Source organism: Mustela nigripes, chromosome 14, assembly GCF_022355385.1.
Source record: "Mustela nigripes isolate SB6536 chromosome 14, MUSNIG.SB6536, whole genome shotgun sequence".
Taxonomy (NCBI): domain Eukaryota; kingdom Metazoa; phylum Chordata; class Mammalia; order Carnivora; family Mustelidae; genus Mustela; species Mustela nigripes.
The window spans coordinates 97766035-97909303 of NC_081570.1; the positions used below are offsets into that span (position 1 = coordinate 97766035).

The 143269-nt window shown below is 49.7% G+C and overlaps 1 protein-coding gene across 1 annotated transcript; it reads right to left on the bottom strand.

Annotated features, from left to right (window-relative positions):
• Positions 1-10409: 10409 nt before the first annotated feature.
• SYT6 (synaptotagmin 6) lies at positions 10410-67586 on the bottom strand. Its single transcript, XM_059374331.1, has 7 exons — positions 67173-67586; positions 56117-56465; positions 54092-54650; positions 24371-24491; positions 19960-20131; positions 18619-18769; positions 10410-13154 (listed from the first exon to the last, which is right to left on the bottom strand). Exons 1-7 carry the CDS (start codon positions 67333-67335, stop codon positions 13083-13085), a joined length of 1587 nt encoding a protein of 528 aa, XP_059230314.1. The 5' UTR covers positions 67336-67586; the 3' UTR covers positions 10410-13082.
• Between the last annotated feature and the right edge of the window lie 75683 nt (positions 67587-143269).

Genomic DNA, 143269 nt, shown 5'->3' on the forward strand with positions numbered 1-143269 from the left:
CACTCCTGTTCACACTGACGGCATGCTGCCCATGGTGCTGGGGCGGCCAGAAGGATGCCCAGGTTGGTAGTCATCCCACCCCAAGACTGTCCAGGAAGAGCCCTCTGTGACTACCTTTGGTGTGGAATTCAGAACACAATTGCCTGTGAGCTGGGTCTGGATCAAGGTCTTCACGATTAAGAACAACTGTCCCACTTCAGGTAGAGCCAAACCTCTAATTCTGGAAACAGCTGTTCCTCAGAGCCTGGGCCAGGGTTCCTGGCACCAGAATCACCTGCCTGCTTGTTGATACATGCATTCCTAGGCCCCAACCCAGGTCTAGGGCCACAGGATGTCTGTGGTAGCTATTTACACTTTTAACAAGCTTTCCAGGTGGTTCAAAGGCACAGTGAGGGCTGAGAGCCACTGCTGGAAACCATTATCATAACCATTACCCTTGGGCTTCTTGAAACTATTTTCTCAACCACACACTTGCTATTCTGAGTCTGGGTACTTCACTCTGGTTTTGGCCGGTGCGTCCTCCCTGGCGGGAGATGCTTCCCCTCTGACAGGCTCTCGTGATGGGGCACCTGGGTGTGTAGGGCGGTGGGAAGGAGCCAAATAAGAGGAAATCCTTGATCCTTGCCACAGGTGGAGGACTAGAACACATGCATGCGCGGAAAAAAAAAAAAAAAAACGAGAAAAGGCAATGCACACCCGCACACGTGGTAAGGGAGTCAGTGCCAGGAACTGCTTGGGAACGTGGTGGGGGACACTCCCCCATGTGCCAAGCTGGGGAGGCTTTTCCAAGAGGAGGGGCTGGAATTAGGTCTTGAAGAGTAAATATTATGTTTATATTTTCCAGCGGAGGGGAGGGCATCCTGATGGCAGAGTCTGCATAAGGACAGCATGAGGAGAGGTGGGGTTGCCTATGGAAATGGTGGCAGGGACCTGTGAGGGGCCCTGAAGGCCAGATGAAGTCATTACCATTTCATATAAGGCAAAGCCCTTGATAATACTTAAAATTTTATGCAAACTATCATCATTCCTTTCCCCTCACCGTGGGCAAAAGGGGAGTACATTTTGGAGTAAGGGTGGAATATGTACTAAAGGTGTCGGAATTGGGGTACCTGGGTGGCTCAGTCGCTGAAGTGTCCGACTCTCTATCTGGACTCAGGTCATGATCTCAGGGTCTTGGGATCGAGCCCCACGTCGGGCTCTGGGCTCAGTGGGCAGTCTGCTTGTCTCTTTCTCTTCCTCTCTCTCTTCCTCTCTCTCTCTCCCTCTGTCCCTCTGTCCCTCTGTCCCTCTCCTTGCTCTCTCTCTCTCTCAAATCAGAAAATCTTGGGAAAAAAAAAAAAAAAAAAAAGAAGAGGAGCACCTGGGTGGCTCAGTTGGGTTAAAGCCTTTGCCTTCAGATCAGGTCATGATCCCAGGGTCCTGGGATCGAGCCCCACATTGGGGCTTCCTCCTCTCTCTAACTGCCTCTCTGCCTACTTGTGATCTCTGTCAAATAAATAAATAAAATTAAAAAAAGAGAGAGAGAAAGAAAGAAAGGAAGAAGAAAGAAACATGTGTCAGGGTAATGAAATTACCAGGAAAGTGGAGACTGGCTTTTTAGGGGCTGAGAAGTAGTTGTCCAGGGGCTGAATCTGATTAATATGCTAGTGTATTTTTTAAAAATTTCAACTTAAATGTCTTTAGATAGAGCTTGCCCCCTCCAGTGCCACAACCTTGACTTACAGCTTCACATATTTACGCTATCTGCTCAGCCGCTGCTGTTTCCGAGTTTCCAACCCCCAGATCGTCATAGAGGAGGGTGAGAAGTGGACATCCCAAGCAGCAGAGGTCACAGGGGTAACCCAGGAGGACAGTGATGAGGGTATGGGGAAGGGGGCAGCGAGCCAACACAGAGAAAGAAAGAAATGTGGTGTCGTGGCTCAGGCAGGGAGAGAAGAGAGTTCCAGGATTAAACCCATGGGGGAGGGCTATTGAAGTTCACAGACAGCAAGGGGGCCCGCTGGGCTGCCACGGGACGTCCAAGGGCCTTGCTTAGGGCAGGTGGCCCCTGGGAGAGTCATGGCACCTGGGGATGGACCAGCAGCAGCACCGAGGTTGGAAGTGATTTGGAAGCAGGGGCAGAAATGGTGTAGAAAGTTGGCGGGGAGGCCGAGGACTGGGCCTGGGGGCCTTCTCACTTCTAAGGGTATATGCCTAAAAGTTGGGGGGGCAGCAAAACTGGCTCCATGGTGGAGGCCAGAGTCAGGAGAGAAGCTCCGGGAGGGAGGGCAAGTACCCAGGAGGCACTCTGCAAGATGGACCGGGACGCTTGCCGCATGGAGCCGGGCTTTGTGAACTGGTGCGAAGGCAGCGGGGGAGGGTGTCCCTGTGGTCTGGCTCTGCTCTAAGTGAGAGCACACATAGGTGGTGGGACTCCTGTGTGTTTGGCTTCGCCTGGGGGACTGGCATGGACTGCCTGCACAACATGGCTTTGAACCAGACAGTGGAAGGATGGCTTCCTCTGACATATCACCGTGTGCTCTGTGTGCTCCCTGGACAACCCAGCTTGGCCAAGACTGAGCTGTTGTCTTTTATCCTGAGCGGGCTTGCCCGGCCCTGCTCCCCCACAGCCTAGAACACCATGGCCCTTCTCTGCTCCTCAGGCCGGAAGCTGAACTCCGCTAGATGAGCAGGGCTTGCAGAACTCTGAAGTCTGCCTAGCTCACTTAAACCACCACCAGCTCATTTTCCATTTGGCTTTTAATGGCTCCTTCACCTTGCTTCTCGGCACCCATAAAGTAGGCGAGATTGGCCGCTCAGCTGTGGATGAAAGCGGGGAAGCTCACGTTGGGGGTTCGGGACAGAGTTTGGGATGAAAACTGCTCAATGCCGCTTGGCTTCGTGTTTTTCCCCAAAGTGAAAATCCAGCTGGTTTGTTCCCCAGTTTGTCTCTGAAGCAGGATCTGGTATTTATAGAGGACTGCACCAAGGGCCAATCAGCTCAGAATGGAAATTCCTGAGCCTGGAGTTCTCTGGAGCCACTGGCTCTTGGCTTTCTCTCTCCCTGGAGTTCAGCTAAGGTTTTCTCCTGAAAACTTATAAGCTCTGAGAAGTTTGACGAGGCATAAATGCAGGATCTCCGTGAAAACATGGATGTCTTTCTCTTAGCATGGATGCGTTGTGTGTTTTTTATGGTTAGTGGCAACAAGATGGGCAAAAGGCAAGGAGACAGGACCATGGGGGCCTCAAGGAGCAGCTGCAGGCTCGGGCTCTCCGCGGGTGACAGGCATTGTCCCCCGTTCCTTCCGCCGCCAGGACCTCCTGCTTCTGAAATTCTACACCCGTGCTAACCCACTGGGCAGAAACCAGAATTGGTTGTTAGCACAAACCTTCCAGCTGCAAGGCAAAAGGATGGTGAGATAGCTGACATTTCTAAAGACAGCTGGAATGAGTGAGATATCAACGGACACATTCGTTAAATGTCACTACTTTTGTTTTCTCTGCAGCGTTCAGGGCTTAAGTTATTCCAAATTAATTACCCAACCCCTTGATTTATTCTGTACATTCCCCCTCCCTGCTCCCTCGCACCCTCCCTAGATTTCAAAGCAGTGCAGTCTTATTCCCTGTTTTCTCCTGCTATTCGCTGCCAAAGGTGAACATGGTTTCTTTCTATGGAGGGAGGCCGTGGTCCACACAGCACTGGCTTCTGAGCTGTGCTCTTGGGCTGCAGACCAGAGCTGAGCTCACCCACTCCGCCTCTGTCTTATAGACAGTGGGGGGCGGGGGGGATGCTGCGGGGCAGGAAGAGGCTCAGAGAGTTTACATGACTTGCCCAGGGTAGACTGAGGAAGTTGAAGAGCCAGGGCCAAACCCAGATCTTCTGGCTATTGAGTTTACCAAACGTGATGGTGTTGAAGAGTTGAATCCGTCTCACGTGGCAAATGTGGCAAGATATAGATTTACAGGTCAGGTAGCCACGATGGAACAGAATGGAAAATACCATTCTGCCCCAGCTTCCTGGCTGGGGAGAGAGCAAGCCAGGAGCATTAGGGCTGTCTGACGGTTCAAGATCAGGAGGCACAGGGAGAGCCTCTCTGCGTAAGAAGTCAGGCATATTTGGACCATCTGGAAAAGAAAGCCAGTAGTCATTGACGGAGGACAGTGTGTGGCGCTTGTCTGGATCTTCAATTTCACCATCTGCTTTCACCGTAGTGTGTCTTTGTCAATAATTCATCTGGGGAGATGAAGGACCACAGCCCTTTCAACTGTGATTAGCAAGTCCTCTGTCATCTCCAGGCCTCGTGTTTCCAAAAACATTTGAGAATGCCTAGCCACGGGTTTTCATTCCTCAGCTCCGACACAGACCGAAGCCGCACAAAGTGAAGCCAGAGAGAAAAGAAGCAATGCTACATATTTTGGGATGCCCGAGGCACCTGCCCACATGGGCACTCTGTGTCTCTGTGGATAATCCCTGATGTGTCACCAAACTTACCCAGTCTGTACCGAAAAAGAGAGTCACCTCAGGGGAAAGAGTCACACATCTCCTCACTCTGTCCCCAGGACCAATTTACTGTCAGGGAGCTATCCTCCGCTGAGGCTCCTGCAGGAGGAGACTCAACCCTCCGGCACTGAATGTAAAGAGATTCAAGAAGGCAGGATAGCTGAGTTAGCCCGTGGGCATTCCTGAGTTTGCAGAGCTCCTCCAAACCCTCTGAGTTCTTCTGTCTGCCCCCTCCCATGGCAGCTTATTTCCCATTATATCGAGTCTGATGGCATAGGCTTTGTTCGGAGCTGTGTATTGTAGAGTGATGAGCCTTCCTGCCATTTCTGAGCTTTCTGGTAGAGCTACTAAGTTACAGTAAGACTTTGCTCTTCCTGGCATTGGCCAACACAGGACACGTTTATGGGGTGACTGACTCGGGTTGGGGGTGATGAGTGGACTCCATGATTCTTTTTTTTTTTTTAAAGATTTTATTTATTTATTTGACAGAAAGAGATCACAAGTAGGCAGAGAGGCAGGCAGAGAGAGAGGAGGAAGCAGGCTCCCTGCTGAGCAGAGAGCCGGATGTGGGGCTTGATCCCAGGACCCCGGGATCACGACCCGAGCTGAAGACAGAGGCCTCAACCCATCGAGCCACCCAGGCGCCCCAGACTCCACAATTCTTTAGCTATTCCTGAAGGAGTAACTGATGGCCGGGGGACGGCAAATGAATGTGCGTAAGTCCTGGTTCACAAACAGGCCATTGCAGGGCTGTCTCCTGGAAGGAATGAGGCTGGGATCTCGGAGGGTACACTTAGGGTTGCACTAGGAAGGGTATACACATAGGTGGGTGGCTTAGGCAATCCTTCTCCAGGCTTACCACATTGTAGTAATTGCCTCTTTGTGTGTCTGTCTCCTCCTCTGAATCATGAGCTCCTCGAAAGATGTGTTTTCTTAGAAGGCAGCTCAGCATTGTGTTGATCAATGATTAAGCATCATGCTTAAGCAGGTGGACAATGGGATTTAGGTATCTGGATTTAGTTGTATGACCGTGGGCAGGTTTCTTGACCTCTTAGAGTTAAAGAGAAAATTAAGTGAGGGAATGGATATAAAGCACTTAAAACAGTGCCCAGCATAGAAGTGTGTAGTGTTGGCTAGTTATTATTAATTGCTGTGCCCTCAGCCTAGCGCCTTATCTGATATATACTAGGTGCTCAACAGGTTTGTTGAGTGAATCCCTCTGCTCATTCAGAAAAAGAGATGAACCTGCATTCATGGGAGTTAGTCCCCTGAAGTTTCTTGAGTGTTCTGGGGCCAAGTAGGGCAGGAGAGAGACTGGGAAGTAGGGTTGTGTTTGGTTGGCACGTTGGGAGTTGGTCCAAGACATTTGCAGTTGTGGGAGATGAACTCCATAGGATATTGGCAAGAATTGGGTAAAAAGTCTAGTTAGCTGGTTAAACCTCCATCACTGTGCTCGGTCCCACAGAATGAGGGATGTGTTTGCAGACAGAATGTCAGCAAATGGCACCGTATAGGTGATTCCTATAGGATATTTTATAGTGTCCTCAAAAATTGAAACCCTATGAATATATCTGAAGCTATCAATGGATTCAATACAATCCCTCTCAAAGTCCCCCCCCCCTTTTTTTTTTTGTCGAAATAGCATCCTAAAATTCATAGGGAATCTAAGGGACCCTGAGAGGCCAAAACAAATCTGAAAAAGAACAAAGTTGGAGGATTCATACTTCCTGATTTCAAAATTACTACAAAGCTACAAGTAATCAAATTAATGTGATACTAGTATAAAGGCACACATATAAACCGATGAAACAGAATAGAAAGGCCAGAAATAAACTCTCACATATAGGTATGGTCAAATGATTCTCAACAAGGGTGCCAAGATCATTCAGTGGGGATAAAGACAGTCTTTGCAACAAATGATGTAGATAAAACTGGATATCCATGCGCAAAAGAATGAAGTTGGACCCTTACCTCACAACCTATACAAAAAATGGAGTGGATCAAAGACCCAAGTGTAAGAGCTAAACCTATAAAACTCCTAGAAGCAAACATAGGGGCAAAGCATCATGGCACTGGATTTGGCAATGATTTTTTTTTTTTGGATACGACCCCAAAGGCATAAGTAATAACAAACAAAAAAAAAGTAGGTAGATCAAACTACCTCAAACTTTAAAATTTTTGTTCATCAGAGGACATGATCAACAGCAACCCACAGAATGGGAGGCAATACTGTATTTGTAAATCCTAAATCCGATATGGGATTTATATATCAAATATATAGAGAAATCCAAAAACTCAACAACAACAAAACAAACTAAAAAATGAGCTTTAGTGTAAAAATCACTATCTTGTACTCCTGAAACTAATATAATACTGTATGTTCACTACATTGGAAGTAAAATTTAAAACTTAATAAAGTTTTTTAAAAAATGAACAAAGGACTCGAATAGACATTTTTCCAAAAGAGATATACAGATGGCCAGTAAAGATACTTGACATCAAAACTTTCAGTTGTATAACAAGTAAGTCATGGGGATGTATAGTTAATAAACCTGTATTGCATACTGAAAAAAAAAAAGATACTTGACATCACTGATCATTAGGAGAATGCAAATCAAATCACAGTTAGATACCATTTCACACCCTTTCTGATGCCTGCCATCAAAAATATATAAAATAACAAGTGTTGGTGAGGGTGGAGAGAAATTGGAACTTTTGGGCACTGCCTGAGGGAATGTAACATGGCGCCACCGTTATGAAAAACAGTATGGCAGTTCCCCCAAATATTAAAAATAGAATGACCATCCACTTCTGGGTGTACACCCCAGAGAAGCAGAGACAAGCAGAGATCTTTGTATACCCACATTCACAGAGGAATTATTCACGATAGCCAAAAGGTGGAAGCGACCCAAAGGTCCACCAACAGATCAATGGAAAACAAAATGTAGTATATTCATACAATGGAATATTATTTGGCCTTAAAAAGGAAGGAAATTATGACACATATACAACATGGGTCTACCTTGAGGATATTCTGCTAAGTGAAATAATCCTGACACGAAAGGACAGATACGATATGATTCCACTTACATGAGGTATCTGGACTAGTGAAATTCATGAACACAGAAAATAGAATGGGGTTGCCAGGGGCTAGGGATCTGCTGTTCAATGGGTGCAGAGATGCGAAAAGTTCTGTGGAGGGCCAGTGGTGACGGTTCCCCAACAATGTGAATATATTGAAAGCCGCTGCATTATACTGTTAAAAATGGTTAAAATGGTAAAGTGAAGACAAGTATATTCTACCCCCCCACGCCAAAGGCAAGAGCAGAGGCAAGGGGAAGGAAGACGAGGGTCCCTGCCAACGAGGGGGGAGCAGACTTGCGACTCAAGCGATGTCCAAGCACTTTGGATGAACTTGTGAAGAATCATTTTATGAGGCCCTTGACTGATCTGTTTTATTCATCCCCATCCTCATTGATCAACTTTGCTTGGGCACACCTCCATGATCATTCACATCACTTTCTTTTTCCTTGACCTCTAAATCTTGATGGTTCCCCAAGAAGCCCTCTTTGAGACTCTCCTTGTCTGCTTGTACCCATGTGGCTGTGTCAGACTCTTGGCTTCACATCTCGTTCTGGTGCATAAGCTTTCTAGAAATTAACATCTCACGCCCGACCTCTCTGCCAAACTGCTTCTCAAACTACGGCCGTCTGCTGCTTATCCCTTCTGCATCTCAAATTCAGTTGACCCAAACCCGACTCATTGCTGAGCCCAGAGCTGATCTGTCGAGTCTCCAGGTTCTATGGAAGGCTCCATCATTTTTCTGGTGCCTCAAGTGTGAGAACATTCGACTCCCTTCCTTATCCCTGCCTTCCAGATCTGCTAAGCCGTCAGCCCTGCTGCGTGGTCCACCTGTGTCCACTGTGTCCTGTACAGGTGCCCTCGTTTCCCTGTGTGGGACCTCTGTCTAGCTCACCCCTCCGCCCCTCCTGGGTGAACGGCTCTAACTGCCTGCCAGCCTCTTGGCCTCCAATCTTGCTGGTGGGCTTGCCGTGGCCATGCTGGGAGTGCCGCTGTGAGCCAGCCAGAGGAAAGCCATGGGGGGTTTGAGGGGAGGCCAGTCCTGTTCCCCTTCCTAGGCCATCAGACATCTAGATGGGGCTCACTGCAAAGAGGAGCGGGCCAAGGGACAAATCACGAAGTCCTGAGTGGGCTGTGGCTGCAAAACTTCCCGGGGAGGGGAGGCTGGGTGAGTGGATGACGTGTGACAGCTAGACAGAGTCTCAAAGTCAGGCAAAGCTTGCAGTTCCGGGGGGATTAGCCCACCCAGGAGCAGAAGCCAAGCCAGCAGTGGAGGGAGGAGGGGCAGCGGGCCCATTTCGTGGAGGCACCTAGCAGGAACGAGGCAGGGGCCAGGTCTGCAGCCTAGTGGCATGGTGTATAGGCCCCTCAGCCCGGGATGTGTCCCCTCCTCACACCCTCCTGTATTCCAAATCTGAAGCGGGTCATTCTGCCCTGCTGTGATCTGCTCTCTCAGAATTCTGGAGCCTTCTATTTCATCTCCCATCCTGTGCTCACCACTTTCTATCTCGGACTATAATCACTTACGCTGCCAGTTCACTAGCCAAAAGCTTTTTGCCGGCAGCATGCGAGTCTGAGGCTGGCCCAGTCCTGGGGGCTCCATCTAGTCCTTGAGTTCACTCAACAACTAATGGACTGTAACTTCTCTTTGTTTCTCTGACTCAGCCAGGGGCAGCTGTCACCCTCCATGGGGCTGCTAACTTCACTGTGGTCATCCCAAGCACTGGACAGTGATTTCCAGTTCTTCTTCCCCTTGGGCGCTTGAACCCCTGTGTTCTGGGAGGCCCCGTGGGTCATGGACGGGGAGGGAAAGGGACATGTGTCTCCTCTGGGCCACAGTGTTGAGGCCAACAGAGAAGCTTCGGAGTGCTCATTTCCCTCGGGTGTGGCAACTAGCCATGTTGGAGATGTCGGCTCCTTTGTCATTCTGAGTTCCCCTGAAAACATCAGATGAGCAGGGATCCCTTTGCCGACCTGCGACGGGCATGAGCACGAATGAGAAGCCATTGTTGTTCCCAGCCACGGAAGTCTGAAGGTTGTTCTGGCTGCCTGACCCAGCCCAGCCAGCCAGACCCATCTGCCCCTTTCCGGGATCCGCTCCAAATAGGAGCGGCCCCGCCTGCTGATGGGCGACCCCTCGGCCTGCGGAAGCCCTGGGAGGCTGTGGGTTTGGGAAGCAGAGTGCTTCCCTCACCACCTGGGCTCTCTCCACGGCAGCTCACTGCCGAGTGCCAGTAATTTAGATGCAGATGTGCAAGAGCGGACGGTACCTTCCACGTTCCTCCCTATGGGCTGCTTCCTAAATTAATTAAAAGCTGGGGGTGAGCACAGAGGATATTCTATTAAGTCAGAATGTTCTTTTTAAATGTTCAAGTCTGCAGCAGGATTTTTCTCCTCATTCGGCCAAGTGGTGTTTTATGAGAGTTAGCGGGATTCCTCCCCCGGTGGGCGGAAGTGTTGCACTTTCTGGCGATGAGCGTGCAACCCGCTTCCCTAGAGAAGCCTGGGCATCTGGAGGGGCTGCTTGCTGAGCTGAACAGCTAGGAAACAGCACAGCCCCGCGCTCCAAATGCTCTGCGAGCCATAAGCCTGGCAGAACACAGGTGGATTTTAGCTTCGTGGGGTATGCGGGTATTTTCTGGGCAGCACAAAAAACAAACAAGCCTTCCACGGTAGCTCCGATGGAAGGGAACTGGTTATCTACGGGAAACAACACTTAAAGACAAAAGCTGTGCAGTGTCCTGTGTGTATGCGGACGGCTGAGCCTCAGGAACATACGATGACAAGAGAAACGGGCAAGACACAGATTTAATTGAAGAAAAACTTCAGGCTGTGACGGGGCGGGAGACATGAAGCGGTAATTAACAACATAATTATTTAAATGATGTTGCAATTAATTAATATCCTGAGTATGCAAAGGAAGGGAGGGCATCTTTCAGCCCAGAAAAACTGCTGAATAAAGAAGAGAACTTGGCATTTTTTTAAAAACATCAATATGCAAAAGGCCTTGGTTATCATGACTTCAGCAAAGCTCAAAACACCAACCCAAGAAAAAGGCTTCTTGTGGCAGAGAAGCTAACAAATGAATCGACTTTGTATTCCATTTTATTCTGAAACTTGTAATTCATTTTACTCTCATCCGCGAGGAAGAAGTATTGGGCTCGATAATGACGTTGACAGACATTCAGATTCATTCATGCTTTGGGTTGAGGACTAGTCCCCCCAGAAGACACTGGGGGTGGGGCTCCTGGAGCCAAGAGCCTCCCTGGGGTGGGCTTCCCAGCCTGTAGAAATTTACCAAGACCGCTGCAGTGTGAGCAGCAGCAGCTGGGTAGGTAGTGTGGGGCTGACTATCATCTGTTCAGGAAATGATTTCCCAAAACCACTGGGAGGTTCACTTATGTGAGTTAGCTGCTTGGACATAGAAGGGATGTCTGAGAGCAGTAACTATTCCACGGATCACCCTTCCTCCTCCAAGAGTTAAGTGGTCATCCTCGTGTGTCCAGGGCTATGAAGAAGGCAGCTGGACATGCGTTTTGAGATCACTTCCGGAAAGACCCTCTCACCCTCATTTCTGGGCTGCTCATGGCCCAGGAAACTCAACTGTCCCCTTCCTAGTTGCAGGGACCCCACAGCCTCTGCTCAGTGATCGAGACGGCCATCTTGATGAAGTCAGTCTCGAGTCAAGAGACAGAATGAAGATTACGGCCTGCTCTGAGTCTTGTCGTGATTTTGGGTTTTTGTCTCACTCTCAAAAGATCACCCAGCTCAGTACAGCCTGACAAGGATGGCCTCTCGATCACAAGATATTTGGGGAGAAAACTATCTCTATACCAATGACACATGAACTCCTAGCCCAAGGCTTAGTACAGAGTGGGATTTGGTGTATCTGCCTTTGCTTCTCTAAGCTGAAAACTTCTCTGGCCACAATATCTTGGTCATCCTCTCGCCCAGTCTGAACTTTGGGTAGAAGATACTGCCCACAGTTCTATCAGCAGAGAAACCTGATAACTTGGCTTAAGGGGAGGCTTACTTTATTGAGTTTCTGCTCCTAAAGCACGTGACATAAAGACTAAGACACAAGGTGCGTGAATAGCTTTTCCCTTCTTGACCTTCCCCTGGTGGAAGAAGGGGTTCTTCAGCAGACTTGCCTCTTGCCAAGTCACACACACAACTCTGGAAGCTGGCATTGTGTAGTCACAGATAAAGTAGAAACTCACCTCCACAAATTTACCAGGGCTCTACAGACTGTGAGGAAATCAAGCAAGTTATATGTGGTTGGTGGGGAGACCACTACAAACTCAACAGAAACGTACCATTACAATACAGAATAGTTGAAACTTTTTGTTTTTTTTTTCCTAAACTGAATTTGGCCTAAGATAGAGATCTAAAGGGCATGGGGGGAAAGCGTTCACTACCACTAAAACAAACACTGAAATACTTAGTAATCTATAGAACTAAAGTTTAAGATGAATACTGTCCCAGAGTCAAGGGGGCTGAAATAGGCTTAAGCTGGCTTTGTTTCAATCGAGAAGATTCTCTTCACAGAAAGATGGATTCCAGCTGTGACTTGGATTAAAACACCCATTCCCCAAAGAACATTTTATGCAGGTGTTTCTTTGATCTGTGTAGGCATTTTTACACAGTTGCTCGATACTTCATGGAATTCATAAAGCTACGCACGACACAGAAGTCATTCTGAAACACGTGTGCCTTCTCTTCTTTACAACGGAGGTTACTTTTGAGAACAAAGACCCTGCGTTCAAACAAATATGGTCATTAACTGTGGTGTGCCAGAAAACATTCGGCATGTTTAGATTCAGCAGAATCTCATTCCTAAAGAGAGGGGCTGAGTTCTCAGGAGAAGTCAAGACACTTTCAAATGATGAGGAAAGTCAACAAGGAAGTGGAGGCAGATGGGGACACAAGGAGCCCTGCACGACCAGCGGAGCTGCGTGGACACCTCGGAGCGCTCGTGATTTCACCGTAGGACCAGGAGTCTGCATCGCGGTCTGTGTCACAGGAACAGAGAGCTTCCAAGGGTCACAACTAGAGCTTTGTCAAGGCTCTTGGCCCGATTTGCTCCTTCCTGCAGGCTACTGCAGACACAGCCATGGCTCCATCCCACGTCCTTCTCCTCCATGGTTGTGGCACTTGGTGGAGACACAACACTGAAGGAAATCACACCACCTCCCCAGAAGAGAAGACTATTTTACATGGTATTTTATATGAACCAGCTTCTGGACTCTACTCTTCTTTTTCTCCTACTCTTTCCCCCTTCTCTTCTTGGCAGCAGATCCATAAAAAGTGAAAAACCACAGAAAACATCACCTTGAGAGACAAGAAAGACTAAGTAAGACAGGTCTGGCCACACGACAAGGGTCGTGGCCTTGACCCACGCAGGAGCAGTTAAGACTCGTGCTACGGCTGCTGCTGCCCCTGCGCGACACTGTGTTTGGACAGTTGAACGAGTGCAAAAAGAGCGTCGCTGAGTCCCGTTGGTGTCGCCCGGTCGCACAGCTCATGGTGTGGGAGGTGGTTTCGGAGACGGGCACGAGCTCTCGCTGTCAAAGCTGGCAGCCCGGCCCTGCCACTGTGGAGAGGGGAGAAGGCTGGTTACTGATGGCCAAGGGGACTGGCATTTCAACTTTTGAAACTTCTGTGGCCCATGCACTGAATTCACCCTTCCCAGCTTTTCATAAGCTCACTTGAATTTTGCTGTCAGCCATGCGAACACAGAAGGAAAAGAGCTGTAGAGCTTCCAGTTTGGAATACCTGATTTTTTTTTTTTTTTAAAGACCTACTGCAGAGGTAATGAACACTTTCTCCACTGTGTGTGTGTGTGTGTGTTAATGAGATGCTATGACTGGGCCGTTTCTGAGTGCTTCAGCCATTTTTCACAGTGAAAATCGGATTATGTTAGCAGCAAAAGAGGCCGTCTACAGAATGTGCCCTTACTGCCAAGAACCCACGTCCATGAATTATTAGCAATTTGTCTGGGAGCTGTTAGTGCAGCTACAAACCTGATATCACTCTAGCATCCAGCTCTTTTTCTCAGGCTTAATGCTTCCTGTGGGCATTCACACCCACCTTGTGAGGAGCTGGGGGTAGGAGGTGGGCAGCCCCTCGCCCCCTCAGGACCATCCCCTGCCTTCTCCTGACTCACAGGTTGCCCTGTCAGCTCCACCTTGATCCTCCTGTCAAGGTGGGTGATGGAAGGAGGAGTAAGAGAGTGAAGAGGGCTGAGAGTGGATGGACCCGCACCTGAGCCCTTCGACCCATCCTTAACTGAAAAGCCAGTTGTGCTGGGGCACTGTTTTCTGGGCAAAGATCTGACCCCAGGAATATTCTTGACCCATCTTGGGGCCGTGTAACTTCAAAGTGAGGCAGTGTCCACTGTTCACTCCATCCTTCCTGGGAGCTGAGGAGACCCAAACCTCTCCCAGCTGCCCGTGGGTCAAGGCTCCAGAGGGAGTCAGAAAGGTGATCAAGGTGGTTTTTCTGAAACAAAGTACGGCCTCCTCTGCTGCCCCTGAGCTCTGGTGGTCTCCACGATGGAATGAGGGGCTGAGTAGAAGCTTCTCTCTGCACGAACGGGGGCGGGAGGGGGAAGGATGCCGTGCTCCCCACAGCACAGCCGTCTCTAGACAGAGCTGAGCCACCTAAGGAATAGAATGTTTGCCAGCCAGTGTTTCCTACTGGAAATCCACGGCGCTGAGGAGAGACCCCAACCTGCGGGACATCTCCACGCTCCCACTTCTACAGAAAGCCTCTGTCACCTTCCCCAGGCTCGGTCCCTTCATGTCCCTGTACAGGCCATCTGGCAGATCTTCACAACTAACCCCACGCTGGGCCATCGGGTACGGAGGAGGACCACCACTATGTGCCCTAGACCTGAGCAATCTTAGCATGTCCAACCTGGGGGGGGGGGCAGGCCCAGGGCGCCATCCACTCAACTGTCCAGTTCTCATGTATAACAAAACCAAGACACAGAGAAGTCAAGACACCGCTAGTTAGGGGCGGAGCCAGCAGGTGAAACCAGGTCTCCTAACTCCCAGCTCGATGCTCCCTCCACTCCCTCCTGCTGCCAGCTTCGATCCGGCCACAGCCGGAGGAGAAGGAGATGCACGGGGCAAGAGGAAACCTAACATCTTAGGGGCCACACCGGGTACTTACTCCTAACTCCAGGTGACAGTCTCTCTGCTTGCAGCGTCCACGTGAATGAAATCACAACCGAGGGTTTCCCTGGTGAAATATTTTAAATAAATAAGTGCCTGGTTGTTGAGCCCATGGTGACTTCTGACTCAAGTGCCTCTTAACCAGAGGCGACACAAGATGGTCACCAATCCTCTCATCTAGCACACCTCTGTCTTAGGGGATCTACTTTCTCTGTGCCAGCCTTTAGGGCCACTGAAAGTTACACAGTGATTCCTGGCTTCTCCCCTGGTCAAGCATGCCACTTAAACAATCTTAAACAATCTGACTGATAGGCCAATGCGGAGGAGAAAAAGCAAAATGGCCACACAGGGTACCTTTTTTTTTTTTCTTATAATAGCCCAAGTCACGCGGAGCGTAACTGTCCATCCAGGACACATGCAGAAGGCAGGCTGGCTTCCCTGCCAGCCTCTGATTGTTTCTGTGAAGACAGAGGAAGGAGATGGGGTTCGTGGACAACGGGAAGGTGAATGACTCCAGCAGGCTTAGCACGGTGGCTCTGAAGTCAAAAAGACTGGCCTCCCTTCCCTGGTGCCTGGGAAGGTGATTGTGCCAGGACGCCTGTGTTCCTTAAGACCTTTTATTGTTCTGCAATGGGATCACGCTCAGACAGATCTGAAATCTCTGGAAGCTGATCTCCACTTGGCCCTTCATGATAGAACACCTTGGAGAAGGCTGCTGGTCAGCCTTGGCTCTGTGTGCGGTGATAGCAGTGACACGCAGCACCAGGCAGCAGTGCCTGGAGGGAAGGGGACCCCTGCCACCGCTGCCACCAGGGAAGGACGCTTGCTGGGGCTTAATCCATTTCTACTCACTGAAAACATCCCAGCAGGGGAAAATGCCTTTTCAGTTCGTTTGTTCCACTCAACCTTATTTTAAAACCCCAAACAAGTGGGCAAGTAGGGTGCCCTCTGTTCTCATTAATAAAAAAGAAATGATCACGGCACTCGAAACTTCTCAAAGGAAGGTACAATCTAAATAGAGAGTACTTTATAGATGTGAGTACTTTATAGATCTTCCTGGGAGCGGGAGAGTGAGATTTCTGTATATAGGATATGAATGGGAGAAGCAAGTCTCTTGTTCAATGTCCAGAACTTAACCAAGGAGGCAAGATGAGAGCTTTAAGGGGGATTGAGGGGGGAGGTGTTCGAGTGCAAAGCATCACTTGAGCCCAAAGAGGGTTTACTTCCTATCTGCCTGGTAGGGTTTTAAATGCAGTTTTATAAAGATACTCAAACTGTGGGTGCTAAAAGTGTAGGTGAAATCCTAGGTTGCCAAGATGAATGTCATTTTCAGTTTCTTCATACGGAGAAATGATCCGCTGAGCACAAAATGGTAGGGTAATGAGAGGGGGAGGGGCGGGCTCGGGAGCTTGGTGTGCGAGGTCAAGAAAAAAGTAAACCCAAAGGATATAAATCAATTTATTCTCTTTCCGTTTTCCATATACTGTTACTTTCCCTTTACTGTCTCATCAAATATTCATTTTCAAGGGCTTGATTCTACTTTATCTCTCTTTCTTTTGTAGTCTGGACTGGTGAGTCAGAGTTTTCAAAGGAATGGGACTCAGAATCAATTATTTGGCTTAATTAGGTTGTATTCACCGTAGAGTGATTCTGGAACCGAGGGCTGGCACCTTCTGGCCTCTCTGCCCACACCCCCAACTCCAGCCGCCACGGGGCCGGTAGCTTCAGTTTGTGTGGACAGGGCGGCCCAGTCACGTGGGGATGATTATCTTTCTGAGCTGGTGCCATGGGAGTACTCACTGGTTCTATCCGCCATCACTTAGGGTCAGAGTTTCCTAGAAAAGCAGAGATGACAGGAGCCGACCCCCTCATTCACCAACCAAGAAACTGGAGAGGGGGAACAATGAGTTGCCTAAGGCCCTACAGCCCATCAGCTTACATGTCCCTGCCCCTAAACCACTCTGAACATTTTAGTATGCTTATTCTACTCGTAAATATCTCCAAAAGATTTAAGAGGGGGGAGGTGCACGGCACCCTTCACTGGTTGAATCAGGCCTGGGTTCAGTGAGGCACAGGGTGTGGACCCCAGGTCATCTTCGGTTCCTTCCAGGAGCTGCCTCCTGTGGAGTCGGAGGGTGGTAGTGGGTGCCTCACCCACACCCTGTAGGGAGCCTTCTGCCTAAGAGGGGGCAGAGGCTCCCTTGGGGGAAGAGAGCTGAGGGACAGGTCTCTGTCATCCAAGCTTCACGACTGTGAATGAAGGCAACCACAAGACAGAACCAGGAGCCCTCTGGTGAACAGGAGCTTTGTGTGGATGCCTTACTTCTCCATGCTCACCCCAAAGACATGCCTACCGCAGTGGGTAAATCAGTTAGCCTGGCTCCCAGAGCCCTCTCTCCCTCAGAGCCCTCAGTCTCTCCTAAGACCACCCACACCGCTGCAAGCAGGGAGAGACAGGCCTGATCACACCGAGAAGAGAAGGCAGAGCCGCCAGGTCCTCTGGCTTTGCTGCTCGTGCCTTTCCCGTGTCCCAGAGCCAGAAGAAGGGATTACAATTACAGTTAACCCTTGAACAACACTGGGATTAGGGGCACTGACCCTCCACAGAGTCAAAGATCTGCTATGACTTTGACTCCTCCAAAACTTAACTACTCATCACCTACTGTTGGCCAGAAGCCTTACTGATAACATCAGCAGTCCATGAACACATACTTTCGATGTTATAGGAAGTCTATACTGTATTCTTACAATAAAGTGAGAGAAAAGAAAATGTCATTAAGAAAGTTGTAAGGGAGAGAAAACACATTTACAGTGTTGTTCTGTATTTATTTAAAAAAAAAAAATCCACACACACGTGGACCTGCACCATTTGAACTGTGCTGTTCAAAGGTCCACAGTCCTCTGTGTTTAAGGTGACTGCTTTGAAGCTGAGGGGCCATGTGGTGTAAGAGTTAAAGCTTTATTTATTTTGTTTATTAGTCGATTTTCCCCATTTTAACCTCTGGACTTCCTAGGCTTGAAGCCTGGGATGAACAAACAACCACCTATCTTTTTAGGGTATGGATTGGGGTATGAGATCCTCAAAATGAGGTTTCAGGCTCGCCTGGCTACCCCCACATCCCAACCCTTTGGGAAAAAGCAGGCCTGGGAGCCACCAGGATGATAATTCGCAGGATCTCACACTGGTGCAGTTTGGTGAAGGGGGAGCCGGCTGTAAAGATCATGGGAAGGGACATTTTCTTTTGCCACTGAGAGAAATGACCGGCTGGAGATTATACAGCAAGTCTGAAGGGGCCGAGTTTGGAGCCCAAGGCACAGGACTCCTGGGTAGTGCTCCACATGTTCCATCCCTGTTAGGATCCCGTCAGATAGCGTGACGCCTTGAAGCCATGCTCTCTCCAGCCGTGGGAGAACCAGCTTTCACGGCAGCAGGATCTCGTCTCTGGCCATCCCCAATGGAGGCCATGAAGACTGCCTGAGGACAGCCTGGCTAGAGCCTCAGGGAGCATAGTGATTCAACAAGGGTCGAATTTCTTGCCAAGTTCTGAGCTCACCCTCGTGGGGCTTTCTCCCAGAGGACCGAGTTGGCCCAGGGGCTCTGTGAAAGCATTCCGGGCCTGGCACTGGGGAGCCGCTGGGAGGGCTTCCTCCCGGTTTTAATTTTCCATTTAGGACTCAGTGTCACTTTCAATATACTCAGCATCAGAGGCTTTCTGTCAGGCAGCCCCCCACCCCCATCCTTCTCCACCTCCTTCCTGCTGCTTCCGTGCACCCCGGGAAGGAGCAACGCAGGCGAGGTCACACAGCCGCCGACTGCCATTCTCCAGCCCGCGTGGCCATGCAGCAAACATGCCAAGGGCCGAGCACGACCTCACCCACCTCTTTGAAGGATTTCTTTACCTCCACCAAGGAGTGCCAGTGTGCGATGGGCTTCCGCGGGTATGCCAGCATCTCGTTCCAGTGGTCCCGGCCCAGGCCCTCAGCATTGATCCCCACACGGCAGACTCCTATGATCTCATTGTGGCCCACTCTGGGGGAGAAACAAAGGGCCTGGAGCTGGTGTCTGGACATGCTACCAGAAAGGGAGGTCCAGGGGTCTGGGATTCTGCCTGGCAGGGCTAACTCAGAGTGCTGAGCTCTGAAAATAGATGCTTGGCAAGGTCTCTCTCGGACGACCAGTGGCAGTGAAGCTTCAGCCTCCTTGGGTGGACATTGACTCAGACAGATGAGAAAAAGGTTATAAACGCCTTTGGGATCTCAGGAAATGGTGGGCAGATGGCCTGACTTTAGGGAACAGGAGAATTTCAGTCTTTTCTCTTCTTTGACTCAGCTAGCACATCACACCCTCGCTCGAGACATCGGCTTTTGGAAATAAATCACCCTGCTCTAAGCACCACTTCTCCATACCGCCAGTGGTTAGAATGTGATTTACTCACTCAGCAAGAATATCAGTCTTCACGCAAATATGTTCAGCGAGTACCTAGTATGCCCGAGAACTTGTGCTAAAAATCCTAGATGAAGGCTTTACTGCATGTTTGTTTTGTGGTTTTTTTTTTTAATTTTTTTTTTTTTTATTTCCCCTCCTTCAGCTGGAGTGAAATGGAGAGGAGTCATGGTGGCTCGGGGCGGAGGTTGGGGGGGAGGGGTTGTTGGGAAACATTTTTGAGCCAGCCTTGATGGAAGGTAGGATTTGGGTAAGTGGAAGAGAAGAAATCCATGCAAGGAAGGGGAAATGAAGTTGGATGATGATGCTGGGTCCAGATTCTGGAAGGTCTTGAGAAACCAGGGGAAGGGCCCGGATTAACAGGAACCACAGAGGGTTCTGAAGAAAGTGGTTTTTAAGGAAGGCGAGCCTCCCACGCATTGGCTGACTTGAGTCAGGGAGTGGTGGAGGCCGTCTGCTGGGAGGCTGCACAGCTGTCTGTCAGTGGGAACGGTAGGTAGTAGCATAAGAAATGGAGAGGAGAGGTGCTCGGACTTGGTGCCAGATGGAGGAAAAGGAATCCGCAGGAGCGCATTCAGGGAAACTGATGGGTGGAAATGGGCCTGCTGGGAATCAAAGCATGAGCTTCTGCTCAGGGGAATCCAGGCTCTTCCTCAAACTTCTGCACCTTTCTTGAGTAGAGCCAGACTTGAGGCCAATGGGCTCCTGAAACCCTGCACTGCCCTGGCGTGGGGGTGAGAGGCAGGAAACCTTGGCCCTCCGGGACCCTCACCTACCGATCATAATCCATAACCGAGATGAGCAGACTGACTTGATCCATGTTCTCTGGGGGGATGTCAAAGATGATGGCTTCATTGTAGACAGGATTTAGAGTGTTTTTCTTTATGGTCGTTTTCTTCTTCTTCAGTCTCCGCCCGTCACAAAGCAGGGACACTTTGACATATGGATCTGCACCAGTGGGAGTGATGGGAAGGGAAGGGAGCATGTTAACCAGATGTCCTGGAACATCATTTGCAGCAGAGGGATGGAAGCCATGGACCTACTGTTGCTCATCGGATGGTACCAGTGGGTTGTTAGGATAATTAAGCCACCTTGTATTTATGCAGCGCACCTGTCTCTGAGGACACTTCGTGCTTCATAAAACACAGAGTCTTTAGCGACCTCAGGATTATTGGGAGAACGCCTAATGGACTTTCACCAATGGTGAAGTTGGCCTCAAATCAGACAGGACACCTGCCTGTGGGGATGCGGTTCACGGCCCCACCTCCCAGCTCCATGATGGCCAGCTGGCTCCGAAGGGTGGTGAAGCTGAGCAAAGGCACCCTTCCTTTCACCTGCTTGGAGTCCTTTCCTCTGGGGGTTCATCAGCATTATTAACCAAAGGATAAGGGGAGGGGGTAAAAACAGAAGCCGATGACACCCAAGGAGTCGCAGCTGTCAGAGTAAAGGCATGGTGACAGTCGCAATGCTGTTGTGTCCTCCCACCTGACAAGAGGATTATGGGTCTCATTGTCCCAGCAAGCTCATTTCCAGCTGGCATCAAGAAGGACCCTGCTCTCTGCTTCCCCGGAAGCCGTTTCCTGCCCACTTTGGGGCAGAGGAGGAGGACGGAGCTGTGCTGGGGCCCAGAGTAAGGCGGGTTCCTGAGATTCAGGGCAGCCCGGTGACATTTCACTGCCCAGTGGGACCTTGGATCCTCTCCATCGCCAGAGGAGATAGCTTTTTACTGAGCCTCCACACGCCCCCCTCCCTGTCCCTTCTTTAGCTTTCTGAATACATGTTTCATGGTCACCCTTCTACCCTGAAATTTCCCACTCATCTGAGTGAAGGGACACCTATTGTAGCTCATAGCACAGGTGTCTCAGGCACCATCATAATGGTTATTTATGCGTCACAGCTCAAGAAATGGGAGAGCGACTCACAGGTAATAACAGCTTCTGAGATGCTGATATACTGAGACACCTTCTTGCCTAGGAGCCAGGTTTCCTGGGACGCCATGGGGGCGGTGGGGTGGGGAGGTTGTGGGCCGAGCGGCCGCTGCCTGGAACCTTGAGGCCCAGGCACGTGGTTCTATCTCCTGGCCACTGAGCACCTGCCAGGCCCTCACGCTCCCTGGACATCGATCACAGGGCAGCTGAGGCACCCAGCGCTGGGGAAGCTAGAGAGAACTACAACATGTGAGTGGAGACACCAAGCCTTGAAGGCATTGCCGCAGACACCCAGAGGAGCTGCGGACTAACTAACTCGACAGGGCAGCTATGCCTTAACCATGGGGGCACTCAGGTTTACGAGGGAGCTGGCAAGACTGTGATTAAACAGTGGTGTTTAATCGACCTGCTGTTTCCAATGACCCATTTGGAAGGCCCTGCTCTCGGAGGTGTTGTCAGTAAAAAGGAAGGTGGGGTTCCTAGAACCTCTGTGAGACAGCTTTCTGATGTTGGAGGGCTCTATTCTCTATGGATATGCCCAGGGCAGGGTAGAGGTCCGAGCAGTCAGGTGGAGAAAGCTTGTTATAAGACCCATCACTAACACGGCAACGTCTACACTCCGTAATGTGGACAGTGCCTTGGAAAGCGTTTTCAGGCTTGAGGCTGCCCAAGTGCTTTCCTAGCCCTTACCATGCCCATTCCCATGCATTCCCACAGCCCAGCGGTGTCCCATGCCACCTAGCTTGGAAAAAATGTGACAAAGCCAACTGTCCCAGAGGCCACTAGGCAGATAGCTGGCTTATCACTAACTGGGAGAGACTCAGCTTCCTTCCCCCCCCTCTGTTCACTCCTACGAGGCATATCCATTTATAAAACTCAGTGGGTGTAGCTCCCTTGGAGAGACCATCAATCTCGTGATTGTCCAAGAGGCTAAGCAGAGGGATGACTGTTCCTTAGCATTCTCTGGGGCCAAAAAGTGTGTGGCTTCCAGCGGAATGCTGGCTTTGTAAGACCTTGGAGGTTGTTTGCTCTCTAAGAGCCTATGATGTTCCATGCAGCTGAGGGAGGGGGCACAAAGCCTGGCCGTACCTTTTATCCCATTGTCGTGGGAACCATCACAGTCTAGCATTCAGTATGTGCCAGGCACTGTGCTGAGATTTATGTACCTTGTGTCTTTTAAGTTTCCCACCAATGCTATAGAATATCTATCATCATCATCCCCTTTTAGAGATAGGGAGATGGAGGCTGGAGAGATTCAGGAACTTGCCTCGGATTTGAACCTAGATCTGTCTGACTCCAAAGTTTACATTTTAAGCCACTAGACTCAAATCAGTAAAGACCAGATGTGGGAAAGATGAGTGCTGTTGCTCATCACTCTTTTGCGGTGTCCTGATCCTTATTATTATTTTGTCATCATTCCAGTGGATGGGCTTAGGGAATTGACTCAGGACTAGTAAAATCAAGGAGACTAGGTAGACCCTCAGGTTTGGTGGTCAATGTCATAGAAATCAAGAACAGACAGTGAGCTCCACTCACTCCCTGCTTTAGCCCAAGATCCAAGCAAGTCTGGACCGACGGCAACCTCAAACTCATCCTCAAAAACAAGAGATCTTGTTTGAGAGGCCCCCCCGCACACATGCCCCATTGTTTCACCCTCTGACAAGGCTCCTTGCACTATTCATTCATTCATTCATTCAAAATATATTTATCCAAAGCCTAGTGTGTTGCATGCTCTGTTCCAGACACTTGCTTACATCTGTGAACCAAACAGGCAGAAATTCCTGACAAAAAGAGGACCCCTGAATTTTCAGAATCAAACTGAGATTTAACAGCAGATTCCAAACCCAGGTAGAAAAGAGGGTCAATTGCAAGAGGAAGATTAGAATTTAGCGTGAGAAAAATCTCTCCCCCCAACCCTCTGATGTGGAACGGCCGTTACGATTACCTCAGTGGCTTTGCCGTAAGCTCTCTCTCTAGCACATCAATTTAATTACACCAGAGAAGATAGTGTGGGGACTTAGGCAGCAAAATCCTATTTCCCTCAGCAGACTTGACAGTCCTCAGCGAATTTCTGTCCCCAGCATGCACTTATTTTGATATTGAAATGAAATCTACATTGGCTGTATTTTTGGAGGACGCCGACTTGGAGGGGCCTGAGAGCTTTGCACACGTCGGGAGAGGCTCTTTAAGCCCTTCCCGGCGTCCTCCCCGAAGTGCAGTGGGAGCTCCAGCGGAAGGAGCATTAGGGTGGATGCTACCTTGGGGAGCTTTTGGCCTGGAAGACTCAAGCGCTGCTCAGAGATGGGGGGCTGGGAGCAAAAGCTCTGAGGGAGTCAAAGCGGTAGCAGACACACATTACCTCAGCGTTTTCCAACTACCTTTCCCCAAAACCCAATTTTTCAAGGTCTAATACCTCATCTTCCAGCTACACCAGGTCATACCTGGGCCCGGAGGTTTGCAGCTGGACCATCCCCTCTTTATAGTCACTGTGCTAATACTAAGGGGTTTTCGAGGAAAATAAATAATGAATGAATAAAAGGAAACATCGGCACCTCTGGAGTGGTTTGACACTGGAAATCTGTTTCATCAGAAGAGCCACTTGGGTGATGGGTCTAGAGAAACAAGCTTTTCCCTACATTTGCAACTCTGAGCACAGCCCAGGCTGTTCTGCACATTTGCTCTTTGGGATACTTCTCGGGCTAATGTGAGCCGACAGGGGGAAGGAGGCTCCTGGGACTCAAACAATGCCTCTGTTGTATCAAAACTCCGATACCTCCTCTGACAACGACTTCTAGAATCATGGGAAGAATCACGACTTACAGAATCACAGAAAGGATCAGTCTCTGCTTGGCCCCCAATCAAGCATGTCCTCAGTTGCTAGAACAGGACTTATTCTGTACCTAAGAGCAATCCTGGTGCAGGGGCTGGGGCCACGAGCCCTGCAGAAAAAACTCATATATAAATACACTTGGCTTTGCAGGGGCTTTGTCCCCTTGACTAGATAGATCTGTGGGGCTGCCCCAGGGCCATGCGAACCTACAAACATTTGCACGCTCAAACTTGACAAAACCCTTGAAAGTCCTGGGGCCTCATGTAACTAGAAAGAATTCCCTTGTTTTGTTTTGTTTTTTAATTTGTTTTTGTTTTTGGTTTGCTTTTTGTTTGTTTTCCCCTGTTTATTTCTTATTCTCTTTCCTTTGCAGGAAAATGACAGGAGGAGCTAATGCCAATGGGCAGGCCACTTGGGGAGAAGAGATACCTGAGTAGCCTGTGATGTCCATCGCCTTGAGGTTCCGACATTTGATCACTGTGAGGGTGAGCCGGCCTGCTGTTGGCAGGTAGCACAGGGAGAACATGATCTCTCCCAGATCCACGCTTTCCTGCAAAAAAGCAGACAAGAGGGCACATGAAGGGAACACGGCTCCCAGGGCCACTGCCGAGGGCCACTCTGGGACCTAGGAGAAGGCTCTTTGAGGCTGAGTGCCTTGTCTTTTGGACCTGAGGGTCTGGCCTCCCTGCTGGGAGTAACTGGGACTAAAAGACTATGAGAATGATGTTCCTCTTCAGTAGAATCTGCCCTGTGCATTGTTCCTTCTCAACTCTGCTCAGATGCTGGTCCCAGTCCTCGCCATCCTGCTGGGGCCTACCCTGCCCTCCATTGGCCCTTGGCTGCAGCCTCCAGACCAGCAGCCCCGGAGTGGCCCCGTCCTGTTCCCCTCCAGTTTGCCCTTCTCAGCCACTGGTCCCCTTTGACTCCACACCCCAGGCCCTGCCCGGCTGTGGGCATGACAGTGTCCCACACAAGACACGCTCCGGCCAGCCGGGGCTCTCTCCTTGCAGGTCTGCCACCAGCCCCCAGGCTCAGTTGTCCCTCACCAGTCCCTCTGCCCAGCAGCTTCCCCACCTCTCCGGAGAACCACCCAGCACTCTAACCTCCAGGCCTCATCACGAAAGCACAAAGGATCATGACCTTGCTCAGGCCATGCTGCCTAGCAGAGGTACACTCCCCATCCTGGGTCTGTGCCAGGCCTTGGATCCACCTTGTCCTTTTCTCTCAAATGTGATCATCCCTCGAATATGACCCGGCAGAGAATATAGCACCTCCTGCCCCCGGGGGCGCCCAATCCTAGGAAGTTTCTCAGTAAACTTCAAAGAGGGTAAGAATGTCTGTCTGTCCAGTGAAACCGCACTTGGCTGGACTGTTTCTTCTCCCTGCTCCCCACTTGATGGAGGAGGATGCTGTTGTTGCCAAAACTACCCCCAGGCTCTGAGGCAGGTCTGGTGCGCCCCTCCCTGGCCCCTAACCCTGGGTGAAGGAGGAGGGCAGGGTTTGGAGGGGCTCTGATTTCGGATGGGCCATCCGCTTGCTAATTCATTCATTCAGTCAATCGACAAATGTTCACTGAGCGCCTGCTCTGTGCAAGTGGTGTTCTGTGTGCTAGAGATAAGGGAAAAAAACAAAATACACAACCCTCCCCCCTACCCCTGCCCCAACGGCCCCACGGAGCTTACATTTTATTCAGGCAAAGGACAAGAAAAAAGTTAAAAAGTTAGACGGTGAAAAGTATCGAGGAGAAAAATGTAAGGCAGGGAAGGGGGATGTGTCATGCTCATAGGAGAGGCCACAGTTGTTTGAATTTTAGACAGGTTGGCCGGGGCAGGCCTCCCTGAGGAGCCAACGTGTGAGAAAGAGAGCAGTCAAGGGTGACACCAAGGTTTCTGTCCCTTCTTCTCATAAAGAACCCCCCTTGTTCAGGACTCCTAGAAACACCTGACACCTGGCCCCAGCTAGAGATGAATCCAAGCCTCTCACCGCCTTCCAGAGCATGGGGTCCCAGGGTTCTCCTCTAGGCGGGATGGGTGCCCACCCTCGCTCTAGCGCAAGACTCAGCCTTGGTCTTTTTATTTGCCTCCACCGTTGAATCCCAGAGCAGCAGAAAGGGAACCCCCCAGCTCCCCAGGAGGGGGGCTGGGGGCACAGAGGTGTACACTCCTTAGAGGTGGGAACCCCTCCAGCACACAGAAGCCCACAGCAGTGCAGAGCCAGCAAGCTGACACCCACAGCCACGAACTCTCTTGTGCACAGCAACTCTGTGAGGCAGGAAGTGTCCTTATTCCTTCCACTTCACAGGCTGAAGACCTCAGTGTTCAAACACAGGTCTCAAAGCTCTGCCCAGGCTTACACCGCTGGTGGGAGACGCAGCTGGACTCCTGACTCTTAGGAGAGCGCTCCTCCCACTCACTTTATCTTGAAGCACCGTCAGGCTCACCCAGGGAGCACCTCAAGAGGACTCTGGCTCCTCTAGAACTTGGCTCCATGCTCTGTGGAGATAGAGTCCCCCCTCAGCACACACATGGTCTTGGGGGGTGTATAGTTTGAAAAAGGTGCCAGGGTCCCCATCTCCCTCGGGTATGTCTCCTGTCCCCCTAGTCCCCTAGTCCAAGGAGGGAGACAAAGGAAATGGCCCTGTGGCATGGTGCTGAGGAAGTGCAACCTTCCCCTCATGTAGCAGGTCCCTGGTGCACCTGGCTGGAAGTTCTACCTCTGACCAAGGCACTGAGGCATGAGGGGGCCCCCAGCTCCCTTTATTTCCCTCATAAGCCTCGTAGGTTCATTCCTACTCGAAGCTAGAGAAACCTTTCAGACTCAGTCATGTGTCTGCCATATGCCAAGTCTTTTGCCAAATCATCTCAGTGAGTCTTACTACAGCCCCCCAAGGTGCGTGCTCTTATCCCCACTGCAGACAGGAGAAAAGGACTGTTTGGTGAAGTTACGTAGCTTGCCCAAGTTAAGCCACTTGCGTGACTAGTGAGTGCTCTGGTGCCAGTTTTTACAGATCCAGGCTGCTGCTCAAATACTACACCGAGGCTCCCCCTGTTCGGCTTCTGGAATCAAGAAGCTTGCGTCTTAGCTTGCATTGAGGGTCCCATCTTACTTCCTCACCTCACTTCCTCTCTACTCCTCTACGCCAACCCTCCGTTCCACAAGACTGGTGGAGCTTCGGTCCCTTTTGCCAAAATGTTTCTCCTCTTGTCCTGGCACAGGCAATGCTATGCATCTTGCAGGGGTCCTCACCCAGGGTCCAGCCCACGGAGAGCACCTCTCCCCCCTACCCTGGCCGCACCTTCTGCCCCTGAGTCACGGTGTTACCAAGTCCCCCCCTCTGCTGCCCCCGTGCCCTCCTACTAACCTCTGGTGAGTGGAGACCCCTTTGGGTTTAGCTTTGCTTTACACCTACCCCTGCTTCAGAAGCGGCCACGTGTGAGAGGAGCTCCATGAACGCAAACTGAAACACAAGGCCCTATCTTAGCCAGGAGAGCCCTGGAAGGAGTGCTTCTCAATGTCAGTGGCCCCCTCTGAAGGGGCTGATTTCCCTGCCACTGTCCCCCTACAATGCAGAGTGGCCCTTTCAAGGGCTGTCTTATCTGGGGGAGTCCGAGCTGATTTGTTTTGGACTCGGGAGACTGGCTTGGGGTGTGGGGGAATCATGTGTAGCTCTCTGCACTGCTCTCAAGGATGGCTCCCTCCAGGGGGGCACCAGCCCAGCAGGGCCCCCTCTTTCCTTGACAGGACTGTGGCAGCTGGGCAGCACAGGGGTGCTGAGTCTACGGCGTGGTATGGGGCTCCCTACCCCCATTGTGGTCCCTGCTTCTGACCGTGAACTCCTTTCTTCATGCACAGTAAAGAAAACAAGCCAAAATCTGCCCCCATGACTTGCAGGCAGAGAGATAACAGGAGCGAAGGGGCATGCAGCTGGACCCAGGACCTCACTGGGCCTCACGGGGCCCGACCGCAAGTTGGATGCCCTTGGCTCAATGGACGGAGGGGGTGTTGTTCCCCTGCCCATACAGGCAGCAGAGGACTGGCCTGTTTGATAAAGGAAAATAAAGAGGTTACTTTTGAGTAAGGAGAGGGAAGGGGGAGCTAAGCAAACACAGAGTCAGCATCTCCTGGCAGTCACCTCCCTCTCTGGGAAGCTGGGCCCCAGCTCGGCCCCTTGGGTGGCCTCGCCAGATCCTTGCTCTGCCCCACCCCCTCTCTTAGGAGCTCCTATACTCCTTGCCAGTCCTTTATGCTCATTAATGATGCCTGAGACTTTGGCTTTAATAAAACCAGGGTGACCAGGGGCTGCAGAATAGCCCGCACATTATTGCTTTCATCTTCACTGGCTGTCAGGGGAGGCCGCCTTAGGGCCCCTGATTGGTAATGAGCTCCCCAGTGATGGAGAGGTCACTGCTGTCCAGAACTTGGCAGAAACCAACGTGGCCCTCTCAGCTGCTAACCTGCAGGCGGATGGGGGCGGATGGGGGTCCAGGAGCTCTGGCTCTCAGTCCTGGCTAGAGTTTGGAGAGGGCAGAGAGCCTCAAGATTCTGAAGGGCCCCTCTGTGGCACACCGCTGCTCTTGTGGGTTGCCCGGTAGGCTGTCTGCAACAGAGTCCCCTCCTCTTACAGAGCCCCAAGCACAGAAGAGAATTCCTGTCTGGGGGCTGCCCAGGAAAAAACAGTGAACCACAAGTCAAGAGCCACCAATCCGCCACGAATCCTTCAGCCACGAGAACTTGGGCTCGTCCTTTCACATCTCTGTAACATGGGAGGATCGTCCTGAACATTCTAGTCCCTCCCTGCCAGCCATAAAAACCAAGGGTACACCCTGGAAATCCTACCATCAACATCACCAGAGGAGACCACCCAAGGATGCCCGACTGCTGTCTAGAACCCGCCTCAAGGAATCTAGCAACTTCGCCTTGAAATCCAAACGCTCTCATTCCTTCGGTCCCCACTACCCCCAAGTGTTTTAGTCTTCTCCGGCGCTAGCCACCTTCTCTTCCTTCCAAATAGGCAATGAGTGGCATCCATGCTCCGGGTCTGTCTTGGGAATCCAGGCTAAGCGAAGTAAGAACCATGCTTCCCCATCTCTTAGAGAACGCTTGTCTCTTAATCATTAAGTGGCCTGTCGGAATCTCTCGTCAGCAGCAGAGAAGTATCTGCTACACTTTGAGGAAGGCCACAGGAGACCGAAAAGGATCTCTGAAGCACAGGGTAGGAAGTGCGGCTAAGCTACCCCAGGGCAGGGCGGCCTGGAAGAGAGACGGGGTGGAAGCCACTTGCCTCCAATGGGTAGAAAAACATCCAGGGAGCAATCCCTCTGTGAAGGCCTGTGGCTTGGGATCGGGGTAGAGCTGAGTCGGAGGTGGAGGCTGGCTAGCTCTTGGGGCTGGGCCCTTTCCTCTGCCCCCAAAGTACCCCAGACCTCCTCCATAGCCCAGGCCACTGCCCTAACTTTCCTATCGCTCACGCAGATTCTGTGACAAATGCTCAGTTTGTCTTAGATCGTGGGCTCTTTGAGGGCAGAGATGGGGTCTCTGTCGCACCCAGTCCAGGGCCTGGTCCACAGTAAATGCTCAGTAAGTACTGGCTGATGAGAGAAAGGCTGAGAGTATGGAATGGGGCTCAGTCAGCTCAGGGCAGGAGGTGGGGGACGGGGGTGGGGGGCGATCCAAGCTCCAGCTGTGATGTTAATGAGCAGTGCGACTGACTTTCACAGTGTTGGTTTCTTTTTTTTTTTTTTTGACAGAGAGACATCACAAGTAGGCAGAGAGGCAGGCAGAGAGAGAGAGAGGAGGAAGCAGGCTCCCTGCTGAGCAGAGAGCCCGATGCGGGACTCGATCTCAGGACCCTGAGATCATGACCTGAGCTGAAGGCAGCGGCTTAACCCACTGAGCCACCCAGGCGCCCAACAGTGTTGGTTTCTTAATCTGTAAAATGGGGCTAATAACACAGCAGCCACCTCTTAAGGTTGCTGTTAGGATTCAATGATGTCATCTGTGTAGAGTGCTTGGTGTAGTGCTGGGCTCAGAGCAGGCTCTCAGTGACTGTTCACTGCTATTATAATTATTACTTCCATCTTTGCAAATATTATAAGATCTCACAGTCCTCGGGCAGGGACAGGGAAGAGAAAGCATAGAAGAAATCTGTTGGGGTGATCCATGCTTTAAGACAGGCTTGGGCGAGATGTAGGGGGAAGGGGCGAAAGAGGGAGTAATAAGGTGCCCTGGAGTTACAGGGTAGGCTTCCAACAGGGTCTTTGGCAAGATGAGCCAAAGGAAAACGAGCAGAGGAAACGAGTGAGGCCATTCTAGGCTGAGGCGGGGACGTGAGAGATTCTGGATCAGAAGGTGAGATGCAGGGTGGGGACTTCTGCACATCCATGCTTCTGCCTTGCTCTTGCCACTGCCTGAAATCATCTGTCCCTACCTCTGATGTCCCTGCACGACACTCGTCTTTCCAGGCCAGCTGCTCTGTTCCCTCCTCTGGGGTTGCCTACTCTCACCCCCCTGGTCTGACTTGGGGTTCCCAATGCCTCTGAGTTGAAAGATCAAGTGTTACAAATGCCCTGAAGCAAAGGCAGCACGTTTCTGAAACAACGATCAGCAGGTTCTAGTGACCCGCTGGATGATGGGGCTGCAGGGGCGGAGAGCAGAGAGTGACACCCCGCCCGCCCAGCGCCCCTGGATCCCAGGGGGTGGGCGTGCTCCTCCTCAGCAGCTTCCAGGACTCCTGCTGTGAGCTGGGGGTGGGGGTGCTCGGGGAGGGACTGAGGCTGGGTTGGCTCCCTCCCTGCCCTTCCTCAGGCTCAAGCTTCTAGGGCTTTGGGGAGAAAGCTGGGGGTGGCCAAGATGGAACGCGAACAAGGCTGCTATGATGCTCGGGTTCCCTCCGGGGGGCTAAGGCAGGTTCCATTTGTTCTGCGTTCCATCTCTGCCTGCTTGTTCTCTCAAGTGCTTTCTGCCCCAAGGGCTTTGCTGCAATGTGAATAAATGATCTGGCAGGAGAGAGATGCCTTATATGAACTCAGTGGACTCCAGCTGCAGCCTGTGGCGTGGACTCTGAAAGTCCTGGATGGCCCCCGGCAAAGAGAGAGACCCTCCAGCTTTTGGGGGACAGGGCGTGCAGGAGGAAGTCGGTGAGATGCTCAGGCTGAGCTGGGTCCCTGGGACCTGAGAGATTAAAGCACATGGCGGGGGGAGGGGGAGGCAAATGCCGTAACTGAGCATCTTCAGGGAAACAGATGGTTTTATTTAGGAAAGTTTCTCAGCCTCTCTTCCATGAACCTGCCCTCAAAAAGAGGTTTAGTGTTTCACATGCGCCATTACTTTTGGGCAAATATCCGTGAGTCAGAATCACACTGGGAGGTACAGATCTCTTCCTAATGACTTTTTAAAAGGTGGGCGGAAAGGGAGAGGGGCTGTGAGGGGGTGGAAGGAACTTGAGGAGAGTAGAGTTTGGGAAAGTTCTAGAAGAGATGGAGGCAATGTCTGGTCAAGCTGGAAAGTCTGCCGCATGGGGGCTTGTCCATGGGAGGCCAGGGACTCTGCTCTGGTCTTCCACTGGCATCACATTCATGACAGGAATAAATGGCACAATAATGAAGTTAACAATGAGAATGGGTTCTTCCTTTCTAGCCTCCAGTTGTCCTGCTGTGTGGTTATCAAACCGCCTTCAGTCCTCCCCCCTTCCCTAGAGGGTGGGCATCTTGGCTGTGAGTGATCTAATCTCTGCCCCAAGCAGGGTGGTGGGGGCAGGGGCTCTCAGCAGGAGGGAAGATGCCCTGGTCCCAGGGCCATTGTCTCCTGGGGTAGCTGAGGGGCATTTCTGCAGACAGGTGCCCCGAGGATGCCTGTGGGCAGGGCTTTGGTCTCGGTCACAGCCACAAGCTCGCATGGCCGGGGACAGAGACTTTAGCTTCCTCGTTTCTTTGCTGACCTGAGGGTTCAGGTCTTTACCCCCTCCTGCTCCGACACACGAGAATCTCTCGGTCTCACTGTGGTGTGGCTGCTGGGTGAAGAGGCTCTCGCAGCAGCTGACTCTCCCGCCCTGGGGTCTCCTCCCGCCTCTCTGGCTTCTCCGTCCCAGCTCCTGCTCCATTCTCCTCCCATCCATGCCTCTACACAGTGGAATTCTAAACTCCCATTCTCTCTCTCTGCTCATCCATAATGTCAATGCCCATTTGCATTCTCAGGACTCCCAAATTTATGGCCCTTTTCGGACCTCTCCTCTAGACTCCAGACTCATACATCCAACCCAACGTCTCAATGTGGACGTCTCACAGCAATCTCAGATCTCTCTGATGTTCAAAGGTGAACTTCGATCTGCCGTGTACATCCTCCCCTTGTTTTGCCCAACGGGGGAAAAACCCCTGCATCCTCCCAGGTGCTCGGGCCAGAAATGCGACAGTCTCGTCGATGCCTGCCTTCTTCTCACCTTGGCATGGAGTCCATCACCAAGCCCTGTCAGTTCCACCTCCAAAGTCCGTCTCAAGCCTGCTCACTTCTCTCCATCTCCAGTACCACACAGAGGGCAAACCCATCTCTCACCTGCCCACTTACAGCCGCCTCCTAATGGACCTCTCTGCTTCCCAAGTTCGCGCGTCCCACTTTCCATACAGCAGCCTGAGTGTTCTTGCAAAATTGTAAGATGGGACACGTCACTCCTCTGTTTAAAACCCTCCAGTGTCTTCCCCTTGCACTTGGAATAGAATCTAAAACACTTATCAAGACCCACAGGGAGGGCCCTACCTGATTAGTGTCCAAGTCCCCGCCCTCGCCCTCCCGCAGCAACTGAAGCGTTCCGGGGTCTCCCCATTCCTGGGACTCCTCACATTCTGCTCTGTCCGTCTGAACATTCTTTCCCCGGCTCTGCACACGGCAGGTGTCCACTCACCCTTCAGGCCCCTTCCTCCCAAGCCGCACCCCTGCTCTGGACGGTGTGTTCCCGAAGGACAGGGACTGGGTTTTGCTTCATCAGGAGCAGGACTAGGGTGAAGCAAAAAGGGAAGGAGGCCTTCCCTCTCAGGTTCATGCATGCCTCCAAGAGTGAGGGCCTCTTTCAGTCTTGTCCCTCCTAGGCACCTTGTTTCCCTGACCCTAGTCTTGGCTCCATATTTCTCTCCCCACTGTATTCCCAGGACTTAGCACAGTGCCTGCTACATAACACATGCTCAGCAAATAACCACTGAATGAATGAACATCTTAGCTTTGTGGGATGTACCCGGTTAAGAAGGTGGTGAGGGGGGGTGGGGGACAGGAGTGGACCTTGGTTAATCTCAGTCTCTGGTCTGTCCAGGGGGGATGCCCCCTGGGTAACTAGATGGCTTCAGGGTTGAGCCTCATAAGGTACACCAGACTTCCCTCCAGGGAAGAGGAGGCTTGATTCTTGAGCTGTGCCCAAGACAGACTGAGTCAGAACCTGTGAAAGTGGGCTGTGAATGACTGAGAGACCCCCCAGGTCATTCTTGGACATCCTCGGTTTGCAGCACAAGGGCAATGAGGGGATTCTGAAGCCACCGTAGATCAGACCCTAGCAGAATCCCTGTGAGATGGAACATGACCAAGTCATTTGGTATTAATGGCACCAAGCAAAAGTTAGGAGGATGGAGGGGCCCCTTCCCTTCTGTTGGGTGCAGACAAGGGTTCTGATGGATCAAAGCCATGCAAGATCTTCCTGGAGCAGCGTGTTCACTCCTGCTCTTCACCTTTCCTCAATGCGCCATGCATCCCCTGGAGAGCTAAGTTTTAGCAAGAAGGCGCCTGCCCCAAATTTCGAGTTTAAGAAACCTGGGTAGGGCTTTAAAGATGTCTGACACTAGTCTGTGAATAGTCCTATTGCAATAGTTTTCCAAGGGTGTTTCCCTGACCAGCAGCATTGGCAGCACTTGGAACTTGCCAGAAAAGCAAAGTATCGCCCCTCCCGGCCCCCCTCATGAGACCCACTGCCTTTTCCAGTTAGCAGAACCAATCGAGCATGCACGCTCTGGCCAGGATTTTGAACTTTCTTTTACTTCTTTTAACCTACTTATCTTGGTGACCAAAGCCAAAGTCAAGAGAGAAGGAGACTAACATATATGGAGCGTTTGGATACTTGACAGATATGTTCTTCATCACATTCATATCACATTCCTTGGAAGAGCCCATGACCATTGCCATCGTGAGGTTTAGAGAGGTTAAGTAGCTTGCTAAGCTCTCGGAGTAATTGGCCAAGCCTGGGTTTGGACTCCTGTCTGCTGACACTGAAGACTTGGCTCTTATTCACCCCGTCACTCAGAATCCTCTGGAACTGTGCACGCACCACTCACTCCCCTCCACCCTGCCTGCAGAAAGCTGGACTGGCGGTAGGCAGAAGTTCTTGTCTCCAAGCAAGGACCCGAGGCTTTCTCTACACGTCTCTATCCCCTGAGCTAGGGTGCAGACACCGGGACTGGGAGGGGGAAACCCTCAGGTGGAGAAGTTTGTCTCCTGCAGAACGGGACCTATTTTCCCTCACTTTCACCTTCTTGCTCCCCTAGGTTTTGGGTAAGGGGCTGGTTTGTGGTCCCTGTGGGTTTCCCAAGAGGAGTGCAGGTGCCATATCTGGAGATTCATGCCCTTGATGTGGGATCTTTTCCGATCCGAGCAAGGCCACTCCAATCACATTCTAGACAGCGAGAGATCACAAGTGATCGGTCAACTCATCCAGTCCCAGCTTCTAAGCAGGACTTCTAAACTCAACAACGAAGCCCCCATTTAAAAACATCTCACACTTTTCTCAGCCATTCCACTATCTTTGAACTCGGGAAATTCTCCTTGATGTCCAGGTCTTTCCTTCCCTCGCTGAGAGGGACTTCTGGAAGAGCACAGCCCGGCACCCCCTGGCATCCCAAGGCAGGTACACCCTTCCCTCCCAGTTTCCGCCTACGATTCCATTATGATGCAGACATTATGCCCTCAGGGTCTGGAAGACTGTGTCAGTTTTCACTGTCTTCTCTTCTCCAAAGCCCAGAAACTCAGTGTCTTTGGCCTTCTACAGTTTCCAGGCATTTTAGTGGCCCTCGTGTAGACCCAGAATATTCAACGAAGAAATCTTGACTGGAGGTCTGGTGGGAAACTAGGGTCTTGGTTTGTCATCTAACCAGAGGGGGAGGAAATCACTAGTCTGCTTCAAGGGAATTAGTATAAACAACCCAAGTGGGGAATGCGCAGGGTTTGGGGCACAGCCTGGGGTTCAAGTCCTGGCTCTTCTGTTTCCCGACTGCACGACTGTGAAAGTCATTGAACTTCTTTGACTTTGTCTGATCCTGAGTATCAGCCATTCTCAGGGGTCTCCCCCCGGGAAGCTGCTGTAAACCCTGATCTGGAGACAGAAGAGGAGACCACAAGGTAAACTTTGCCAGTGGCCAGGAGACCTACTGAGGTGCATACGCAGCAAGCAGGCAGGGTATAAACCTCTTACTCTCCAGCCCCACTGGGGCAGGTGGTGGCCCTGCAGCCTAGGGACAGGCTAACCAAAGCCCCCCTGGGAGGCTGAAGGGCCATGTGTGCTCCCCTGGACATCTGGGTCAGCAAGAGAAGAAGGCGGGGAAGCCACCGTGGGCATGTCCCTGGTTGGAGGGCGGCCATGAGGACACCTTCTAGCCTGGCTCTCAGAAGCCAGCTTCTGGCTTTGGGGCCCGCGTGAAGCCATGCCAGGTTGTAGGAGGCCTCGTCCCTCTCTCCCAGCCTGGGCTTCCCCACCCATCATCACCTTCAACAAGCAGGGTGAGGGAAGACCTCTTGTGTGTCCTCTCAGCCTCCAGGTTCTTCCGCACTAGGATAAACTTAGAGCCAGGGGGCTTGGGTTCTAATCGCAACCCCGCCACTAACCCGCAGAATGATCTCGGGCAAGTCACTGTGCCTCCCAGAGCTGCGGTGTCCTTGGCTGTGAAATGAAAGCATTGTAGAGGCGGCCTCACCTTCTCGTCATAAAAGGGGGTTAACGGCTGAATGATGTGTGCACTTTCCCCTGCAGGGCAGACTCTTGGAGCATTTCTGCAAACTTCCAACCCCCCTCCTGCTTTGTCCTGCCGCAGAGCTGCTTCTGGCAGCTGACTTCTACCCTCTTTGAGCAGCATTCTGACAACACATCACAGGAGGGAGAAGCCAGTAGTGGGGGAGGCGGCCAAGGGAAGTGGAGGCCCGGCTCCCCGGCCCCAGAAGATGCCCGCAGCGCTCTTCACTGGCTGCTTGTTTGAAACCAGACCCCAGGCCTCTCTCTCTTCCCCCTCTGCTCACCCAAGAGTGCAATGATGAAACACCAAATTAGCTCCATTATTGTAACTCCTCCAAAAATTATAGGTCGTGTGTTCTGCCGGAGCCAGCTAATGTCTCCCACTGGTGAGCGGGTGACACTAATGGTTCTCCCCTCCCTTCCAGGCACCAAGTGGAGAGGGGCAAAAGCAACACGAGGGTCAGACGAGGAGGCAGCTTGGAGGGTGTGGGAATCCAGGGAGCCCGGGCTCCTGCCTGCCCCCAGCCCAGAGCCACCGCTGGTGGGTCCCTGAGCCCCCCAGCAGAAGCTCTTCCAGGTCTTTCCTTCCCTCACTGAGAGGGACTTCCTCTTGGCACTGAATGAGCCTGGAAGAGCACAGCCTGGCACGGAGGCAAGGCCGTACCCCCTGGCAGGGCTGGCCTCAGCCTCTGGGCTGGGCATCCTCGGGTTCCTATGGCTGCTGAGGCTGCCGCTAAGGAGGCAGCTGCCCCATGGATGACCCCATGTCTTGGGCTCCTTCCCCAGGCCCTAGGCCCTTGCTGCCCAGAGCTTCCTGCCCTCCCAAACGGCAGCCAGTGCTTCCTTCTTACCCTTGCCTCCCTTCCCGCCTCCACCTGCCTCTCCTACACCAGAAAGAGCATCTCCTGTCCTGTCAGCTGAGGCCACTCTTCCTCAGGTGGGGAGGACCCACATGGGAGTGGAAACACCGGGTTCACAGGCAGACCCAGGCCCCATCCCGCCAGGCCAGTCCAGGCAGTGAGAAATGACAGAGCTTGTGTTCACTGCCATCCACATGGCTCACGGCCCTGCAGAGCGCCCGACGACCCTTTTCTAGCCCAGTGCCTTCCTAAAGACGAGGGTGGGATCTGGGTCTCTAAAGGATTCCTGAACCTTCTGCAGTTTCTGAGTAAACCCCTCTCTGTGATAATCAGGGTAAGAGCTCAAGTGGCCTCAGATAATAGAGATCCTTTCTCATTTTACAGACCAGGGAAACAAGGCTTTGAAGGGCCGTGTGGCCCAGGTGACGCTAGATGGGGTTTCCTGATATTAGACCACTTTGGAACCCCTTCCTCTCACTTTCCAATTTCACCGCACATGTATAAATTGAGCACCTACTAGATTAAGGTCAAGGGTTAAGGGTTAAGGGTTGCAGGGGACATACAAACAAATGAGATCGAAGGGTGGCAGGGGGCGAGAACCCCCCAGATTCCAGAGACTGCCCACCTCTACCACAGTTAAGGAGGATTACAGGGAAAAACGTTCAAGAAACTACTCACAGCTGACACTCACTGGGCACCTGCGTGAGAACGCTGCGTGTTTATGAGTAGGAGATATTCTTACCCACATTGTACAGATAGGGAAGCAAGCGCAGAGATAGCAACCAGAGATTTTAACTGAAAAGGAGGGTCATGTGGCTCGAACCCACACACCCCCTGTTAATGACCAGGCCAAGCCAGCTTGATTTTGTACAAGGCTGTCACAGGGATCAAATTCATTACACTCATTACCCAGTGTTTGGGTTTCCCCTAATACTTCTGGAGTCCTGATTGAGGAAGGTATGACAGTGCTTTCGTACACTACCCCAGCTCCTCATTTTCATAAACCTTTTCAAGAGATTCTCATTTGTCACAACAAATTTAGGAACTAGATCTTACGATTACCGCCACATTGCAGATGAAGAAACTGAGGCCTCGGTGGGGGGCGGGGGGGGATGCTAACAAGGTTTTGGAATTCAATGGCCATGCCCTAGACAGACCCCGTGATGTTCATTATTCTCTCCCGTGCTAAGACCAGGACTAGCTTTGTTTTCCCCAAGCACCCGGTCTGTATTTACTTCATGGACACAGAATTCCGGGACTAGGTTTCCCTCTTTGCGTTCGCTGCCAGAGTGCTTAAAGGGAGCTGTGTGCATGACGGCAGGGCACGCGTATGGTGGCCTCTATGAACTTCAGGGGACTGTCTTGCGTGGATCCTTTCCCTAACATTTGCATGCCATTTTAAACTTAGCTTTAATCGCATTATAGGTCTCGTGGGCTAGCTAAATCCTTTTTGGAGCAGCACAAAGTCACAGACAAACATAAATGACAGTTTCTAGTACTTGCTGTGCAAGACTTCAGACGGTTCTCTTTGTCTCTCTTAGCTTATTTTCTCTATCTACAGAATTAAAGACTTGTTGAGGATTAAATGAGACAATGTGTGAAAAGCCTGGTCAATTCCATAGTGCCATATAAAGGTAATAAAATAGACCTGTCAGTAACATTGTTATTAATAACGTGATGGGTCCCTGCCCCTGGGCACCTGCACCATTTACGGTCTGGACCCTGGTGAAGAGGGGCTTGCTGGCTGGGACCCACTCCCACGTAGTGGGAAGGCTCCCACAGCTGTGATGGGTGTCGCCGAGGGGCCTGATGCTGCTCTGATGGGGGAACAGAGCTATACCAGACGTCGCACCTCCCGTACCTGGAGGCAGGCCTCGGTTAGAGCTGTCCCTGCTGCTCTGCCCACTGAGGAGCTGACTGGGGTCCCCCAGGGCAAGGCCAGCAGTTCACCATGACATTGTAAGGCTCCCCAGAATCCTCCAGGCTTGTGTCAGCCTCGTCAACAGGGAAGAGGAGACTAGCACAGTCACTCCTACTGCTCATACCTCAGGAAATGAAGGGGTTCATTCATAATAGATAAGGCGGGGCCACAGTCTATGGTGAGAGCCCGTCATGACTACCCTGAGCCTCAGACCTGCAGGCCTAACCATCTCTTTCCTTCTGTTCCCCACACACATCCTGCCCTTTTCCCCAGCATTCTTCCAGAATCACTTAATCCCAGAAACTTCTAGAAATCCCTCACTGAGCCAATGCAGCCGCACTTTCTGAGTCTCCAGCACATCTCTGCCTCTCCCTGCATCCACATGATCTTTTTAAGAAAGAAGACTCTGCAGTCCGTGAAAACAGTAATGGTGGTTACCTTGGGACAATGGGCTTATGGTGAGGAGCGTTTCTTTTTTGTGTGGCTTTCCGTATTTTCCAAAATATCTGAAACATTGTAATAATTTGCCTTGAGGCAAGGAAGGAGGAAATATCTTATAGCCATCCAGCCTTTAAAGACAATGATCTGTTTGGGTTCTCTGTTTTAGCATCTCAAAGCCACATGACTCCAAAAATTTCCTCAGTTTGCCTCATCCATAAAATCAAAATAGGGATTTCTTACTGTTTCAGGAGGTTAAATGAGGTAATAAACTCAGACGATGCTTTGGAAACCTGTTAGGTATTCCTGCTGTTAGCATCAGGGGCTATAATCTACGGTAAGAACCCAGGAAGGCCCTTTCTCATTGATATTTAATACCTCCTCATCACAACCGTGTGAAATACAGGTAATTTCTCAGTTTTACCAGTGAGGAAACAGAGCGGTAATGTGATCCACCTGAGGCCACTCAGCAGAGGCAGGATTCATGCCCCGGTCTCTGGCCTCCAAGTCCGGTTGATCTGCGAGTCCCTCAGGGCTGGCTCCATGTCTGCCCAGTGGGCCCATCTATGAGTCCTGACCGACGGGCCTTCACAGACTGCTTGGCCTTGAACAGATGCCCTCCCTGATCCTAGGCTTCCTCACCAGTGAAACCAAGAGATAATCTTTATCCTCTTTTATCAACCCCTGGGAGACACAACCTAGAGCAGAAGCCGCCATGGGCTTTGATAACCACCTGTCCGGGTATATAATAAGCCACATAATCTTTAGGACACAAGGTGTCCCCCAGATTATCCTTTTCCAAATGTGATTTCTTAGGGCCACCAAGAGTGTCCCACCTGGGACAGTCAGAGCCCTGGGAGCAGGGAAGGGATGCAAAGCTAATCAAGCAAGCTTGCTTCAGGGACCCAGAGTGTGTGTGTGTGTGTGTGTGTGTGTGTGTGTGTGTGTGTGTGTGTCTGTGTGCGCGCGCACGCATGTAGGACGGGCTGCTGGGGTCTGGGGTCTGGCCCAGGGAGGCCCAGGCTGACTCCAGCTGGCCACATGGGAGGTGGCAGGACTCCGCTGCACATCACCCTTCTTATCTCCTGCAAGAAGGGACAACTGCTCAGCCAGAGTTCCTCTGTAAACAGTGCCCAAATAGGGTTGGGGGATTATTTTCTCTTAGGGAACACTCACTCCCTAAAGAGAGCTGGGTGGCTGCCCAGTCTTGGATAGGATTTACTAATATATTTAAAAAAAAAAAGCTCTGTCAGCAGGAATTGGAATTATAAAGGCACTTGCTGCCTGCCTTCCCCCCTGGCCTCTTTTTTACCCTAGAACTACCAGAAAGGCCCAGAAGCAAGAAGAAAGTTCAGTCTCCTGGTTTCTCCGCTGAAAATGCACCTCGGAGCCCTAACCGCCACCTTCAAAATGCCTGGGGAGGGCAGCCGGCGGGCTCCCGGATTCTCCCCGTCCAGCCCTCTTCCTTGCTGTCCTGAGGCTCTCAAACTTAGCTGTTCTAGGCCCTTCCCTCCTGCGCGCCTACCTTCGGCTACTCGCAGCTGAAGTGGTGGGGAGGGTTCCTCAGAGTGTCACTCCAGCAGGGGCCTTGGGGGATTGACTTGGATGGAGACGGTTTCTGGGATGTGGCGAAGTATTTTTCAGCAGGTGCCTCAAGTCCCAGAGCCAGCCTGTCCCCAGCTCGTGGAGAAGGGCAGTGCCTCTCACGTTTGCATCATGACATGCCACCAGAGTTGCTTTTGTCTCTGGAAGTTGAACTGTTCTTAGCACATGGTTCCAACTGTGTCACTAAAGATGTGAGTCAGCCAAAGACTCCGGGAAGGCGTGGACTCCACCAAGAAGAGGTCCCTAGACAAGGAGCCTTCCACCAGTGCTCTTCTAGGGGGTGGGAGGAACAACTCTCCCCATCCTGCCCCTCAGAGACGGGGCTACCTTATTCAGAGGGAGGGGCTCCAGAGAGGACTTGCCAGGGGAGGAGGGGCTGGAACGGTAGCTCCCTTCTTGCCCCCCTGAGTGTCCCCTTCTTTCCTTCTGGGCTTTCTCTCTGGTCCTAGCCGCTCCCATCAGGTTCTGCCCTCACACTCTCTTTAAAGCTCCAACCCAAGTACAGATTCAAATCTGCTCTAATCTCGGCTCCCAGCATCCCCGAAGTGTCTTGGCTTGGCTCTTCTCTAAATACTGAGAGCTAACCAAAGGAAATAACCATGGGCAACACAGGTGGGACGTCGGGCTCTAGCCCCAAAGGGCCGGGACAGCTTCACAGGCCCCTCCCTGGGTTTGTCCCTGGCAGCTTCTGCCTGTTTCTGGAGAGCGGCATCCTTGCTCTTCTCAGCATTCCTCTGTGGTCTCCTAACAGCCCATACCCTTCCCGGCTGAGGCCCTGCCCAACAAGTCTGTCAGTCTGGGGCCTCCCTTTCAGGCCTTATCCTTGTGGGAAGAGCTGTTTCGTTCTCAACCTACAGGCAGAACTGGGAGGGGGGAGATGGAGGGTGGCTTCCCCTCTGCCATCTCGGTGGTAGCTCCACCTAGCCCCCCAAGGAGGCGCTTCTTCCTGGGTCTGTACGGATGGCCCCGTATGCCCTTTTGTGGGCTCACAGAACGCCGATGGCCAGAGAAATTCTTCGGTAAGAAGAGAAAACAAATGTTACTTAAAGCCACAGTTGCCTTCTCTGGAGGGTGGAGCCTGGCACAGGCCGGAAACCGATCTCAGGATCCCACTGCTCCTGCTGATGGCCGCTCATGCCAACCCCAACCAAACACCCTGTGGGGTTTTCAGTGTTCAGGGATGAGCTGGAGAGAACGACTTGCCCAGGGCAATTTAAAGAAGGCCTTCGTTCGTTCGTTTGTACTTTGAGGCTTAGAAGCAGGTAAGGCGGAGCAGAGCCCAGGGGAGGTTGGGAGCCAGTGCCTTCGGGGAGGTTTGGCGGGAGAGCCCCTCAGGGCAGGCACCCACGGGGCTTTACTGAGCAGTGGGAGGAGAAATCCCCAGTCCCCACGCCAAGAAACCTCCAACTGGGGCACAGCAACCCACTTTGTGTCCCCGGGGGTGGGGTGGAGCTGGGCTCGTGTCCCATGACTAAAAAAAAGGTCCGTGAAGAAAGAGCCACCAGAGGCAGAGAGGACATTTCAGAAGAGGAAGAAAATTAAGAGTCAGAGGAAGCACATCCACTGGCCCATCCCCAGGAGAGGCAGGACCTTGGGGAGAGCTCTCCCTAGCCAGCTTTTAAGAGGCCACCGAGAGGAGGACCCGCAGCACGTACAGTGGAGCCAAGTCTCTCTGTCTGACTCCTGGCTCCCCATCTCCTTGGCTTTGCGCCATTGAGCATGCTTTCCCAGTCTCCCCATCTAGAAACTGGGGATGACAACAGCGTCCACCCTGCAGGGGTGAGGAGTGGTGAGGATGAAGAGTAAGCTGCGTCCCTCAGAGAAGGCGGAGAAGCCCCAGCTGATGTCGGCTTCCATCTGCCATAGGATTGGGGCCAGACAGTCATCCGAGCCCCAGTCTCCAGCCGCTTCCCCTTGCACCTCGACCCTGCCTACCCTGCGCAGACTCCAACACATGGTTTCCGATAACGATATAAATTAGTTCCGGGAGAAACCAGTGTCATAGTTGAGGACACTGGAGCCTCCCTGAACGCCGGGCTGTGCCAAGGCCAGCCCATCAGCGGGATAGAACGTGGGAGTCTACTGAAGCCATCACTGGGCCATCAAGTCTGAGAGCAGTGGTGGCCAGAGAAGGGTGAGCCTTCAACCTTCAGCCTCCTCCTATCCTGGGGCGCTCTCCCTGCTCTAATTCCTCATCCCTATGCCAAGTGGACTCCACAGCCCTAGAGACTTCATCCAGAGAGGAAGACATTGATATTCATGGAGAATGAGTATGTGGCAACTCAGACCTGAGAGGAAAATGTGGTTAGGGACAACGGAGGAGCGTGAATGGGGGGCATGGGCTTGATGTGAGAGTGGCGTAGGGGAGGCTATCTGCTCGAAAGGCCACTATTTCCACATAGTTGCTGACATGAAAACACCCTAAAAATATGCTACCCACAGGACAAGGTTGACCTAGACCCTAGTGCTAGCCTTGTCTCTGTCTTGTTCCAAAGTATAAATATTTATGTGTGGTAAGGAGGTCTGAAGTCAAGGTTACTTGGCTTAGAGTCTGAGGCACTTTGGGAAATGGCCTCTCTTCCCTCCTTGGTTTTCATGCTGACCTTGCTTGTTGGTTAGCCCTATTTCCAGTCTCAGTGGAGACCAGAAGTCTCTTAAAGAGAGGCTATCTGTTGGCAGTGGTCTTTGCTCTATGGCCCTTGACCCTTCTTGCCTTGGGCTTCCAGTCTTGCCTTGGGCCTCTTCCTTGCAGGATAGAGAGACTCACAGGCATGGAGTGAAGACGGCAAGTGGGCAGTGGCTTTGGAAGGGAAGGAGAAAACGCCCCAAAACCTAGAGATATTCAAGGCAGTGGGCAGAGCCCAGGACTAGGTCTCATGAGACCGGAGTTTGGGGTCCAGATTTGCATGGACTCTATGAGCCACCCCAGTCAAGTGTGACCTCTCTGGTCCTGACTTGCTCTCCGTAGCAGGACACTGGACCAGATAATCTTTGAGAAGCTTTCCAGCTCTGACCTCCCCCACATCCATGAGAACATGGAGTCCTAACACTGTGTGGTCCACAGGACATTAGAAACCCCTCAGGGACCGTGCCAGTTCTCCCAAAGTGGTTGCTATTCTGGACAGAGTAACACCCAGAGACCCCAGTCTCTGAATTTATGCTGATCTAGGAGACCCAGTTACAAGCCCTTCCTCCTGAATGAATCCTGGAGTCTGAACGCCCTTGACAGTGTCCAGAGGGAAGGTTTGGCGGTTGCTTACCTTGTGACCAACTAATCTCTCTCCGGGAGAAAATGTCACTGTGGGTTATCAGGTGATAGAAGCGACAAGACAAGTGCATATGTTGCACGCAGCAAGGTGGGGGAAGCCCAGACAGCACCCCAGTGTTTGAGTTACAGATTTTTGTTGATGCATGAGCTCCCTGCCTAACGATTTCCCATTCATTCTCGCATAAGGCAAAGATCAGATATTTATACGATCACGAGGCACAGCATACCAATGAAGGGCACGTGGGCCAGGGTTGAGGGGTGGGGGTGGCTCAGCCTGCTCGAGGCTGCAGCGAGCGGCAAGCAGGGGAGGGAATCAGGACGGGCTCCGGCCAATTGCCAGTAGGAGCCAGGCCCTGCCAGAAGTCGGCCAGAGCGGGCAGGGGCGCTGTCTTGATGCTAGGAATTTATCAAGGGTGAGACTGGAACTGTCTCTCCTGGGGTGAGCCTCTGGCTGGCAGCCTCTTAGGGCTGTTTCCTCTGCAGCCTCGGGGAAAGACGTCTCATGAAGGGGGGAGCACCCAAGGCCAGCAGAGCGGTTACTGAGCAACTCTGCCCACAGCCAGGTCAGGGCCCTGTCTGGACCAGTTAGCTTTGTTTTCCAGCACCGCATGGGAAACCTTGAACCCTCTGGAGCCAAGAACGGCTCCTGGTCCCAGTGGGCCTGAGGGAGAGGGGGTGAAAGTGCAGGTGCATGCCCATCACCTCTACTGAAAGAACGCACGGACCCGGATGGAGGCTTCATGGGGGCGCGCAGGGCCCTGCTGTCACTCAGGGAGTATGTGCCCCCTCTCCCCAGCATGCTGCCTCTGGGGTGGAGCTTGGGCCCCACCCCCTGCCACCTCCTCTTGCTGGGTTCTTGGCAGGTTTTCAGCAATGTTTTTCTAGACCAGTCTTGGCCCCATTGGCTTCAGAACCTGGAGCCTGGCAGGGTAAGCTGCATTCTAAGGACCTGAGCTTTGAGCCTGGAGGGACCCCTGGGTGCCCATCCTTCCAGTTGGCTCCTGGCCATTATAAGAGGGTAGGGCTCTGAGGGTAGGGCTGCGGTTCTTGTTCTGGGCAGGAAAAGCAGCTCCAGGCTTTGATGTTCCCATCTGACCAAGACTTCCTCACAGGCTGGCAACGAGGCCCTCCCTCTACCCCCTTCTGCGGGAAGGAGACCAAAGGAAGGGTCTCCTCCAGCTGTCTGTGCCCTCGCAGGAGCGTGGTCTGGACATTGCCACCCACCACCTGAGGGTGCAGGAGGAGAGCTCGGGGCTTGGCATTCCAGAGAAGAAAGAGCACCACGAGGCCAGACCTGAGAGAGTGTGGGGGTAAATGAACAGCAGCAGGCCAGGAGGCAGTCCCACTGAGCAGCGTGCAAACAACCTGACTGCCCCTCTGAACCCAGGCAGCTTCTGACTCCAGCGCAGGGTCAAGCAACCTGCAGCGCTCACTTCGGGACAGGCCGCCGGAACAGCAGGCAGGGCTGGTAGGCTTCATACATTATTCAGAGCCTTGTTGGTAGAAAGGCTTGGGGAGCCGTCTTCGTGGTTTGGGCAAGCAGCCCAGGCCTGGCCTTGCTCCTCACTTCTCCCGTGGCTTCGGTGGGACCCTGCTCTGCCCTGTGGGCCTCTTTTGGGAACCTCTCCCTCTCTGCTTCTATCCTGGAGTGATCCTGCCTGCAGAAGTCCAGATACCTGGGAATTGAAGGCAGAATTCTAGAGCTTCTGAGCCCTTGTTGCAAACTCCTGATGGAATATGTCATCTTGGCCTGGGTTGCTCTGACTGGGCTGCAGCCACTCACCTGCCCCCTGCCCAGCCCAACCCAGCCTTGCCAGAGTCAGGACCCATCCCTGGACTCAGCCTACTAACTCCCTGCAAATCCTGCCTTCTTAGTCCTTTAAATCACATTGCAAGGGTCAGCCACCCAGGAAAATTTCCCCCAAACGATACAATCCATGTCCCAGTCTTCCACATGTGATCTCTTCCCCAGGTGGGCTCTTGTCACATGATGCTGAGCAAACTGGGGAGCCCTCATCTGTCTCTTCCGGGGTCCACCTGGTGCGGGTGGTCTTTGCCTCTCACCCTGGAAATGCTCACTTTGCTTCCCAGGGCCCTGAGCTTCCCCAGGTTTCCTCCTCCCTCACTGGCTCTCAACTGTCAGTCCTCTTGGCTGATTTTCCCTCCCAGTCCCCACCACCGAACAAGACAGTCCCAGTCCTGAGGCTCAGGCTGAATATGGGTCTCCAAGCAGGGGCTCTCAACTAGTCTCATGGCTTTTCACACCATTTCTATGCTGACTCCTCTTTTCTTTAGCTAAGGCCTCTCTCCGAGACCCTGGACTCTATATCCAAGTCCTTCTCCAACAACTCCATGGGGATGTCCCAAAGTCATCTCTGATATAATGTGAGCAAGTCTGAGTGCCTGGTCTTCCTCCTCAGATGGATTCTTCCTCCAGGATTCCCCAATTCAGTGAATGGCGATTCCCTCCCGAGCTGCTCAAGCTGAAAACCCTGATTCTTCTCTTTCTCCATACCCCCAACCCTACCCTCAACAAGTCAGCAAATTCCGCTAGTTCGGCTTTCGAGATATATGCAGAATCAAGCCAGATCCTACACCCCCACCATACTTGTCCAAACCACTGTGGTCTCTTCCGGCAACGGTCTCTCAACTGATTTCTGTCTCTGCCCTGGTTGTATAGTCTGCTCCCAACCTTCCAGTTACAGCGATATTTAAGGGCTTCTGACTGTAGAACCCCATTAAGCTTTCCTGCCCCTTCACCCCTCTCACCTCGTCTTTTGTCTGTCCCCTCCCCAACCAACTTCTGCATCCACCACACTGGCCCTTGGATGTTCTCTAACCAACCCACGCCACGTTCCTTGCATTCAACTTTCTCCCACCCAGATCTCCCTTCTTCCGGACATCTGCATGGCTCTCCTTGTCATCCTTCGGGTCTACTCAAAAGGCCCTTCTCAGGGAGGCCGCACTTGACCAGCCTGTTTCCTGCACCTCCTCTCTTCACGCCATCCTCTTGTCAAACCACTCTCCCCACCACACTCTCCTGCTTTGCTTTCTCCACAGGCTCTCTCTGATGGTACTATTTACCTCACCCACTCATTTGTGTCCCTCAACCCGAGGATAAGCACCTTGGGAGCAAGGCTTTGGTTTAACATCACACCCCAGAGCTCGGGACTGTGCTCGGGACCTCACAGCTGGTCAAAGAGATCACCACTGAAGGCGCCATTCTCAAACCAGCCCTCCTCTCACTTCCTCAGGTCTTTTTTCTCTTGGGTCTCCTCCTGCTTGCTGCCCTTTGCTGGCCCCTCGCCTCCTCTTCCGTGACTGTGAGTCCTCTGCAAAGCTCGATTCTTGCTCCCAACTTCTCCTTCCACCATCTGTACCCTCAGCCCACTCACCCACTCTCCTGGCTTCCAAAATCACCTCAAACCATTGTATTCTGATCGCATTCCCTTGCTCTGAAACCTTCACTCAATGAGAAGCTCCTTGAAAGCCCAGGACTCTATTAGTCCCCTTGGCTGTTTTTGGACCTAAATAAGTTCTCTGACCAATCACTGAAGACATGTTGAGGGGATATGGAGTTCTCACGCTTCCCTCTTGCTGCCTCCCAGCCAGGATGGAACTGAGAGCCTGAGATCCAAGGTGCGCGTTGCCTCAAGCTGCTGGTCAATGAGCCTTGGGGAGGCTTCATCCCACAGTGATTTAATGAGTCACAGCGGATCAATTTAGCTGATTCTTTGGCTCTATTTGAAGAGGCCTTTTGTGGCTACCCTTGGATCTCATTTGACTTGAGTACGTGGGCGTGAGAAGAGGATTCAACCGAACTCTTTTCTGGCAAGGACAGGCAGTTTGACTCCAGGAGCGCAGCCTTCCTCAACGTGCTGGGCTAGTGAGGACTCGCATAGCACCTCGGGACAGCAGAGCTACCTTCCTGCCTCCCCCATCAGACTGTGAGCCTCTAAGGACGGGACTGGAGTTTAAGCCCTCGTATTCTTCATGCTAGCCGTCTGGCCCAGAGTTCATTACACCGCAGCCAGTCTTGCACAAAGGAAAAAACCCAATCTGACATGACAGAAGTTCTTTCTAGACACTTCCCCCAATCCGGAGAAAATAAAGAAAAGCACTCCACTACACCTGCCATCCCGGCCTCTTAGCACTCTCTATCTTCGCTGCCATCAAAGTCTAGCCTATAACTTTCCTTTCCTGACCCTGATTTCTTTTCTCCATTTTCCCCCAGCACTTCTGCACCTGGCTTGCTGTAGGCATGGTTTTGCTGCAAGCATCCTGAACCGGCCGGCCCATCCCCCAAGCATGTGCCGTGTGTGCAAGGGAGGGAGGGCCTCCAGGTCTACTCTAAGGTGCCCGTCAGCCTGGGCGCTCTGAGGTGGAGGGCTCTTTCTCTGCCATCCTCCCCAGAGCCAGCTCAAGCTCCTACATTCAACAAGCTTCTACCTCAGTGATATAACTGACCACACATCCTCGACACTCGAATGTTTGTTGAATGAAAGAGCAGTGAACATCAGCCTACTGCCCACAGGAAGAATCCTGGGGAGATCGGAAAGGAATCCCAGTATCAGGGCAAAAGCTGCCGTCTGGAACAAGAGGAAAGAGAGAACCCAACCGGGCCACAAGAGAAAACAAGAACACTCTTCTGGATACCTTGAACTAGCGGCACAATTTTGGAGCTGCCTTCGGCCCCAGGGAGCAATGTTATCCCGCCGTGCTCCTGCCATGCAAGGCTTGGTTGAAGACCTGGGTTTGAGTCTTGGCTCTCCAACACCTTCTCTCTGGGTGACACTGGGTGAATCACTTAAGCCCATCCTTCATTTCTTTGTTTACATAAATGGAATGATAATGGGGCTTGTGGTGAGGATAAAATGTGATCAAGTTGGTTGTGCTCTAGGCTCCTGGTGGGAGCTCCGGTAATAAGCCCCGTTTCCCCAGTAAACAGGGATTGGAAAGGAGGCAGGTGAGGAGGGAGCTAAGCACCCTCTTCCTTCCCATGGGGCCGGGCCTCGTGGGAAAAGGAGGAAGACAGATTGTTGGTGGGGAGCAGGGGCTTCCTCGTGGCAGGACCCCCTCTAGAGGACATTTCCCAGGGGCTGAAAGAGAGGACTGATTGTTACTGACATTTACGGGAGGAGGACACGTCTGGGAATTCTGCCAAGTGGCCTACTAACTTATGGACCACACGCCCAGGGCCTGGGTAGCTCTGTCCTGGAAGCAAGGGAACCAAGCACTTCTCTCCAAGAGAAGCCAGGAGTCTAAGAATCTCAGAATTCTGAAGCTGATTTAACACTCAGGAAACTGCAGCTCAAAGAGGACAAGCCACTTTCCCAAGGTCACACAGAGAACAAAGGGCATGGCTAGGACAAGAACTAAACTAATAAGAATACCCAACAGTGTGCCAGAATGGATGGTTGGGACCAAAGCAGGGGTCAGGTCCGAGAGTAGCACACACAGCGGCCCACGGGCTGGGCCAGAAGGAAAGTCACTGTGAGAACGGGGCCTGGGACGCTGCTCTGTGACAGTGCCCACTTAGGCATCTCATGTGTGTTACTTTAGTATTCTACATTTACTATTCCCACGGGCTATGATCCCTGTTGTGCTGATAGGGAAACTGAGGCCCTGTGTAGATGACGTCGCCAAGGTCTAAGAGCTAGAAAGAGGAGAAGCTAGAATACAACACAGGTCTGGGGGCCTTTCTGGGGGCCCTGCTCATTCCCAGGCTGGAATTCCCCCTCTATTAGGCCTCTCTTCCTTCCTGCAGACTCTGGATCCGGGCCCCCTGGAAGTGCACGAAGCCCACCAGCACCCCAAAACAACGCACGCACACACACACACCCGTTCTTGCTCACTCTGACCTAGTGGGGACCTGCTAAGGCAGGAAGATGGCCAAGTCCATTAACACCCCAAGCACAACACATATTTATGGCCCCAATTACAGCCGTCACCCTCCCACCCCCCGCCGTCAAGAAGCAGGAACAGCAACAGGAATAGTTGTGTGCAGTGGGGTCTGAGGCCCCTGTAGCAATAACCACAAGATTACAGAGACGCTAGCAAACCCCGGGGACAGCGGCTCTATTATAATGATAAATCTACAGCTTTATATAGAAATAATGAGACTGGGGGCAGAAGACAGGGGAGGGAAGAGCGGGGGCTTTCGGCCAATCAAAGTTCTAGGGGGAGGGAAAATGGCAAGCCGCTGGCAATGCCCAGGAGACCATCCGCGGTTCTCAGTCAAGCCAGGCGGCTTAGGGGCAGCAAGAGCAGGAGGGGCACCCCGGGCCGGGCCGGAGTGGATGTGGTGAACTGCTGTGACTCCCTTGCCACTCGGAGCTCCTAGACCCCGCAGATCAGAAGAGGCCTCCAATTTCTCTAACACGTCCAAGTTGCCTGCTCCTCACCCTCAGCCTGGTTTTGGGGGTGCTATATACTACCTCCACTGCTCCCTCCAGGCTTTCCTCCAAAACAACTGGGAGGTGGGGGTGGGGAATGAGGCCAATGTCCCTTGTGGCTTAAAATTTGCAATTAACCAAGAGCTAGACTCCCCGGATGCCCACCTCTTCTTCACTAGCCTGGAAGCCCCTAATTCGTTCAACAGGAATGCTCCAGGCTTTGCTACTTGAAACCAACTTGAGCCATGGTGCTGGAGCCAAAATGAGGCACAAACCCAGGTCCCCCCCACCGGGGCTGAGGGTAATGCTCCAAGATAAGCAGAAGGACCAACAAGGGAACAGCATTCCTGGGCTCGTGTGACCTCCAAGCAGCCTGCTAAGCCCCTGTTTCTCACAATTCCTCTCCTACTCCTTACCCTGTGCATCACTGACCCTCCGCTTACGTCCAGACTGTCTGATCCAACTGGTGAATCAACTTACCGCTCCAGACACACACCGTCCACCTGAACCATATCTCGGAAGGAACACACAGGCTCCGTCTCTCCCCACCAAGCCTGACTCTACCCATTTTCAAAATATGGTTTGACCTTCTCCTCCGGGAAGCCTTCCCAGGTTATAACCACACCCGATTCCCCCCCCCCCACCCCGGCTTCTTTAATCATCCTTCAATATACAGTTTTAATTGAGTTAATGAAGCTGTGGGGCCATTCTACAAAAACGTGCTGAGTTTTTACATTTGCTTAAAATGACACACTCAGCCCAGAGGAAAAATACAAAAGAAAGTCAAATGTGGGACCAAAGGCATTCCTGAGCCATTGGGAGGACTTTGCAAATCTGAAGATGATTCGGGGTATAACTGAGGGACCCAGGAATAAATCCAGAGGAGCAATTCCTCTAGGAGCAGGAGGGCTCAGGGAACTTTGAAAGGGGGACCAGTTTGAGTCAGGCAGGGCAGTGGGGGAAAGGCCTGTGTGATGGAAGCCTGTGAGCACAGGCAGGGGACAGGAATGTCAGGGATGCTCAGGGGACCAGGCTGCAGGACAGAGGAGCTGCCTGAGTTCCGAGCTCAGTGAGGCCCAAATGTAGCCCTAGAAGTGGAATCTAGCACGAGGACAGATGGAAGCCCCTGTGCTCATCTGTACCACCCCCACCACGCTGGCCACAGGATTTCACACGCACTCACTGCTTATCATTCTCAGGGATTATGACTTGGGCCTCTCTGACCCCCAAATAACTATAATTTCAGAGTCAGCACCAAAAAACAGGTAAGAGCCCCCACTTTCTTACTTCCCTTTCCTCTCCTCTGCCTGATTCCTCGTCCACCAGGAGGATAAGCCAGCCCACCGGAAGAGCTGCAGACAGGAGGGCCCCAGGGGCCTCCACTGGCAGAACATCAGCTCAGACAGACTGCAAGCAAGACAGAGTGTGTGAGCACAGTCACCTGCTCTTCCCCCTCAGAAACTCCTGGGTCCAGCCTCCCTGTGCTCTGGGCTAGGATGCTAGCCTTCCCTCTGTCACGCCCTATATACCACCCCCTCCCTATCCGGGGAAAATTCCAGGGCTGTCCTAACTCCGAAAGCAACCTCACCCGGTACACACTGTTCACTACTTAGCATTACCAGCTCCTGCACGGATGTCTCTTGTCTCTGGAATTCGATTCTAATTTTCTGTGGATCAAAGAGGCTGTCTTTTATCCCAGTCCTGCTCACTCCTCATTGCGGGGCACAGTGTTCTGCTCAGAGGACAGGGAGGAGGACTAGAACAGAACTGACTGAGGATGATGAGGGTGGTGACGAAGTGTCCAACACCTTTTGGATGACCTGCTGCGCTGGGGAAAGGGGCTGGGACGAGGACAGGGACAGCCACAGCCTTCTAGGGCTTAGGTAGCTGGCCTCCTAAGCATGCTTAGGCACAGACTGTCCAATGCAGGCCTGGGTCTTCCATCACGCCCACAGCTAAGGTCGCAGGAGAGGGAGGGGAATCCTCGAGTCTGAGGCAAGCTCTGCTTCCCTAGACCCCGGCCTCCCCCCTTCCCACTCTCAGAAGCCCTGGGCCTCGACCTTCACATGGGGAGGACTGAGCTGCTGTTCTCTACCTGTGCAGCCACCATAACGAAGCTGCTGCCCAAGGAGACCATAAGGGAAGAGAGGGAAGAGCTGCACCAGATGTAAACTTCACAGTGATTTATAGAGCAGAGCTCTTGGGCCTGGGCCGGGGCACAGCTGCTGCGCCAGCCTGCCCCGTCCACCCGCCCCGTCTGCCTGGCCCTGCGGCTGGTCCTATTCTTAGGGGTTTCCCGAAAGCAAAGGCAGGGGAGGCACTGGGACTGAATTGGTCAAAGTCAACCCCAGCTCGGAGAATGGGGTGTCCCCGAGACCCGCCCTGGGGCAGAAACAGAGCCCACCAAGCTTTGAACAAATCAAGTTTCTTACAGCTTTCCTATCAGAGCAGGGGGGATGATTTTCCTGGTCTCCATCCTCACGGATTCAACACGGAGACCTTGAGAATGGACTGTTCAGAAGGAGGGCCTGCAGACTGAGTGGGGTGAGCCCCACCCCAGAGAAACAGTGCAAGATGTATCTGGGAGGGCTCAACCAGTTAGCACTCAAGACCCCAGACACAGGGCCATTGTTGTCTGATGGGAACACCCATGCTGTGCTCTCAGCTGCCTGGATGGGCTTAGAGAGAGGCTCCCCCACACCTATGGGATCTACACTGGACTAAAGGGCTCCAGATATGCCCTCTTAATTCTCTTTGCCAAACCTGTCCTCCCTCCAAAAAGGAGGGAGCCTGCGCCTCAGCTCCTTGTGACCTTCCCTGGTGAACTGCAGTGGATCATAAGTAGCCCAGCGCCTCCATCCCACGTGTGCATCAGCCAGGTGTCCTCTGGGCTGGCCTGGGCAGGGAATGGCTGTGTGGTAGTCACTGGTGTCAGCCATTGAGTGCTTCCAGTTCCCCTTACGGGCACATGGTAGGATTTCTTTGCCCTGCCCTCCTGAGGTGCCATGTGTCTTGCTGTAGCTAACAAAATGCGGGTAGAAGTAACATATATCTTTTCGTTGTGGAAGCTTTGAGAAATAGTACGTGATTCCCCACATCCCCTTTCTCCCGATGTGGTAACTATGGGAGCACATGTCCAAATGGAACCTCTATCTGCTCAAACCCCTGGGTCACAAGGTAACGTAGAACCCCCAGCCATGCTGCGAAGCATGGACAGCATGAACAAGAACTAGATCTTTGTTGCTCTAAGCTACCAAATCCTAGGATTATTTGTTGCTGCAACATAACCTCATTCGTCCTGATTAACATGCCCTGTTCTTAATTGCCTTTTCCAAGCTTCTAGTACACATCAGTGCACTTGGCAGATGCTGCTGTCTGATTCAGTCTAGAGACCTGCCCAATCCTCTCCCATGATCAAAGAGCTAGACCTGAGGCCGAGCAGGTGGAGGGAACCACCCCAGAACGTGTAATCAGAAGCAATGGACAAAAATTCTCTTTGTTGCCCCAATCTGGGGCAGTGTGCAAGGACCTTCCCAGGGCAGGCGGAGCCACTGGTCTGTTCCCAGAGTTCCCCTTCACATTCTGAAGGGCAAAGACCCACTTGTCTCTAGGATGGAGGAGGATAGGGACACAGCCCACTCAACCCAACCCTAGAAACCCTCCAGAAGCCCAGGAGGCAAGGCTGTACTCACACTTGTGGCATACTGGATGTCCTTCCAGATGGAGGTTTCCCGGGACAGGTCGGAGACCTCAAAGAGGTTGTCTAGGATGACCTCTCCAATCATGTCATGGCGGGAGAAGCGATCGAAGTCAAAGACACTGAGATGTAGCTTGCGGTCAGCCAGCTCCTCGTAGGGCACCGGGAAGTGGAAGTTCTCATCGAACGTGGGGTTTAGGGTCTTGCGGTGCACTCGGGTCTGCAGCTTGCACTTGCGATCAGGCAGGAGGTAGATCTTGACATAGGGGTCAGAGCTGCCACAGAAGTCCTTGGCAGGGAGGTCGAAGGCCTTCAGGATGCGCACGATCAAGGTTTCACTCTCATAGTCGTAGCGCAGGCTGAAGTTGATTTTCCCACAGCTCTTGGCGGCCTCGGACTTGGCATCGTCCCCGTCCACCGACTTCTGCTTGTAGAGTTCAGGCTTGATTCGGCCAATGCTGGTGGGCTGCTCTGCTGCCGGCGGCAGCTCGTTGCCGTAGTCCACGCTGGAGACGTGCATCTGCCGTGGCAGGTGGCGCTTGAAGGATGTGTGCCTGGCAGGGGGTTGGGAGGAGAGGGTAGGGAGAGGGTAGTCAGGGCTCTGCGGGACGGGCGTGCAGGCCAACACCTGCCGGCCACCCTGGCTCATCCTACCCTTTGTGGGCCCTTTTCCTCCTGCTCGCCGACCCTCTGTCTGTCTGCACATACTTTGTGCACAGGTGGTTGCAAGCATTTCAAGTCCACGGAAGGGAGCTGGAATGGGGCGTGTACATATTAAGTTCAATTCAATGGTAGCCTTTGCTGTCATTTTTTTTTCTTACTTTCTGGGTTTCTTCCTAGTAGATGTGGCTCTGGCTCCCCCCATGAAACCATGAGATTCCTTAGGAGAAGGACCATCCTTTCTTATTCTGGCTGTGTCCGTCCCTTCGTTATCCTCACCAGCTCTACCACGGACACCATAGTTAACAGTGATTGGGCTTGGGAGTCAAACTGTGTAGGTTGATATTGGCTCTGCCACTGTCTGGCTACGGGACCGTGGTCAAGTTTTTTAACTTCCCTGCACTACAAAATGAGGTTAGTAAAAGTAGAAATTGCACAGGATTGCTGTGAGGAGGAAAGATTCATACACATAAAAAGCACTTTTAACAGGTGTATAGTAAATGAAACAGAGTTGGCTCCAGATTGTCAAAGAATCCAGCTCTGATGGATTCTTTCCTTGGCTTCACATGGTAACCTTACCAGTCATTAGCCCTATTTTATACTTGGGGAAAGTGAGGCCTAGAAAAGGTGAGCAACTTGCCTGAGGTCATATGATAAATTCTGAAAATGTGACCCCCAGAACACTCGTTCCTGAACTCACAGCTGAAGACCTGGTCTCTTTCCCTTTGGCTGGTCCCCCGGGAGCCTGGGGAGACGTTACAGGGACCCAGGAGCCAGCCAGAGCCCTAGATTTGAATAAATACGCACCACTTCTGTTTCTGAATTTAGAGTAGGTTGTTTGTTATTATGCGGTGGGAGTTGTTTTTGCTTTTCTCCGTTAAAGAATGCCATGGATACAGCTGCTGTCCGGCAGGGGACTGTGTCAAAGGTTATAAAGGAATCCTCATTCTCAAAATGTTAGGAAACTCTTGTCTTATATTCCATCAACAAGGCTTTACTGGAATATCCCTAGACACACCATGAACTTTTATACCCCTGGGCCTTTGCATATTCTCTGCCCTCTGCCTGCAATCTCTCCTTACCCCCAACCTCCTCCCCCACCTCTCCCCCACACACATCCCCACACATGCCCCAGAGCACAGTGCCCCACCTCCAAGGTTCCCCTCTCCTGCAGCCTTTCCTGGTACGCACCTCCCAGTTGGTTACCCACCGCATTCTCCATCACCTGTTACAGTCTCCAATCAGAGTACATGGGTTATTATTTCTGGCCTCTGCTCCTCAAGGGCTGGAATCTCATTAACGTCTTGAGTCAGAGAATGTGGAGGTGTGGGGGTGAGGGAGGGGAGAGGTCCGCCCTCACCTGGTAGATGATGCTGGCTCCGTGGTCTGTCGCTGGAGCCGTGCATGACGCATGATGTGCTCCTTGACTGACATCTGCACCTCGGCCGGGATATCCGGGGATGTGTGGCTGATCTTCACAGCCGCCTCCAGGAAGCCCAGGGTGCTGCTGTCCTTCAGCTTGTCTGCCATGTCGCCTCTGGAGCCGGGGCCCTGGAGGGCCTCCGGGGGAGGGTTAGCAGAAGTGGGACTGGAGGCCTCCTTGCCCCTCCAGCGCGTCCAGCACAGCTTCCAAAAGAGAAAGAGAAAAACTGCCACCAGGGCCACGCCACACACAATCACTACCACTGCGAGGAGGCTGACAGAGGTACCTGCCCTCGGCGTGAGCCAGGCAGGGAGGGACAGAGACAGACAGAGGTGGGCAGAAGCAAGAGAGGGTGTTGGCAGAGGGGGGCACACAGAAGGGACAAAGACGGGAGAAGAGAAAAGAACGCTCATGAGAAAGCTGCCCGCCAGAGGAGAGGTGGTTTGCGGGGTGGTGCGCCGCCGTCCACTTTGTGAGATGTCTGCAGCCTGGCACGGGCCTCCGCTGACCCCCCCCCCCCCCGCAACCTCTTCTCCCCCCCCTTCCCTTGACCCTCCCCTCTCCCCCCTCCCCCGCTGCCAGCCCTGGGAGCACCTGGGCCGCCTCCCTTGCCGCCCCTACTGCCTGTCGTGGCATGTGGCATGTGCACCGGGAAGGGAAAGTAATTTAAATAGCAGCCTAAGCAAATGTCCAAATTCGTGAAGCGTTCACACGCGGATGCTGTTTGAATTTCTATTAGAGCTGTTACTAAGGCCAGACTGAGAGCAGTCATTTTTTGTATACAGCTCTCTTCCTCAACAGGCTGTGTGGCCTTGAGGACCAGAGGCTCTGCCAACTCCATCTCTAATGGTACCCCCACCCCCACCCCACCATGGAGCCCAGAGGCGGAGCTCAAGGAACATGGGCTGACTTGAAGTCAATGAGAGGCAGGTGTTAGGTCTCAGGCTTCTTTGGGACTCTCAGCTCTGCACACAGTAGGCTCAGTAAATACTTGGATGAAGTTGGAATTGAAGCCACACAGCTTATTTCCAAGCTACATACAAGTGATTCCTATAGCCGGCTTTTCCCATTCCCATGGCCAGTTGAGAGCTTTGCTGTAAAGCTGATATTTTTGAATGTTGTGTGGTTGGTGCAGAGGTGGGCGCTCACTGCCTTGCCCCCAGCCCACCCCTGTCCCCCAGCAGGATTCCTGGGATCCCAGGAGAGCCATGGGGGATGTCTCCCTCTGGAAGAAATGATTAAGCAGAGGTCTGCTTAATGGTTAAGATATTAAGCAAAGAACACCCCCACCCCCCTCTGGAATGACCCTTAGAGCCCAAAGCTGCTTCTCTCTCTGAGAGGTCAGAAGGCTCCAAACCAATGGCAAACATGCCAGGGTTTGCACAAGGTCAAGCCCAAGGAGGAGTCTTGCATGGCTAGGGTGACAATGGAAAATTTGAGAAATTCCACCACCATCACCACCATCACACCAAATTTCTGGAAATTCTGGAAGAGGCTAGATGCCTTGGTCACTGGACCTGGGCTCCTGGGCTCCCTTTGGAGGGGTGTGTCCTCACCAGTCTCCCTGTGACCTGCGTGGCCCCTGCAGGCCTGTGGATTATCCTGGCCCAGTGCCCCCAGGAATCTTAGGATTTAAGGTGAGAAATGACCCTACAAGTACTGAGGTCAGGCTGTGCTTTTGCAGATGGGAGAAGTGGTCCAGAGAAGGGACTTGCTTGGGGTCACAGGTAAGACTAAGAGCCTGGACCAGGGTCCGGATGTCCGCTGCCCAGGCTGGGGGTCCTTCCACTATTCAACCCTGTTTGTTCCTGATTCAACTGTAGGCTATTGTAACCCTGTGTTTTTCTATTTGTCTGACTTAGGGCCTAGCACAGAAACTGGCCCATGAGAACAAATGAGTGAATGAATGAATGAATGAATGGCACATAAAAGAGCTATAATTATCTCTTAACTGCATTTACTGAGAACCTGCCGGTACCAGGTGCTAAGCTAGGCTTGCAGTACCAAGATGCCAAGCCCCCCACCCCGGGGGAGAATCCAGAGTATTCTCACAGCATACAGTCACCAGGGAAAGCAGTCCCCCATCCAGAGGAACCTGGGAAGGCAGTGAGAATGTCAGCTACCCTCTCTGGGGAGCTAGCACTGCCTTCTGACTCCCTGACTGTAGGGTACTGGCCTGGATGAACTATCACAGACACCCATCGCAACCCCAGGCCCCTGCCCAGAGACATCAGAGCCTCTCCCTGGCCAAAGGAGCTGGGTGGGATTAGCACCTGACCCAGAGACTGCCAGGGATCTGGAAAGCCGACACTAAGCTCATTTCTAAACTAAAGGTCTCTGGCATGGTGTCCGTGCATCCTGGGGGCACAAGAGGAAAAATATCAGATTGCTTTCGTATTTATCTATTATCTTAAAAATAATAAATGAGAATTGTTAATATACCAGTTGGTAGCAATAGAAATGAGAGCATTTTATTTTTGGACTTAGTTAAGTTTGGAACATTATGAGGTCCATGGTAAAGTGCTTTATATGCATTCACTCGTTTAATACTCTCCAGTGAAAGAGGCGTGATTATTTCCATTTCGCAGATGAGGAAGGTGAGGCACAGAGGATGAGATTGTCCCGGGGCCCTATGTCTGGTAAGCCGTGGATTGGTGATATGACCCACCTGGGTATGTAACATGGGAACAAATATATATCAGAGGCATTAAATCGAATAATTTGTGCTGTTATGAGTTCATTATCTAAATGGTTTGGAGACTGTTTCTGTAGGCCCTTATGCCCCTGGGGCTCTCGAGGAAAGCTTCCACAGATATACGGGTCCTTATTCTAAGTATCCGGGCGTCTCGAGGCCCCTCACATCTGCTCTCACTTACAGCTGTTCTGCAGGCATTATCTACAATGTGAGTCACCTTAAAACAAAAAGGTATTTCTAGACTTTGCTTTCCTTTGATCATACATCTTACTTGCTCTGGTAATAATTAGAATTTTAATGAGAAAGGGGGAGAAATGGGGGAACCCAGAGCATTGAGTGCATCTGAATGTTCAGCCTGACAAAAAACTGAATTCATAAATGAAAAGAGAGGTGGGGGAAGGCGGCGGGCGGAGGGAATCAGTTTTCCTCCGTGTGGCTGCTATTGTGAATGCTTGTGCATGTGCCCCACCACCACCACCGCCTCCCCTGCTGTTGTTCCCTGGGAGCTGTGATTAAGCAGGCAGAGGTATGGATTATTGGGAATCAGCACCCAGCATTCAATACTGGTTATATAAGACCAAGAGGCCCTTCTTCTGCCTGGACAATCTCTTTCCAGGACACCTCGCCCACAGGCATTACAACGGAGATTGGGGTCCTGTTCCTACATGGATTCTCCCCTGCCAGAGATGGAAGGCAGTGAGCAAGGCTGGTAAAGAGCAGAATTAGGCCAGGGCAAAGGTGACTGTACAGGATTTGCCCTTGTAAAATCACTACATGCGGCTTGAACTCAGCCAACCCACATAGTCTGAGGTTGGGAAGGACAGGCTCCTGTTTGGGCTAAGGGTTCTGCCAAGGGCCAGATCAGCTCCGATGTGCGCCTTCCTACCCCAGGCCTGCTGGGACCAACCCACCAGGACACGTTGCCCTCTAGCAAATCACAGGTGCACGAGTCACCTTCAAAGCCTTTTTCCCACTCATCTTGTTTGAACCTCAACACTGCAAGGCAGATAGAATTTTGATGGGCAACTCAGCTGCCTTTTGAGTCCTGATCCAGTTCTCTTCATATTCCATATGGCTATCGTGCACTAGCTTCATGACGAGAGAGAGAGGCAACCCTCCAGAAAGGGAGAAAGCCCCCCCACCTCCCTCCCCCCACCAAATCTCTACATTCTTCCTCCCTTTTTTCTTCCTTCTTTATTTCCTCTTCAGCCTGGAGAGTAAGAATCACTGCCCTAGGGTCACACTGGGGCCCTTCAACATTCATCTCCACTGGCTTTAAACTGTGTGACTTTAGCAAGTACTTAATCTCTCAAGCCTCAGTTTCCTCATCTGTGATATGGGTATAATAAGAGCATCTACCTTCTAGGGTCATTGTGAGGTTTCCGTGAGATCCAAAGTGCCAGGACAGTGCCTGGAATGTAGTAAAAAATAAAATAAATACTAGCTGGTCCTATTAGAATTACTCAGCTCTGCCCAGTCTAGTCTTGAATACCCCCTCGTCTGGAAAAGTTTCATTGGCAGAACACCTGCAAGCCATGAACACTAACAGACAGAGCTTTAATTTTGTCATTGCAAATAAGGAACTACCTTACTCACAGAAAGTATACAAGTATTTCATATATAGGTACATGCCAAGACACAATATGTACTACATTAAAGATCTCACATCTCCGAGTTTTTCTGTCAGTACTCATTTGCTTGCTACTTGTCCAGTTTCTTTGGGACCATCACCAGCCATCTGGTGAGCAGGAGGGAGTGCCAAAGAAGTAAAAAGAAAATCATGGAAGAAAAATCAACAATTGAGAGGACATGCTATGGTTTTGCAAAGTTCTCTTGGAAATTTGGAAAAAGCAAGTCCAGTCCATTACTCAATATTAGGTGTGAAACATCTTTATTCAGGTTTCAGAAGAATCCAGTATTCCATGGGCACCCAGTTTGGGAAATCATATTAGCCAATTATCCAGCAGCCTCCAGGAGAGCAAACAGCTGCATAGTTAAGCTTTGGAAACACCCCTGGTGACCTGGCATTGCGAAGGGGCAGGTGGCTTCTAGCCCTGGCAGAGGACGTAGACTTGGCTGAGTGCTCAGACCCTGGGCAGGTAGCTGAGGCGAGCACCAGCCCCAGAATGACCACAGAGCACATCCGTCCACATTGCTAATTGTGTGAACCTGAGCAAGTTACTTAACATTCTTCCAACTTTGGTTTTCCTCTTTGATTTCATGGGGATTCTAAAGATTTCTACTTTATAGAGTCATTATGAATATTAAATGAACTAAGACTTTGGGCTTTGTTCCTGGTCCATGAGAAGGGCTCCCCAAAGGTCAGCTGCTATTTTTCTTCATGTGTTTGTTTTTCTGGTGGCAAATAACACCGAACAGACCCAAAGCTGGGCCCTCTAAGACGGAGAAGGGGGACACCAGACCACAGGGCAAGGCATCCAAGAGACCTCAGGCCCCTCTTCTCAGGGAAGTGAAGAGCTCCCTGAAGCCCACGAGGGCAGGAATTTGTTTGTCACCTTCAGTGAGACTGTTTGCCAGGGGTAATGGCTCATGGCCTCCTTCCTTCCCTGGAAAATGCTGGGTTATTAATTAGCAACCTGGGGCTTTCTTATCTCCCCTTTCTCTAAAGACGGAGGCCTGGTGCCCCCTCCCCTTTTCCCCACCCAGAATGTTAGGATTCATCAGCAGCTCTTATCACCTGCTATTGTTCCCATTTTTCTAATAGGTTTCCATGTCAGGAAAATCCATTTTATAACAGTAACAGGCATTTTTGCTAACAGATTGTACCTGAAAAGATAAACTGGGGAGAGGAAGTGAAAAGAAAAGGACCATTTTGTCTGCTTCCCTCAAAGCTGGAGAAAGCTGGCTTTAGGGCTTCTAGTAGACCCTGGGAAATGGGTTACCGGCTGCCCTGTGTGGGATAGGGGCCAACCTGACCCAGGAGCCCGCATTCAGACACAGAACAAGACCCAGACAAGCACACCCCAGAGATCACACGGCAAGAAATGCAGAGACCTGAGAGCCTGGAGGGAACAGCACCAGGTCTAGGAAGGGAAAAGACTCTGGGCAGAATCATTCATATGAATACCAGTAATATTATTTGTTATTCCTTTTTACATGGTCAGCACTGTGCCCCTTATATTATCTCCTTTAATCTTTACTGCCTCTCTAAGAAATTAGTATGCACCTCTCAAAGATAAATTAACTCAGCTTAAAGGTGTTATTAACTAAGTAACTTCTTCAAGGATACATTGCGTTACACGAAGGAGCGGGGACTTAAACCCGGGACTTCTGATGCCAAAGTCGGAGCTTCTGAGCCGGGCCCCCTGAGTGGGTTGAGGCAAAAGCTGGAGGAAGCTGGGGAGGCATTTTTTGTTAAAATCAGGAGAGTGTGGGACATGTCCTCTACTATTTGGCCTGATCCTCTGTGCCTGCGGGTAGAAATCTGGAGACTAGGATTCTGACCAACCTCATCCCCCACCTCTTTCTTCTTCCCTAAAAAGTACAGACACTGGAGGTTACCCACCAGGTGCTGGGCCCATAACCAGCGGCCCCTGGAAAGACCTTGTCCAGAGATAGATGTCCCTGAGAAATACCCAAGAGTGCGCGCATGTGTGCGTGCGTGTGCGTGCGTCTGCGTGTGTGTGTGTGCGTGCGTGCGTGCGCGTGCATGTGCGTGTGTTGGGGGAACAGAGGCTATTCTGTTCCCAGCCTTACAGACGTGGTCCATTAATAATAAACTCTGCCATGGCTTGTAAATTTATTAGAAGCTGGTGTGATTAAAATTCAGGGTTGGGGGGGGGGTTGCAGGGAGCCTTTGCTTCCATTCCTTCTTTCAGAGATCCAGGCTGAACTGAACTACCGATGGGGATAATTAGCAGAGTCCAAACAGAGAAGGAATTAATGTCCCTGAAAAGCTGTGATGAGGAGAGACAATGCCGGGCTAATTATGGCCGCACCAGCTTTATGACTGGGCTTTATGACTGGGCACTGGCTTCCACCACCATTAGGGGATTCAGAGATAAATTGGAGACTAATGTGGAGAGCTGTAGCTAACAGAGCATTGGAATTAATTTAGCATTTATTAGTATTTCTATTTTGGCAGATGGTAACTGTAACTTTCTGCCTGATTAGTCAGGGCTTGGGGCCTCTCTGAGTTGTGGACATCAAGGCTAGGGTGATGGGGGGAGGGGCAGACAGAGACCCAGAAATGTTCCTTCCCTCTACACCCCCATTCCTGTTTACACAGGCAAGCACTGAGAGGAGCGGTCTGTGGTCTGTTCAGGCCCACACATGGAGCAAGAAAAACAGATCAGCAAGAGAGAGAAGGGAGATGAGACAGTGTTGTGTACCTACAGCGTCCACAGCTGGGTATCCTATTCACCTCCGCTTTCAACATCCCCTTGCATGAAAATTCCTAAATGTGACTCAGTCCTCTGGTGCTCAGAGACCTTTTTTCCTAAGCAGGACCAGCAGGGGTGCCATGGAGCTGGATCAAGACTTTCCCTTAGCCTGCTTTTTCCCCATGTCAGACAGCCTTACTCTCAGACCCTAAAGAAACCTTGCCAGGTGCAGATGCCCCAGTCTTAGTCCTAGTTTTCTGCAGCCCTGTGCTATACCCTCAACTCTGTGGACAGAGGAACAGAACAGTTAGAACACATCTTCCATACTGGAACATGGAGGGGATGGATTTACCATTCCACTCTTAAGGTTCCCACAGACAGAAGTAGAAGAAAACTTCTAGAACTGTAAACCTAAGTGCTCTATAGCTCCTAGATACTTTACCCTAGTTCTAGAATCTTAAAGCTGAAGACACGCCATAAAGTCAGAACATTGTTTAAGGGATGTACGTTCTAAAGGATCCTCCACTGCACCTTTCCTCAAAATTGGCAACATCTGCGGAATGTCTTCCTGCCAGCAAGGAATGAGGGAGTAATGATTAGTTATAGAAATAGGACATTTGTCTTTTGATGAAATGCTATGCGTTTAACTTGCCATCACAGGCAGGAAAATTCTAATCTGTGCTGTGGAAGGCCAACTTCAAACCAGCTGAATGAATCACAGAACATCTCCAGAGTCAGTAGAGAAGTGAACCAACAGTACGTACATCTCATGGCCACAAGTAAGGCCAAGAATAAACATTCCTGGCCTTCAGCTTGGTGGGGACAGGGCAGCTCAGGGTCTCCCAACAGTTCTGGAATTTTTTTGAAATACCTCTGAACCTTTGCTTGCTACCTCAAATCCAGAACCCTCCTACCCACACCCAACAGTCTTCACTTTGGCCTAGGAGCAAGTTCATTAATCTCCACAAGGCAAACAGCATGAAGAAGAAAGAGAACCGCTTACCAGTGTCCACTTGCAGGGGTGGGTGGGGGGGGTGAGGGGGTTTGTATATTAAAGAGGATAGTAGACCCTTCACCTTCAGAATGTTTAAAGTAAAACAGAACTTGATTCTATCTGGGACAGTTTGTTCGAGGTGTTTCAAGTCAGGAAAGCGAAGGAGATCTGATTAAGGTTTCCTGTGCAATTCCTAGCACAGACCATGACATAGAGGAGGGTCCCAGGAAATGATAGTGGAGTCTGAATCTCAGTTGTTGAATCTCAGGGTGTTACTACAAAACCCATGAGCTAGAGACTTTCAGTAGGAGGAAGGCAGGGGGAAACATACAGAGAGCTAAAGAGAACTGGGCATGCTCTAGTTACTTGCATTTTTCATGAAAATACAAATGAAGAGATCCAACATTTCTCTGACTGGAGAATCTGGCAGTGGCTCTGGGGTGCAGGTCCCAAACTATATATCTCCCCAGACTTGAGCTCACTTAAACCCCAAGATCGCAAAGCCACTCTCAACCACTTTCTTTTGCTATGGTCAAGGGTCTCTTGCTGCCTCCTCCTCCTCCCTTTCGGCCCCCTCGCTTGACCCCAGGGGGCGGGGGTGCTTCCTGAGGCTTGTGACTCAGCAGCCAAAGTTCAAGTCCCCCTAGGGTTGACAAGTCAAGCTCAAGCAGCCTACAGGGAAGGCAAGCTGATTCATCAGAGGCTGCTTGCTCTTGCTCCTCAACCTTCTCTTACTCTCAGCCTGGTCACCAGGTTCCTGTCGTTCCAGACTGCAGGGTGTCCCTCTGGAGTCAAAACACCAGGGCCTCCCTGTATCTGAAAGTTACACATACAGACACACACACACCCCCTTCCCAGTACACAGCATTTCTGCTCTGGACAGACAGGGGAGGAGGGCAGCAGCCTCCATCGCAGGGGGAACTCGACAGGTGTGTTCTCACCCTGAATTACCCACTTTAGGGTTTGAGAGTCAGGACCGGCATTAAGGCCCCCCACTGGCGGTGAATTGTTGGAGGAAAGGATGGAAGGGAGCTGGGTAGGCAGCCAGGAATGAGACTCTCTAACTTAGGGAAAATTGTGTGTCTGGGAGACACGGGAAGAGGGATGGGATAGCAGATGATGGCACCTGAGAACCAAAATCTAACAGCACTTGCTGGGCCTCCTCTATTCCGAGGTTCTTCAATGGGGAGAATCAACTTCTCCAGCACCCATCACCGTACTGTCCTCTGAAAGTTCTTCTTTAGGTCTAACCTCAGTCCCTTCTGCTGCAGTAATCAACCCATTGATCCAACATTGTCTAGGGCCAGGAAGAGTACACGCAAGAGAGCAGGGCCCCAACCAGCCTCACAGGGCTGAGGTGCGCTCCAGTCCTCCAAGGCTGCACACAATCCCCTCACACACAATCCTTCCCTCGGCCCACTCACTACCTCCCTTCTATTCCTCTACCCATCCCCTCCCCCCCCCACCCCCACCCCCCACCCCACCCGGCCCAGCGGCCGGGTTTCTAACCCAGGAGCTTGCCAACAGTTCTGACCTTTAACCTCAAGTGAAAACAGAGCCCTGGAACCTGCGGTTTCTGGGGAGCTTACCCCACCTGTACCTGCTCCAGGAACCGCTGCTCCAGTCTCTGGCTTCTGGTCCCTGGAGACGCGCGTGGAGACGAAATTCCCGCCTCTCGCTGCCCCTTCCTCCCTTTCCCGCGCCGTTGGTGCGGAACCACAGGGGCGACCCTCGCCTACCCCGAGGCCCAGCGCCACCGGGGTCAGTCAGGGTCGGGGGACGAGGAGGGGCGGTGTCTGCGGAGCCTTGGTCCCTGCAGGATCTCCCCACCCCCACTCCTCACCCTCTCGAGGCTTCACTCTGCCCCCCCGCCCCTCCCCCTGGAGGGAAGGCGACCCGACGCTCCCTCTCGCCCAGGACCCTCCAGACATCGGCATTCCGACAAAGAAGCCCGGCCGCAGCGGGCGAGCGTGGCCGAACGGCGCTGGTGCGGCAAGTAAATACGCGGGCCGGCGGGCCGCCTACCCTCCCACGGCTCCCGCCGCCAGGGCGCGACACGCCATTGCCGCTGTCGCGACTCCCGAGGGACGCCGACGCTGCGCGCGGGGCCCGGGCCCTGTGGGGCTCGGGCTCCAGACTCACCGGCTCCGGCGAGCTCGCCTCGGCTCGGGCTCCCGCCTGGGCTCGGCGGCCGCCGGGGCTGCCCGCGCGCAGTCCGCGCGGTTCGAGCAGGAGGCGCCGGCTTGGCAAAGTCGGCGAGAGGCACCGGCTCAGTCGCGCACCGGCCCCGAGTCCGAGTGAGTCAGAGAGGGACCGAGGGAGCGAGTTATAGGGGCGGGCGCGGGGGGGAGGATGCCGAGACACCCTCCCCCGCGCCGCCCCCCGTCCCCCGGCGGAGACGCAGACAGCCACTCGCAGCCGGAGAGAGGTACGGACACCAAGACCTCGTGCCGCCCGCAGACCCAAGTTTCTCCCTGACGCCAGGGGGCTCAGACCGCGTTCGCTGAGAGAACAAAGGGACGCGCAGACCGACAGACGGACCTTGGGACCTCGACACCCCCAAGAAACGAGTTACTTCGTCCGCCGGGGTGTTCCTGGTCCCCTAGTCGCTCCACAGACCTCTTCCCTGGCAGATTGCCCGCTGGGTGAGCGAGGAGAGACGCTAGGGAAACTGAGGCCCCCGTGGGGCGCCGCACCCCGGGAGCGCTGCTTTGCGCGACACCCCCGAAGAGTCACACGGGAGGGGGCTCGGGGAGTCGCTGCCTCCCAGGTCCCCTTTCAAATCTCTCCGCTTGCCCTGCGGGCGATGGAACAGGGCACTGGCTAGGGCTGGTTTCGAATCCAGGATCCTGAGCTGGAGTTCTCTGCCTAGGTTCCGGTGCTCCCGGGGCCGGTACTCTGGGAGGCAGGACCGTCAGGGTGAGAATCCAGGAGGAGAGGGGTCCTCGGATTTCCCGTTACCTGAGTCGGCCGCGCTCGGACTCCTCTCTGGGGGCTGTAGCTCGAAGCTCCGACAAGTCTCCACGTCCAGCCCGAGAGGGGGCGGCCGGGCCCGGCACAGCGAGGCCAGGAGCGCGAGCGCCGCCTGGCACCGAGGCCCCCCGGTCCCCCAAACCCCACTCATGCCCGGGACGCCCCGGCGCTTCAAGCAGCCGCCGGAACCGGTGCCGCCGCCGGACTGGGGCGGGGCGAGGCTGCCCCAAGAAGACCCTCCCCGCAGCGGCCCCCTGCGGCTCCGTTCAGCTTTTAATCGCTTCCCCGCAGGGTCTCCGCCCCTCACGTGGCATCCCGCGGCAGCTGGCAAGTCTGGCGCCTCACCGCCGCCCCCTCTACACCCAGGGACAGGTCTGAGTCCCGGCGGGGTTCGAGGCAGGGGAGCCCGGTTGTCCAGCACCCCGGAGGGTGCAAGGCCCAGGAAAGGGCCTGGCATCTGACTTCACATCCACTGCCTGGTGTGACCTTGGCCTATCTGAGCCTCAATTCCCCACTCTGTAAAAGGGGTATAATGATTAGGAGGGCTTCACGGACTGCCTGGGAATATAAAGATAGTGTTCGTGAAAACACTGGATAAATTGCCACATTCCACACAAGTGGCAACGAAATAGAAAGAAGAATGACCCGGCTGGGAGTAGGAGAACCTTGGCCAAGGTTTCTAACGGGAGAAGTTAGTCACACTAGCCCCAAGTCCCAGCTTCGGAGGCAGAAAACCCTAAAACTGCGGGGCTATTTGAACTGCAGAAAGACTTTCTGAGCCCCGCAATCCTGCGGTCCACGGTACCCGCACGTTGCTATGGCAACGGGAGGCAGCGGCCGTCTCTCTCCATGGCAACGGGAGGGGAAAGTTTCTCGCAAATAGGAATGGGGGGCATTTCAAGAGGGAGCTCCGCTCCCGCCGGACCCGTCTCCCCACAGCGGTGCAACGCCACCGGAGATAATGCGTCTTGCTATTAAGCATAGCCAGGGCCAGAAAGCCTGAAAACTAAACGGGAGGGTTGAGGCTAGACTTAAGGCAGACTTCCCCTCCAAGAACTGGGGCGTACGGTCTAGGAACAGGTTGGCGGAGGGGCTCGGAGGCACCTCACTCAGCCCTGGTGGTCTAGGGGCCGCCACCGGCGCGGCCCTGCAGGGGGCCCTGTCACGGAAGTCGCGCGTCCTCGGCTTGTCAGCCGGTGGGGGCCCCTTCCCGTGTGCGGCTCACCCGAAGGTCCAGGCTCAGGTCGCTTTGCCTCCCCCGAGCTGGGAAGGAAACTTTAGCAGGAGCCCCCGGAAGCCGCGGGGCTGGTGTGTACCCGGGTGGCTGGTGGGGGAGGAGGGTCTTTCCTCCTAATTATCACGCTAATTGGAAGTGGCTCGGGCGGTGACTCACGTTCCAGAGGGAGGAGATTCGGAGCCCTAGCTCCTGGCGGTCTCCACAAGCGCCATCTGCGCCAGCCGCGCTAGCTGGCCCTTGGACTGGAGAGCCCCCGGCAGCTAGTGCCCGGAGTACAGAGGGTCAAGCTGAGGCCTCAGAGGACCCAGGCTTAAGCTGGTTTTTGCTCTCGGGAAGGGCTCCATAGCTCTGTCCACGGTGCTGAAAGCCCAGTTGGTACAATCGTAGCGTGGGCGGAGGGTTAGGGAAGGTGGGAGGATGGGCAGTTGTGCCGGGTTCACACCTTCCACCCTGACCTCCGGAGCCTGCGATGGGAGAAGGCTAGAAACTCAGGCGGGAGGGACCGAGGAAGCGTGGTCCCGGGGACACTATGCAATCCAGGACGCCTTCCTGAGGGAGGTGCTCAGTTGCTTTTCCAAGAACAGGGGAGGCTGTGGAGTCCCCGTTCGCCCCCCCCCCCCCCCCCCCCAGTGCTTCACGAACCCACCTGAGGAGCCCAGAAGCCCTGTCACCTCCTGCTCCCCCACCCAATACAGAACTCAACACCGGAGAGGCCCCCTTGTTACATGCTCATTAGTTGTTTCCGAGGGAGCAGGTTTGTGTTTATGTAAAATACAAATGGAGAAGAACTGCTCTCTGCCTATGTTTATGGCAACTCTGTCACTCCGCGGCGATTTCTCCCTCCCCCTCCCGCGTTCCTGAGGAAATTCGCAGAACAAAGAGCCTTGTTTTGCCTTTGCAGAGAATGAAAAAGCACAGGACCTTCCAAGGGCCCAGGCCTGTGATGCAGGGAAATCAATATTTTGCTTTACAACGAGTGGGGGAATTTGCATCTAAACTGAAGGCAAAGGAGCCTGTTTGGAGCAGAGCAGGTGGCAGGAGCCGAGAATTAACAGATAATTTCTCATTGTTCCCGGATTCAACCTCCACAGTAGGCGAACGGTTCTGCGGCTTCTCTGGCGCCCCAGCAGCTCTGGACCTGGCATTTCTCAACAGAACAGGGAGGAGTTTCTGCTCTGACAGGGCTGCGGGAAGGGGCTGGGGCTCCCAGGTCAGTCAATAACTACTGAATTTTGAGTGTGTGAATGAGTGTGTATGAAAGAGACAGAAATGAAAGAGACAGAGCTAAGCAGAGACACAGACAAGAGAAAGAGGCAGAGGATTGAGACATATAGAGACAAATATAGGAGACAGAGAAGAGAAACAGAGGACAGGGAAAGAGGGGCAGAGCGACCCATACAGGCATAAAGGGGCACTCATCCAGAGAGATCAAAGAGAAACATTTTTTCCCTTATATTGGGGGGGGGGGAACCACCTTAGTTATCTTCTTTGCCTTCTCTCCCTGCCCTCCAGGTTAATGCTGATACCTGCTGATACTTGTGCTCATGCAACCAGCCACACACCAACCAACCAAACAAACAAACAAAAAACATATAAAGGTGGGAACTATTCCTCTCTAAAACCCCTTTCCCTGACAGCCCATTCCCATATGAAGAGACCAAATTCAGACTCCCAAGGTCCCACCTAGACCTGAAGAGGGAAGGAGGTAGAAAGAAGTAGACTTGTTGCCCCTGAAGGCTATCTTCCAGAGAAAGACCATCTGAGTTCAATTGAGGGGTGGAGTGAGGAGGAGGAGCAGAAACAGCCCTGCATAGTGGCAAACAAGGGCGCTAGGCTGGGCCCCAGGAGGCTGGGTTCCAGGACTGGTGCATCAAACCAGCCATGGGGCAGTCTCATCCCTTGTCAGGGTGTCAGTGTCCTTATTTGTAAGATGATGAAGCCAGATGAGGAGCTCTTCAAGGCTCCTTCCAGCAACAACATTTTAGGGTTTTACGTGAAGAGAACGGAGGGGGCTGGGTGGGGAAAGGAGAGAGGGGCAGAAGAGCAGTTTTCCTGGCTTTAGAGAAGAGGGTGTCCAGACTCACTTTGGGCTTCCCCTCCCCTATTGCTCTCCTCTCATCTTCAACTGCGGCTAGAGCTTCCTGAGTCTGGGCCCCTAGTCCCCAGGCCAGACTGCCCAGAAGCAGGGAAGGGAACTGGAGGTGAGGTAGGATGCCGAAGGAGAGTAGATTTGAAGCAGAAACCAGAGCATCCCACTTCTCTGCCCTCCTTTCTTCGGAAACAGCCAAAGAGCACATCCCCTGCCCCCACCTCAAGTCTTCTAGCCAGTGGCCCGACTGCCCTTGGACAGGTCCTCTACTGTGCTCTGAGAAGCAATGGTCTTTTGAGTTATGCTACAAATAAAAGAAATTAAAACAAAATAATCATTTCTAAAAAAAAAAAAATTAAACCTCGGTAGGAAATTGCTAATGCTGTAGGCGAGAAGAATGAGCTCCTTTGACATGAGTCGATGTGTCATATTGTCTTTCCATCTCAATGCAATTTCTAAATAGGGAGCCCTTTCCCCATTCCCTCCTCCCCTCCAAGCCCCCAGCAGAGATGTAAAGGGAGCAGCCTGACGTTCACAGCCAGATTGTCTGACATACACGGAGAGACAGAGAGAAAAAGATACAAGCGTGCTCATGGCTTTGTCAGGTGGATTGGAGCCAAGAGGACTCTGACCCAACCTTGAGGGCCCCGATCTCCTGTCCCTACCTCCCCCATCTCCTGCTTAGTGAGGCATGTGGACGCTTTGGGCTGGGTTTTAAATTTGCTCTAGGAAAGCAGATATCAGTTGAACCTGTTCCACTGCTGGTGGAGAATTAAGTTGATGTTCTATATTGGGGATTGGGAATATTTTACATCATTATTTAAAACAAACACTGCTATGGAATCCCTATGAGGATTCTACCAGAACAGCTTTATCAGCATTTCCAGCAGTCACCCCCTGACTCCCATCCCCTTGCCAACATAGCAACTCTGGCCAAAGCTGGGTAACTTCTGCAAACCATGCCATTCAAGCCATCAGAAGAGTTTTTAGGAATTCCTCTTTGCTTGAAAAGATGCAAAGGACATTGCAAAGCCCTGCATCAATGCCCAGGTATTTCTGAGAGTCCAGTCTTGCTTTTATTCTAAGAAAGGTTTTAACGGTTCAAACTTCCTGAGCCAGGGTACATTTGCCTCTGTCTTATTCCTTCCTCATTTCAGAGGTCTTATCTCTGAGCTGTGCTTGCTGCTCAGGCACAGTGTTCCAGATCAGACTTGGGAAGACTGGACCGGTTTTTTTGCATCCAGCAGGTCGGCGACTGGGGAAACAGAGACGAGTTCAAGGTCAGAAGGCAACATCATCCCTGAAAGTTTTAGAGCTGTACCTGCGTACCTGTGGTGTGTGAGGGCTTTCTCTGTACTACTTGAGATAGAGAATGATTGGAGAAGAGCTAGGAAGGAAGCCAAGTGTGTTCCTCTTCACACTGACCTCATGAAGAATAAAACGCACACGTTTTGGAGTCAGACAGACCTGTGTTCAAATCCTGGCTCTATCACTTACCAGGTGGCATACTTTAGCCATCTGAACCTCAACTTCCTCATCTGTAAAATGGAACATATAAGGCCTATTTTATAGTGTACAAGGTTATATGAGTTAGGTTAAGCATCTAATATATTGTGACTTATTCATAGGAGGTGTTAAAACAAATGATGGTTCTTGTCCTCTCTCTCTGTCTCTCAGATCCTAGAGGGACATCCATGAGGAACACTGTCCAGAGGTCAATCCATATTCTTCCATTAGGCAAGTCCCCGAACATGGCCAAGAGGGAATTTATCTCTCTCTTTTCCTTTTAGGATGGTGGGAGGGGGAGAGGGAGAGAGAAAGAGATAATCTCAAGCAGACCACTCCCAGTGTGAAGCCTAATGCAGGCTCCATCTCACAACCCTGAGATCGTGATCTGAGCCAAAATCAAGAGTCAGGTGCCTAACCAACTGAGCCACCCAGGCATCCCAGGAATTTATCTCATTTAATTTTATTACAACCCTGAGAGACAGAATGGGTGGATGGTAAAAGTCCATTTGGCAAATGGGGAAATGAAGTGAGTGGTCCTGGCCACCTAATCTAGGAGGCAGCAGCAGAGGGATAGGATCTAGACCTTCTAGTACCTGGTTAGTACCCCTTCCTGGTACTGGAAAGGATGATGAGGGTATGAATAATTTTTCTTCTTTTACAGAAACATTTATAATACTTTTAAATTGACTTTATAATAAAAAATATTTGGAAATAAGTTACAGAGCAGTGAAAGATTTACTCCTGTGTCTCTTCGCAAAGCTCTTGGCCCTCTGACCTTAGCCACCCCAGTTGCATCTTGGGCCCAGTCACTGCTCTAGGGAACAGATAGTGTCATTGATAAAACCCAGAGCTGGGGCAGGGCAGCTTCATGGCTCGGGACATGCTTGTCTCTTGATAGAGACAGGACTCCTCAGCGGGCAGCTCAGGGAGTCTCTGCAGCATCTGGGTTGCATTCCATGGTCCAGAGCCCAGCTTCCAGGAAAGGGCCAAACCAAGATTCCAATAAGACCAGGACCCCAAAGACCAGAATTCTCCCCAAGGAGCCTGGAGATAGTTTGCCATCTCAAGGCTCTGAGTGCTGCACTAATGAAAAGAAACCAGATAAAATGCCAAAACTAATTAAAATGACAAATCCAAAAGGCCTCTGTCTAAACGAGGAAGTGTCAATCTGTGATTTCACTGGAATGCAGGCAAGAAGAATCAGCAGAAGATGCCGCCCTCTGTGGAATTCAGGAACTGAAGGCCCTAGAAAGAATAAACCGGTCCTCCGGTGTTAACCCCTATTCCGTCTACAAACAAAACCTTTCTCCATCCCAGCCGCCATGACTTATCCACACCTCTGCTGTTTGTTAGAGGTACAGGAAGTGGTTTTAAGACTCCTGCACGTTTGTGAAGTGTGATACAGTTGACACAACACTCTCCCATTTGTTCCCTCGCTTCAGACGATACCCCTGGGCAGTGGACAGACACTTCTTATCTTACCCAGACTTTGGTGGTGAGGTCACAGAGAGGCTAAAAAGAACAGACTCGGGGTTACAGCTGGCAAGCAACAGAGCCAGAACCCGAGCCTGTCCTTCCACATCATTCATTCACTCTCTGAGTATTTACAGAGGTCCTGGACAGACCCAGGGCCACACCAGTCCCAGGAGAGGCGGCCCTGTGTGATGGCCCTTCCGCCCCGGCCTTCAGTCACATGGGGGAGCGGAACCCTGAGTACACAGACCCTGTCCTGAGGGAGGGCGCATAATGGAGAGAGGCCACACTTGAAATTGGTTTCCAAGGAGTTCTTTGACCTCTTTGCTGCCATCGCCCACATCTGACTGTGAAATTCTCTCCTGTGACATGATTCTCCCTGGATTTCCCTCCCTTCCTGATGCTTTCACTCTTCCCCTGTCTCCTCCCCGCCTTTCCGTCTTCTTTCTCCCAGGCTCAGCTCTTGTCCCTTCTTTCTTCTGCCTCTGCATATTCTCTCTGAGTGACCTCATCCACTCCTGAGGCTTCAAAGCCTGAATAATACTAATGTTACTAGCAGTACCGCTGCACCTTTACCAAGCGCACACTCTGTTCCAGGACCTCCCCTGCTTGCTTCATGGGGACAATAGCATTAAATCCTCACAGTGAGCCTATAATTACCTGCAGGTTACAGGGACCTGTGACAGAGCCAGAATGTGAATCCAGACAGTCCAGAGCCCAGACCCTCAGCACTCCCGATTCTGTCCTGTGGTTCTACGCGCGCATTTCCAAATTCCCATTCGAACACATTTACCCCAGACCTCCCGAATCCCCTACAGCCAACACAGAATTTATATTTTCCCTCACAAATCTGCTCCACTTCCTTAAAGGAGGACAAAACTAAACCAAACGAAACTAAAAATCTCAGAGGTCTCCTTGATTCTTCGCTCTCCATTATCCACCTCATTCAGCCTGGCACCGAATCCTCCCGATTTTATCTCTAAATTGTTTGGGGATGCCTGGGTGGCTCAGCCAGTTAAACGACTGCCTTCAGCTTGGGTTATGATCCCAGAGTCCTGGGATCAAGCCCGACATCAGGATCCTTGCTCAGCAGGGAGCCTGCTTCTCCATCTCTCTGCCTGCTGCGCCCCATACTTTTACTCTCTCTCTCTCTCTGTCAATTAAATAAGTAAAATCTTTTAAAAACTAAAATAAAATGTTTGAACTCCTGTCCTTCCCATTCCTGTCCCTGACCTAGCTGGGACACTCAGCATTCCTTTTCTGGAATGCATGACAGTTTCCTAACGGGGTAACGTGATTATGTCACCCTCTCATTTAAAATCCCTTGAAGGGGCTTTCAGATTGAGGTTGACTGTCTCACACATGCATTCAAGGCCCTTCCAGACCTGGCCTCTGTCCATCTATCTAGCCTCCTCTCTCCACACACTCCTGGAATCCCTTAGGTTGCCTGTGCTGTGCTCTCAGAGTGATAACTCCTGTCTCTCATCCTCACATCCCACCCAAACTTCCATGCTTTTGCTCTTTGTTCCTGCAATTCCTCTTCTTCTCCACCAGTGCCCTCTCTAGATTATGGAAATTTGCAATTGCTTGTCTCTGCACCCTGCGCACCTTTTCTCTTTTTCTCATCACCCAGCTGGTTCCCACAGGATGCAATCAAGCACAGAGATTCAGAGTGTGGACTTTGGAGCCAAGTTGCCTGGGTTCAAATCTTAAATCTGCCATGTAGCAGCTGTGTGATGATGGGCAAGCTACTAGACCTCTCTGTGCCTCAGTCTTCTTGTCCAGAGAGATGAGAATAGAAATACCGCTCTCACCAGGTTCCCGAGAGGTTTAAATGAGTTGATTATACAAGCACTCAGAACAGTTCCTTCCCAGACTTCAAAGCAGTCTCAGATGTCCCCTTTCTTATTAGCTCATTGTGCACAATGCCTACCTTTGTTGTAGAGTTTTGCAACACCACATTGTTGACTGTAACTGGACTGTGAGCTCTTTTAGCTGGGATCTGTGTCTTATCCACCTTTATATCCTCAGCGCTTGCCATCTCATGAGCATTCAGCGAGTAGCCATGGCTTCAAAGAAGGGTGAATGCCTGAAGGTAACAGTGCAAAGTCAGTATGTGAGTGCTGGAAGAATTGGAGCTGAGTTAAATGGGTCAAATCAGGGAAGGCTTCCTGGGGGAGGAGAGTTTTGAGATTTTAGTCAGGTGAGACTGGAAGAAATTGGAGAACACAGGAACAGCCTGTGACAAGGCTTTGGTGCAAAAATCTGCAATTTATATAAAAGGAGAGTGAGCAGATTTTTCTTGGCTGGAACACAGATGAGGACCAAAGAGAAAGAGAGGAGCCTTAGCCCACATAGGTCCCCAGTGTTCACCACTGCATTGCTCGGTCTGGGCTGGATTCCTACAGGCGAGCCAGGTAGTTCCAGTCCGTCGGAAGGGAAGCAGAGGAAGGTACTGTCTCTGCCCTCAAGGAGATCATGGGGTCACTACAGGAAGCTGGGAGGAACTAGCTCCTTTGCTCTGTGAACACACCGGAGTTGGGGTCGCGCAAAGTATCTTTACACGAAGAAACTGTTCATTTTTCTCAAGTGTCAAGTCATCGCTGTGGAGGAAGTGTGTGTCTGCTGGGGCAGCTGACTGTTTTCCAGGATAAATTTCTGATAATAACACAAAGTCATTACTGTGCAATTAGCACCGCTAATGGGGAATGCAGAGTTTCCTTCCCACTCCCCCCCTCCCTTTTTGCCTCTCTCTGCTCTGTCTCGCCCCTGCATGCACGTTCTTCCCTGACCTCTCCCTCCCGGCCTCCCAGCTGGCTGCGGGAGAAGAGGGCCTAGGGTGGCTCTGTCAGAGATTGGATTTGGACCCCCAGGCCTCCCAAATTAGCAAGGTGCCCATGGGGCTGGGGAGGGGGCAGAGAACAAAAGCACAAGAATGAACAAGAAGGAGAGCTTGGCCTTAGAGGAGAACATCACTAAGGTTAAAAAGGAAGGCACCCGGTAGCCCTTGGGGCAGTTTGTCCTCTGGGGTAGTGGTCTGCCCCCCAGGGACCCTGTCTAATGCCCTGGGAATAGGGGAATTTGATTTGCCCCAGCTGTGGGGCGCTCTCCCAGTGCCAGACCGGGTAATGGGGCTGTGGGCGGGTGATATTGTGTTTGTTTAGACCGCTGGTAGGAACTGCAGCTAAGCTCAATGGAAACATATTTTGTTTCATTCTGGTTAATTATTTCCCCTATGCACACACATACACGCACACACTGTGTGCACATGCACACACTCAAGCAGTTAGACACATGCACATTCAGACACAAACCCCCAGGGGGATTTTTCAGGCATACTCCTAAAAGCACCTGGCAGATTCTCTGACATGCTCTCCCTCTGGGAGGCTATTGAGATGTTAGGAACTCTCAGCAATCTCTGTAGGACAGAGAGCAAGTTTTGAAACTACTGAGGAAATCCTGGCAGGGAGATGCCCAGAGCCCACTGCCGGGGGAGCCCAGCTTCACCCACTGCCCAGGGAAAGAGGGTGGGCAGAAGAGGAAAAGAGAACAGGGAAGAAGGAGGAAGCTGGTAAAGCCTGTGACTTAAGGAAGAGGAATCAGGGGCAGGAGGTTGCTGAAGTGAAGGGGCCAGGATGCAGACGAAACTTCTAGATAGAGCAGACATGGGGTGTGTGGGGGGGGCAACGAGGCCACAGCTCCACAGCTTGCAAGAAGTCTCACAGAGGAATGAGTGCCTCCAGCCCTAGCAGGAGGTGCATTGGGTAGATTGGGTAGCCTGGCTTGCCTCATAGTCAATTCTTTATGATTCTTGTGCATGAAAACTGCTGAAAACGCTCACCTGGGGTGGGGGCTGGTGGGGAGGGGGCTTTCATTATTCATTGGATTAACTTGGTAGAGCCAAACCACACAACAAAGGGAAATTGTGCTTCCTCTGAAAGCCATTCTGATTGTCATCTGAGCTAGTAAAATGTCATTCTGGTGGCTTCTGTGGCTTTGTGCTGCCTTCAGGGTTGTAAGTGGAACTCAGGCAATGTTTTCCTCGGCCCCCTCTGGCTACCCTCAACCCTGCTAAGGCCATTTGCTGTCCAAGAAAGCACCTGCATAATTCTGCCTCAAAGTCTACCCTCTCATTCCCCCAACAAGGCTCAGGATGCAGACATGGACCCTTCCCTCGACCCTCCTAGAGCCCTCTAATTCTGCTGTCTTCACTGCCCTCTGGCTCGTGGTAATTACTTATCAGACAGTCTGTCTCCCAGACCAGATAGGGGCAAGCCATCGGCAGTGTGAGGGTAAGAACCATATCTGTTCTGTTCACTCTGGTATTCTCAGCCCCTGCTCTTGTGCCCATCACATAGTAGGTGCTCAATCAATTCTAATCGAATGAATTAATGGAGATGAGAGTTTCAAAATTTGGTGTTGGGGTGGGGAAGGAGGCAGTTTTTAACTTGATCAATTCCCCCTTGCCAGGGAGGGAACGACTAACCATGAAGTGTCTAAAGGCAAACGGAAAGTTGGAGGGCCACAGAAGGGAGATGGGCCTGTCTGCAGATTGAAATTTTAAGAATGGCCACGTGGTCAGAATAGCTGCTTTGAAGGTCTTCCAGGGAAAGCCCTGACATCTTCCCAGAGGGCTGGGTCACCTGGACAGGGGCCACGGGACAACTCTCCATGGAAGCCACAGTGTTCCCTCTCTGATCTCCCTGGCACTGATACTAGGTGTCTCTAGAGAAGCTCAGGGCGGCGCTGCCTGATTGGCTCCATACCACTGGGAATCCTCTTCCTGGAACCAGAGGCCTCATTTCTTTGCCTCAGTTTCCCCGGGAGCTGCTGCTGCCACCTCCATGTTCTGCTTTCAGGAGGGTTGGTCCATCCCTCAACTGCTCCTGCCCAAGTGAAAACAAAACCTTCTTCTTTGGTTCTCTTCAGTGTGCAATGACAGATCAGCAATTTTTAAAAACAACCTCAGGGGACACCTGGGTGGCTCAGTCGGTTAAGCGTCTGCCTTCAACTCAGGTCATGATCCCAGGGTCCTGGGATTGAGTCCCAAGTCAGGCTCCTTGCTCAGCAGGGAGCCTGCTTCTCCTTCTTGCTCCTGCTCGTGTTCTCTCTCTCTTTCTCTCTCAAATAAAGAAATAAAATCTTTAAAATAAAATAATAAAGAAATAAAAAGAAAAAAGTTCAGGAACTACTGAGGAAGAAATTTTAGATCATGTGAATGAGTTTGCGTGGGGGTCAGATCCCCAAGGTCACCTTCTGGTTGAAGAGACACTGTACGCCAGCCTCTAGCCAGAAGGGGCAGGTGCCGGGGAAGGCAGGGCCAGTGGGGCAGGCCTGGAGCTGGATTCCCAGAGGTCACCAATTAAATGGCAGGAATGAGAGGGTCCTGACCTTCACCTTAATCTCGGCATTGGCCGCCAAGTAGCCAAAGTCAAAGGCCACCAGGCACTGAGGTCCCGGCTGCAGACCCAGAATTTCGGAGGCCAGGAGGGATAGGGTCAACCCAAAGCAGGCCAGACCCCCGGGGCAAGTGCCACCTATTCTTGTGAATGTGTCAAACTTGCCCTTCCGGGTTGTTGGTGTGCTACGTGGTTGAGCAGCTTGAGTGAGATTAAAGAACTCAGGGTAGAACAGAAAACTTCCCCCTTTTTTCCCCTTGTTTCTGCCCATTCTCAGATAAGCTGGTCAAACCACACCAACCTCTGTGATAAAAACATGAAGTCAGACCCCATTAAACTGTCTCCCAGAGTCGGACAGCTCTCTGTTTCAGCCCAAGACGACCGGCAATGGGCAAGACCCAGGGGAAGTTAAAGGTTTGGGCCTGGGAGTTATGGCAGAGATCGATCTCAATCCTGGGAGTTTGACCAATTCAATGACTATAACACACGCCTTCCTCCCCAGCTTCCCCTTTTTTTCATCTACCAAAGAGGCTCATTCGACCCACTGTTAGAGGAGCCAGGAAGTTTAAATGTGGTAATACCTGAAAAAGACCTAGCTTACAGTAATAAAAAAAAATGGTGGCTCTATGATTATTATTTAGACTTTGTAAGTGATTATTGAGTGGCCTCAAATACAACGGGATGGCCCTGCTAAGGACCCCTTTCATAGGCTCCAAGTGAACACCTTCCCTACGGGACAGCAGTCACGTCCCCACAGCCGTAAGTGTCCTCAACTCTAGCAGGAGGAATCTGCCCTCAGGTAAGGCAGGCCTGGAACACTTCCCATGGCCCCTTTTCCCTCTCCACTGAGGTGGGCTCTAGTGGAGGAGGGGGCCGCTGGTTAAACTGAGACGTTTACACATAAATTATGAATCGGTGACCTTTCCTGGCTTAATTACTCCCACTGCTGGGTGGTCTGACTCTGGAGCTAGGCCCCGGGGGGGCAAATTCTGCTCACAGTCAGCAAAGTCCGGGGCCTGGAGCTTCTGCTTTTATCCACCCTGGTTCGTGTAGTTATTTCTGAGGCAAGAAAGTTCGCTCAGTGTGATGAAGGTCATGCCCTAGACCAGGGGCTGGACCCCTTTGGGCTTTCCTAATCCCTTAGACCTTTGCAGAATCACCTTATCCTTCTCTTCCGCTTGATATCCTTGCCAATTCATTTAAAAAGTTTTAAACCTAAGGATTATTAACAAAGCCGTCATAACAGATCTGCGGGTTCTTAAACTGATAAGCAGAAAGAAATATGTTCAGACAAAAAGTGCATAAGGCATGCCATGAGGGGGTGACGGTCAAGGTCCCCAAGGGGAATCTGTTAGCTTGCAGCTTTGAAAGAGGAGAAATCAAGAGGTTGGCTTTTTTTTTTTTTTAATTTAAAGATTTTACTTATTTATTTGACAGAGAGATCTTGTGCAGGCAGAGAGGAAGGCAGAGCGGGGTGGGTGGGAAGCAGGCTCCCTGCTGAGCAGAGGGCCCAATGCAGGGCTTGATCCCAGGACCCTGAGATCATGAGATCATGACCTGAGCTGAAGGCAGAGGCTCAACCCACTGAGCCACCCAGGCGCCCCGGCTTTTATTTTTTTTAATTGAAATTTTCAAACATATATAAAATTAGAGACAGTAAAATGAAATGCCATGTACCCATCACCTGGTTTCAAAAATTATTAACATTCTCCCAACCCTGTTTCATCTCTCCCTTTTCCTAAAGTGTTCTGAGGCAAATTCCATTTTATTTGTTAGTTCTTCCACACGCCCTTCTGATAAAAACTTCAAATACCTATACAAATATTTATCACCCAGTAAAACTCACAAAATCCTCTATCACTATTCAGTCCATGTTCAAATGACTCGGTTGTCTGAATAGCATGTCTTTACATTTGGCCTATCTCAGTTGGGATCCACATTGGCTGATTTTTAAGAGTTGCATCTGGCTTTCCCTATCCGAAGTCAGTGACCCAATGCAAGCAGCCAGGCATGGGCAGTATTAATATAAGGTGGGGAGGGGGGCATGGGAAAAGCCTACATTTTCTAAAGACAAGGCTTAAACACCAGAAAGTCATTTCAAGCTTGGGCTCTTGGGGGAATGGAGCCGTGGGGACAGAGATATGCCTTGGATGTAGTGTTATTGCCATTCTCTGGGATGGGCCTTTGAGGAAGACCCCAAAACTGGGCCTGGGGCTTTGTTTGCCAGAGACTTTGTGCTACCCTAGTCTCAGGAGCTGTGGCTGTCTCTTCCATTCCTGGATTTAAGGGAAGGTGACGGGACCTCTGTTCTGAGCTCAGAGCTGAGGCAACACACAAGGAGCCGACGCAGGCTACAGGCTACAGGCTACTGGGGCTTGCCAGAAGACAGTATCTTAAGCCCCTTGTCAAGCATGGGTCCAAATTGTTTCAGGTCTCAGAGCAGCCACTGAGTCTGCTAGGAAGTGGGCAAGGCTTCCAGAAGAGGCCACATTTTCAACAGATTCTGGAGATGCTGGACTTTATGAGAAGGCCAATGCATCACAACTCCAGATGTTAAGCCAGAGACAGACACAGAGATCAGAGGGAGATCAAATATCTGCTTTATTATAGATAAAGCCAAATTGGGGAAAACAGCTTAGATTGAAGACCTGAAGGGGCTCGCTACTCCTCATCCTGAGTGATTTTAAATTAAATGCAATGAGGAAACACAGAGAACACAGACAACTGACTGCAACACTGAAGAAATAACAGACAGCTCATAGAATGTTACAGTGAACAGGTCAGAGCTCTGTGAGAGTAGACCCTGCGCGGGGAGGTGGAGAAGCTTGCCTTAGACAGCACAGGCCAGCAGAAACTGTGGATCGGTTCCAGGGTTTGGGGCTCCCACAAGAGAGAGGAAGGCTTCCTGTTGGTCTGTGGCCTCCACATCCTTGTTCAAGGTGCTCCCCGGCCCGGGAGCCCCCCCGCCCATGCTTTCAGCCACAGCATGGCCTTCGTGCGCGCTTCTTCAACAATCTCTTGCATCACTTCTGTTCTCTGCATCAACCTCTGCAGACCCCCCCATACCACCCCAGAGAGCCCCAGCACCCCACATAGGCCCTTCCACGTTAGTCAAACACCTGCTGCCAATGCTAAGTCATCTCCTGTGGACTTCTGGGTAGGGTCCCTGCCTCCGGTTTCTCCTGTGGCCTTACAATTCTCAGCACAGGTAACTTACTCTTCGCTTGGCAGGAGCCTGTTTCATTCACTAGTTCATTCAACGAAGGATCAAGGCACCAGCTAAGCACAGGAGACACAATAGCGGGCAAAACAAACTCTCCGCCTTATGAAGATTATAACATAATGGAGGAGACAGATGATAAGTGAATAAACAATTCTGTAATATCATGTCAGGTGAGAAGTAGTGCCAAGAAGGAAAATCAAGTGAGGGACAAGACAGAGGGTAAGAGGTGATGCCTTTATTGGCATCAGGTACTCAGAAAGATTTCTCTGAGAAGATGATATTTGACCAGAATCAAGTGAGGATGTAAGACATTTGGTCACTCAGGAGAAGTAAATTCCAGACAGAGAGAAGAGCAAGTGCAAAGGCCATGAGGTGAGAATGTGCTTAAAATGTTCCAGGGAGCCTCAAGAAGGCCAGTGTGGCTGGAGCCAAGTGCGAGAAGGGAAGAAGGGAGCAGGCAAAGCCAGAAACGCTGGGGAGGTTGTGCTATCCAATATGGTAGGCACTACCCACACATGGCGACTGGTCTTAACCAACTAAAGTGGAATAAAATTCAAAAGTCAGTCCCTCAGTTGCACTGGCCACAAGTCAAGTGCTTGAGAGCCACATGTGGCTCGTGGCTGCCCGTACTGGATGACATATGTGCAGAACATTCCCATCATGGCAGAAAGCAAGTTGGATAGGGGATGTGAAGTCTGGTAGGCATCAGTGAGGATTTGGGATTTTATTCTAAGAGTGTTGAGTGTTCACAATCTGATTTACATTTAAAGGATCTCCCTGTATCTGTGGAAAATGCAGTGCAGGGGGGCAAGGCAGAAGTAGAGAGACGGTTAGCAGACTGCTGTGGTAATCCAAGAGACAGCTAATGGTGGTGTGGACCAGGATGGTGGTGGTGGAGGTGGGGAGACTTAGATGGATTTGGGGTACAGTTTAAAGATAGAATCAAAAGAATTTGCTGATTGGTTAAATGTAGGGTGTGTGCAAGAGAGGGGTTTTTGATCTGAAACATTGGGTAGATTGTGGAATCACTGACTGAGCTAGAGATTCCTGGGAATGAAAGGTTTAGGTGGGGGCTGAGGGTGGAACAGAAACCATGCATCAGTGTGCACCTGTCAAGGGCGAAATACCCACTGGACATCTGTGCGGGGACAAAAGTGACACCCGCATGAATATTCAAGCCTGGATTATAGCGGAGAGGTTAGGGCTGGAGATAAAAGTCTGGGAGACAGTCTTGAAAGCTGGGAGGCTGGGTGAGGTCATGGAAGGGGAGCGTGAAGTAGAGGGAAGAGGTCCAAGTACTGAGCGCAGTGGGCAACCTGCACCACTGGGCTGCCGCGCAGAGGAGCCTCCATAAAGACAACGGGGAAGGGGCAGCCAGTGAAGTGGGAGAACAGGAGAAGGTGGGACTCTGGGAGCCAAGGGGAAAAATTCTTTTCAGAAGGATCCGCCGTGCCATATGCAGCTAAGAGGTTCAGTAAATGGGAACTGAGAGTGAGCCGCGGGATTGGGCACCGGTGTTATGGATGGAATGTTGGTGTCTCCCCCAAATTCATATATTGATATGCTAAACCCTAGTATGATGGTATTTTGTGGTGGGGCCCATGAAAGGTGATTAGGTTAAGTTGAGGTCATGGGGCTGAGGCCTCCACAGTGGGATTAGTGCCCTTGTAAGAAGAAAAGGCAAGAGGGCTCTGTCTGCCATGCAAGGACACAGAGGGTGGCTGGCCACAGGGCAAGAATAGAGCTCTGCCGTGAATTGGCCAGCACCTTAATCTTGGACTCCCCAGTCTCCAGAACTATGAGAAACTAATGTTTGTAGTTTTGGCCACCCAGTCCATGGCATTCTGTTACAGCAGCCTGAGCTGACGAAGGCAACTGGGGACCTTGATTATGGCTCTATGGGAAGAGGGGGTGGGGCTGGGGGAAAAGCATGATGGGAGAGTGTGCAAGAGAGAATAGCAGGCGAGTGTGCGACGATGACGGGTATGGTCATGTTTTCAAGTTTTGCTAGAAAGGGTCACAGAGAAGTGAGGCAGCTGCTGGAGACGATTACAGGGCTAAGGGGTCCCTTTCTTTTTAAGATGAGAGATTTACAGCAGTCTGTGCTGATAAGGTTGATCGGGTGGGGAGCCGAGAATGATGATGCCGGAGAACAGAAACGATGTCCTTGAGTAAGGGAGTGGGAGGAGATCCAGGGCTGCGGTGGAGGGTTTGCTCTTCGAGGGTGGCGTGGACACATCATTCCTTGAAACAGCAGGGAGGTGGACTCTGGGTTTCATGTGTTGAGGAGAATGTACAAAATAGTCCTTTTGGAGAGTCAGAGAGTGAATTAACTAGGTGAATGTGGGAGCCCTGCCCGGCAGCACTAGGGCTCACTGGAGGTTTGTGGTCATGAATTTAAAATGAGACAAATCAATCCGGATGTGTGTTTTTTCCAGCCATGATTGCAGGTGAGGAGCAGGTAAAGAGTTGGATTTAATTAGGGTTGGAATTTTGCCAGGCGAATACCAAGAACAAGACAGGGGCGACATGGTTTATATGATGAAGCAAGGCAACGATTCTGCAGGTAGTGGGAATCTGAACTGGGTAAGGAGAGGGGCAGGCACAGGCAGGGGAAGGAGCGTGACGGGTGAGTGGGTCAATGGTTTGGAGCCCTGATTATGTACGGAATGACATGATAGGTAAAGATGAGTGGATGGGCATGGGTGGCTGAGGAGGGGGAGGGGGGGATTAGGGGCAAAGAGCAAGTCAAGGAACTGAAAGACCAGAGGTATTTATATGGCTGTGGAAGTCACCAAGAATCCCGACAGGTAGAAAGTGAAACTGTAAAGCAGGTGAAGGAGTCGGTGAATGGAGGAGTGTTTAGGAGAACACCAGATCATTGCACAAAAGGAAGGAGGCTGGGTGATGCAGTCTGACAGCCTCTGCTTTAAGGCAGCGGAGGAACTCTATGGGGAAGGAGATTGTATCTCAGTTGAGGAAGACAGATGATATGCAAGTGAATAAATAAGCATACGACATCACAAGACGTGTCATGACGGCCATGGAAAGGGTCATGTCATTGGTCGTGTCTGGGCTGTGGGGTGGGGGTGAGGTGTTTTAGTTCTCGAGGTCACAGTGGGCAGAGGGAAAGGAAGCATGAAGACAGCATCAAAAGCACAGTAGGCTTAAAGCAAGGTCAGAAAAGATCAGGATTCCTCCAGACTTAGGGGACTGGGCTCCGAATCTGAAAGGGGAACTTAGAGGAGCAAAGCCCTGAAGAAACAAGGATTGAAACAGGAATTGTTTGTCCGTAATGCCCAAGGATGTATTAGAACTGAAAATAACATTCTAGATGAACCTCTGTGTGGCTCAAGGAAATTATGGTTTTCCCAATGCTGCTTTTTTAAAGTTGCATGGTTGTTTTTTTTTTTTTTTTTTTTGCCCTTAACCAAATTCTTCTCCTTTTGTCTAAAATCGAAGAACATTTTTATTCTGTTTGCATTGTTGGCTGAACATTGCATCGTTGGTCTTCTTTCTCACTTGTTCTCATTTTTTATTTTATTGTTATTCAGTGCAAAACAAAAAGCTGTGATCGGGAAAAGACAATAGAGGGGTGGCTGAAGGAAGCTTGTCGAAATAACCTCTTGGTTGGTAGCTTTGCTTCTGCTCCTCAGGAAGACTTTCATGTGCATAAAAAGGCCAGAAATTTATCACAAATGGCAGAAGATTGCATTCCATTAATTTCAGAGCCTTTGGCTCCGACAGCTCAATCTTCAAGAGCGGTTGCTTCTAGGATGTTCAAGAAAACAGAGTACATCAGAATAAAAGCTATTTTGCTTATCTGTTTCACATTTTAGAAGAATACATTTCAGTACATTATTCGGAGAGCTTTTGCTCCCAATCTTCTCCATTTATTTAGAGTCAGCTTGTCGGCACCAGCCCTTGACTTCCACCTGTAGACAAAAGCTTAGACACTGTGGGTGAGGTTGGAGAAAGAGAGTTTCTTGGAGGAGCCAAATTACAATAAAGTGAAACGCCTTTCAAAATGCATGAGATGAGGTGAGAAAGAAGCGCTGAAAAGAACCTAAGAATTCCTGCCCCACTGTATTCTGATATTTGTTCATTCAGCCTTTGCTTGCATTTCTCTAGTGACAAGGAACTCACTACCTTTGAAGACAAGACCTATCTATTTTTAAGCAGTTTTAACTGGGAGAAAGATCTTCCTCTGTGAGAGTGGAAATGGACTTCCTGTAGCATTCACCTGCTGATCCCAGTTCTGCCTTCCAGAACCCACACAGCAATTCCTCTCGTGTTATGAGGCGGCCTCCCTGTCTCCTTTGCTTCAACATCTCTGATTGCTTCTCTTTGGGTTTGCCACTCTCCAAGGTCCCTTCCATTGTTCATTGCTTTCTAAAATCCAAAACGGTGAAACTCCAAGATTCAAATTCACACACGTGTTTATGTCGGTGGGTGTAGGGAACATGGGGCAGGGTGACACGTGATCTGCCTCGGCTAAGAGCCTAGAAGCAACTGTCTGTCCCTCCGTATCTCCAGCAGATGGCAGGTGCTGCCCTGCAAACCCAGAACTCATTCCCAGCCCTCCTCCTGCACCAGGGCCAAGGCCAAGCATTACACAAGCATATGAATTTCTTATGCTTTTTTTGAGGTCATGAGTCATTTTGGAAAGCTGATAAAAAGCTGCGGTGGACACCCTCTCCAGAAAAATAAGCATGCACATAAAATATTGCATTCAAGTTCATCAAACGTACCCACCCCACCCTGAATCCCATGCATGAATGGAATCCCCTCTCACGGGATGCATAGCGTAGACTCGAGGCTACGGAGCCCTCCCATAAACAAAGCCTGTAGAGTGATATGTCCTCCATGGGATTTCCAACGTGTTTTCAGTTAAATGAGTCACCCCATCCACACATCCTTTCAATCAAATATGCCAAGTACATGTTATGTGTCCCACACCAGGAAAATGGCACTGAACAAGATGTGGTCTCCACTCCCTGGAAGCACAGTCCAGCAGGCAGAGAGCAAACAAGCAATTACATGTGCACAGTTATTCTGGGGTGAGGACAGCACTATGATAGATACAGGGCTGGGGCGTGCGCAGAAGTCAGACACCCAACCTGGCCTGGCCTGAGGGTTTCTGGAAAGACTTCTCAGAAGAAATTGCAAAGCCCTTTAAAACTCTCATATTTAGATAATTCTTTAAATTCCCAGCTTAGGGGGGCTTGGGTGGCTCAGTCAGTTAAGCCTTCAGCTCAGGTCATGAGCTTGGGTTCCTGGGATCGAGTTCCACATCAGGCTCCCTGCACAGGGGGAGTCTGCTCTCCCTCTCCCTCTGTGCTCCCGATTCCTCTCTCTTAAATATATAAATAAAATCTTAAAAATTACATCAATAGAGGCACTTAAAACAAAAATCCTCGCTTGGATACAAATTCAAGAGGCCAAACTGGCCACACTCTCAGGATAGCACAGACTCCCTCGTTCATCTGCCCTTGGAGCTGCCCCCTCCAGCCTCACCGGAAACACTCCGAGAACGACTTCTCCTTGCGGATCATGCTGTCTTCTCCCTGGGGGCACACAGAGAGTGACTTCCTACAACTAGTGCTCCTTCCAAACACCACCGGCTCCCGGGCAAGTCAAACTGGGACAGGAATCCAGTTGCCGGTGGAGAGATGATGCTTCTCTAATGGAAACAGGACACGGGCTGGGAGCCCACTACAGATGGGTCTTTACATCCTAGTTCGGCATTCCCTTTGGCTTCCCACCCATTTACTCAATAGTAGATGTGAATGAAGTTTGCTTCATGTAAGACTCAGCTCTGACACATTCCTATGGAGTCACCCCAAAGTATCTCTCCTCTGGGGCTTATGATACCGCTTGGAGCGCTTTCTAAAAATCAGGATGTATATATAACCTTTGCAGGTGGAAAACATCCCTTGTAACTGGATTCCCTTCCGACAGAGGATCTGCACTGGGATGTTTTTCTCAATGAGCCTTGCTTCCAGATGCTTCTCGGCATGATCCTCCTCACTGATTAAATCTATTCTTCAAGGCAATAATACCCAACTTCATCTACTTTTAAAAAATATATATTTATTTATTTGACACAGAGAGAGAGATCGCAAGTAGGCAGAGAGGCAGGCTGGGGGAAAGCAGGCTCCCCACCAAGCAGAGAGCCCGATGCAGGTTTTGATGCCAAGACCCTGAGACCGTGACCTGAGTCAAAGGCAGAGGCTCCACCCACTGAGCCACTGGGGCGCCCCGAACTTAGCTATTCTTTATGCCCACCACAGTCAGGAGGAGAGATCTCCTTACCTCAGTTCTTGGCAGGAGACTAGGAGGAGATGTTGTCATTTGCCAGCACAGAATACGGCTGACTCGGAGGAGTGAGACAGGTTTTCGAGGTGACTTCTTCATCACTTGGCTTTATCACCTGCTCATAGACTTTGCAATTTCTCCAAATATTAAGCATCGCATTCAAATGCATTTCAAAGCCCAGGCAGAATTTTTCCAGGCTAGACAGGCTCATGTGGGCAGCTTCTTCTAACACAGAGGGGCAAGAGCTCTCTGTATCTTGCCATGATCATGACCCCAAATGGGCGGGAGACACACAACTGGTGAAGAAAGAATACTAAAGAGTGGTGGCAGTCATTGGCCCTGTTGGCCAGGTGTGGCCCTTCTGGGTCTCCTTGTGTCTGGGCCCCTATGGTTGGGTTGGGCCAGTGAATTGTAAACAAAAGAAACATGTACCTCTTTCAGACAAGGACATTTCATTGATGGTGTGAGTGCCCCCAGGATGCTCAAGCTGGTGGAAGCTCTATCAGCCAAGGTCCCTGGGCATCTGCAGTGAGCAGAGCTGCTCTCCCTACGTGTGCATGTGAATTACACGCAAGTGCTCCCATAATAACTAATACTAATGTCCCAAGGGTGACATTCATCCCCAGTAAAAATGGATACAAACCCACATCTCAAAAAGGGTTTCTGATCATTTCTCTTTTTTTCTGCCCAATGTCTTGTCAGATCTGATTAGATCATCGTTGTTTTACTGCATAATGTGGCCAATGCAGAACTCCCATCAGGAGGAGAAATGTCAGTTCTGCCTTTTTTTATTGCTTACTGAGGCTTAGATTATTGGTGTTAACTTCAAACCACAGGAATCCTTTTAAACCATTTTTCTATTTTATGATGGCTATTTTAGTTACAACTAGATAACATAATCTCTGACTCAATAAAAAACTAAAAATAATGGATAAACAACAAAAGTGCATTGACAAGCATTAATCCCTTTGGGTGTGGGACCCCTAGTTTTGTCTCTGGGTCACTCTGGGCTATGCACGTTCAGAACCATACCTGTAGGCAGGAAGAGCCCTGGTGTCAGGCCATGTAGTAAATATTGGCAAGTGTAATTTCTTACTTTTTTAATTACAAAATACAAGCATTGCTTCTTATTGATTCAAAGATATACAGCATTTGTCATATTGTACTATCTCTGAAATTAAGATGCACCTAACGATTAATAGCAGGACGTAGTTTAATTGGTAGCTTTCAAAAAATTTTTCTAATATACATAAAATAATGGCAACCAGGGGCATCAGCAGATATGATAAAATATTAGAGTAGCTAAAATATGTGATGACGATAAAATATGTAAATCAAAATATGATTCTAGAATCATCTTCTGTTTACGTGAATGGGTTTGTAATCAGTGTCAGAGGCCACTTCTCTAGAGTCGTGCTACCTAAGGTATGCTTTTTGGACCAGCATTCCAGGGATCACCTGGAAGTTTTTTGTTTGTTTTGTTTTTTAAAGACTTTATTTATATATTTGACAGGGAGATAGAGCACAAGTAGGCAGAGTGGCAGGCAGAGGAAGAGGGAGAGCAGGCTCTCTGCCGAGCATCCCAGAAATCAGGACCTGAGCCAAAAGCAGCTGCTTAACCAACTGAGCTACCCAGGCACACAGCTGGGAGTTTGTTAAAAAAGCAGACTCTTTTCTGGCCCCACCTGAAACTACTCAATCAGATCTGCAGTTTAACAAGATCCCCAGGTGATCTGTGTGCATCATGAAGTCTACGAAGCCTTGCTCTAGAGACACTGAAATGTGAGTCTTGTCCGGCAGGAACTTACACTGTATTTGTAAGAGCAGACATACTTCAAGGGTAAGTGTCTGGTCTACCTGGTTTGTGTCTACTCTCTTAGACTCAACTCTGGGGCATCCCCACAGTGGTTTGCTGGTAAACATTTCACAACTGTTTCTCTGGGAAAGGAAAGGAAAAAAAAAATCACTAATTTATAGCATTCACCATTTTCCGTGATGGACTATTCCTCCTAATGCTGATTTCAAGTTACCAACGGTTGTTTGGGGTGGTGTTCCCGGCAAGTGGGCAATCTGCTCTCCAGAGCCAGTACGAATCACCTGCAGTACTTTTGCCCAGAAAGTCTTTCGTGACCGTTTCTCCTCTCACTTTTCAAAGGCTGCGTAGGAACCACCCCGCCTATATCATCCCCTTCAGGGCAGAACCACACTGGCCTACCCAACCTTACTCCACGTCTGTGTGGTGGGCACAATAATGGCCCCCCCCCAAGACATCCATGTCCCAATGCCCAAGATTTGTAAATATGTTATGCTGTGTTACTAATCAGCTGGCCTGGAGATGGGACGATTACCCTGAATTATCTGGGCAGGTCGAATATAATCACAGGGTCCTTACAAAACAAAGAGAGACGCAGAGAGCCAGAGGGATGAAATAGGAGAAAGACCTGATTGGAGTCCATGGAGGGGCCACAAGCCCTGAAATGGGGCAGCCTCTAGAAGCTGGGAAAGCCAAGAAAGCAAGCTGTTCTATGGAGTCTCCAGAAAGGAATGCAGCCCTGCCAACACCATGACTGTAGTGAGATTAATTTAATGTGACTTATTTTGAACTTCTGACCTACCCACATAACTGTGAGATACCAAATTTGCTTTGTTTTATGTAACTAAGTTTATGGTGATTTGTTTTGACAGCCATAAAAAAACCAACACAGTCTCTCTCTCTCTCTCTCTGGATCAATGGTTCTCAAACTCAGCTCTACGCTGGGTTTGCTGAGACTATTGAAAAATGATACATGCTGGGGCGCCTGGGTGGCTCAGTGGGTTAAGCCGCTGCCTTCGGCTCAGGTCATGATCTCAGGGTCCTGGGATCGAGTCCCGCATCGGGCTCTCTGCTCAGCAGGGAGCCTGCCTCCCTCTCTCTCTCTGCCTGCCTCTCCATCTACTTGTGATTTCTCTCTGTCAAATAAATAAAAAAAATCTTAAAAAAAAAAAAAAAAAAAAAAAAAAGAAAAATGATACATGCTGATTTCATCATGGCTCACACATTAGAATTTTTAAAAGCATCCCAGAAGGCATGAGGGGGCACTGGGGTCCTGAGAACTTGTTAGATATGTAGAACCTCAAGCCCTAACTCAGACTTACAGAATCAGTAACTATTTTAAGAAGATCCCCAGGTGCCCTGTGAGAACACTAAATTTGAGGGACATTACTCTAGCTCGTGAGCATTTTGAGGACAGAAGCTGTGTTTCCTCACTGGCATCCCAAGCATCTAGTACAGTGCCTGGCACAGAGGAGACTCTGAGAAAATATTGAATGGGTAACTTGAATTTACATTCAAGCAATGTAAAGATCTAAGATGATGGTTTCCTAATTTTTTTTAAAGTAGAGGATCTTTTTTTCTCTTAACAGAAGTCCCACGTAGGACTTGAGTATAGAGAACAGAGAAAAGTGGCACCAATAGCTTTCCCTGGCTCAGTCTCTACCTGGGCGGCACGCTGGACCTCAGAGAACACAGGACACATGCGGGAGGAGAGGACAGGGAAGGTCTAGACAGGATGCTGGGTATGAGAGGTCCAAAGCAAGAGCAGGCAAGGAGCTAGTGTGACCCACAGCAAGTGTCACTTCTGAGGGGTCATTGTACATAAAAAAGCAGGACAAGTTCATTGGCGTTTATGGGTCAAGCCTAATGGACCAAATAGGCGGACGTGGAGTCTGAGCACCCAGACAGGGCACAGACCAGGCAAGAGGGAATGGGCAAGGCCGCGTGCCTGCTACTCATTGGTGTTTCCATTCACATCCCGGATTCACATCCTGATTCAAAGTTGAGGAAAAGAGTTCTATTGGCCTAACTTGAGGTTCACGCCCCACCCCTGCCGGCTAGGGGAAGTGGGTGACCCTCTTTACAATCCCGTCCAAATTGTATCCAGCCAGAAATAAATAATTCCCCTAAGGAAATCAACATGTTGATAGGAGTGAGCCATCAAAAACCAGCACAAGTCCATTGAGGTTCATTCAGGGTGGTCAGAAGACTTGCCCCATGTTTGCATAGACAGGAAGTACCGGCCCTGCGGTTTGAACCCAGAGTGGTGTCCCACAGAAGCTGGTACTCTGTCTGTGGGACAGCATGTCGTCTGGCAAGAGTCTAGTGCTTGGGCCCGAGGCGTGTGGAAAGGGCAGGACTGCAGCCAGGCCAATGACGGGGATGACTAAGGAGTCGCTTAGTTCTGGGCCAGGACTCCTTCCGGGCTGAGCTACATCAGAGGCGGGAGAGAGGGCAGCAGAGAGGAGCCCAGCAAGTCAGCATGAGATGGGGACTCTCCTCAGCACCAGGTGACCCTGCTGATTCTAGGGGCTACTGCCCTTTGTCCTCATTGAAACGCCTGTATTAGTTTGCTACGGCTGCCATAAGGAAGTTTCGCAGACTGGGCAGAATAATAGCAGAAACCTGGCAACTTAGAGTTCTGGAGGCCAGAAGTCCAAGATCAAGGTGTCTGAAGGTTTGGTTCCCTCTATGTACCGTGAGGAACGAATCTGTCCCAGGGTTGTCCTCCTGGCTTACAGACCGCTCTCTTCTCCATGTCCACATGGTCTTTCCCCATCAGTGTTTCTGTGTCCAAATTTCCCCTCTTTATAAGGATATCAGTCATACTGGATTAGGGCTCACCCTAATGACTTCATTTTAACTTGATTACCTCAATATAGACCTTATTTTCAAATTAAAGGCCCATTCTGGGGGGATTAGGATCTCAACATAAGAACTGGCTGGGTAAACATGATTCAATTCATAACAGCTCCTTTCTTGGTGCCAAGAGAAAATTCCTGGTTGTCGTGTGCCCCTCCTCGACTAGAGGCAGGGCTAATCCCCAGGAGCGCTGGGAACATCGGCTGGGTGCCTGGTGATGAATTCCAGCCCCTCAGAACTCACAGGCTTGTGGGGGTGAAGACCTATGAAAGGATGATTCAACAAGCCATTTGCAGGGGTGTAGATGGGGTTTAGCCAAGTGGTTAGTGATGTGGAGAACAAAGGCAAAAGAAATATAGAAAAAAATAAATTTCTTTTGCAACTCAGTGACAGATACTTGGACAGGCAGAGTGACCTTCCTGCAGGAACTCAACTGCCTCAATATTAAAACTTTGCTAGAGGCAAAAGGCAAGCTTAGCTTGACATTAGCCCAACTTCTAGGATCCTGTAAGTCTCCTTTAACGTAAAAAATGCCTTTGGCGAGGGGGGGGGGGGGGGGGGGGGGGGGGGCGGTGGCTGGGTGGTTCAGTGGTTAAGCATCTGCCCTCAGCTCAGGTCATGATCCCAGGGTCCTGGGAACAAGCCCCGCATCAGGCTCCCTGCTTGACATGAAGCCTGCTTCTCTCTCTCCCCCTTGTTGTGTTTCCTCTCTCACTGTGTCTCTCTCTGTCAAATAAACAAATAAAATCTTTAAAAAGTAAAATAAATAAAACAAAAATCTCTTTGGAAACTACATTTATCTCTACCCACCCCTTCCCCCCAAGATATATGTTGGCAATCATCATCCAAGCATATGATCCACTAATACACATCTGAAGGGTCTCATGACTAAGGGTTTATTAGACAGTAGTAAATGACTTCATCCCAATACCAGCTAGCCCCTCAAGGTCCTGGAAACCCTGCTTCCAAATTCCTTAGACACTCATGCTCTCCCTAACCCTCTCCCAACTTGAAAGTATATAATCAGCCACTCCTCATGATCCTAGTGCAACTCTTTCTGTCTACAGGTCTTATCCCCGTGCTTTGATAAGGCTATGTTTTTTGTACCAAAGGTGTCTCAAGAATTCTTTCTCCTGGGCCCCAACATTTCACCTCAGTTAGGAGTCCAGAATCTGTGACCACATTGCACCTTAATGCTAGCCCTGCCACTTACATGCTGTGTGACCTTGAGCAAGTCACCCAGTCTCTCCGCTCCTTTGTATTCTTGCCTATGAAACAGGCACAATAATAGTAACTACCAAAAAAAAAAATAATAATAGTAACTACCTTATTCATTGTTACAAGGATTCAATGAATAAGTAGTCCTAAAAGGGCTAGCAAGCACCATGTAAGGTTTGTTTGTTTGCTTGTTTGTTTTTAAATTTAAATTCACGTTAGTTAATATATAGTGTATTACTAGGTTCAGAGTGGAGTTTAGTGATTCATCAGTTGCAATAACACCCAGTGCTCATTACATCATATGTCCTTCTTCTTTTTTTTTTTTTTTTAAAGATTTTATTTATTTATTTGACAGACAGAGATCACAAGTAGGCAGAGAGGCAGGCAGAGAGAGAGAGAGAGAAGCAGGCTCCCTGCTGAGCAGAGAGCCCGACGTGGGGCTCGATCCCAGGACTCTGGGACCGTGACCTGAGCCGAAGGCAGAGGCTTTAACCCACTGAGCCACCCAGGCGCCCCTCATATGTCCTTCTTAATGCCCATCACCCAGTTACCCCATCCACCCACCCACGTCCCTTCTAGCAACTGTCATTTTGTTCCCCATAGTCTCTTATGGTTTGCCTCTCTCTCTGTTTTTATCTTATTTTTCCTTCTCTTCTCCTACATTCATCAGTTTTATTTCTTAAATTCCACAAACAAGTGAAATCATATGGAATTTGTCCTTGATTGACTTATTTTGCTTAGCATAATACCCTTTAGTTCCATCTACATCATTGCAAATGGCAAAATTGCATTCTTTTGATGCCAGAATATTCCTTTGTGTGTGTATATATATAAATAAATATATATGTGTATGTGTGTGTATATATATATATATATATATATATATATATATAGGCCACATTTTTTTTCTATTCATCTCTTCATGGACATCTAGGCTCTTTCCATAGTTTCACTATTGTGGACATTGCTGCTATAAACATTCAGGTACACATGCCCCTTCGGATCACTACGTTTGTATCTTTAGGGTAAATTCCCAGTAGTGCAATTGCTGGGTCGTAGGGTAGCTCTATTTTCAACTTTTTGAGGAACCTCCATGCTGTTTTCCAGAGTGGCTGCACCAGCTTGCATTCCCACCAACAGTGTAGGAGGGTTCCCTTTCTCCGCATCCTCGCTAGCACCTATTTCCTGACTTGTTGATTTTAGCCATTCTGACTGGAGTGAGGTGGTCTCATTGTGGTTTTGATTTGTATTTCCTTGGTGATGAGTGATGTTGAGCATTTTTTCACGTGTCTGTTGGCCATTTGTGTGTCTTCTCTGGGAAAATGTCTGTTCATGTCTTCTGCTCATTTCTTGACTGTATTATTTGTTTTTTTGGGTAATAAGTTTGATAAGTTCTTTATATGTTTGTTAAATAAGGCTATTAACAGTGAGCTCAGGAAGCCAAGGACACACAGAGAAATACTGAACCCACCAAGAAACTTAAAGGACTGCCAGGAAGACTATGCAGCTGTAATTTTGATGGAAACTGCTATGGAGGACAAATGGCGAGAGTTCTCCTGGGGCATGTGTAGTACGTCATCAGGGAGGGTGTGGGGATGATGGGACAGGGGCTCTGGCTCCTCTGGAATGTTTCCCCCACTCTTCTTTCAGTCACAGTGGGAAGGCCAGGCCAGCTCAACCACAGTCATCCTTGGAAGAGGAAGTGTCACAGAAAAAGTGTCGCCGGATCTGAGCCCGGTGGGAGGACTTCTTAATTCCAGAAAGCAGTGATGTGGTTTGAAGAAGTGGGGTTTGGAGCCTACAGCCAAGAAAGAATTCTTGAAATGTCTTCAGTGTAAAAAGTGGTTTTATTAAAGCTTGAGGACAGGACCCATGGGCAGAAAGAACTGCACTGGAATTATGGCAATTGACTGATTATATACTTTCAAGTTGGGAGGGGGCTAGAGACGGCACAAGCCTCCAAGGTATTTTGGAAACAAGGTTTCCAGGACCTTGAGGGGGCTAGCTATTGTTGGGAAAAGGCCATTTATTACTGTCTAATAAAACCTGAGTCATGAGACCCTTCAGATGTGTATCAGTGGGCCGTATGCTTGGGGGATGATTGCCAACATATATCTTACAGGGGTAGAGATAAAGGAAGTTTCCAAAGGAATTTTTTATATGTTCAAGTAGACTCACAGGATCCTGAGGGTCAGGCTAAGGTTGCCTTTTGCCTTCAGCAAAATGTTAACATCAAGGCAGCTGAGTTTCCAGAGGAATGTAACTCTGCCTTTTCAAGGATTCGTCACTGCTGTAAGTTGTAAGGATGTTTAATTTTTCTTTTGCCTTTGTTTCCCACGTCAGTGGGATGGGCATCTCCCCTGTGCATGCCCAGGTCGGTTGCAAGGTTTTAATGTGAATCCAGCTGCCTACAGATACCCAGAGCATATCAGAGTTACCTCTGCCTGTAAGTCTGTCTACATCCAAGGGATCTTTAAAAATTAAGAAGTGAAGACTGACTAGAAATCCAACCCTTCTTTAACGCTACCCCAGCCCCCACCACTTCCCACCACCAAATTTATCTTTAATCATTTCAGACTGTCTACAGTCACAGGGTCCTTTCTAGATAAAGTCCAGGTTGAAAAATTGTCCCTGTCCCAAGGCCCCCACCCCCAGATTCCTACAAATTGGACCTCCAGCCACCTTTAATATGAGCCTGGCTGGCACTAATGAGCATATTTGGTGGGAAGACGGTCACAGATGCGGGGACCCATGAGGCAGCCTCAGCAAACTGGGCAGGGAGGCGGAGGAAAAGTCGCAAACGCTCTCTAAAAGCCTGCTTTCGGGGATCTGCAGTCAGAAACCTAAGCCGGGGCTCCCACAGGACCAGCCCAACCCAATTACAGGGTGGCGGTTGGGGATAGGGGGCTGTAGCTTCTGTTTACACGTGCTCTGAGGGGTATCGATCTGACGTTGAGATCTCTGATTAATTCCATTGTGAGGCTTGTTGGGGATTTGTTTGTGGTGCGGCCAGTGAACGCAGGACGTAGGTTAACCGGTACACTGGCCCCCACGGGGCGCCCACCCGTTATTTATGAGGTGACACACTGAAAAAGGCCTCCCAGCCTAGAGCTGGTTTCCTCCTGAGACGTCACATGTCCTACAGGCCTTAATGAGGCCAATGTGCAGTGAATAAGAAAATTAGTTTCTTGCCAGGTGTCATTATTGGTGAATGCTTGCCTATTGATAAATTGAAATTGCAACAGAGCAGCCTATTAAGTGGCTCAGATCTGGAGGTAACCACAGTCTGGAGTAAGGAGGTAGGGGGGGAATTGCCTGGGAATCAAACAGTCCACTGGGATCCCCAGACAAGCTGCTCTGTGCTCTGTCCTGCCATCCATCCCAGAAAGGAGCAGGCAAGGTACAAGAGAGGGGTAAGGATTGCCTAGAAGAGAGGATGCAAAAATAAAATAAAATAAAATAATATAAAATAAAAATTCCTTCTCTCCTGGTCTCAAGAGCCATGGGTATGTCTTTTATTTATTCCCAAGCTAACCTCTCCCCAGTGCCCGGCCCTACCCCTATGCTCACTGAAATGGATTCTCGGCTGGGGCAGAAGCTTTTGCGATGGAAGAGCTCAGCCCCAGCCCCCAAAGACCACAGAGGGAATGTGGGAGGCAGGAAAGGTGGCAGTGACAGGGACTAATACTGTTCCTTCTATTTAGGGAGCCCTTTCACAGGGGTAGGTACTGCATTAGGCTCAGTCCCCTGGGGAATACATTTCTTCTGGAATCCCAGAAGGGTCCTTTGGGGGTGCTTGGTCCACAGACTGGGGAAGGGGAAGAAGCTGGGGGTCACACCCACACAACTTTCTGCCTGGAGCCCTACACATTCGTTTTTGTCCCAATTCACCTGCATTGGGATGTTTTCATTTAATCTTCACAGCCACTCCCAGGGGTAGAAACTATGATTCCCAATTTACACATGAAGAAATGGAAACCCAGCAAAGTCAAGGGAGTTGATGAACCCCTGGTGAGTTGTGGCGCTTGAAATCAAACCCCATTCTGCGTGTCTCCAAAGCTGCGTGCTCAGATATCCATTCAGGGGAGGCCCAAACATGAGGTAGAGGGTCTGGTTAATGGGAGCAGAAGAATGCAGGGCCCGTGTCTTCCCTGAGAGTGAGCTGGAGTTCCAGAACTTCCTCCGCTGGTCAAGGAAGCTAATCATTATGCAAGTGTGTGAGAGCCAGGCTATTGTATCTGTTCTATTCAAAGCTTCGAGTATTATTAGTAACAAATTACTTGCAACACCCTTCACAACTGATTGTAACACATGCCTCAGTGGTTCTCAAAGGAAGTGGTGTGTCAGAAGCAGATTCTCGTCCCCCACCCTGCTGATTCTGATCTGCCCCATCTGGGTGGCTCTCTGAAACCTGCGAGGTAGGCAAGTTTTCCAGGCGATTCTGAAGCCAGTTTGTCCTCTGATGCCAAAAGAACCCCATCTAGACTATGCTGGGTCTTCTCGCTCAAGTCGTGGGGTCAGGAGGGAAGGGTGTTAAGACTAGGTCCAAAGTCCTGAGTTCTAACCTCAGCCATCTGCTCCCCAGCTGTGTGGCTTTAGGCTGGTATTTCTGGCCTCAGTTTCCTCCCACAGCACTGGATCAGATGATCTCTGGGGGTCCTTCCAGGTCTAAGAGTGGAGGCCTCTGAGCCAGGGCCCCAGCCGAGCCCTGCAGAAGTAGAGCTCTGGCTTTCTTAAAAGAAGTGAAGAGGGGTGCTTGGGTGGCTCAGTCAGTTAAGGTCTCTGCCTTCGGCTCAGGTCATGATCTCAGGGTCCTGGGATCGAACTCTGCATCGGGCTCTGCTCGATGGGGAGCCTGCTTCCCCGCCCCGCTCTGTCTGCCTCTCTGCCTACTTGTGATCTCTGTCTGTCAAATAAATAAATAAAATCTTAAAAAAAAAAAAAGAAGAAGAAGAAGAAGCGAAGAAAGAAGAGGCTGGCGAAACAGGTGAGCGGGGAGGAGGGTCAGTGGGTGGACATGGACCTGCCATCCAGTGAGCAAGGCCCCATGAACAGGGCTGCCCTGAGATGCTCCAGAGCAGCTGATTTACCAGACCTGGAATTCTGGAAGATCAGCGCAGCCCAACCTAAGGAAGATCTGACTCCCAGGGGCCCATTCCTTCTGTCAGCAGAGTTCTGATTAAAGGATTCTAGAGCTCCCGGGTCCTGAGAGATTTGAGGCAGGGGAAGCGCTTAGGTGGGAGTCAGAAGCCACGGGTTCTCCTTGCTCTTGCTCCAGCAAGAACTCGGGGTCCTTTCCCGAGTTCCTTCACCTGTTTGAGTTTCAGGTCCAGCAACACCATAAAACAAGGCTCTGGTACTCGACGGATACTCAAGGCCCCTTGTAGGTCTACAATTTGATGGTTCTGTGGCATCCTTTGCACCCTGCAGAACCCTGTGTCTTGCAGACCCCATCACAGCCACCAAGCTGTTGATGACAGCCTGGCACTGCTCCAGAGGTGAATGAAGACTGACAGGGAAAGAAAGCTGTCACAGCCTCCACCCCATATACATAAAATGTCTAAGCTCGGCATTGCCACTTATACCTCTGCACATGCTCAAAATTAATGTGCCATTACTACTCGACAGCCTGTTCCTAGTACTGCAGCCGAAATCACTTTGCTCCCGAAGAGACATTAGGAGGGGCAAAACACAACACCAGCTGTGCGCATGGAAATGGCTTCGTGCTGGGAGTGAGCTTCCCTTCACCCGCTGTTAATCTGGGCTGCAAAGAAATGAAGGGGTCAGAGGCAGTGCAGGGAGAGCGGGAGGGAGGGAAAGGGACAGGAGCAGCCCTGTCACCTTAGTTCAGTGTCTCCCTTCTCCCCCCTTCTCAGGCTTCTCCTTAGCCAGCTGTGGAGGGGGTGGAGGGGATGGTGGGAGCTGTGTCACCATCAGGCACCCACAGCCCAGCCTCTCCTATCCTGTCCGAGCACTGTCTGCCAGCACTGCAGCCTTGGGGACAAAAGCCATGAGGAAGCAGAGCATGTTTCTGATCATTGAGCTCCCACTTCCTGAGGGGTCATGGGAGAGTCAAACCCTGTGCTAGGGATGCAAAAATTAATAAAATCCCATCCCTTTGAACACCGGTTTGGAACCACATTCCAGCCCCATTTCTGCCACCAGGAATGACCTGCAGGGTGCTGGCTGAAGCCAAGGCTGATGGACATCACCATATGCCCCATAAGGAGAAGCCATGCAGGCAGCAGGCGAGGCAAGTTCATGGGGAAGTTCTCATTCCATATTACCAGAGCTAGTGCTCCCTGCTCTCCCCTCTCTCCTGACGCTGCCCTGACTCAGATCCCTGCAAGTCCTCCCCTGTCTGTCCCAATGGCCTCCCCTCAGCTGTGAAGCCACATTCTGATGCTCTAGGTTGATGGGTCAATGTCTCCAAACTCTGTTTTTGTTTGTTTGTTTTGTTTTCGGTTTTAGGAGAAGCCTTGCTAACAAACTTCTTCACATTGTGGAAAAGGAGCCACGCAGAGGGAACAACCCTGGGCGGGAACAACACTGCCCTGCTCGCCCATTCTGCTCCCAGCTGGGGCATCTTGGGGTGTGACTACCATGACCTTCTCCCTTTCATGCCTCTCAGCTCTGCCAGCCCACTTGGATGGTCACTCGGCTACTCACGGACCCCTCAGATTCAGGCTGACTTGCAGCAGTGTTTACAAGGACGGTGTCACTCCCAATGTGGACTATCTGCTACATTCCAGGAGCTGTTCTAGATGCTTCCATGCGTTACCTCTGGTAATCTTCCCCACATCCTACTAGGTGGGTATGATTACTGGCCCTGCGGTACAGGTGAGAAAAATGAGCTTCAGAGAAGCTAAGCTGCCTGAGGCGAGAGTGTGGGAGTAGCAGAGGCAAGACTGGACCCTCAGCCCACACCTTGCCACCACACCTCCTGTCTCACTGTCCTTCTACGTGTCCACGAGATAGTGCCACGAACTGGTCCATGCTGAGAGCAAGGCCAGAGTTAGGAGCCCTTCGCTAATGGCTAACGCAGAATTTCCCAAGGTGTGTTCTGTGGAACTCGTCCTTGAGAGGCTGGCGGAGACCTTCCCAGGTCGAATACGATAGAAGAGGTTTCCTGTCTGCTTCCTGCAGGTCTGCAAGGCACAGCAACCCTGTGAAATTCTTCAAGAAGGGACCCGTATCTCTGATGGTGGGCCAGTTACTGAGATATTTCGTATTTTGTTCTTACTCTGTTGTTCCATCCCCAGTTCCTTCTTCCTGAGAAAGTAACCAGCCCTCTAGTCCCTCTTGACTGAGAGGAGATATATTCTGTGGAATAAATCTCTAAAGCCATTTATTAACACAGCCTTTCCTGCCATTAGGAGAAATTCTGCTGGATCCTCTCAGAGAAGGAGGGGAAAAGGGAGTGTTTTTGCCTGATGGAAAGTGTGGGGAGGCCAAAACAGGAAGTAGGTAGAAATTCTCCAAAATGAAAAGAGAACAGAGGTGGAGACTTCTGGGGAAGTCTGGCACCAGGGCCCCGTAGGAACTGTCAGGACTGAAAGGGGCTCTAGGTACTGAGGCTCCAGTCCTGGCTAATCTCCCGTGCCCAAGCCTAACACAGACAAAGAAAACCACTCGCCATCATATGGTCATGGGTGCCCACACTAAGGGTCCTGCTCTCTGTCATACCTCAGGACATTGTCATAACCATGGAGGAGGGAGGGCAGGATCGGGAGGAATTCTCCAGGATGACAAGGTGAATTTCCCATTAGCCTCTCTGGGTGGAGGTTCAGGTTCAGAGTCAAAGTGACCGAAAGAAAATAAGGTACTATGTCATCTCTTGCACATCCAAGTTCGGATTTAAATTCTTACCCATGAAACTTGATTAACTCTTGACTTGTCCACAGGAATCTTTCTAAACACATGAAGTCTGTATTAACAACTCTTGGAATTGTTGGTCACTGGGAATTTGGGGAAATTCTGGGCTTCAGAACATTGGCCTCGACACCTCGGACTCCACGCCCCAGGGACAGTGGGCCAACAGACAAGAGGACAAGAGGGGCAGAGAGAAACAGGGCAGAATGGCAGAGGGAGGACAAAAAAGGAGCAAGGGAGAAGGCAAGGGGGTCAAAGGCAGGTTGAAAGAGATGGAGCTGCAGAACAGGGCGGGGAAGAAGCAGAGAAAGAACAGATTGAGAGGAGAGGGTAGGGAGGAGGGAACAAGGAGGGAGGCAGAATCTACAGCTAGAGCAGGTGGGGAGTCTGCCGTGCTGCTCAGAACACCAGGCTGGGGGCAGCACCCCACCTTACCTGTGAGTGAGGCGGACCCTAGGGGCTGCACACCAGCTGGGGGCTCCGGGAGAGGGAGGAGGGGTCCGGACGCACAGCTGCGAAGAGGCCCAGCTCAATTTTGAGGGCAGAGCCCTGCCAGAGAACTGGGGATCCGGACACTAGGCAGAGACCTGCTTCAGCCATTTGGCTGTGGGGCCTAGGGCTGGTCACCAAACCAATGGTCCCTCCAGACACTTCCTCCAGGGGGTGCCTCCCGGCTCTAATATTCTATGGTTCCATAAATGGAATGTGATGGAGAAAAATCAAGTAAAACCTCCAACCGAATCAACCCATAGAGACATGGGATGCCCGAGGTGGTTACTGAGCTGGGTAAAGAAATAGTCAGCAGTTTATTCAAAGGGCTGTACCTGATGGTACTTTCCCCTTCGGAACAAGAGTTTCTGGAGTCACATGCCCACTGATGGAGCAAAGAAAGAGGAGAAAGGAGAGTCTGTAGACTCTTATTTACCCCCGAAACATGCACACACACACACACACACACACACACACACACACACGAAAGGAGGGGCCCTCTGGCTTCTACTGGCCTTCAGGCTGATGACAGAGTCCCAGCGAAAGATGTGACATGATGACCTAACCCCAAGTCCCTTTTGCAGGGTAGCATACTGGTCAAGACTTATGATTATGAATGTCAGGCAACCCAACTCAGACTAGTTGAAACAAAAAGAGAATTTAAGGGCTCAGGTAACTGGGGCACCCAGGGCCCATCTTCTTTCAGACACAGCTAGAACCAGGAATCAAACAATTTCACTAGGGCACTCTCTTTCTTAACCACTGACTATTTCTCTTCGGCTCCATTTTTTGTACCTTATTCCCACACGGTGAGATTGATGGCTACTGCCTCCTGGGCCCATACTCCTCTCTACCCCGGTTAGCGGCTGCAGCAGAAAAAAATCTTTCTCACTAGCCCCGTTAGAAAGATCTGATTGACCAGCGTGAGTCACATGCTCCTCCCTGAATCAAACGCTTTGAGCAGGCGCCCCAGTGGTGGGGAGGACGAAGTGGAGGTCAGCCCCACATGGACACCACAGAATGCGTGACCCACAGCAAAGAAGGGACTAAAGAAGGAATTCTGGACAGATGAAAACATCAGATTTCCTCAAGTAGATTGTTTCTAAGCCCATTTTACTGAAGAGAAAAATGAGTATCAGACTGGTTAAATAACTCGCCTAAGTTCACAAAGCTAGGAAGTTGCACAGCTTGGACCTAAAGTCACATTTGTCTGCCTCCACGGTGCATGTTTTAACCTCTAAGTTCTGTCTAAACTGTTCAGAATCTCCAGGAAAGCCATTATTCCTGCTCCAAATACTTGGGGCTTGTCATTCAGGGTTCCCAAAAGAACTGAACTTGCAGGCATTAAGTTCAAGGTCAAGACCCCTGGACTCTCAAGGAACTTGCTATTCTTCTCCATTGCCTTTCCCCAATTGGAAAGAGGGAACTGGGGAACCACAAACACGCCTCTCTTCACCCTTTCCAGGGATGAACGCACAATACGTAGAACAGCAGTATCACCATGTAAGGAAAAATTTCTCAACCACGGTGTGTTCATACTAGTGCAGTGAATCATTGGTAGGGTGGCTCGTGAGTGATTTGTTTTATTAATAGTTAAAGTACTGGAGTCTGCAAAAGATTTACCTTTCTGAAAAAAGAAACCGCAGAAAATTCAAAGTTATCCCTATAAAAATACCCATTGTATTCACTTGTATTTTATGCTTTCTTGAGGGGGAGAGAGATGAAGTCAAGGCAAGCAGACATTTGCCATTACCTGGAATTGGCACCGGCGATTTTCTTCCTTGTCTGCCCTACTGGAAAAGGGGCTGGCAATTACTGACTTAAGAAAGAAGTTCCGCCTACAAATTCCTTTTCAATACCTACTTTCAATGCCACCAACTAAAGAGGTATTGGTTTTAAAAGCCAAAAAACCAGCCTTGGGTAGGGACAGTGCTCAACAGTCACTCGCGTATTTGTGTGAATATAGGCTATCCTTGTTCAAGAGTAAAGTATTCTGGAGGTCCCAGATGAATGGAGACATTTCTGAATACTTTCAGATAATAAAAACTTCTGAAGGACTAAAAAAAAGTCAAACTTTAAAGTGGAGCTTTAAATAGAGTTGAAAGCTTTGAGTTAATAGATAATTTTATGCAAAATAACTTTCACACTAGCGAGCAGCTTCCAGAGTGAGTGACAAAGTAGGCAGCAGATTTTTTTTTTTTTTTTTTTTTTGCCATTGTGGCAAAGTGGAGCTTTATCCTTTCAGTTCTTTTGGCTTTCTGGGTAATTTTCACACACCTCTAGTATAAGAGAGAGCCCGCTGTCCATCCATATTTACTGCAGCATTATACACCAGCGTCAAGGGGTGGAGACAGCCCGAATGTCCACCAACAGATGAGCGGATAAAGAAAATGTGGTTTGTGTCCACAGTAGAATACCATTCAGCCTTAAAAAGGAAGGAGATCTGGACACATGTTACAACACAGATGAAACCTACAGGCAACGCACTAAGTGAAATAAGCCAGGCACAGAGAAGGACAAATACTGCACGATGCCACTTCTAGGGGGGGCATTTGAAACAGTTGAACTCATAGAAACAGAAAGTAGAATGTGGTCACCAGAGGCTGGAGGGAGGGAGGGGGGCAATGGGGAGTTGTGGTTTCATGGGTATGGATTTTCGGTATTGCAAGAAAAAGTTGTAGGGATCTGTTGCACAAACTTGGTAATACGGTTGTTACTACTGAGCTGTACATTTAAAGATGATTGCAATGATAAGTTTTATGGTATGTGTTTTCTACTGTTTGTTGTTGTTGTTGTTGTTTTAATGTTAAAAGGAAAAAAAGAGGGGAGCCATGGTGGCTCAGTGGGTTAAGCCTCTGCCTTCGGCTCAGGTCGTGATCTCAGGATCCTGGGATCGAGCCCCGCATTGGGCTCTCTGCTCAGCAGGGAGCCTATTTCCCCCCCACCCTCTCTGCCTGCCTCTCTGCCTACTTATGACCTCTCTGTCAAATAAATGAATAAAATCTTGAAAAAAAAAAAGATATGGCTAGAAAAAGAGGGCTGAACTGTGCAATCATTTGAAACAAAACAGAAAAACAGCAGAAACAAAAAAGTAGAGGGAGGCACAACTTGGCCCCAAAACCTAATTCTAGGAACCTCTGGAAGCTGAAAGTGATAGTGACCCCTCTCTGTAGAACAAATGCCTAAAGAGAAATCTACATATGGAGTCACTTATTTCAAGAGAGAAACACTCAGAAACAGAGAGAAGAGAGGAAAGGAAGGGAGGAACAGTGAGAAGTGAGACTCCAAGCAAAAAGGAATGGTTTTCAATAATACATAAAATAACAAGAATAATGCAGTAATACACACCCACCATTGTATAGAGGATAGAAGGGCTTCGTGCTGGGGTGCCTGGGTGGCTCAGTCAGTTAAGCATCTGATTCTTGATCTCAGCTTGGGTCTGGATCTCAGGGTTGTGAGTTCAAGCCCTGTGTTGGGCTCCATGCTGGGCATGGAGCCTACTTAGGGAAAAAAAAAAAAAAAAAAAAAGTCTTTCATGCTGCTGGCCAGAAGTTCTTATGACTAATTGAAATAAAATCTCACCAATCACCATGGTGAGGGTTTTGGAATTTAATCAGATTGCTTTCCCCACATGGCATGAGGAAATGGAATGGTGATAAAGCATAATTTGAAGGCATAGAGCCCTCTGAAGACAAACAAGCCAAAGCCTGGGGTTTGAGCCCTCAAAGGAGGTTTGTGGGGTAGGAGTGAAGGGGGACATTATCGACAGACTGGGAGAGGTAGCAACAAGGCATTGAAAAGAAGGTGGAAACACAGCCAAAGACCACTTTTATCGGGAGGAAAATGTGTTGTTGAAAGTTGGTTCTGCCTTCTCGCTTTTAGAAACAAATAGTTTTTAATTCAGTTTAATTAGTTCCTTCTTCCCCCACCTAACCCTGTATGGACAGTAGAGGGTTGAGACAAGACAAAGACAGATCGGCCATGGGAAGCTGGCTCTGCGGCAGAGAGGGAACATTCCAGAATTGCCCAAGGCTAGCTGCAAGGCACACACAGGAATGTGCTGGGTTATTGATGCCATGAATTGGTGAACACAAAGGCAGCTTGGTGGAAACTCTGTCACACAGATGGCTACAAGAAAGGCAGCCTGGCCAGCAGCCACACACGGTGTCATTTTAATGTGCAGCCCTTCTGGACAGGGAGAAGGCTGGAGAAGGCAGCATTCCCCGAGGGAGGCTGCATTTATCCGCCCACTCTGGACGCTGGGATCCCGTCAACAGTACTTAGGTAGAGCTCTTCTCCCCGTCGGATTCCATTTATGAAGGCACTTAGAAGTGTTCTTTAATTTAGACTTCAATAAAGATAAGACCCGGGTTAATTGAGAATGGCTGAGTCTCACAGTATGTAATGAGAACTATCTAAAATTTACTGCACCGTTAACCGGGGAGACTGCACCTGGGTTCCGATGTTGACTTTCACCCCATCCAAAGTGAGGAACTGATGAATCCCTTGATTTTATGTTATGCAGTTCCAAGAAGCTGCTCTGCTTCTGTCCCACCTGATTCTTGGCTCATATTGGTCTAGGTTCAGATGGTTACTTCTTCTATCAAAGCTCTTATTATTAATTGCTGACAATTCTCCATCTCTAGATCTGTAATCTCTCGACGTTCAGATTTTCCCCCTCATTTATAATTTTAATCAAAGCATTGCTATTCATTTTTTAAAGTTCAGATTTTAAATAACAAAGGTTATATCCCTTGATATCTAGGGAGGCTGCCTTTTCCACTGTGTTCTGCACAGTGCCTACTGTTGGTTATTTATAGCCCACAAATGGCTCTTTCTCTACTTGTAACATGCTTTCTGTTCCATCGTCAGCATCTGCTTGCCTCTGCTCGGCTACCTCTATGGTGGGCTGGGCTGGGAACCGGGATTCTTGGTATCAAGAATTACTTCCAGACTGGGGCCCCTAGGTGGTTTGGTCGGTTAAGCGTCTGCCTTGAGGTCAGGTTGTGATCCTGGAGTCCTGGGATCATGCCATCTGCCATCCCCCGCTTGTGCTCACTGGCTCTAGCTCTCTGTCAAATAAGTAAATAAAATCTTTATATGTTTGTGTGTGTGTGTGTACACACACACACACACATACACATATGCATAAAGAATAACTTCCAGGCTGAATACGATCTTCCTCTTCGGAAAGAAATGTAGATTCTGGAATAAATACGTCTTAAACACCACTCAATATCCCCTTTGGCTGCAGATGGTTTAGTGTTTAACTCTTTACGCGTACTTCACGTTTGTAGATGAGGACAAGGAAGAAAGGACTTGGACACAGCCGCTGTGTATGGACACGAGTTTATACACTGTGCAAAGGTGCCCAGCTAAGGAGGCAAGTAGGGCTGAATTCCAGTCCTGCAGGGAGGGATGTCTTTTCTTTGCACGAAAAACAACAGCTTTCCATGGAGCCATCTGCTAGCGGAGTGTGTCCACACAGAAGGGGTATCCTTTTAGAATTTACACACGCTATAGGCTGGTAGCAGCCTTCCCTGAAACAGATGCTGTGGGATGGGGGAAATTGGGTTTTTAAGGAATGTACAGAAAAGTTTACCAGGCTTGTGAATGGAGAAGAATCAGCCTGTTTTTTCCATCCCCCAATGGAAGCCAGCAAAGGGCAATCAAAAGGCCACAATTAAGAGTGTGAAGCTTTGCTCCTTGGTGGACTCTCCACGGGGATGTGCCTCAGTTTCTCAGCCTAACCTCTCCCTTTTCCTCTCCCCTTCCATTATTGCAAAAAAGGAAGAGCTGATTTTTTTTTTTTTTTTTTTTAATGTGGAATTGGAAGGAAGAGGCTTCGGTAAGACAATGAAAACTGCAGAACATAGTAGGTGGTTCAAAGATGCTTTACCACCCCACATAAAGCCTACTTAGCCAGTGGAGGGACTCTAGGACTGATGTCACTGAGCCCCAGTGAAGGTGGCCAGGGCCCCGATGTGCCAGGCTGACGCACAGCAGCAGAGGTCTTTGTTCAGTACGGCGATGTCTCCCCTCCACTCCTGCTTCCTTTCATTCCCTCCTCTTCTGCTCATCCTCTCTTGCTGCTCATGTTCTGTGTTCTGGAATCCTCACTGCCTCCCAGACTCTGCAGTTGGCTTTGATGGATGCTCTTTGTTCTGCGTGTTAGTGGAGTGCTGCTGAACAGAATAATACAGTCTCTAGCCAGCTTAGTCACTCCTTGGCTCCTGCTTTCACTGCTCAGGCACAGCAGTACATGGGGGAACAGAGATTTCAGAGCACCTACTACTTTCCCAGCGTGACATGATTCCAGGCACTGGGAATGCAGTGGTGATCACAAGAGCCCAACTCCTTGCTTACGTGCAACCTACATTGTCAAGGTGCAGAGTAGAGGCGGAGAGAGGCGGAAACAAAGTATCCGTGAAGTCTACAGTGTATCAGATAGAGACGGGAGGGCGTGGAGGTGGGGCGCTGCCGTTTCTATGGACTGACCCGGAAGGTCCTCCATGATAAGACGACACTGACTACAGATCGGAAGGAGGTCTGTGAGTCATGACATATCAGAGGAAGAATTCACAGTGTAATTCTTATGCCTCTGATTGGCTACTCTGGGTTTATATGTTCCTAATTCATACCAAACGTATTAGTTAGAGCTTGCCTTGTAACAACTCATGCAAAGCTCCGATTTTTATCTCGTAGTTGCTGTGGGTCAAGAATCTACACGTGGCTTGGCTGGGCTCCTCTGGCTCTGGGTCCCCCTCAAGGTGGTGGTGAGGATGTTGGCCAGAGCCACAGTCATCCCAGAGCTCAGATGGGAGAAGACCCACATCCATGATCACTCAGGTGGTATTGGTGGGTTTCAGGTCCTCGCTGGCTGTTAGCTGGAGACATCGGCTCCTTTTCACTTGGAGCTTGCAACACAGCAAGCCAACCACAGTGTGAACGAGACAGAAGTCACAGTCTTCTTATACCCTGACCCTAGAAGTAATCCTAGAAGTTGACATATTTGCCATATTATGTTTGATGGAAGAGAGGCGTTAGATCCAGCTACACTCAGGGCGGGGGGTGGATTACAGGAGGCAAGGATCACTGGGGGCATCTCAGAGGTTGCCTATAGCCCCAAGAATAGAACAAAGTCATGCACATGCTTTGCTGATCACTTGGACTACATCTCCCAGTCAAAATCCCTGTAACCACTGGAATAGTCCCTATAAAATGTAGGTGAGAGTATCTTTCTTACTAGCCTTTGCTAGTAAACCTTCCATCACATCTTTGAACAACATCCACATTTCAAATTCTGGCCTCTGCCTAGCTCTCCCAACCCCCACCCCACCACCCATCTGACTCATGCTGCAGTAGCCACAGAAAGCTTCTTGCTCTCCTTGGAAAATAAACCCATTCCTGCCCTTTGCACGAGCTCTTCCTCCTGCCGTGAGCCCTTCCAACACGGTGCTCTTCTCTCCCATCTTTTGGGTCTCTGCTCAGCTATCATGTCCTCAGTAGGGCTTTTTCTGACCACCCTCATTGAAAACATCCCCCTATAGCTTCCCCTCTCTCCTTTTATTTTACTTCATTTACCTCAGACCACATATCAGTCTGAAATGGTATGTTTTATATTTGTCTACTGTCCATCTCCCGGACTAGAAGGTAAGATCCATAAGGCTTTTTGTCTATTTTGTTCATAGCTATGTATCCCAGTGCCTGGAATTTAGGGGAGTCTCAGTTAATGTTGCCAGAATGAATGAATGAATGAATGAATGGCATTTGAGTGTAGGTAAAGATGAAATCATCTCTAACACAGTAAGAATAGTATTTTCCATTTGGGGGTTTATGATACCATAGGCAATTTAGGAACACAATTTCATTTAATTCCCATGAAGCTCCCATGAGGTAGGTACTCTCATCCTCATTTTACAGAGAAGGACACCGGGGCTTGGCAAAGTCAGGAGACTTCCCGGAGATCGCACAGTAAAAGGGAGACCTGATATCTAAACATGGAGCTGTCTGACTCCACACTGTCACCACCGAGGTATGTCATCTCCCCAGCAAGAAAGCCATAGGCCACCACAGGAGCACCCACGGGACTGGGGCCCTGCCACCAAGGGTGATGCGGTGAGACCATTGCTGACACTGCTCCCTGGGAAGTCCCGATGCACAGGCTGGCATCAAAACCTTGTCTCTGAAGAATCCCCTTTCACACCTCAAGGCCCAGTGAAAATATTAATGCAGTGAATACCTCAGTCTATAATTTAGCAGACATTTATTTAATCCCAAACCAGCTTTAGGCAAAACTGTGACATTTAGCTTGGGGCTACCCAGAGACGGAGCTAAACTTTGGAAGCGCTGGGCCTCTGCCCTCCTCACCCACACTTATCCACTCTGTGGCCCCCTCCCTCAGGGTCCGGGGCTCTGTCTCCAGGACCATGAGAGGACAAGCCAGGCCTGCCCCATCCCACCCCAATGCAGAGAGTGCTTAACCTCTTGTGTTGGTCTAAGCTCCCAGCCCTTCATTTAGCCCCAGTTCCTTTCTTGGGTACAATGGACAGCAGCAGCACCGACAGGTGGAGTCCCCTGCCCCCCAAGATTCATTGCGCCCTCCTGCCACACTGAGTTCCTTTCGGTCCCTGAATTCGTGATGCTCTCTCACCTACTGCCTTAAGTCACGCTTGTGCCTCTAGCTACAACAGTCTTTCCTATCTCCTAGTTCAAGCCTATTCACGTTTCTTGTCTCAGTGTGGAAGCCACCTCTCCAGGAAGACTTCCCTAACCACCTCATTCCTGGTATTTGTTAGGTATTTCTCTGCTCTCCTGGCACCTGGAATTTCCTCTATGATAAGGGAATACCACCTTGCATTCACAATTTACCTGGTTATTCTACAGATGCCCCCTGAGATTAGGGACCATGCCTGTGCGGTACCTGTTATTTGCAGTTCAACATTTATTCCCCCTCCTCTGAGCAACAGTTTGTCAGATTTCCTTTGGGAAACCTCCCTCCTTATTTTAGCCATGTGATTTGTGTGGAATTGACACCAATGCCCAGCTTCAGCTGCGGAGCTTAAATGAACGGCATGCCTTCCCTCCGTTCTCCCAGTCACAGGGAAAGGCTCAGGGCTGACAAGTGACTTAGGAAGGCCCAGTCTGGTTGAGTCTCAGGGCTCTGGCTGGAAATGATGCCCTCTGGTCTTTTTTTTTTTCCTACTGGCCAAGTAGCCTCGTAGCATACTGGAAGTCACCCAGGTCTGATACAGTTTATATTGGGGTAATCTGGACAGCAATGGAGCCAAGCAGAGCTACGAAATAGAGAGAAAGAAATGGACTTGGTCTCATTTATTGGAGCTCCTAGATCAAGCATTGCCTGACACTAGAGCTACCTTTAGACTCGTCAGTTACATGGACGATAAAAATCAGTTTATATTAAACCAAGTTGAAGATTTGGTTTGCTTTGTTGTTGTTATTATTTGCAACTGAGAAACATCCTAATTTCAAATTCTCTCTGGTCACTCCTTATTCAGCCAGCAGCACAGTGCCTTTCACTGAGTTGTGGATGAATGCAGACATTCTTTTGTTCTGGGTAAGAACTCTGGGGACTGGCAACTATGAAGGTAGGCACAGAGCAGGCACCAGAAGCACTCAGCTCTCTCTAATCTGGCACGTGAAGGGGCTGGTTCTCCTTCTTTCTTCCCTATTTTTTTCGGGGGCCAGACAGACATCCTCCTCTCTGCTCGCCTGGGCCCTGCTGATGCATGAGCTCTTCTGTCTGGCTAAGGCACGATCCCCAACTCCTGGGCCACTAATAGGATCATTCCTGACTCACTTCATTCAAGCCCTTTGCCTGCCTTAGCAGGTCTAGTAACCCAGGGCTTGTTAGGGACCATGGGGCCACTCAAAGTACAGACTAAGGCACTGTCTACTTGCCTTTTTAAAAAAATCCAGGCTGTGATTGGTTGTCTACTCATACCCTGAATAAATTCTGTGTCCTGTCTGTGTCAGCAATCTGTTTCTATCCCTGTTTTTGGAACCACCGAATTCGAAAAGGAAGCATTGAGGTCATCAGATTCAACCCCGCTCCCAGGGCACAGGCTACCCTTATGTCTCTGACTAGGCTTGACCGTGACCGGGGACAGGCTTGAAGGTGTGTAGCCTGCCTTGGCTTGCACATGCCCAGGGACCGGCTGCTCCATCCTCTGCGAAGCAGGCATATTGTCAGACAGCTCAGATTGTTAGAAAGTTCTTCCTGAAATTAAGCTGGAATCTGTTTCCTTGTCATTCCACCTAGTCCTGGATCTGCCATCTGGAGTCCCTGGCATCAGCCTGATCCCTCCCCCACATGGCAGCCACTGGGACATATGAGGACAACAACCATGTCCCTAAAATCTGCTTGACTCCAGGCGAAGTATCCCTTTGGAGGGTCCTCACGCAGTCCTCATGTAATTTAGTCTCCTGACACTGCTCTAGCACACCTTCCTCTGGATGTGCTTCAGTTTGTGGTCGTCCTTCCGTGAAAATGTTTCCTTGAAGACGTCTCAACAGTCTAAGTATGGCCTCTCCGGCACCAAGTACCATAGAACCATCCGTACCTTGTTCTAGACTCACCACACCTACTAACGATGACATGTAAGCTTCCAATGCCATTTTTACAGCTTCATCATACTACTGTCTCAATGTAACATAATTTTAAAAATCCATTGAATTTTTCGTATTTGAACTTCTGGTGTATGGAGCTGTACACTGATTGCCTCTAAACCCTACCTTGTCGGTTTTAGACTGGGCAGGATCACTAAGGTGACCATATAATTTAGCATCCAAATCAGGACACTTTTGAAAATGAAAAGAGTGTTACCGTTGTTATTAATAATCCCTTTGAGACAACAGACACAACCAGGACTGTCGCAGACAAACTTGGACGCAAGGCCACCTCCGCATAGCGCTCAGGACCCCAGAGCCCAGGTTCAAATCCCAGTGGTATCATTTACCGGCTCTGTACTTAATATCTCAAAGTTTGTTTCCCCAGCTTGGAAAGAGAGATAATGTTCCTACATTGTAGGATTATCATGGGCATTAAATAAGATCATGTGTGGAGAGCATTAAACCCAGAGTTTGGCTTACATTAAGTGCTTAGAAAATATCACCTGTTATTTTTAGCTTCTTGAGATCTTTTTTAATTTGACCAGCTATTGTGTCTTCTTTTAATCTAGTAAGTATGGCTTCCACAGCTTTGTCTGAATTATTGCTTAAAATAACCTGTGTCAGCATCCAGGACTGAGCCCTGTGGCACGTCACTGGTGTTCTCCTTCAGGGCTGATGTTGATGCATCGGTCACGATTCTTTGGATATGGCTGTTAAACCAGCTATCCAGAGGAAAGTGAAATCAGGATTAAGAGACCGCACAACACCTTAGAGGCTTAGCAGGTAATTTCTTCTTTTCTCACGTAACAGCCTGGAGAGGCTCCAGTCTGGCAGGAGACCATCCTCCCACCATTAATCAGGGTCCCAGCCTGAGGGAAGCTCTTCTGTCTTCAGCATGTGACTTCCGTTGCTGGGCTGGTCCCCATTCAACCCAGCAGGAAGAGGAGGAGCTTAGATGAGCAAGTGGGACAGGTTTATGGGCCGGACCTGGAAGTGGCAGGCACCACTTCTGCTCAGAGGCCAGTGGAGAAAATTTAGACACCCGGTGCACCATATTGCACAGAAGGTGGGAAATGCAGTCCACCTGGGCGGCCGGGGCCGTCTCTACTCCTGTTCCTATGAAGAAGATGGGAATTTGGTGGACAGCTAGTGGTCTCCCCCTCAACCATGCTCCTAATGCATTGTCATTCAGGTCACATTTCCTATCTTGGCCTCAAGGAAATAAAATGAGACTCTACCAAATGCCTTATGAAATTGAAGAACCTCTACCCTTCTGCCCCTGTACTGGCCTAGGAACCCTATCACACACACACAAAATTATTTCCAGGGACTTTTAAGATGACACACAGGCAGTTCACATTATTTCTGAAAAATGGTTCCAAGTCTGGGGCAGGGAAATTCATTCAATTCTTTTTTTTTTTCTTTGCTTATTTATTTATTTATTTATTTATTTATTTATTTGACAGACAGAGATCACAAGTAGGCAGAGAGGCAGGCAAAGAGAGAGGAAGGGAAGCAGGCTCCCCGCTGAGCAGAGAGCCCGATGCGGGGCTTGATCCCAGGACCCTGGGATCATGACCTGAGCCGAAGGCAGAGGCTTAACCCACTGAGCCACTCAGGTGCCCCCCAATTCATTCAATTCTTTAGTTAGTCTCTCTCCTTATGGGAGAGTCAAATAAAAGGGAAGTTCTACAAGAAAACCGAAGTCATCTTGTGGATTGTCCAACATTCGTCTTCAAGAAGTTCTGAGTTCCTTGAAATAGGTTGCAGGACCCAGGTATCAGGGGCAAGTAACATAAGCATTACACTCAGCTCTGAGATCAGCCTGTAGCTATTAAATTCGTGCACTGGGGATAAGCAAGCTCCTCCCAGAGAACTCAGGTGTTCACTCAACAAACCTGTACACAGAAGCTACTTGGTGCTGGGTGCTGTGGAGGGAATGATGAAATAAATAAGCAGCGGCCCCTTCCCTTAAAGGTTTTGCAGATGAAAAGGTCAAAATTCCTAGTTGCAAAAATCAGAAGCTAACTACAGCTCCTCCTCTAATCGGCAAATAGATTTATTGAAGAATATTAGTTAAATCACAGTATTTCTGGGAAAACACACAGCTAGGAATCACACCCCAAAACACTTCACAGAACTGGCTCCCCTATCTGCACAGACAGGCAGCTTGGACTGATGGCCTCAGAGGCTCTCATCAAGGTCTTTTGCCACCACTACCTCTGGGACTGCAGTAGATTCAAGCCACCTTTGCCAGAATGCATTCCCCTGGTTCTCACTGCTTTGCAGTACTAGCTTCTGAATGCACATGTGTGGTCATATGGGGCTCTAGCTGCAAGGGAGGCTAGGGCAGAGTATATGCCTTCCACGGTAGGATGTAGGGTTCATAAAACACAGAATTTTCCAAACATAGGGAGGATGTGAAAGGTCCTGGGTGGCCAAAGAAATTCACGAGTATTCATGATGAGGTAAAAAAAAAAAAATGCATGTGAACTCATCCATTAAAATGGAGTAAGTGTTTTATGAACAACATGAACAAAGACTTGTGGAAATAGAGTGGACAGAGAAATGAAAGCTAATGGGGCAGGTCAGCAAAGGCCAATCTTCACTAAGATTCTCCAAGATTCACCGAGACAATCCCCTTCACCGAGACAATCCCCACCTGTCCCAACCATCTAACACCATCATTCTGCCCACATTTTCTATCTTGTCCTCTGAGTCATCAAGGATGAAAAAGAACTTTCTCGGGAAAGATTCTGAGAAGGGGCACTGCTCAGAGAGGAAAGCATGTGAAAAGTCCTGGGAGTGGAAAGGTCTGGCATGGCATGTCTGCTGGGAGGTTCCACATGGTGGAGGTGAAGGTTGTGCGTCAGCAGTGAGGAGCAGAGGGGCTGAGAGGGACAGGTTGAAAGCAGATCACCAAAAGCCTTGTATGGAAGGTAGGAAGTGGAGTGTTTACGTCGAAGAAAAAGGAGTCATTTGTGTGCCATGTAAGGATGGGGGTGATAAGATCTGCTTGTTTTTGATAAGTAAATTGGTGCAATGTGCAGGGTAGATTGGATAGGAAAGAATAGAATAGAGAAAGAGACCGGAAGTGTTGCAAATGGTACATGAGCATGATGCCAACCTGAATCCGGGCAGTGACAGCAGGAATGAAGGGAAAGCTGGAGCTGGAAAATGCATCTATTGTGAATACGTCCAATGGGAAACCCAAACGATGGATCACAGAGTCGAGAATCATTAGCATTTAAATAGTAGTCAGTACAATAAGAGAGGGCATAGGGGATAGGCAGAGAATGACTGGTAATTCACACATTTAAGCATTAATGTCCAAGTCTAGTTCCCAATCCTAGCACCAAGTCTAAGGTAGGATGTGCCCAGGACTTAAAATGCCAAGCACCGTATCCATGGTGCATGGAAAAAGCAAAATATTGATCCAAGCTGCTGGCGAGGATGTGGAGAAAGGGGAACCCTCCTACACTGTTGGTGGGAATGCAAGCTGCTGCAACCACTCTGGAAAACAGCATGGAGGTTCCTCAAAAAGTTGAAAATAGAGCTACCCTATGACCCAGCAATTGCACTACGGGGTATTTACACTAAAGATACAAACGTAGTGATTCGAAGGGGCATGTGCACCCAAATGTTTATAGCAGCAATGTCCACAATAGCCAAACTATGGAAAGAACCTACATGTCCATCAACAGATGAATGGATAAAGAAGATGTGGTATATATACACAACGGAATACTATGCAGCCATCAAAAGAAATGAAATCTTGCCATTTGCAACAACGTGGATGGAACTAGAGGGTATTGTGCTCAGCAAAACAAGTCAATTGGAGAAAGACAACTATCATATGATCTCCCTGATATGAGGAAGTGTAGATGCAATGTGGGGGTTTGGGGGGTAGGAAAAGAATCAATGAAACAAGATGCGATTGGGAGGGAGACAAACCATAAGTGACTCTTAATCTCACAAAACAGAGGGTTGCTGGGGGGAGGGGGGTCGGGAGAGAGGGGTGGGGTTATGGACATTGGGGAGGGTATGTGCTATGGTGAATGCTGTGAAGTGTATAAACCTGGCGATTCACAGATGTGTACCCCTGGGGATAAAAATACATTTTATGTTTATTAAAAAATTAAAAAAATTAATTAAAAAATATATTGATCTAAGCTTCCTAGAGCTCATTGTCTGGTTAAAGTACATAGAAGGCGTGTGATTTTTTGGCTACTGGGCATCAGTTTTCTCTTCACATTGTAAAAGCACCTGATTTTTTCTTTTTTTTTTTTTTTAAGATTTTATTTATTCATTTGTGTGAGAGAGAGAGAGTACAAGCAGAGGCAATAGCAGGCGAAGTGAGAAGCAGGCTCCCTGTTGAGCCTGATTAGGGACTTAATCCCAGGACGCTGGGATCATGACCTGAGCAAAGGCAGATACTTAACCAACTGAGCTACCCAGGCGTCCCATAGTGCCTGATTTCTTTTGGGGGAATTATCTCTTACCCATTGTATGCAGGCATCGGTGTGTCAATCTCAGTGCCCTGTCCAGCCCAAACTAAGAGGTGGGCATGGGGCCCAAGGGCAACCTCACTCACTTCAAGGAGTTTGTATCTTGAACAAAGTAAAGAAAGCAAGGCTGGAAAGAAGAGTCTGGAGTTGGTTCAACCCATCAGCATCTCCCTCAGGAGATGGTCCAATAGTCCTTGCTTCCTGCAGTCCTCAGCCCTTGCTCACCCCTTCTGCAAGCCTCGTTTCCACTTCTGTGAACTCAGTGAGACTGTGCAACTGAATTTCTCTTCTGCTTAGGGCAGCTAGAATCTGTGGCTTGCCATCGAAGAACCCAACCAACTCCCAGAGTTGCAAACACTCACGGGAACTCTGTGTAGGAATCCTTACAAACCATCCTCCCAACAGAGGCAAAGTAATTACCAAAAAAAGGCTCTCATACACATCCGAACAGGGTCCAGGAGGCTTAAATTCTAGCTATGATTCTTCCTCATTCATTGCAAAGGCCTTGGATCGATCCTTTCACCTCTCTGGTCGTTAGTGCTCTTCTGTGCAAATCACAATGCTGGCTTGATCCCAGATGTCCAGTAGTGTGCTGGTGAACAAATTCTCCAAACAAACAAATAAACAAGGTCTTGATATGTAGTGTTTGATGATTTCTGTGATATAAATACTCACCCCATGGTCGATTTCAAACTACCTATGGTTTAACAGCCAGCTTGCAAATTTGTGAAAAATATCTCTGCCATCAGGTACGGGTCAGCTCTGGCACGCAACTGCGGGTGTCCCTTCCTGAGCTAGCTTCCAGTCTGTGCCCCTCTAAGTTGGGAAACTGATACACGGAGTATTTGGCTCCCATTGAAAGGAGAGAGTGTAGGGCAAGCATTGTCAAATTCTGTGGCACAGGAGAATCATGTACAAAGCTTGTTAACATGCAAAGACCCATGGGCCACCATCAGACACTCTGAATTAACATGGGGGTTGGGTAGAGGGGCTCCCAGAAATCTGTACTGTGAACACACTCCCCGGACGATTCTTACGCAGGAGGCGTGAAGTCCACACTCAGACATGGGCTTGGAAAGTGGAAGGGAATATGAAGGAGGAACAGGTTGAGGGATGGGAAATGGGGAGGGAGGATTGAGGAGGAAATGATAACCCAGACTACAGACACACTGGGAGGTGGAGGTGGAGGGAGGGGCTGGGGGAAGGAGGTGGGAAATAGTCTCAATTCAACATCCAGACTCAGAGGACGCTGTAGAGTGCCATGTACCACAGAGCTTTTAAATACGGTTTGATGATGATGATGATGGTGATGATGATGATGATGATGATGCTGATGCTGATGCTGGCAATGATGGCGATGATGGAGGGCAATAGGCTTTGTTAACCAGCCTTCCAGGGCTGGTAGGAAGCAGAGCCATCTGGTGCATATTCGGTACATTACAGAATCTATTTTGCTTTCGCTAGTGCTCCTCAGCCAAATTTATATCTGTTTCTGGCTGCAAAACTTGCCTGGTATTAGACTAAGCCCTGAGCTCTGAGCAGGAAGAATTCCATGCCAAGGACGTGATCAGTTTGTCCCGAGCCCAGGGCAAGCCTGTATTTCTTCACCTTCTTAGGAATTGAGCCCTTGTTTCGGAGGGAAGGAGCCCAGGGACATCTCCAAATGAGTGACAGGAAGCCTAGAAGGAATCTCTGTTCGAGTTGTCAAATCCTCTGTCTGCTCCCGGAGGAGAGGCAGCTGTGGTCCCAACCTCGCTGTTTTTTCATGTCTCGTGCCTGACAGTCTATGTTACTTTAGGGGGGGGGGCGGGGGGGTGTAGGCACGGGGTCTTGTTCATCTCTTCCCACTAGAGGGTCTGCTAGGTGGACAGAAGGATGACGCAGGCAGGTGATGGTAACCCACAGAAACTGGGAGAGGCTATTAGGGCCAGCCTGACAGACAGAAGCAGACAGAAGAGTAATTGACGGATGGCTGGAGAGTAGGGGTCCTGATACCCAGAACTCTACCCTTCTTGAGAAAGAAAGTGAGTCTGCTTAAAGCTACATAGTGCATTAAAAACAATACATTTTTTAAAGGCCGACTAACCCTCCTCCCTGCCATGATCGCTCCCCCAAACAGAAGGTAACAAGAGAACTTTCAGGAAAGTCAGGGGGTGGGGGGAGGTACAGGTTGGGATAAGAGGCTGTTGGGCCCAACAGGGCATTGGTCTCTTCTTAGTCTTTCAATCATTCCTCCTGCAGCTGTTCCAAGGCACACGAACAGAATTTCTCCTCCCGAGGTTGGAACACTGGACCTCGCCAAACCTCTCCTGAACCCTGGAGAGACGCGTCAGACTCATACACCTGACTTTCCCTCGTTTAAAATTCCTCATCAGAAATCCTTCCTTCCGCCCTGACACCCCAGACACTGCTCTCAGCTCTTCAGCCCTGCTTGCCTTGCATTCCCACAGCTCAGCGCAGACAGATGAAATGCTGGATAAAACCTCTCAGTGCAAAGGGCAGGACCTTGTCTTTGTGTCTCATAAAATGCTGTGTACACCTGCAGTGCTTTGTAAATAATAAATGGCCATAATAAAGATGCTGCCTCTTTGAGGTCAGGGGCACATGTTTGCAGAAAAACAACCCCTCCCACCAACTCTGGCTCCCCCACCCCCACCCTGCCCCACCCAGCCATGCAACTATCACCAAAGGGACGTGTGGCCCGAAAACTTAAGGGTTCTGGACAGAATAAAAGGCACAACACCAGGATTTTTTGGCCAAGGGAGGTCAGAGAGCAGCCTGCCGACATACTGTGCACTTGAAAAATAAACTCACCATGGAAATGCAAGATGTCATTGTTATTACTTGGAGGTTTATTGTTCAGTTTGATCTGGACTTGGTAAATTACAAGAGCACAGACCTTTTTAGCCAAGTGCCTAATAACAATTTAGTATCAAAAGAGAGATTGACTGGTAATAACAGGTATTATTGCTCTAATAATGACTTGCCAGTTTTGTAGAAAGGAGAAGGGAGTCCTCTTTCCAAATGGGCCCACAAGCTGAAAGAGGGTCTCATCAGGGGAGCTATTGGAAGGGTAGTGGCACGATGACAAGCTGGCCACTCGTACGGTGACCCCATGCCACCGATGCTGGGAACAGGTAGGGGAAAACACTGCTACATCCCTCTGGGCTCTCAGTACATCTAAGAAATGACAGCTCCTCTTTTGGAAAATGTGCAGCCAAAATCTCCTTTCCTTGTTCCGCTTTGCAGGGTATTGTCAAGGCAAGTAAAACTCTATTACAATGTGTCCACCTATTTGATATTTTGGCTGCAAAAACCCAGAACACATTCGTAACAACAACCCGGGGAAATGACTGTACCGGGCTATGTTCCAGGCCCTGGGCAACACCTCATTCAATCCTTTCCACCCACCCGATCAAGTAAATCCTGCCGTGATCTGTGAGACTCAGGATTCATGAGAGACCTGAGGCTCAGGGTCTAGGCTCAGAGCAATTTGGATTCAGATCTTGTACTTGAACCCAGTCGCTCAACCTTTATGATCTCCCACCTCTCCTGTCATTTGGGAAATGTGCTAAGTTCCTTAGCATGAATCAGCCTTGACACCTCTAGTGTCATCATCTAGTTCAATCACCCACACTGATGGAAAGGACAGTGGTAGCATGGGGATATGCAAGAAGTTATCTAAATTTGGCTCTGGACCACCTAACAGGACTAGCTGATAGCAGATTTGCTTCTGAATGATGTTTTTCCACAGCAGGTATTTTAAAAAGGGTCATGATCCCAGAGTCCAGGCAACGAGTCCTGCATCAGGCTCCCAGCTCCCAGCATGTGTGTACGAGTCTGCTTCTCCCTCTGACCTTCTCGCCTCTCATGCTGTCTCTCACTCTCTCTCTCAAATAAAAATAAAATCTTAAAAAAAAAAAAAAAAAAAGGCCCTTGGCCTCTGGGAAGGCTCTGAGTAGAAGAAGGAATGACTGAAGGAGGGGTAGGAATGAGGAACTGCTGTGGCATGAAAGTTTTATCACAGATAATCCGCAAAGCTGATCATCAAAGTTGATTAGTTTTGCTCTAATTACAAGAGCTATATGGTTGTAGTTCCTTCAGACCACTGAGATTTTGTTCAAAAAAACAAACAAACAAAAAAACCTTTCTCTTTAAATAAGGAATGTGAAGGAAATTAGAAGGGTAGATGCTTCAAGGTTCTTTTGTCTTGGCTTAACCATCTGCCCTAGACTTGATTTAGTCCAGATTTCAAGTTCCATGAGCCATCTTAATGAGCAAGCAGGGAAGTCTCAGTCCACGGTTTGCCTTGGGCTAAAGCTACTGCCTCACAGACAACTCACTAATTTCTAAGTAATCCTTGGATCCAGCCCAGAGCCCTGGCTTGGGCATCTTGTGGTCCTCTCCCACGCCCTGGTCCTCACATGCAGTTGGCAAGATGCCTGGGGTGCCTTCAATGCCTTGTGACAGGCAGTGTGGGTGGGGCGGCACACACCCCCTTCATCCTCGTGAAAATCCCAGAACGAGGTATGTTTTTAGAAGCTCAAGGGCAGGGAACTGAGATGGGAGGGGCTGGGAGGGAGAAGGGATATGTGTGTGTGTGTGTGTGTGTGTGTGTGTGTGTATGTGTGTTGGAGGGCTGTAGATGGGGTGGTAGTTATGGTGGTGTGGTGTGTTCATGTGCTGTGCAATGTGTGCTAGGGTGTCTCGTGTGTTGTGTAGGTCAAGTGTGAGTGTAGGATATGTGTGCCCACATGTAGGCTGGAGCAGGGCACGGGATGTGGTGTGAGTGTGGGGGGACAGCAGCAATGGCGGTATCTATTTGTGTGCATGTGTGTGTGTGCGTGTGTACGTGTGCATGTGTGAGAGATTGAGTTTGAAGCTGCCACTAACAAAATAAACTGGAAAAGGAGTTTTTCTCTTCCCGAGAAATTGCAAAAATAACTTCCTTTTTGGCTAAAGCTTATGTTGGGAGGGTCCCTGATGCTCGTGGTGAAAAGGACAAGCTGGGTCTCCACCAAATAAAATGACTGTTAAAGATATTTTCGGGAGAAGATCTTTTTAAAATCCTGCGCTAACAACGTGGTGGTTCCAGTTTCCTTCTACTGGGTGAGAAGGAATACTGAATTTCAGAACAAGTCGAGTCTCGGGCTTTGCACCAAGAGGGAAATGAAACAAGTGCTCCCCGCCCTCTGTAGAAGGAGCTTCACTCCTGGGATAGCTCCTGTTTGCCAGGTCATGGAAGCAATTCTCTCTTTGTGGAATATTAAAAAGGACGTTGATTCTCCTAAGACTTGAGATTCCTGCAGGCGCTGCTGGAGTCTCTCTGTTATGGAGATACCCTCTAGGGGCAGGAACGGGTTGGAGGAGCCTTCCCGAACGGGGACAGAGGAATGTTAGCTGGAGGGCTGTGTCACCGCTGCACACTAGCTTCCTGGAGCTCAGGGTCCCCATCCAGGGAAGCATCATGGAAAGGGACTGACCCAGACACCTCTCAGCAGCTTCTAAAGTATTTCCACTGTGAGGCTTTTCCTCAAGCCACACTCCCCTGTACAGAGCCATTCCAGAGAAATGCAAGCGAAGTAAATATATGAAAAGAAATTGGGCTTCACAAGTCATCAAGGAAGGACAGATTAAAACATTAAATCAATACTGACCTGCAAAGGTTTTAAAAATGATCATGTCAGGGCATTCTCCTATACCCCTAGAAGAAATGTTAATTAGCATAACCTTTCTGGAAGGCCCTTTGGCAATATATATCAAGAGTCTAAAATGTTCCTACCTTCTGACCTAATAATTCCATTTCTAAGAGTTTACTCTAAAGAACTCATCAGAGGATAAATATTTCTCTGCAAGGATGTCCATGACAGAGGTAGCTACAAATATGAAAAATTGGCATTCCTCCTTCAATATCCAAAATGGGGAAATTTCAAGATAAATGGTAGGACAGCCCCATGATGGAATGTTCATAGTCATTCATGGAAGGCATGGATTTAAAAATCATATTTTTGGACACTACCAAATGACATGAGAAAACAGTGAAATACAAATGTGAAGTGAAAAACAGCTACGTACAAAGCAGAATATATATATATAGTATATTCATAGAAAAAAATGTAAGGAGAGGCTCCTGGGTGGCTCAGTTGTTAAGCTTCTGCCTTTGACCCAGGTCATGATCCCAGGGTCCTAGGATTGAGCCCCTCTTCGGGCTTTCTGCTCAGTGGGAAGCCTGCTTCCCCCTCTCCCACTCCCCCTTTTTGTGTTCCCTCTCTTGCTTTGTCTCTGTCAAATAAATAAATAAAACCTAAAAAAAAAGGTGGGGGGGGGGGGTTAAGGATACACATCTAACTGGTAATAGCTGTTTTCTTTGGGGAACGATTATAGTGATTTTTTTTTCTTTATACTTTTCTGCCTTTTCCATAATTTTCTATATCAAACGTGAAATATTACTGTAATTATAAAAACCATATACATAATACTCAAAAGAAAAATTGCTCTGAACAACAATCACAAAGACAGTAGAGGAATTCCTTTTTACTCATCAGCCTCTCCTATGGGCCAGGAGCGGCGCTATGTCCTTTCAGGTAATCCCCACGACAGACTTGGGAGGGATGTCTCTTCAGATTCCTCCAGCACCACTCCCCTCCCTTCCCCTTCAGCCCATGACCTTGCTCCTGATTTCACTGAAAGAACTGAAGCAGTAGGAAGACCAGTCCACGCCTCCCCCCACCACCTCCCCTCCTAGCTACGTCTGAGCCCTCCGTTCCTCCTCGCGAGCCAGAGGACTCACCTGTGCGCTGAAGGTCAGCCTCCACGCATGCGCTCTGACGCGGGTCTCTTTGCCCTGCTCAAGGACTTTGCCCCAGCATTTTTTCCCGTCTGCCTCGCATGATCAATTTTCCCTCGTGTTGGATCATCCCATCAGCATATAAACATGCTCTAACATTCCCATTAAAAAATAAAAAACCAATGAAAAGAAACCTTTCTTGACTGACAGACCCCTCCAGCTACAGGGTCCCCTTCCCGCATCCCGTTTTGCATCCAACTCTTCAAAAGAGTTGTCTATATTCACTGGTTACATTTCCTTCTGTTTTCTCTTAACCCTCAATAGTCAAGCTGTCTTTTGACCTATCCCACTTCCCGCTGAAACTGTTGTTGTCAAACTCACCATTGACTTCTATGTTACTAAATTTAATGGGTAAGTCTCAGCACTCGTCTTGCTCAATCTCTCACAGCCTTTGATGCAGGGGAGACATCAGGTGCTAACTGAAACAGTTTCTTCACTCGACTCCCAGTGGTCGACACTCTCCTGGTTTCCTCCTACTTCACTGGCCACCCATTCCCAAGCTTTTGTTGATGACATCCTGCTCAGTTCTCTAGGCTTCAGATCTCTGACCTTTTTTCCTCTCTAAATACTCTCTCGATATAGGTTCTCAGTACCATCTTTGTGCTATGGCTTCCAAATTCTTATTTCAAATATGAACCTGTCCTTTCATATATAAATTTGGAGAAGAAAATCATATCAGACTTAACACAACCCAAACCAAACTTCTGAGTTTCTTCTCTAAACCTGTGCTCCCTCCAGTGCCTTCCTCATGTCAGTTAATGGCAACTGTATTCTTACCATTGTTCAGGTTCAAAAACCTCAGCATCACCCAGCATAACCTTCCCACCAGCTCTGCAACTAATCTGTTAGTGAATCTTGCCTTTTCCACCTTCATAAAACATCCAGAATCCAATCACTTTTCACCACCTCCACTGCTACCACCTTGATCAGGTCTCCTGGATTTTTTTTCCAGAACCTTCTAATTGGTTTCCTTAATCCCAGCCTTGCTACTTTTATTCCCAACACAGTAGCCAGGGCAACCTGCTAAATAAAATGCAGGCCAGACCATATCACCTTCTCCACGTTACTCAGGGTAAGAGCTCCAGACCCTTTGGTAGCCTGTACAGTCCTGTGTAACCAGGACTCCAGCTTTGTCTCACTTCTCTCACTTTGCATCTCTGCAATGGTTTCCTGGTTGCTCTTGAAAAAACAGGCATGTTCCTCCCTTGTATATCTGCTTGATTTGCTCCCGCATATCCTCGGGCTTTTGCTCAAACATCGCTTTCTCAATGAGGCTTTCCCTCATCATCCCATTTAAAGTTACCAATTTCCCCCACGTCCCTCTGCCTGTCACCATCTCTGGAGAGCGTCTCATCACCTGATAGACCATGTAGTTTACCTTCTCATTTCTTTGTTGTCTAGAGTGTGAGCTCCATGAGGGCAGAGGCTTTTGTCTGTTTTATTTACTGTTATAACCCCAACACCGGTTCAGTGCCTGGCATATAATGGGCGCTCAGTGAACATTTGCTATGAATGAATGAATGAATGAATGATCACTCGTAGTGATTGAAAAGGACTTAACACCCTACTCAGTCCTTTCAAAATTCACTACTAATTACAGGAGCAGAAAGGAAAATGGTCCAGAGTATTTCTTTTCTGTTCCCATTAGAACCTCTAATGAGACCGCACAGTTGCGTTATTATTCCAAAAGCAGCAGCTTTCCAGTGTTTAATAATGTGCTAAGTGATTTTGTTGTTGGTTTCCATTCCTTGTCCCTCGTGGGTGAGGGGATTCTCTGCTCATTCCCCCGCTTTATCGCCAACAGGAGGCTGCTTCTCCCTTTGACATCCGACTTCTCCTCTTCTCCAGTTCAGCTTCCATTTCAGAACTTCTCCAGTTCAGATGAGAACCTGATCTTTGGGCTGTTTGGGCATCTTTGGCTGTTTGGGCCATCTTTGGCCATTGATGGAGGGTTAAGTTACCCTGAATAGAAGGTCAGTTTATACCATTTTTGAGCACCTCCGATGCGCTATGTGTAGAGTTCTTCATCTGAGGTACGAGTGTATTTGCACACCGCACAACATGAACCAAAGACCCGTGCCTCTGTGCACCTGTAGGAATTTTTGTGCTACGAATCACCAGTGCTAAAGAACACCCCATCTCTGCCAGGAGGCCTTTGATACAGCAGGGGGATGATGTGCTGGTTGCGACACTCGTCTGCAGAGCTCTGCCTCAGGGTCAATAGATTCTAGGCCCTCTTCACATAACACTAGTTATATTTCTATCACCTGAGGCTACAGGGGGGCGCCCCCTGTACATTTGGGTTCACAAACCGCTTCTAACAATGGAATCTTCCAGGGTCCACAGACTGAAACACTGATGTCACTGGAACGAGCATTGCTTTTAGAGCCAAAAGACCAACTCTCATTCTTGACTCTGCCACCTTCCAGCTGTGCCTTCCTTCAAGGTCAATATTCAAGGTCAATATCCTGTAAGAGGAAAACAAACCTGCCTGGCTGTCTGTACTGAGGTTGCAGTGAGGACCAAGTGACCGATGTTTGGGAAGGGACTTGGGAATGCATGCAGAGTCTTAGTAACACCACATGTCCCCTCTCTCTTCTCTACTCTCCCCTGCATGGGAAGCTGTCATCTCTTTCCCCTTGAACCCGTCTCTTTGGAAATAGTAGCTGAGTTATGTGGAGGTGGCTTGTTCTCTCTCCTTTTTGTTTTCTGATTTCACTAAACATAAGCTGAGAGTACATTCACTATCAGGCTGTGAATTTCTCTGAGTGGTGGCAGAGTCTCCTCAGTCCCATTGCCCGAGAAAGGACTGGCAATAAGCACCAGTCCCAGACACAGTCTTCAGAGGAGCCCCTGGGGGCTTTGGAGAGAACCCCACGCTGACTGAGTGCAGGCTTCCAAAAGAGGTCCTGAGGGCCAGGTTCGAAGGAACCTGGTCACAGTCTAAGAGAATTTTCCTTTGGCTTCTTGAAGCAGGTTCACTGCCTCACTGAACATTTTTGCCAGCTACTTCCAGTCCTAATATGTTGGCAGCTAAACAGCATGCTGTTCTGCAAAAGGGTTGGGAAACCGCTGATGGTCTGGTATCAGCAGCTTCTCAACTCCTCAATGTTCCCACTCGGAACCCAAGGTTGACAATGGGACACGGCACCTTGCCCTGGACCTGTGCCTCAGGCTTTGGAGGCCCCGCCCGCCAAGTCACAAACACACAGAAACTGAATTTTTGAAGGAAAACATGGGCACTTCTGTCACTAGGGATCTGTTGCCTGACTCTGATACAGTATGACCCATAACCTTAAACACCTGTTCTTGGAACGACACCATTCCAGCCCCAGGACAGCACTTCCCCACATCTCCTGTCTTACGTCCATGACACAAAAGGTGACTGCATCTGAATGTCAAGATCCATGGGCTGTATTGTTGCTGATGTTGGAGATGGACACAAGTTCAGAATGTGCAGTAGCAAGGGTGGGGGTGGTGACTGATAGGCAGAAACGTTTAGGTATAAGAAAAGACAAATTGATTAAAATGTCAAATTCTTCCTCTCACATAGCAAGAATACAATAGATTTTTGCCTAAGGCAATGTGTCACCTGCACATTTTCTTGCTTCACTTCACGTTCCAGTTCGGGACTCTGGAGTTACCCCTGATTTGTGCGGTATTCGCAACATCTGCATAATAACAGTGAAGGAACATTTTGCAATTTGCAAACAGTTCATCTGACGTTTATGTGTGTGGTCATGTGCATAACCAGTGTTTCTTACCTGGCTTCTCACATTGTATGTATGCTTTCTCACATTGTATACATTCTAGAATAGTTAACAGCATTCCCGCCTCTACTGGCTAGATACCAATAGCAAATTGTATCAACCACAGATGTCTCCAGACATCACCAAATACTTCTGGGGGACAAAATCACCCCCACATGAGAACCACTGGTCTATGCATAATGGTCATAAAGAATGATACTTTTTTATACTCGCAACTGCATGGCTATCACACACTAGAATTGTAAGAATCGTTTCATGTAGCTGGATTTACATAACTTTGATTAACTATTTTTATAATCATTAAATTTGTATTTTACCCTTCATTTTAATAGAGTAAAAGAAATGTTAATTTTCTGAAATATGCACGCAAGTTTTATGTTCAGGTAGTTCACATTGAGCTTGATCTACCATTTAGGATAAAATATCCTGAGACTTTGAACACTTTGAGTATGGTCACGTTTTTTTTTTTTTTTTAATTCAGATCATTACTGTCTATAGAACACATGATGTGAATATCTTGAGTGTATAAAAACATAATGAGTGATCTTGCTAAAACAAAAAACACGAAAACTAAAATTATGGAATAAATATATAGTCATTTATGAATTATGGGTGCTTTTATTATTCGCCCCAATATCACTGGCTGTTCAGCAGAATGCCTACATTTTAATAATAATAATTTAAGTCAGTCATTTTTGATATTTGGCTAAATTTCAACCTTATAAAAACTGTAGCTTTATACACTTTCTTTTCTGTTGTTCTGAAGTTACATCTGTCAACACAGGAGGCTAGAATATATTTTTATTGAACAGTTTATTCACTCGGTTTATAATTTTTAAATATTTAGACATAAGGCCCCTGTACCTCCACTCATTCTTCTGCAGGAGGTTCTAGCACATATGAGGGACAGGTTTGGTCTCATTCCCTTGAGCTGAGGCCTTAGTTCAGGGTCTTAAATGTGACCCTGCGGGTACTGGAGCTGAGAGTAGAGAGTAGGGGAAGGATGAAGTTGAAGAGAGAGAGGCCAGCTGATCAGCTCCAGGTCGGTGGCAGGTTGAAGAGAGAGAGGCCAGCTGATCAGCTCCAGGTCCAGGTTAGGCCCTTGGCAACCTAGGCCAAGTCCATTATTCCCTCATGAGGGCTTCCTTATCCCACCTAAGATTCCAGCGTCCTCATGCCCTGCCCTAGCCAGTGCTCAGAATCCAACCCCAAAGCACAACCTGACCCACAGTCTATTTATTCACTCAACAAGTGTTTGTGGATCATTTCCCATATTTAGCCACTAGGCTGGACCACGGGATATAAAATCGTTCTTGCTCTTTAGAAGCTCCGCTAGAGAGGGAGGGGCCTTATCATCCTCATTTCTCCTATTTCCTTCCCCTTGTCTCCTTCTTCCTCTATCCATGAGCCATAATAAAGGAGAAAAATGCGTATTTATTGAAAAGTCACTATATTTAAGTCCTGAATCTTGCCTTCTGCTGTCCTCAGCAACACTTAATTTAATTTAATTCCACAGCCATGTATTTATTATTACCTGACAGGCATGGATCTGTCCTCAGAGGACCCAAAGATCCAGAAAAAGAAAACTGCTTCCTGGCCTTGAGGAGCTCACCTCATACTGCAGAAGTAGACAGGTGAGCAACGCACTCTCTCACGCTGAGCTGCGCCAACAAAGCATAAGGACAACAGAAGAAAAGAGAAGAAACTTTCTAGGGATGTCACCACAGCGTACTATTTGAGCCTTGACGGGGTAGGTGGAACCTTCCAGCCAGAGCTAGAGAAAAGCTGGCAGAGGAAGCCACACTGGCAAATTGATGAATGGGGCAAGCATCTGAGGTGGGGGAGCAGGCACGAGGCACGTAGTAGGTACTCCCCGGGTTTTGGGTTTCCACAATTATACCCTAGAGTGTCACGGGCTCTGTGCTCACCGTAGAGCTGAAATGACCCCCAGAAACATAACACTCTAGCGTAAAGGAGCAATTGTTCCTCGGATTTCCTGACCCCAGCTGCTGGAGCCGTGCCTTTCTACAACCTTCCTTACATACAGAGGCAGCTGCCATCTCTGCCAACAGAGAGGCGAGGGCAGGAGACTAGGCTGGGGACACCCTGGCTAGTTAATTAGCAGCGTTGATTAGCTGCCTTGCTTCCCAGTGTGGCTATGGAAGTCAGAAGAGATGTGCATGTGTGTGTGTATCTGTGTGTGTGTCTGTGTGTGTGTGAGATATGAGTGAGGCTCATTATTCATGGAGTTGCCAAAGAATTAGAAGACATTATTCTCATCAAGGAACAAACACTCTTGTTCGGGAGAAAAACATGCCCGTGAAATGCATGAGAAGTGGCTTTGGAACTTGGAAGGTTTTCAAGCAAAGCATCAGCAGATAAATCCATGGAGAGAATCCCCAAGGCTAGCGGGTGATAGGAGGGGAGTGACATGGGTGGGTGGGGTGAATCCAGGTAGGCTTCCTGGAAGAGACGCATGCTCTAGCCAAGAAGAAGGCACAGGGTTGTGGGTCGGCGGTGCGCTCAGGCCAGTGAGTCAGCAAGATGTGGGGCAAACACAGCAGGTAAAAGTGGCCAGGTTGGTCCAGAAGACCAGGCCAACAGGAAGGGTCACTGTGCCAAAATGCAAGGGACCGAGCAGAGGACACTGGCAGTGCGGAAAGGGCTGGTAAAGAGACAATTGTCTGTGAGGAGGCTAAAATGCTAGCTGGAGGTGCCTTCCTTAGAAAAGTTAGGCTAGACACCTTTTTTACCTTTTTACCACATCAATACCAAGACCTTCCTTGCAGTAGTCCACTCTTTTGGGTGCCCACCTGGCCCCAGCATAATCCAATCAATCCCCAGCTCCCAGGAGTATCCTGCTGTGTTTTAGTTAATCTCAGTAACGCTGCTCCCCTTGACTCAGGGTAAGTCTGTGATCAGGCCAGGCCAGCCAGCCCCACAGGGGATGTGCCCACAGTTTGGGAAGGTGGACGTAGGGAGAAAGTGTCCATCTTCTCTCATGCAGGACATTGATGTGTCTAGATGTGAGACCTGGGGCCACCCCCAGCCATCTTGCCACCAGCCTGAGGATGAAGCCAATGCGAAGAGGGGCAGAGCAGACAGAAGGACCGAGAAGAGGAGCTGGCACCCAGACACATGGTGCCAGCAGCCTCCCCGCCTCGGGATCCCTTACTATGTGACATGGAATCTCACAGCATAAATCCTGTTGCTTATGCTGTTCGGGGATGGGTCATGCGCTGCCAGGGATCAAGAGCATCTTAATATCTCTGCGTATTTATACTCACCCAGCCCCGTAGAGGTGGGGAAGTATTATTCTAGAAAGAGAAACCCATCGGAGAAGCATGATAGATGCCTGCAACTATGGATATTTCAATCTGATTAATGCATCAAGTGTAGGACACCATTGGCTCGAGATGGAACCAGAGGTGGAGGCAGGGGTCAGTTCTCAGGAGAACTTACACGTTTGGCTAGGGAACCTGATCTTTGGGCTGTTTGGGAGCCATTGATGGGAGGGTTAAGTTACCCTGAATAGAAAGTCAGCAAATCATAGGATAGCTGAAGGGGTACTACAGTAGATGGAGCTCAGCATTGCATAGAGATTCAGGGCAAGGGCTTTGGTAACACAGACAAACCAAGGTTTGAATCACAGCTCCACTGCTAATAAACCATATGCTTTGCATGAACTTCTCTGAGCCTCCATTTTTCAAGAGAGTAAGTCCCACTCTTCAGGGAGGTTATGGAGTGGAAGCAAGCTCTCCCTCTGAGGACCTGCACACCCTCAGTTTTTCTATAGATGCTCGCTGAGCATGTGCAAGATGTTAGATGCTGTGCTGGAGATGGGTACAACTTTAGGAAGGGCCAGAGCTGCCATCATGGCCAACAGGAAAGCCAAAGCATGAGCAGGTAAATGTCAATGTCAAGGGCAAAGTGCTAAGTGGAGATAGGCCCAGGCTATGAAGAGTGGTTTATTAATTTTTTTTTTAATGCAGTGAACAAGAAGTCCAAATACTGCATACACTTAGGAAGTTGGTGACTTGGTTGAGAGACAGGGGAGCCTCTCAGCCTATTCCCCATCACTCAGTGCACACCAATTTTTTCTTTACTCTAAAACTTGCAGTTGTCCCATTCCTTCTTCTCCTCCATGGGACCATCAGGAGGGACTCAACCCCTCTAGGCTTCCTCCAGGGAAACCTTCAGGGGCCCACCCCTTAGAGTCACTCCCCAGGGATGGTTTTGCAGCCTGCCTCTGAGGAGCACCTCTCAGAGGTCTCAGAGCATCTCTCCTGGGTCCTATGGTTTCTATTCTCTTGCAGCCCTAATCACAAACATCAGAAAGCTTTCCTACGGAGCAACCCGCAAAGAGCTACACCAGGCCAGTGCCTAATCAACCCGTACCCAAAACAAATACTTCCTTGGGTGGGACCTGGGCCAGGATTAATTCTCCCTGCTCAGCCCCAAACCATAACCTTTCATAAAGGATTCTAGAAGATGCTTTGAATCATCATTATCCCAAAACACTGTAGTACCATAGCACGATTCCCCAGATAGTCTGCAAGTCTGTCACACCAGCGCTCATTGAAATTACTCATTATTTTGATATTCCAGCTTCAAAGCTGCCACAAGTTCCAATGACCCCCTTCAACAATCACTATATCCCCCTTCCCCAGTGTTTAAAGTCATTCACCCCCACCTTGGAAAGCACAGGAGAGTGATCTTAAACACTAATTCAATTTTTAAAAAAATTTATAGTAGCACAACTCGTGTATGGAAAAGGGCACACATCATCATGGCACAGCTCAATAAATTATCACAATGTGACTATCGTGTCACTACCATACGGTATAAGAAATCAAGCATTGCCAGCCCTCCAGAAGCCTGCCTTCTCCATCACCCACCCCACTCTCCTCCTCAAAGGTAATGTGTATCCTGACTTCTAACATTTTTTAATGTTTTGAACCAGAGAAGCACTCAAGGTTTAAAGCCAGCGTGGGGGCGCCTGGGTGGCTCAGTGGGTTAAGCCGCTGCCTTCGGCTCAGGTCATGATCAGGGAGCCCCGCATCGGGCTCCTTGCTCAGCAGGGAGCCTGCTTCTCTTTCTGCCTCTGCCTGCCTCTCTGCCTGCTTGGGATCTCTGTCTCTCTCTCTCTCTGTCAAATAAATAAATAAAACCTTTAAAAAAATTTTTTTTAAGCCAGCGGGAAATCCGATCACATTTGTCCTTTGGAGAGCACTCCCTGGCTTGGACAAGGGCAAGGCTGCCAGCACGGAGGTGAGCTGGGAGTCTGCTGCTGACTTGGTGACAGCCGGCCGGGATTAGGAAGAGAGCAGTGAGGAAGGAAGGAGGGAGGGAGCTGGGAAAGGAAGAGGAAGGAGGTGGGAGGGAGGGAGAGGATGGTAGGAAGGTTCCAGGGTGGAGAGAGGGAGGGAGAGAGAGTCGAGGAGGGATGGGAGGCAGAAGAGACGAGGCAGGAGAGAGGAGGGGGGGGAAGGGGGAACAGGATGGGAGCAGAGGTGATGAGACGAGGCAGGAGAGAGGGGGGGGGGGGAAGGGGGAACAGGATGGGAGCAGAGGTGATGAGGCCAACTTCCTGCCAACCTGTCCACTCTCTTGTGTTTTCCATGTTCTGCAAATTGATTAAATGACCTTAAAAGCCTTCTACCCCCCACCCTGGAAGTCTCTTACTCAAACCAGTCACCCGGAAAGCAAGCCTCCCACTGGTGCTTAATTCACTCAAGGAAAGATTAGAGGAACCTGGTTAGCAAGCCTTGAAAGTTGCTCATAAAATTCAGCAGGAGCCTGCAATCCTCAGAGACTTCTATTTTTACCAAAAACACACACAGAGAAGTGGGGAATTTTCAAATGAATTAGACATGAGATTGATCTTTTTATACAAAAGAAGAGAGAAAAAGCAACAGTGATGCTGAGTTTGAACTACTCCCCATACACCCCCCTCCAGTTTCCCTCAGCTTCCTCTTTTCATGGCCTGTCAGGTCTGAGCTCTGGTGCTGACCCTGTCACAGACCATGAAAGGAGCCCATGACACAAACACTCCGTGGTTTCACCAAGACAATGGACATAGTACACAAATGGGCCCTGCTTTCGCCCAGAGAAGAACTGGCCAAAATGGCACCCCCTCCCCCGGAAACTCACCTGAATCATCCAGACCACTTACACCAAGAGGGACCATTGGTGTTGAGGAGGCTCAAAATATGACACACTCAGCCAGGGTTAGGGTGACCTACACGGGGCACCCAGTTGGTAAGTCAACATTTATTTCCAGCCCATGTTCTACACTCATCAAGACCAGCTACCTAACATCCTTATCTTTGGCTGCACTCAGCCAAGGACTCTCTGGGTTTCCTCTTAGGAGCTTTGCATGAGCTGATCTGTGGCCATCCAACAGTGCTCCAAAGAATGTCACAGACTGTGTGATGGGGATCCAACAGCCCTCAAGGAGGCAGCACTCTGAGTCCTCTACAAACTCCAGCTGGAGAAGCTCTGCCTCGTTGTTACTGGAGTTTCCCGTAGCTTATTCCCATTGGTTTGCCGTACTGAAGAGCCAGCACTATGCAGGAGTGGGAGAGTTCTCTCCCTGGTTATCAATCTATTTCTCAAGAAGGAACCAGGGGGGCGCCCAGGTGGCTCAGTCAGTTAAGCATCTGACTCTTGATTTCTACTCAGGTTGTGATCTCGGGATCACAAGATCGAGCCCGGTGTCAGGCGCTGTGCTCACTGCACAGTCTGTTTGAGATTCTCTCCCTCTCCCTCTGCCCCTCCCCTCACTCATGCTTACTTTCCCTCTCTCTCAAATAAGATAAATAAATAGCTCAAGGGTGCCTGGATGGCTCAGTGGGTTAAGCCTCTGCCTTTGGCTCAGGTCATGGTCTCAGGGTCCTGAGATCGAGGCCCAAGTTGGGGAGGGTGTCTCTGCTCAGCAGGGAGCCTGCTTCCTCCTCTCTGTCTGCCTACTTGTGATTTCTCTCTCTGTCAAATAAATGAATAAATAATTCTTAAAAAAAAAAACAAAACAAAATAAACAGCTCAAGTTTAAAGAAAGAAGGGATCAGGAAATGAAAAATCCACCCTGCACGCCCTTCCCGCTTCCCCCCTCCCACAGGCACCTCACCCTGATTCACCTAAACATGCGCCGTTTTAAACCTCAGCACCACAGTTTCCATGGGTCCTTCTTACTCGGTGTCTGTTCTCTCCTAGGGCAGCTGCAAGAGGCTGGTAAGAAGGGCGTGAAGTTCTGAAAGAAGCTGCTGGCGGAAGCCGTTTTAGGCTTTGTTGGACTTCAGTTTCCTCGCCTGAGGGCCTCTCCCCTGCAGCCCCTGTGACATGGGTTGGTGTCCCCCTCGTTTTGCCTAGGTCATTGGGGGGAGGTGAAAATGGTAATCATGGAGCTCCAGGTGCCTTCTTGGTGTGCATGGGGTCAATAAGTGAGACCCGGTTCCAGCAGCGTCTGCACGGACACGGGCCCGCATGGGAACAGCAACGGCATGGCTGGGGAGAAGCTCCACTCTTTTTTTTTTTTTTTTATTTTTTTACTCATTAGACAATTCGTTTTATTACGAAGGGTACTAAAGGATACAAATCAACAGCCAGATGAAGAGATACATAAGGCAAAGTCCTGAATGAAAGGAGAAGCTCCACTCTTCAGCTGGGCTGAAAGCAACACAGTAATCCTTTCAGCCAATTTTGTCTTGGCCATAACACGGAGACTAATTTGTGCCTGGTCTGCCAGGTAGGAGGAGATAAACCTTGAAAACGCCTTTGTCGCTCAAAGGGCTGGGCGGAGAGGACAAACTCAGATCTTTCTGAAGCCGGGCCAGTGAGTGAGAATGAGTCAAGGAGGCTGCTGTGGGGTTAACAGGAAATGGTAGCTCTTTGAGAACATGGCGGATCCATTTTTCTCCCCTTCAGCCAACTGCCACCATGTGACAATGCAGGCCTAAGATCGCCAGACCCTCTAGTGCCTCAGGAGAAGACAGACATCCCAGGTGTCTGTGAATATCTTGACTTTTTAAACACAGGCAATTAATCCAAATTTTTTAAAAAAACAGAAACATTTGTAGTCAAACTCATGCACAGTCTAGGGGTTGTAGCCTTGTGGTTTTAGTCCCCTGAGTGAATTATACCAGAATGCTGGAGACGAGGAGGATGTTTGAAAGTTTCAGACTTTAAGAGGATTGAAAAGGGAGAGGCCTGATCCAGGAAATGGTTGGAGACAGGATCTTGCTAAAGAGAAGGAGAGTTGCTACTTTAGAGTGATAAGGGCAGGCACCTTGAGGAGGCAGAAACTTGGCACGAGGGTCTGTGAGGACAGAGCCAGGAGAGTCTGGGGAAGATCTCACAGCTGAGGTGGGCTCTCGGTTGGGGAGGGGCCAACAGAGCCACCTGCCTCTGCATGGACCCAGAAAGCCTGGTGGTGGAGTAGGTCAGCAGCAACCAAGAAGAACCAAGGGCCTGGCCTGTTTTCTGTGCCTGATCCAAGAGCAGAGGAAAGAATCCCAGAAGAAAGCACAGCGGACTTCCTCAACCCAGAGTTAATATCATACAGAAAATAAGGAAATGTGTCCTTTCTTTCAACCCGAAAGTCTTGGAACAGTGGTTCTAAAAGTGACGAACACCTGAGGGTCCTGCGATTCTTTCAGTAGGTCTTAAAAGTCAAAACTATTTCCATAACAATGCTGGGATAAAGGGGCACCTGGGTGGCTCAGTCGGTTAGGCATCTGCCTTCCGCTCAGGTCATGATCTCAGGGTCCTGGAATGGAGCCCTGTGTTGGGCTCCCTGCTCAGCAGGGACTGTGCTTCTCCCTCTCCCTCTGCCCCTCTCTCCGCTCATGCTCTGTCTCTGTCTTTCTCTCGTTCAAATAAATAAATAAAATCTTTAAAGGAAATACTGAGATAAAAGTCATTTACCTCATCACTGGGTTGATGAGATCAGCATACACACACAGTGGTCCCTCTCACTTAAGAATGTTCTCAATGAAGCGGTAAAAATGATTAATTTTATTGCTTCTGACCCTTGAGTACATGTACTTTAATATTCGGTGTGACAAATGGGGAAGGACGCATAAAGCAGTTCTGCAGGGTGCTAAAGCACGATGGTTGACGGAAAGCACTGTGGGATGGGTCTGAGCTTCGAGCTGAAGTAGCCTTTCTTAGAAGATGGAATACCAATTTTGCTTCAAAAACTCACCGACAGACAAAATGTGGTAATTCAGACTTGGGGATCTGGCAGAAGTTTTCTAAAATGAACAAAGTGAGCCTGTCACGTCAGAGAAATCGACTGACAGTATTTGTTGCCAGAGACAGAATTTAAGCTATGAAGCAAAATAATTTAAGATTTTTGGAAAACTTTGTATCCACCACTGTAAGCTTGACAGCTTCCCAATCTCCTAAGACTTGTCTGATGACACAGGTGGTAAAATTCATGAATGGAATTTTTTGATATCCTGTAAGGAAATATGTCAATGTTTAGAAGATCTGAATAACTCATCGAACCAAAATTTTGTGAGTGACTGATGTATGATGTCACAAAATCAGGCACTGGTAAAAGATTCTTCTAGATTGCAAGAGAGACCACTGGATTGTAATGGAACAAGGAATGGAAAATTCATTGATGCGATTTCAGATTCCACATTGCAACTTTGCTTTAAGTAACTACTGCTTGTCGAGTGAGTATGATATCAAAGAGAATCCATAATTACCTGAAAAGGCTATTCAAAGATTTCTCTCATTTCCAACTACACATGTATGGAAGCCAGATTTCCTCATATACTTCAAAACCACATATTCCAACAGACTGAATGTGATAAGCCAGATATGAAAGAGAGTTGTTGCAAAAATGTAGCAACAATGCCAGTCTTCTCACTTGATATGTTTTTGTTTTGGAAAATGTCACTACTTTAAAATAATAATATGGACTTATGTTAACATTTAGTGGGTTGTCATTTCCTTACAAAGAATTACCAAATACTTCTTTTTAAGCCTTAGTTTTAACTTTGAACATGGTCAATAACCGTGACCCCCACACACAAACAACTCTTTGGGGTCTTCCATAATTTTTAAGAGAGTGAAAGGGTCATGTGGCTGTGAATTTTGAAAACTCCTTTGATCTCAAACAAGTCGTACCTGTCTTACTCTGCTTCTCTGGAGAGCCCAGAAAGATCACAGCCACTAAGAGCCCCTGACTTCTACTCTAAAAAGGTTATGATTTGCAATTTAAAATTCACTTTCATGTGCATGGTATAATTTTATTCTGTGACAGGGCAGCAAAATTGGCCTTTCCCAAATGAGGAGCTGGGAAAGCAAAATGTGAAATCCCTGGTCCCCGACCCCGCTCCCAGGCAGGACCAGTCAGGATTTGAACCCAGGTGCTCTGACCCCAAGCCCAGATGAGCCCTGCCCCCTGTCTCTTCCTTTCTGATCTTACCCCAGGTTTGTCTCAAGGCATTGTGAGTCTGCCTTAAAAGAGGAAACCTGAACTTTTTTTTATGCCTCAGACATTCTACACACAGCCCAAAAATGCCTTGCGACCCATCTGTTCCCTGAATGACCCCCTGTGACTCAGGGACCAGCTATGGTCACTGGACCTGCAGGCTGAGATCCAGAGACAGATCTGGGACATCCCTCTTCAGGAATTTGATTTGAGAGATGCAGAGAATGTTGTCAGTTTGATGGAGAGTCCTGGAACTGAACGCTTACACTGACTTAGGGAACAAGATGGTGGTTTTGCGGCCCCATGATGGATGATTAAACAGAGACCGGTAGAAAGAAACAGAAAGGGAGAGGAAACAAAATGAAGTGGCCAGTGGGAGACAGAGAAGAGGCCTGGGCCCCTGACTGCACACTCATTGAGATCCAGCTACTTCCTTTCTGCTTGCCAACGTCCCTGAGGTGGCCCGTGCTGGCCTATGGTCACCCTGCCACCTTCTCATGAGGCCACCTCTCAGCTCCTTGCAACTGAAAGGGTCTAAGAACCTCTCGAAGACTCGCTGTCTCTGCTAGTGCTCCTGGCAGCTCTGGAGGGACACTTATTCTCTCTCGGGCTTGCTTTTCCACCTGTGAACTCGAGCTGTGAAAGGGAGCCGCCCAGCCAGCAGGTTGCTGGCCCACGATCCATTTGCTTTGGGGCACTCGGAATCAGACCCCAGCCGCAGCACACCTGGAGAGGCCCGGGAGTGTCTTTGCCACAGCTGAGGACAAATTTTTTTCCTTTCCTTGGAAACAACACTTTCTCCTTCATTCAAAGTAAGATGCTGTGATCGAACACATCCTCAAGTCTGTTAAAATCACTTTAAACGGGATTTGTGATCAGATGGATGGATTTCGTATCACAGGATTTGTTGGTAAAAAGAGCTTTTCTCCATCTCTGAACACAAATCTCTGTTTCCTATGTTGATCCAAAGCTTTAAAACTCCCCTCACGAAGCGCCAAGAGCTAAGGGAGCCTGGCTTTGGGAAGATGGTGAGCAGAAGTCTAACTTGTCACTGAATGCCTGTGAAAGGAAAGGCAACTCATCCTGTATCCTCTTGTCATGTACCACGCGTGCCCCATTAAAGTCCTGACCAGGTGGGGGCGCTCTAATGATCTCCTTTCCATCCCTGCTTCCAGCCTAGGAGGCGCTTGGCGGCCTTGCCCCCAGACAGCAGATCCTCAGGTACACTTGTGCACCTACGCTTGTGTCCCTCGTGCTCTTCTGGAGCATCTCGGCCACGACAGTGCAAGCGCCTGCACAAGCTGAGTTAAGTCGGAGAGACTGCCCCGCGATGACCCTCGGGTAAGGGGGACACTGTCAAGCCCAGCGACAGGACTGCAAACTGCCACAGCCTTTCTGAAGGTCGGTTTGCAACAGGTACCAAATGCTTTAAAAGGGGTCATACTCTGGAGCCACAATTTGTTTTAAAGATTTTATTTGTTTATTTGAAAGAGAGAGAGCACAAGCAGGGGGAGCAGCAGGCAGAGGGAGCAGCAGGCAGAGGGAGAAGCAGGCTCCCCGCAGAGCAAGGAGCCCCATGCGGGACTCTATTCTAGGACCCCAAGATCATGACCTGAGCTGAAGGCAGACGCTTAACTGACTGAGCCACCCAGGCGGCCCAATATAGTAATTTTTATCTTATCCCTTGGATAAGGTAATAGTAATGTTCCTTAAAGAATATTTATAGGTGGGAAAAAAAATCAAAAGCAATCTAAAAACCTCCAAGAGCAAGGTATTTTTTTAAAATATTTTTTAAAATTTATTTGACAGATCACAAGTAGGCAGAGAGTCAGGCAGAGAGAGAGAGGGAAGCAGGCTCCCAGAGAGCCCCATGCATGGCTCGATCCCAGGACCCCGACATCAATGACCTGAGCCACTCAGACGCCCCCGAGAGCGAGGTATTAAAGAACTATCAATATATGTGGCCATTGAAAATCTTCTAAAACTATCTAAAAACATGTAAAATTGCTTTTGATAAACTGTACAGTGAAAGAAGCAGGATACAAAATCCTAATACATGCAAATAACATATGTAACATCTATAGGATGTGTAGATATTACACATCCTATAGATGTTACATATGTTATTTGTGGTAACATATGAAATTTATATTTGTGGTATTAATGGTATTCTGTGTGCATTTGTGACAGAAATTTAACACGATAAAATGGTAATAGTGAATGTGGATCTATGGGTGAATTTTATTTTCTTTATAGCTTTATATAGTTTCCCAGTTTTTCTCATGAACACATACTGCTTTTATAATTAGGAAATATTAATGATACAATAATTAAAAAATTTTTTCCAATGCTTGACAGGGGTCATGTGACCCACGGGCAAACGGCGTCTTCTCTCTGTAAAGTGTTCCACCGCTGTGAAATGGTAAATACTGCCTAATTTGCTCCTCTAGGGAGTTTTGTGAGGATCAAATGTAATTAGAGAAAATACAACCTACAAATATATTATTACTTCTGATACATTTTTCAAAACAATCTATTTAAAGTGACAATTGGAGCAGCTGAAAGCCTTCCCACAATTCCCCGTTTGAAGCAGGACAAAGTCCCAGCTGTGCAGCTCCCACTCCAGCCTCTGCCTGACTCTCTCATTCACCTCCAGTTCTTTGATTTGGACCCTCGGCTTCTGCAACTCCAGCTTGGACATGTGGCCCCCAAACACCATGCCACTTCTCTCCTTACCTTCAGTTCCATTGTCGCTCTGCCACACTGCCTTTCCCCGCCCAGTTCACTTGGCTCCTGGTCTTCTTTCTGTATCATTTCAGACATCCAGGAAGATGTCCCTGCCTTCTCCAAAATGGTTAACTTCCCTGAAGAAAGCCATCCCTCCATCACTGCCCCTCCCATGCTGCATTGGATGTTGTCTTGAGTGCCCCTTCCCAGCTCAACTGTGAACAACTTGAGGGCAGCAACCTCTTGGGTCCCTGGTGCCCAGCACAGGACACAGCCTTAACAGGTGCTTTAAAATAGGACACTAAAGTTTTGCAGTTTTCGGACAGAGAAATCTGCAATCCCAATTAAAGCTGCTCCCCACTCAGGGATGCTGCATAAGGTTGTATATGTTGTGCACTGTGTAAAAGTGTCTGGCAGAGGAGGCAAGTGGGGTCTGAATACACTGGCCCAGGTTTGCATCAGCCCAGAGCAGTGGGAGGCTTCTACTTTGCACAAAGACTCCATTGTTCCACTGAAGGGTGATTATGACACCATATATACCTAGAGGTGTATTAAGCCAGTGTATTTGGCTATGCTCACCTAATTCCTACAGAGGCTCTGTATGGCCCAGCCAAAAGGCAGGAAAGAGGTGACCTGCAGGGACAGCTGTATTCTCACAGATGCCAGCCAATGCAAATCTCACTCTTCGGGAGCAAACAGCATTTTTGTAGAATAAATTATTAAACTTCATGTATTCGCATAACGATATTTGTAATCTCCTAAATCATATTTACAATGTTCCTTCCAGCGAACTCCATCCAGTAGAACTCTGTGATGATGGAAATGTTCTGCACCGTCCAGTACAATCGCCTCTAGCCACTTGGGACTGCTGGGCACTTGAAATATGGCTAACATGAATGAGAAAGTGAATTTTTACATTTTATTTCATTTTAATTAATTTAAATAGTCACCAGTGGTTAGTGGCTGCTGTATTAAACAGAGCAGGTATAGAAAAAGTTGTGTGTGTGCGTGTGAGCTCTGTACCCAATGTGGGGCTCCAAACCACGACCCTGAGATCAAGAGCCACATGTTCTACTGACTGAACCAGCCACGGGCCCCAAGACGAAGTATTCTTAATTCTAGTGTGCACAGCAATTTTTCGGGTTCTTGTCATAAAAATAGATGACCAGTCCCCTCCCAAGGGAATACAATTCAGTGGGCTTGGGTGGGACCAAGGAATTTCATTTGTAACCAGCACGCCAAGAGCTTCTCACCCAGGTGGCATCTGGACCATGCATAGGGAGTTACTATTAAAGGGGCTTCAGCATACCTTGGAATTGTTGATCTTTAGGCCTTGTTGTTTTGGGTTTTTTTTCTTCTTAGAATATTTGGGTCCCTAAGCTAGAATCTGTATCAACTCTCACAGAATTGAAATTCTGGAATAAAAGAAGCACTTTCTGGAGATAGAATTTTTAGCTTTGCTGATTTCTCCTTGGAAGCTAATGCATTCGTCCATGTCAATTAGCTCTGCTGGAAAGAAAATAGATTCTATTAAGGCCAACACTTGCTGCTCAAAGGAACCAGCTGGGGTCACCTGAGTGGCTCAGTGGGTTAAGCCTTCGGCTCGGTCCCTGATCTTAGGGTCCTGGGATTGAGCCCCACATCGGGCTCTC

Bases quoted from the DNA above. Each gene is read 5' to 3' on its own strand.
- SYT6 (XM_059374331.1), bottom strand. From the start codon at position 67,335: ATGAGTGGGGTTTGGGGGACCGGGGGGCCTCGGTGCCAGGCGGCGCTC. The intron at 54,651-56,116 runs GTGAGGGCGGAC...ACCCCCTGCCAG, and splicing joins GAGCCAGCATCATCTACCAG to GCACACATCCTTCAAGCGCC. The intron at 24,492-54,091 runs GTGAGTACAGCC...GCTTTTTTGCAG, and splicing joins ACATCCAGTATGCCACAAGT to GAAAGCGTGGATCTGGGAGA.